The 137,828-nt window shown below is 51.0% G+C and overlaps 7 protein-coding genes and 1 long non-coding RNA gene across 24 annotated transcripts; 3 read left to right on the top strand and 5 right to left on the bottom strand.

The window, feature by feature from the left end:
• Nucleotides 1-1,790: 1,790 nt before the first annotated feature.
• Nucleotides 1,791-5,329, top strand: LOC309885149. Its single transcript, XR_014318732.1, has 5 exons — nt 1,791-1,838; nt 2,548-2,654; nt 3,679-3,767; nt 4,497-4,568; nt 5,247-5,329. It is a non-coding gene; the product is annotated as an uncharacterized lncRNA (long non-coding RNA).
• A 132-nt stretch (nt 5,330-5,461) lies between these two features.
• ST6GALNAC2 (ST6 N-acetylgalactosaminide alpha-2,6-sialyltransferase 2) lies at nt 5,462-15,388 on the bottom strand. The gene is made up of 10 exons (XM_082775192.1): nt 15,111-15,388; nt 10,925-11,014; nt 10,760-10,808; nt 10,035-10,209; nt 9,127-9,292; nt 8,903-9,041; nt 8,615-8,718; nt 8,426-8,509; nt 7,684-7,783; nt 5,462-7,576 (listed from the first exon to the last, which is right to left on the bottom strand). Exons 1-10 carry the CDS (start codon nt 15,233-15,235, stop codon nt 7,409-7,411), a joined length of 1,200 nt encoding a protein of 399 aa, XP_082631318.1. The 5' UTR covers nt 15,236-15,388; the 3' UTR covers nt 5,462-7,408.
• A 6,553-nt stretch (nt 15,389-21,941) lies between these two features.
• On the bottom strand, nt 21,942-42,066 carry ST6GALNAC1 (ST6 N-acetylgalactosaminide alpha-2,6-sialyltransferase 1). 2 transcript variants are annotated; one of them, XM_082775037.1, is made up of 11 exons: nt 41,995-42,066; nt 41,825-41,910; nt 41,039-41,136; nt 29,563-30,463; nt 26,655-26,823; nt 26,287-26,458; nt 25,937-26,075; nt 25,291-25,394; nt 24,640-24,729; nt 23,479-23,578; nt 21,942-23,074 (listed from the first exon to the last, which is right to left on the bottom strand). In XM_082775037.1, exons 3-11 carry the CDS (start codon nt 41,056-41,058, stop codon nt 22,904-22,906), a joined length of 1,866 nt encoding a protein of 621 aa, XP_082631163.1. In that variant the 5' UTR covers nt 41,059-41,136; nt 41,825-41,910; nt 41,995-42,066; the 3' UTR covers nt 21,942-22,903. The 2 variants fall into 2 exon arrangements, with proteins under 2 accessions (XP_082631163.1, XP_082631162.1); XM_082775036.1 differs by lacking the exons at nt 41,039-41,136; nt 41,825-41,910; nt 41,995-42,066 and adding an exon at nt 34,335-34,457.
• A 7,210-nt stretch (nt 42,067-49,276) lies between these two features.
• MXRA7 (matrix remodeling associated 7) lies at nt 49,277-76,018 on the bottom strand. 4 transcript variants are annotated; one of them, XM_082775011.1, is made up of 5 exons: nt 75,511-76,018; nt 68,213-68,273; nt 64,657-64,756; nt 62,686-62,766; nt 50,675-50,704 (listed from the first exon to the last, which is right to left on the bottom strand). In XM_082775011.1, the coding sequence occupies exons 1-4, from the start codon at nt 75,982-75,984 to the stop codon at nt 62,733-62,735; spliced, it is 669 nt and encodes a 222-aa protein (XP_082631137.1). In that variant the 5' UTR covers nt 75,985-76,018; the 3' UTR covers nt 50,675-50,704; nt 62,686-62,732. The 4 variants fall into 4 exon arrangements, with proteins under 4 accessions (XP_082631134.1, XP_082631137.1, XP_082631136.1 ...); XM_082775010.1 differs by lacking the exon at nt 50,675-50,704 and adding an exon at nt 53,779-55,538; XM_082775008.1 differs by lacking the exon at nt 62,686-62,766 and having other exon boundaries at nt 49,277-50,704.
• Nucleotides 76,019-80,413: 4,395 nt separating this feature from the next.
• On the bottom strand, nt 80,414-93,279 carry JMJD6 (jumonji domain containing 6, arginine demethylase and lysine hydroxylase). Of its 5 annotated transcripts, none has more exons than XR_014318745.1 (8): nt 93,079-93,279; nt 91,386-91,774; nt 88,418-88,704; nt 86,994-87,129; nt 86,758-86,896; nt 85,954-86,081; nt 81,594-84,315; nt 80,414-80,971 (listed from the first exon to the last, which is right to left on the bottom strand). XR_014318745.1 is itself a non-coding variant. In XM_082774931.1 (7 exons), exons 1-7 carry the CDS (start codon nt 93,205-93,207, stop codon nt 84,279-84,281), a joined length of 1,245 nt encoding a protein of 414 aa, XP_082631057.1. In that variant the 5' UTR covers nt 93,208-93,279; the 3' UTR covers nt 80,414-84,278. The 5 variants fall into 5 exon arrangements, 1 of the variants encoding a protein (XP_082631057.1); XR_014318746.1 differs by having other exon boundaries at nt 80,414-82,471; nt 83,544-84,315; XR_014318747.1 differs by having other exon boundaries at nt 83,544-84,315.
• Nucleotides 93,280-93,409: 130 nt separating this feature from the next.
• Nucleotides 93,410-95,819, top strand: METTL23 (methyltransferase 23, arginine). Of its 4 annotated transcripts, none has more exons than XR_014318749.1 (5): nt 93,410-93,827; nt 93,914-94,018; nt 94,481-94,718; nt 94,956-95,148; nt 95,478-95,541. XR_014318749.1 is itself a non-coding variant. In XM_082774932.1 (5 exons), the coding sequence occupies exons 1-5, from the start codon at nt 93,750-93,752 to the stop codon at nt 95,644-95,646; spliced, it is 675 nt and encodes a 224-aa protein (XP_082631058.1). In that variant the 5' UTR covers nt 93,410-93,749; the 3' UTR covers nt 95,647-95,819. The 4 variants fall into 4 exon arrangements, 3 of the variants coding, with proteins under 3 accessions (XP_082631058.1, XP_082631059.1, XP_082631060.1); XM_082774932.1 differs by having other exon boundaries at nt 95,064-95,148; nt 95,478-95,819; XM_082774933.1 differs by lacking the exon at nt 93,914-94,018 and having other exon boundaries at nt 95,064-95,148; nt 95,478-95,819.
• An 823-nt stretch (nt 95,820-96,642) lies between these two features.
• SRSF2 (serine and arginine rich splicing factor 2) lies at nt 96,643-100,273 on the bottom strand. 6 transcript variants are annotated; one of them, XR_014318751.1, is made up of 6 exons: nt 100,116-100,273; nt 99,510-99,903; nt 98,809-99,119; nt 98,380-98,483; nt 97,593-98,289; nt 96,643-97,076 (listed from the first exon to the last, which is right to left on the bottom strand). XR_014318751.1 is itself a non-coding variant. In XM_082774935.1 (4 exons), exons 2-3 carry the CDS (start codon nt 99,869-99,871, stop codon nt 98,816-98,818), a joined length of 666 nt encoding a protein of 221 aa, XP_082631061.1. In that variant the 5' UTR covers nt 99,872-99,903; nt 100,116-100,273; the 3' UTR covers nt 96,643-97,704; nt 98,809-98,815. The 6 variants fall into 6 exon arrangements, 1 of the variants encoding a protein (XP_082631061.1); XR_014318753.1 differs by having other exon boundaries at nt 97,593-97,704; XR_014318750.1 differs by having other exon boundaries at nt 96,643-98,289.
• Nucleotides 100,274-102,651: 2,378 nt separating this feature from the next.
• Nucleotides 102,652-122,753, top strand: MFSD11 (major facilitator superfamily domain containing 11). Its single transcript, XM_082774886.1, has 14 exons — nt 102,652-102,878; nt 103,063-103,253; nt 104,708-104,763; nt 105,762-105,869; nt 106,305-106,384; nt 106,483-106,579; nt 108,784-108,842; nt 110,788-110,929; nt 111,515-111,555; nt 112,558-112,623; nt 114,560-114,685; nt 115,602-115,776; nt 116,774-116,909; nt 118,208-122,753. Exons 1-14 carry the CDS (start codon nt 102,869-102,871, stop codon nt 118,370-118,372), a joined length of 1,452 nt encoding a protein of 483 aa, XP_082631012.1. The 5' UTR covers nt 102,652-102,868; the 3' UTR covers nt 118,373-122,753.
• The last annotated feature ends 15,075 nt before the right edge of the window (nt 122,754-137,828 follow it).

Below are 137,828 nucleotides of genomic sequence, written 5' to 3'. Positions count from 1 at the left end.
ACTAGAAATAAACACGACGCAGCGCTGCCTTTCCCTGGGAACTCAACCGCCTTGCCCGGAGAGGGGCCTCACAGCCGTCCCCGGCCATCAGAGGGGATCCAGGAGCAGAGGCTGAGCTCCTGGGCAATGCAGCTCCTCGGGACAAGGTTGGGTGTTGTCTTCACAGACTCAGCAGCTCAGCAGCCAGATCAGACAGATCAGTTAGTCACCCAGCGTAATGCCAGCGTGGGAAGCTTACTGTGGCGCAGGGAACCAGGCACCTTTGTGTTCACAGAACATGTCTTTAGCCAAACACCCCCAGAAACTGGATGCTGCACTTCAGGATCAACACCTGTTGTACATCAGGCTTTCATCCATGCTCATTTTTCTGCTTTCAGACTCAGATTTGTCTCATTTCCATTTCCAATAATGGACCTTTTCTCCACAAGGGTGCATAAAGCTTTGGGGCAAGAAAGCGGATACTGCTGATCCGCAGCTCCCCTCCCGGTTCTGCTTACACTACATTACCGCTCGTGAACTAAACAGGATCCTGCAGATTTCGCGGCGGCTTTTAACAGCAGAAACTAATCATAGTACACACTGCAAGCACCGTGTATTCAAAGCACAGCGCATACATTTACCAACTAATCTCTGACTAATCCCCAACCTCCAGCTAATTAGCCTTTTTGAAGTGTGCCCCTTCCTGCATGAGCTAATGCTTGTTCAGCCTTTTGAAGCATTTAGCGTGCTAACTACAATCACATGCGCCTCCCTGGGCAGCGGCACACACGAAGAACCAAGAAAAGCAAACAGCGAGAAGCATGGAAATGCAAAAATCTCCATGCAAGGAGCCTGGGGCCCGGCTCTGAGCGATTCATGGAAGAACTCTACATCTCAAAGCAAATGAGTTATGAAGTAGGTATGTGGCTTATTTTGGAGCCGGGCGCATGCGGGATAGCTCCCAAAGGCATGTACACCCCAACACGGCAACCTGCCTTGGTTATATGCAGTAAAGAGTGAAATGTGCAGGAAGTATCCCAATATACCTATACATATGCATAACCTATCCCCAATTCATATAAAAATTAGTTCCAAGAAGTCACTTCTATGAACTCCTTCTGTCTGTGCTTGCACAGTGTCTCCTAGTGGTGGTCCCTGGGGGTCATGGGGATGAAGGCTGATAACTCTTCTTCATCACCACCAGCTGACCCCCTGCCTTTGCACAGCCTCAGCTGCTCCTTGGCTCTTGTCCAAACCACAAGGTCGGTCTCAGCTGGTTTTTGGGACATTTTTGTCAGGAAACATCCTCTGTGAGACTCCTTGTTTCGGTTAATTTGCACAGCAGTAAGCAAAGACACTCAGCAACATCTATTTCTCATGCAATTAAGCAAGCCCCCATTCTTCCATCCCTGGCTTTAATAATAACGATTGTTTTAATTAGAAGTCATTAATGCGATTAAGCGAGCCCCCATCCTTCTATCCCCAGCTTCATGTGTTTCCACAGTGCCGCCTCAGCCACCCGCTGCCCCACCCTGCTCCAGGAGAGGCTGCAAAAGTGGCCTCTGGAGGAGCCAGGCCTCGCCCCAGTGCTACTTTATGCTCGTTTATGTCTTTATTTCTTTATTTTTCTCTTATTAAACACCCCCTCAGGCCCGCCCCGGCTGCAGGGTGGAGCAGGGCCCGCCACGGGGCCTGGGGCCCTCCGCAGCCCCGGCCTCACCCCCCCGGGGGGGGGGGCCAGGACTACACTTCCCAGGAGCCCCCGCGCCTCGCCCCTCCCATCCTCTCGCGAGACTTGGCAGGCGCGCGCGGGCCGTTCTCTCTTTCCCCGCGCCGACATGGCGGCCGCGCAGCGCTCGGTAAGTGGGGCCCGCCGCCATCGCCGCCCATCCGCGGGTGTGGCGGCTCCGAGGGGGTCGGGGACAGCACGGGCAGAAGCGGGAGGCGTTTGGGCGCCGCCATGGCTGCCCATGGCCGTGCGGCGAGGCCTCCGCGTCTTGTGGGGGGCGTCGGATCGCGGCCCCCCCCCCCCCGCCCCCTAATGGTGGGCCCGACGCGTCATGGCGGCCGGCTGAAGGGGGAGGCAAGGCCGGGCCCTGTCTGGCTCTGTGCCCCTCACGGGGACCGGGCCGGCCCCAAAGAGCCGGGTTAAACCGTGTCCGGCTGCCCTGCGGCCCTCCCCGAGCGGGGGCTGCTTCCCAGGGATTTAACGTGGGTATTTAATCCAGCAGCGGGCACGGCTCAGCACTGCTGGCCATACAGGCTTCGTGCAGCGAGGCTCGGCGGCCCGAGGCAGCGTTCCCCATCGCCGAGCCGCCCAGCAACGCAAAACGGAGCGTGCTGTGCCCGCCAGGTGTCGTTGGCACCCGGGGAAGGAGCTGGGAGCAGGCTCCAGGAGGCCTGGGCTGCAGCTGAGCTAGTGATGATTATGTTATCCCTGGCTGAAATCACGTTTTCCCCTGTGGAATCATGATTCTGAGGCTCAGCATTAAAGACAAAAAGATAAAAGGTCCGCGTAGATAATCCACGTTACATGGATTAACGCTCAGTATCTCTCCACTCTTCCAGGTGGCAGCAGGTTGTCGAGCAAGCATAAAAATGCACCTTGCACTCACCTTTCGGGGAAGCTGATTCTTCCACTCTGTTGGCAGCAGACCTGCACCATCAGCACATGGGTGAGAAACAGCAGCATTTAGCTCATCCTGCTTGAGTTTTCTCCTGTTGTTGGGCTGTGGATGTAAGACTTGTTCTGCTGTGTCAGATGATAGCCTTCTCAGGCTGCTGGGAGGAGGTATAAAAGCCTAATGGCTTGATTAGTGTAATTAAGCCAATCAAGGCTGTGGCTTTGTTGCAGCTGCCACCTGAGTGTGCAGCTCTTTGCTACCATGGAGCTCAAACTGAAAGGCAGCACGCAGTGAATGGGGATTTGAATGTTGTTGGTGCCCTGTGGAGCACCTGGTTGTCAACGTTGTCAAAGATGAGCAAGAGTAGAAGGGATTAGAAATTAGAGGGATTGAATGGCAGCCCATTACGGAGACACTTGACACAGCTCATCTCCGAAGTGTGTTTGTCAAAGGAGAAAACCTGGTGAAAGGATAATTGGTCTCTGTGCTAACCTGGAGGTGTACTGGGGTAGTTTTGTGCTTGCGTTGGGTGGCTGGGAGTAGGGAGGTGCAGCTCACATACACCAAAAGGTCATCCCAAAAGGGGCACACACTAAAGAACCCTTCCTAGAAGGGATGTGGCTGATGGACATTGAGGGCATTTCTCAACTCCATGGGTGATTTACATCCCAAGTGAGTGCCTTACTCCTCTCTGCAAGGGGAGTTGTGGTAAGATGTTCCTGTGTGGTGGGGAAAAGTAGCACTGGCTGCTTGAAACAGCTTAAAAGGGTCTAAAGCACTGAAGTCTCAAAGCTAGTGTTTTTGTCTAAGCGAGGATTTAAATAGCACCCATCTCCCAGAGCTTGTCTCTCGAGTGAAACAGATCGAAAATGTGAAATATGCTCCCTGTCTCTGAGGGACGGGTTTCTGCTGTGCTAAGTTTGAGACAAAAATTGGCTCTCAGAAAGGAAACCTTCCTCTCTGATTCTTGCTGGGTGGCGTGGTGCTGTTTTTATAAGAGAGGGAGAAGAAACAAGGGGAGGACAAACTTCCCTCGAAGGATTGCTGCTAAATGTTCACTGCAACTTATATTTAGGAGGAAAACATGCTGTCGAATCCTGGGTTGTGTCTTCTCCCAAGGACAGCTTTGGCGACAAGGCAGCTCTGAAGTTGGGCGTCGAACTGGTAAGAGAACCCTTGAGCACTGCGTGCTGCTCGTCTTACACCTCACACGCCAAGTCTGTGGGCAGCGTGACTCATCCGCTGACCAGAACACCTAATTTTTGAATGCTTCCCAGGAAGAACACAGGTCATAGACTCCCAGACGTGCCTGCATCTGGGCGTCTCCGCCCTTCAGTTCTGTAGAACTTGACTTCATGTAGCCAAGGACGGGGGAGAAACTGAGCCGGTGATGTGCTGTTATCCCTGTCTGACAACTCATCTGTGAGGGAAAAACTGTCCACTGAGGCTTACGTATTTCCCCTCAGCAGCCCTCCTGCATCTTGCAAGGGCTAAAGTGACACAAATGACCCCGGGAAGGCAAAATCGGCGCCTGCCTGCTTTCCTCCTGCCCTTGTGATGCACGAGCACGCACAAAAACTTCTCCATGCGCCCGTCTGTCCTTCAGCAGCCGGCCCTCAGGAGCCCAGATGTGGCAAGGTCGTGCAGGGAGTATAATAAACGCAGGCTGCTCTTGTCAGAGCACAGTTTAGTTCTAGATCTGCGAATGGCTTTTAAGTCGTTTGTGCAAACGGTAAGGCACATTGAGAGGGCAGATAAGAAACGTGTTTTTATCTGACGCGATGTACAGTCACTGAACACACACTGTAACTGTGCTTTATCTGCAGGCAGCTGACAGCTGCATTCTGCTGTAAGTTCCATGCTTTATTTAACAGAACCCGAATTTGTTTGCAGATCAATAATGGTCGGTGACGGGCTGAACCAGCAGGCTTGACAACAGTGGACTGCCTCCGTCCTTAAGTCCAGGTTAGTATACAAAGGGGGAGGGAACGTTACTACAGCCCGGCAGAGTGCTTGCTTTGCAAATACGGTTACCTTCCCCTGAAGTCACTGGGAAGAGCCCGTGGGGCTTCGGGCTTCCACAAAGCAAGGGGAAAAAAGGTGAAGGGGCAGCGTGATGGGAGAAGTAACAGCTGTCCGGTGTTTGGAGAACAGAGAGGGGCAGGAGTTTAAAGCAGGCATGCTAAGGGCAGTGACAGCATTGTTTTGCGGTGTCTCCCAGCACCAGCAGGAGGATTGTTCTGCAGAGGGTCTCACAACTGATAGCACTTCACTTGAAGTGATGTAAAACGGGCACCTGGGCATACTGCGGGCTCTGTCTCTGCCCAGTGGCTGTTACAACTGCGTCACTGGTAAGATCCCAGTAAGACCAGAGAGGATTCAGGTGCTAGTGCTGGTGGCTTTGGGGGAGAAGCACGTTTTAGAACCCTGAAGCCTTGGCTGCAGGGAAGTTAGCTGTGTTACAAAGAGCGGGATCACATTCAGCGTGCAGGCTTCTGCCAGCTGGATGCAGAATAAAGGCTGAGCTGTTGCTCATAAGAGCACTTCCCAGTCTTCTGAGATACGTACTCTTGATTAAATAATGCAAATCAGTGGAAACTTTTCATCTGACAGTTGCTTCTCTGACGCTGTCTTTTCTACTAGGACCTGCTCTGCAGCTGGCTGGAGGAAGGAGTGGTTCCCTGCAGTCTTCTGTTCCAGAATAAAACACAAAGTATTGAAACTGGCTTGAGAGTTCAAGTGGTTTTTTTGTTTTTTTTTTTGTAATGGGTATCTAATCAAACAAAGGATTTTGAGCAGATAGAAAGGATTTCAGAGTGAAATGCTTTGTGAAATCACAGAAACTGAGCTTGCCCTTCACAGCACTGCCTACTTCTCCCCAGTACCTGATGAAGTCTTCAGACTTGAGTGTCTTCTACAGGAAAATGCTGAAGAAATTCATGGTAACCGTGATAAAACTTTATGGAAAAGCTAGAACTGGTAAAAACACAGTTCTTGTCTGCTTAGAAGCTCAAAGAGAAGCGAGAGGCAGCAGTCCAACAATCAGGTTCCTTGATAAGGCCATAAAATGAGGGAGGGATGTTTAACTGCAGGGCTAGCCTGCACCAGCGGATAGAAAAACCTCCTTTTTTGGAACAGGAAAGGTGTGTGAGTGCGGCAGCTCCTGTGCACACAGCTCTACCCATGGAAGCTGGCTGGGAGCCCTGGCAGGATGCTTGACTATGACAGCATTCATCTTTAAAAAAAAAAAAACACACTGCTTTTTGCCATGTGCGTCAGTGCCACCCATCGCTGTGATTACAGCCACATGGCTTGTGCTCATGCTTGGCCAGAGCTAGTTTGAGGAGGTTTTGGTGGCACATTACTGAGGCAGCACGGGAATCAGGCTCCTTCTTGTCCTGGAAGGGGTTCTGCCTACAGGAACAGGCCTAACAGGCTGCCTGGGTACCATTGTGAGGTGATTGACGTGCACAAAGGTTAATTGGAGACTCGCAAGCCGGGCTCCACACTGGGGATCAGCCCGCCAGCCCGTTTCAGATGTAATCTTCCTCAGCTCGCTCCTAACTAGCTGCGTGCAGCTTGCTCTCACAAAGGGAGATGGAGCCTGGGGGGGTGCAGGGTTCCCTGGCTAAGGGCCAGGCTATCTCTCGCCATCTCTGCAAGAAGTTGCTCCTTCAGCTGCTGGAAAGAAACAGCATCAGAGGTGGGGACGGGCTGCGTGGAAGAGTGCCCGGGGATCCGATCCCACGCAGCCACCGCCCGGCTGGGGGAGTTGTGTCAGGGCCCTGCTCAGCCTCCGAGCCGTCCCCACGTTGAAGCCGCGCTGTTTCACAGCCTCCAGCCCCTCTGCTGCAGGACAGAGGGCATCGTAGCCGACCCACCACAGCAGGCACGGAGGAAAGTTACAAAAAGTTCCTGTAATTGTACAAAATGGGAAAGTTTCAGGGCACAGCGCTCCCCCCGCTGTGCAACACCAACCCTCCAGCCACCCCGAGCCTCAGGAGCCCGCACACATCTCCCATGGCACCATTGGGTCACACAGGGTTTTTAGTTCACTTTTAGGATTTTTTCTCCTTTCTAAATAGCTTAGCCTTGAAAAAAAAAAAATAAATCTGCTGCCACCATACATTATAGGTTTTGTCACAAGAGAGGGCAGCTAAAGCTGTCAGCCCAGAGCTGCCTGAAGCTGAGGCATTAAATAATCCAGGAGAGGAGGTGTCCGAGCACAGCACCACTCTTTAATTCAGACCATCTCGTCTCCAGGCCAAGGATTCCTCCCACTTGTCCTGCCCCGGTGCCAAGCGTTTGGGCTGGGGCGTGCTGGCGGAGTGAAGGGGGGTTTCCAGCTGGAAACTGCACGCAGAAAAGGCATCGAATCTCCAGAAAACTCAAAAAAATAAAAGGAACAAAGGTGGTCGGATGTACACTTCATCAGCATCCTCTTCCAGCATCCCCTTGCCCCAGCTGCAGACCAGCACCGTGTTTCCCAGGGCCTGCTGCCACCCCAAGGGACACCTTGGTGGCACGGGGAGGTGACAGCCACGCTCAGCGGTGCTTTTCGGTGCCCTGAAGTCCGCACTCGGTCTCACGGCGCCACGAAGGAGTTGCTGGAGATCCCTGAGGAACCGTGGGCTCTCCCATTAGCACCATCCCCACGGCTCTGCTGCCAGCTTGCCCGCTCCTCGGGCTGGCCCGTCGCGTCGGGAGAGCCCTGCGGGGACGGCCGGGGCCCTCAGGAAGGAGGAGAGCCCCTCCACGCTGCGCGGGGACGCCTCGGGGTCACCCCGTTGGGCCGGTGCCCGGCCTCAGCGCTGGTACAGCTCCATGATGCCCGCCTGGTGCAAGCTCCTCCACAGCTCTGCTTCCAGCAGCATGTCGTGGTTGGCGTAGAACACCAGGGGTTTCTTCTCCACCTCGTAGTAGTGGTCCGAGAACTGCTCGTAGTTGCCCGTGATGAACCCGTAGGCGCTGACCTGCCACGGGACGGGCGGACAGAGGGCGGTGAGCGCCTCAGGGGGCCCAACAATGCCCAAAAGGGACCCCCCAGGTGTTTGGGGAAGGCGGCCCCGTGGCTTCTTACCTGGTCGCAGGTGTGGAGGGCCGTCAGGAGCATGAGGGCGCCGGTGCTGGGCATGTAGAGGTGGCCGTACTGCATGTTGAGCAGCTCCGAGCGCAGGAACCTGCGGGCGCAGACGCGGTGCTGGAGGGGGGCACGCGGCCAAACAGCACTGCCCGGCGCCTCGCCAGCGCGTGACACACACCCGGCACCTCCGGCCACGATAAGGCAGGGGCACCAAGCGGCAAGCACCCACAAATTCACCGTCTGTGGATTCTCGGGTGTCTGCTACTAAGGTTCAGCTCGTGCTCTGCGAGCTGCTAACACGCGCCGCCTCGGTATCTTAAGTTGTCCCAAGCCAGGCACTGGTTTGCGTGAGATGTAGGGGGAAAAAAAATCCCTTTGGACCTTCTCTCTGCTTCTTTAGACTGGTTCAAAATGGGCTAATGTGTTTTGGGAAGTGGAGGGCCAGCTGAGTGCAGCAGGGCTGTATGAGTTTCCCCATCAGGAGGAAACGTGTGGCACCGCAAGGAATGGGAATGGCAGGGGGGGATCTCCCTGCTTTGTCTGCAGAGAGCAGGACAGAGGTGGCTCCAGTTCTGGGGACGGACCAGGGCTGGAACCAGGCTGGAACCAGGGTTGGAGCCCAGTTTTGGCACTGGGCAGCTGCGGGGCCATGCTGCAGAAAGCGGGGCCGGGAGGCGGGCGGGCAGAGCCGCACACCTCCGGGTGCTGAGCCAGGGCTTTGCATCGGGCTCCTCCTCACCTGGCTGTGAGGTAGTGTAGGAAATCCGGGTGCAGCAGCTTGAACTTCTCCGCAGACACCTCCGGTCCAAAATATTTCCGTGGACTGCAGCAGGGAGAGGAGAATGGGTGCCACTTGGGATTTAGCCCAGCGGGGACAAAGGCGGGGGCAGCTCGCGCTCCCTCGGGTGCCTCACCCAAGGGTACTCACTCGTCACCCTTGTCCGAGCCCTCGGGGACCGGGCTGCCCTGGATGGCCGACCTCAGCATGATGTAGTCCCGCACGTCCGAGGGGATGAAGATGTACTTCAGGTCCTGCAGTGGGGACACAGACACGAGGCCTGGGGGGGCGGGAATTTGGGGCACTGCCCTCCCGCGGGGTGAGGGCTGAGGCTCCTGCGACTTGGAGAAGGTTTGGGGCAAGGTGTATCCCAGCCTCAGGGGGCAATTTGGGGTCAGCCACCCACCCCCCTGCTGTGCCCCATGGTGGGGGTCCCACCTCGGCTTGGGGTATCCGGGTGAAGCCGTACTCCTCATAGGCAATGAGCGAGTTCTTCATGGTGTTCACCGTGAACCCGTAGAAGGAGATCTTGGTCCCGACGTCCTCCTCGAAGCCCCTGATCACGGCACCGTTGAGCCTGTGGGAGCACCGCGGGGCCGTGTCCGGGGCTGGGACCTCCCCAGCACCCCCAGGACTCCCCCTCAATCCTTCCCCGGCCCCACCTGAACACCAGGTCGTGCGCGTCGATCGCCTCGCCCTGCCGCGAGCCGTTGAGGATGCCGCCGTTGCCCACCACGGCGCAGCGCACGCAGCCCCCCGGGAAGCGGCGCCGGTCGAAGAGGTGCCTGTTGGCCGAGGCGTTGAGGAGCTGGAGGGTGCTGCTGACGGCTGGGTGGGGGGCACACAGGGGAAAAGGGAAAGGTTTGCAGCAGCACGGCTGCGAGAGAGCAAAACCCGTCCCTTGAAGCAGCGCGCAGACAGCCTGGCGCCGCAAAAAAGCTCATGGCATCCTCATGGGGTCTGCAGGGGGGGTGGACAAACACCAGCTCGAAGTGCTCGGTACCCCCAGAAAGCCAAATCCAGCCACGTTACAGCCCCCAACATTACTGATCCTGCTCCAAGCAGCGGCTGCCAGGTGCTGTGCATGGCACGGGGACACATCCGGACGTCTCCAGCCCCGGTCCCGCGGGTGCTGATGGCAGCCCGGCTCATTTCCCGTCCTGACAATGCCTCCTTGCAGCTGCCCCTGGTTTGCCCCCCCGCCTCGCCGTCCCCAGCACTTCCCAGCCCAAGGCCTGAAGCTGGCGGCTGCCGGGGAGAGCAGGGAGTAGGTTTGGGGTTGGAAGGGAAACAATCTCCTCCGGCAACAATGGAGCGGGTTGTCCGAGGTCCTCCGGGCCCCAGTTAATAATCATGCACACACTGGAGCTTTTATCTGGGGAAAATGTCACAAGATGCTGCGAGTGGCATTTGCAGAGCCATGCCCTCCACCCTGCTCCCGGGGAGGTGGAGTGGGAAGGGACCAAGGTCCCCGGTCCCCATTCCCCTGGGGTCCCCAGTTGTCCCCAGAGTCCCCTCGAGCCGCCCCGTGCCGCAGCTGCCACCACCCCCAGCCCGCTCGGTGCCCTACCTGCGTGGGACAAGCCTTGCCAGCCGTAGGGGACGTGTCGCTCCTTCAGCCTGGTCCAGGTCTCGGGGTTGAAGTGCTGGTCCCACATCAGCACCGGGGTGGCAAACTGGAAGAGCTCCCCAAAGGCTGGGTGCGCCTTGGCTGCCTCCACCACCGAGCGGGGACAGGGGCTGGGCTGGGGGCGAGAGGAGCACGGTTCGGACCCCAGGCTGGAGCCAATTTCTCCCCAGCATCTCCACCCAGCTGGGGACAAGCCCAGGGACAGCACTGCTCTTCACCCATCATGTTTTCTGCTGGGTCACCTCGGCATGGCTGCCTCGTGCCTGGGTCCCCCCAGCCCCCAGCTCCCCATGGCGTGGGAGGATTTGGGCTCACGGAGTCACCGAGGGAGCACGCACCGTGACAGATGCAGCATCTTTTAGTCCTTTACCCTGGCAAAGCACAGCCCTGGGCCCAGCTCCTCGGGAGCCCGGGGCTTTTTTCACAATTCTCCAGCCCAGGTGCCGCTCAGCTGGGGGATTTGGAAGCTCAGGCGTCCTGCCACCACCCCGGGGCAGCTCCAGGAGACCCACGTGCACGGACACGGACAGGCTGCTCCTCCCCACACAAAAAACCCTTCCAGACCGTGCTGCTTTCAGCCCAACTGGCCCCCAGCTTCCCCACCCAGACAGAAAGCCCAGGCAGGAGGAAGCACCAGGAGCACATCACGTTTTGCCAAGCATTACCTGCCTCCGGTTGCGCTCCTCTGGCTGCGAGGAAGGTTTGAAGGACTCCCTGCCAGAAAAATGGAAACGGAGCTGTCAGAACCTGTCCCTCGGGGCCTGGGGAGCCCCGCAGCGCTCTCCCAGCCTGTTCTGGGTTCCCCACGCACCCCTTTTCCCCCACGTTACCTCTCCAAGCTGCCTCGGAGGGCCCTGTGGCTGCCGGCTGGGTGTGAGGTCCCCGACGGAGCCAGGAGCAGCGGCTCCGGCTGCAGCAGGCTGCAAGGGGACACCGGGATGAGGGGAGGTGGCACCGACCCCACATCCCGACACCCCCCTTCCATGAGAAGTGTGGTGCTGTGCTGGAAAAGTGATAGGAACCAGGGATGTGGAGGGTCCCTGGGGTGTGTGGGGCTGGGTGGGCCGTGCCCTGATGCCCCCATCAGAGATGGGGCTGGTCGGGGACCCTCAGGGGACACAAAACGCTGAGCCCCAAAGGAAGCAGGGCCAGAAGCTGCCAACCAGCTACGTCCCCAGCAAAACCCTTCCCTGGGGGGAAAGGGAAGAAAACCATCAAAGATTTCTTTGGCTTTTCTTCTCTTTCCTGAAGCTGGGTACTCACCAGCGGGGGTCCCCTCCAGCTTTCCAAGCAAGCACAGCGAGGAAAGGGGAAATAAAACCCTGCTCCCGTGCATCACCAACCGGTGGGAGACGACGGCAGGGAGCTCCCCACCCCAAGCATCTCGGGGGGCCCAGAGCCCCAGGGGTGCCCCAGGGGGGGTTTTGTGGCCCAGCAGGGTCCCAGCCTGGCGGCAGGAGGTGGGCACCCACCGGCGGGGAACAGGCTCCCATTCATCCCCGCACAGAAGGGCCCTTCAGAGCACCCCGGCGCCAGCCCCAGCCGGGGCAGCAGGTGCTCGCGGCAGAGCGGGGTATTGTGGAGCAGACAAGGGCCCCTTGTTACGGGATCTGTGCTCGGGGACAGGTAGAGGCAGGTGGGGAGCGCAGCTCTGCCTCCCCCCGCGCGGCGAGCATTGGGTTTCCTCCCAGCCACCTCCCCTGTCCCCTGCCGCGGGGACGCCTCCTCCCCACGGGTGCCAGCCCTGTCCCGGAGCTGATCCGGACCCGTTTGCCACCAGGACGCTGCCCAGAGCTGGGTACGGTGTTCCCTGGGGGATTGGCAGCTCCTTGGGCTCCATCCCACCAGTTTAGGACGGGGTTGGCTCAGGATGGGCGATGCCGAGGGCGAAGGGGTCCCCGTTTCACACAGGCTGAGCACCAGCAGCCCCGGTATGGCCACGCCGGGGCAGGGGGGGGGCTGCAGGTGCTGCCCCCAGCCCCATGCACCCCTCGAGGCCACCCCAAACCCGAAGCAGCAGGCACGGTGCTGGGGCTGCCCCACGCACACAGAGCGCCTCGCTGCTGGGCTGGCCCAGCCGCAGGCAGCACGCACTGCTCAGAGCACAGCTCGAGCTGAAAGTCTCAAGAAACAAGAAATTCTTTGCCTGCCGGGTCAGCCCAGCCGTGCCAAACCCTGGTGGCATCTCACAGGTAGCTGAGCCCCAGCCCCGGGCATCTCCTCCATCTGGCACCGCAGGAGATGCCCAGCCCCAGCCCCAGCGCCTCCCCAAAGGAGCTCCTTGGTGTTGCCACCACCCGAACCTGAAGTCCATCCAGAACCAAGTCCTGTGGAGTTGTGGGACCCAAAGCAGAGCACACGAAGCCCCCAGCTCGGCCACCTGCCACTTTCTGCCACCACGGACACACAGCCCACCAGCGAGCCCCTGGAGCAGTTCCCGTCCCTCCCCAGGAGCTGCACACAAACGGCCCATCCCTGCCCCAATCCTTCCTCATCCCCTCCCCATCAGGCTCACAAGCCCCAGCTGCACCTCGCTGCCTCCCCAGCTCCTTCCCATCCCCTCCCTTTGATATCCTGGTGCCTTTTTGGTGGGCAGAGACCCCGGCACAGCCCCAGGCTCTCGGCGCCGGCTACTTTGGGCTGTTACAGGAACATCTGGGGCAGCACGGGCTGCTAAAACCCCCTCCAGCTCAGCCTGGCAATGGCTCCCACTTCCCTTTGGTGGCCAAACACGGCGCCGGGTGTTTGCAGATCCCCTCCCAGGCCCTGTGCCGAACCCATGACGCCAACCCAGGCGGCGCCCCCGTCCCACCCGCCGGTGCCATCCCCACGGCACCGTGGCCGCTGCCCAAACCCGGCCGAGCCCGGCGCCTTGACGTCAGTCGCCAGGATGTGGCGAAGCCTCGGTGGCTCCGTGCCCTGCGATGCTTGGTTGACTCAGAAGATGACCCCCCTTCCCCCCCGGGGACCGACAGATGCACAATGGGGCTCCCGGGAAAGGAGTGGCCCGCGGCCGCCCGGGCGCACTGGCCACGGCAGAGGAGCGAGCCAAGCCTGGGTGTGTAAAGCTGTAAAGCTGCCCAATGTGACGCTTCTGGCCCGTGCCCACCCTCCTTTTCCGGAAGATAAATATGTGCACAAGTGTTTCAGAGCACACACTCCAGCGCTATCTTAACCAAACTCTCCTGGGTCCCCACGGGGCTGTTTGAAGGAGCCGGAGCAGCACCGTGGCCGTGGGCTGCGTCCCGCTGCAAAGGGCCGGGCTCGAGGCATCATCCCCTGGTGCAGAGCCAAGGCAGGATGGTGCCCAGCCCATTTGCTGGAATTAAAGCCGTGAGAAGTCCCAGCAGAAATCTGGAGGGGTTTGGAGAAACGTCCAGGCAGGGCGTGGGATGGGGCTGCAGCAGGACAGGCTGGCAGCCCGCGGTGCAGCTGACTCACAGCAGGGACAGGAGGGTTTTGTCCATCTCCACGGGGTCCTCACTGCTGCCACCAGCCTTGCACCAAACCAGAGGGGTCAGGCCAGTGCCACATGTACCCCTGGTGGGGTGGGTTGGTGCTTGCAGCACCCAGCACCAGGCGGTGCCTCCCGACCCCCTTCGTGCCCGCAAACCTCCCCAAAACGTGGCACCGAAGCAGGAGCACTGCTGGCCCTCCCCTCCTGCCCCAACGGGAGGAAAAGCACAAATCCTGCACCGCGGCTGTGCTTTAGCAGCGAGGAGCACGGCACGCACAGATTTTGCTTCCAGATCCAGCCCTGCATCAGCCGCCGGGCAGCGCTGGTTGCTCCGGGCTTAGGCTTTAACACAACTTTTACGGACGAGCAGAGATTCGGGGTCGGGGTGCGTGTGGACACGGGGAATTGAGGCAAACAGGACCTGCTCTGCCATGGCTGTGGCTTTAGTGTTTGGCTTGAAGCCAAGGGAAGAAAAAAAAAAAACAAAAACAAAAAACACAAAACTGGAAGCATTTTGGAGCCCCTGGTGCTCCCGGGCGCGTTGCTGCGGGCTCCCAGAGGGGCTGAGCAGGGAGCAGCTCAGCACCACAATCGTGAGCGCCCCAGCACCGTGTGGCAGGGGTTGGCTCTGTTGTCACCGCCATCCCCGGTCACCCAGAGCCAGCTCCTGCCACGGGGATGCTCCTGCAGGGAGCAGAGCCCCGCGCCGGGCAGGACGGGAGGGCGCAGACACAGCTCCGTGCTCCCAGCGGGGGAAGAAGCAGCGTGGGGACCCCAGGGCAGCCCACCCGGCTGCACCCCAGTAGATCCCAGTCCAACCCAGGCAGGTCGTGAGCAGGACCAGGTCCCCGCAGCATCCTCCTCTCCCTCCTGAGCTCTGAGAGCACCCACGAGCACCCAGTGTGGAGGAGAGGGGCACCCGTAGCACTCTGCTGGCGTGGTACCCGCTGCTCGGGGCAGAGGAGGGTGCCTGCTCCTGCTGGCACCCCCAGGGCTCCCCAGCACCCAGCCCAGCACCAGGGGGACTCCGGCTGAGCCTCAGGGCAGGGTGGAGGCTGCAGGGGAAGCCCGAAGGGAAAAATGAAGGGGGAGATGCCCACTGCTGGAGCTGGGGACTTGCTGGAGTTTGCCAGCAGCCCCGAGGGAGCTGAGCAGGCTGCGGGCAGCTCTGCCCCGTCCAGGGTCAGTGCTGCAGCGTGGGGCCAGACCCCCCCCGGGGAAAGGAGCCGGCTGCAGCCCGGTCTGCCCGGCTGCTGGAGGTGGTTTTAGTCCTGCGGGGTGCTGAGCACCCTCAGCTGCCCCCGCACCTTTGGTTCCTTGGCACCGCGCTGGGCTGAACCCACGCAGGGACCCCTGCAGCCCTCCCCTCACCCCGGGGTCCCTCCCTGGGCACCCCTGGGTGCTGCTGGTGGCCGTGGGCACCTCGGGGAGGCAGAGCCTGCTGCGATCTCTCCTCAACCCAGCAAAGAAACCGGGGCGCAGTGGGGATAACCTGCTCCAAGGGGCTTGCCCCTGCACCCCAGCACCCCAAATCCCCCTCCCCAGCACCTCGCCCTTACCTGGCTATGACCCTCTGACCAGCGGGCAGCTCCACCGTGGCGTAGTAGTGCCCGTAGAGGACGAGGGAGGATGAAAAAGCCGCCAGCAGCAAGAGGCAGAGACGCTTCCAGTGCGGGGACCCCATCCCGCTGCTCGAGTGGTGAAGGCGATGTTCTGAGCCCCACGTGGAGCTGAGCCCCCGCTGCCCACCCGTTGGGGTAGAGGTTGAGGCTGGCTCCCTCCTGGCCCCGCTGCACCTCGCAGAGCTCCTCGGATGTCCCTGGGGAGCGGTGGGAGGGAGAGCGTGAGCGGAGGGAGGAGGCACCGGGCTGACTGGTTCGGGCTTGCTGAGAAAAAACGCACTTTTGAGCTGCTTTTGCTCCGAGCCGGGGATTAAACATTTACTCAGACCAACGGAGAAATGAGCTTTTTTTTTTTTTTTTTTTTTTTTTTTTTCGCCTCCCTTTCGTGCCACCCACTTACAGCTCACAAAGCAGAGCTTTTCCCCTTTTCTCCCCGTTTTTTTTTTTGTAACTTTCTCCTTCACCTCCAGCCCTGCGCTCCCACGCAGCCCACACCCGGGGACCCCTCGGGGCTGGGGTGGTTGTGGCAGATCAGAAAATCCCAAGCTCCAGCCCCCAGTGCCCGATACAGCTCTGCAGCATGTACACACAGGGATCCACAAAAGCTCCCCGCCACAGGAGCAAATCTGGGGTGAAACGAGGGGAAAAAAGGCAAAGCTGCCTGAGTGCTGGTGGGGCTACCCAGGACCCGCAGGCTTTTGCAGAGGAACAAATAATTCCCCACGGAATTCCCCAATTTCACGGCAACCAACACGAATTCACAAATTTGTGCTGAATTCGAGTTTGGGCTGGGGAGGGGAGGGCAGGAGGGAAACGTGGACGAAGCATTTTGGTGTTTTCGGAAGGAAAGCGCCTCTGGTTCGTTCTTGAAAGAGCATTTCGAGAAAAGTTTAACGACATTCATCACAAGAAAGGAAACAAACCTGAAAACTAAAGGAAACACCCAAACGCTTTCACACTGGGGGAAGGGATCCAGCTGGGAAAACAGGCATTTAAAGTGAGCTGCGGGGATTTTGGGGGGAGGGAGGGGGATTTTTAGGAAGCCACCAGCCCCGGGGAGCAGCAGCAGCAGCGAGCCCTGCTCCATCCAGCCCCGCATCCCCCCGGCACCTCCCCAGCCCCCCGCTGGTGCATTTTCCCCAACATTTCTCATCCCCCCCCAGATCCAGGCCCCCCACCTCCATTCCTACCCACACCGCCACGCTTCCAGCGATGCTGCTGGTTCAGAGAAAGATAAATGCAAAAATCCCTTTAAACTACCTTGTTTCAGTCTCTTTTTGGCTTTTTTTTTTTTTTTTTTTTTTTTTTTTTCTTCCTACAAATCCCCTCCTAACCAAAAGCCAGCTTTAGGGCCACAATTAGTATCAGACCAATAAATCAGAGGAATTAGAGGCTGCTGAGTGGTCTCAGGGCTAAGGCTGAGCTGCAGAGACCCCGAGGAACGCAGCGTAGGGCAGGCACGGAGCAGTAGGGGGGGTTCCCCTTTAGGAAGGCGTCTTCAGCTGCACCACCCTGGGGGGTGACCCTCTGCGGAGGCTGGCAGGGAAAGCACGGCTGTCCCAAAACCCCAGCCAGGGGGACGCAGCTCCCTGGGTCCCCCAGGTGCCAGCCCTGGTCCCCAGGGGGATTTCAGCCCCCAGAATAGGAGGGCACCACGCTGGCCCCGTTCCCCTCCATGCACCAAGGGGGATTCGCTCCTCATGACCCTATGCTTCAGCTCATGTGCTCTCGGCTCTTCGTTAATCATGGCTAATTATTACCAACTGCTCCAGTAAGCCATGGGGGAGCTAGCACAGCCCTGGAGGTGCAAAGTTCCCCTGTGAGTGGCCTGGGAAAGTCTGGGATTTGGCACCCGGGGATGTTTGTGGCCCCAAAATGCAGACCCCGGTGAGCAGCAGCATTGGTGCCTTTGCCCCGTGGGGTGGAGGAGCTGCTTGCGGGGTGACACATTTACTGTTTTTTGTTTTTTTCTTTTTTTTTTTTTTTTCATTAGGGGATGAAAATGAGATGCAGCTCTTCATCTGCTCTGCTTGTTTCATGCTACAATACGTTTTGGCCCCTGCCCCAAAATTAAGTGGTGCCTATTTAGAAGTTGAATAAGTGTGAAAACCTTTTAGGGTGATAGTTGCCAAATAAAGATTAGAAAAAGAACACAAAAGAAATTACAATGACAGCCAGTATGTATCATTTTTAGCCTGGGCTTTTTATCCCAGTAATTACCCTTGGAAACAAAACCCGAGCCATCCACATCGCTAGAGAGAGCGGGAGGGAAACGAGAACAATCTGCACCATCAGGCTGTTGGTGGAGGAAAGCCTTGGGGTCTTTGCCATGACGAACTGCCCAGCTGGGAGAAAACGATCTCCAAAAATCTCCCGGAGGATTCATACCTCCCAGTTTGTCCAGCACAGGTCAAAGGGACGTTTAAAAAAGTGCTAAAAACATATCAATTTATGGGAAATTTCCCTGAAATTCAAAGCATGGACCTTAGAAACGCGTTGCAGCATCAGCCCTGCCAGGGAACACGGGGCCATATGGCTGCTCGCGGGGACGAGGTGGTTGCATGAGCACGAACCATGAGCAGATGTCTCGGGAGGCCGTGCATGGCCCCTTCCCAGCGGGGTGGGAGCACGACTTGGCCAAAACTCATGCCAGGTCCCTGCAGAGCCAGGCTCAGGCAAAAATCGGTGCCTTTGTGGCACCCTGGGTGCTCTCTGCTGGTCCCCAGGGTTTTTTTGGGGAGATGTGACTGCACGGAGGGTGTGTGGGCACAGGGAACATGGTGCAGCTACAGGAATAGGGATGCTCAGGGCCGTGCTCAGCACCACCCTGTGGTGCCTGCAGCTCCGAGCGATGGGCTCTGCCTTTCTGCCTTTCACCCCAAAAGGCTGCCCAAGGAATGGGGGAATCCTTTCCCAGGGCACAGCCCCAAATGGATAGCATGGACAGAGTGGGATGCAGCTTAAGGGGAAACCGAGCCATCTTTGCAGCAAAACCAGCAGGATCCAGCCCGCTGGGCAAACACACCCTTTAGTCCCCCCCTGCTCCCTACAAAAGGAGGAACATCACGGGGACGAGCCACAGAGAGGGTGGCAAGCTGGACAGCACCGTGGCTTGCAGTGGCTTGTGCCAGCAGCTGCCGGGCTCGGCCCCGTTCTTATCGCAGAGCCTCCTGTGCATGGCGGTGCTGCCAGTCAGCCCCGGACCATTGACTGGGACGGAGATAAGCCCAGCACACAGTCCGAAGGTCTCTGCAGGGCATGAGGCAACCGCTGAGGCTTTGGGTTATGGCCTGGAGGGGCTCGGAGCTGGAAAACACCTCTGAGAAATTGTGGTGGCACAACCCCAACCGCTCTCTCGCCAGCTCTGGGCTGGGCAGGGCAGGCCTGGAGTGATCCTGCCCGGTTCTCTGCAGGCCAAACAGCCCCAGGGGTTGCTCCAACAGGGGATTGTGTTTGCCACATGGCCCAGGGGGCTGGCCAGGCTCTGTCCTGCAAGGACACAGCTGGGGACAGGGGACGCGGCCTCTGAGTGCGCGATGCTGCTGGCCCCTTGGCTGCCTGCATGGTCCCCGCCTGCAAACACAGCTTTAGGAGGGATGGAGGGAGCCTGGCATGTTCCCAGGCCCCAGCACCTGGGATTTGCTTCCTGAGGGCCCAAACAGGCTGGGGAAACCCCACAGTGCCTGGCAGAGGAAACCCTTGGAACTGGGGCCCGCTGCGTCCCCAGGAGCTGTTTGCCCGCGGGGCCCTGCTCCAACACCCACCCGGAGGTCAGGGCTCGCTGGAAAGGAACAGCCCGGAGGTCATCTGGTACTTGTGTGCAGAACAAAGCCACGGGCTGCTCCTTTATCTTGGTCACCCTCCCCTGTTATCAATAGTTTTTCTCGTCTGACTGCATTTCCCTGCTGCCACATCCCTGCGGCAGGAGGGAACGCAGGGTGAGCGGGGTGCAGGCCTCGCCGCTGCGCAGGCAGGGCCTGCCCCCAAATCCTCTCTCTGCTTGGATAACACAAATAAATACAAAAACCACGCGGCAAGTCACCAGCACAGGGGTTTTTGTGCTGCCCGGGAGCGCCCGCTCCATGCGGGGAAGCTGGGTGCTGGTGTCCAGCGGTGTCCAGCTCACCTCGCTGCTCGGGGTTTCTTGCTTGGGAACAGAGGGACAGGAGTGACAATGTGGATGTCACACGTGGCACACGCAGCAGTGCTGGGGGAGAGGGACGTGGGGTGGTTGGCACAGCCCAGGAACCCCAGTCTGCCTCCTCCAGCCCGGCAGCAACATGCCTGAAAGCATGCAGTCAGCCACAGCTCCTGCTTCTGCTGGGGACAGGTGAGGCGTCACGCCGTGAAAAGGGCAGCGAGGAAACCAAACAAATGATTTGAGGCCCCGCCAGGAATGTGGCACTGCGAGAGAGAGGATTTGTCTCTCGCAGCCCCGCTGGGAGCATCCAGAGGCTGTGTTAACTCCTGGGGAGCCCAGGGAGGAGCGGGGCACGGCGGTACTTCCACCTCGTGGTAAGTTCCAGAAAAAGCAGGACAAACGCGACAGAAACTTCTGGGTGTGCTGATGCCCAGCTTTGTATTTCTTACCCAGATGAGAGGCTCAACATCCCGCTTTAAATCCTGCAGACCCTGGAGTTCCTGGCTGGCAAAGGGGAGCGGGTGCTGCCACCGGCTGGCACTGGACACTGTGTCCGCACCCCAGGAAGAGCACTGGGTGCTGTGTTCGTGCCCCAGGAGGGGCACTGGGTGCTGTGTCTGCACCCCAGGAGGAGCACTGGGTGCTGTGTTCGTGCCCCAGGAGGAGCACTGGGTGCTGAGGACACCAGACCTCATCCTGCTGCCGGTCCCTCCGCTCGCGCTGCCTCCAGCACCGTGCCACGTTGCACAAGCTGAGGCTGCACCTTGGCACATCCTTGGCAGCTGGGTGGCACTCGAAGCCACCAAATCGCTTCTGCACATGTCCCCAGGTACCTGAAGGTGGTCCCAGGCCATAACCCCATGGGCAGGTGGGCGTTACAAAGCTTGGGACGCCCAGGGACGGCAGCCTGGCACAGCGCGGGCAGCCACAGGGTGCTTGGCCACCAGACCTGGCCACCTCGGACACAGCAGGGTGCTGGCGGGTCCCTGAACAGGAGCTGCCACCTGGTGGCACCGGGACAATGCCGCAGGGACATAGGTGGGGACAGCTGGGTGGCCCTGCACCACGGCACTCTCCTTGGGCATCCCTGCGGCTCTGTTTAGCTGGGCTAGGGAGGCTGGGGATGCGCTGGCACAGCTCGGCATCGCCGCTTTCCCCCCAGGGGATGCACGAAACCACAGGGCTCCAAACCCTCTGCGGAGCTGGCTCCATCCCAGGAGCAGAGCCTGGAGGGAACGGGGTCTGCTGATGGGGAAAACACGCCAGGAAATTTCCTTCCCTTGGTTCTGGGACATCTCAGCCACGGAGGAGCCGGGCACAGGGGGGAAAAAGCATGGGCTGGGGGCTGCCAGCCTGTCCCCTCCTTGCCCACCACGGTCCCCTTGCTCAGCCCTGTCCCGTTTCCCAGAAGAGAGGGAAACAAAAGAAGAAGAGGGGGGCAGGGAGGAGTTTAACAGAAACTTCTTCCAACTTCTTGGGAGGAGAAAAGCCCTATTCAGACGGGAAGAATAGCCGCTCGGAGGCGGTCACTAAGCAACCCGCAGCAATTCGGCAGGGCCCCGGTGCATGGGCAAGGAACAAAGCCACCTCGCTGCCCACCCAGAGCCATGGGTGGCCTGGCTGCAGGGGCGAGGATGTCCTGCTGAGCCCCGAGCTCCTGGCTGCAGCGGGAGGCTGCCTCGGTTGGCCCTGGAAGGCGGCCAGTCCCCACTGGGGTGTCCCTCTACGGGAGACCGTCTGCTGCTTGGGAAGGATTTGGGGTCTGCCCCAAATCCCATGATGGCTCCGCGTGGGTCTGGAGCTCACACAGGGCTGGAAGTTATTCCCGACAGTGGCTCGTTGAATTTTGGGTAACTGCACGACACCACGGGCTACACCCTCACCCAGAGAAGCTGGATTTATTATTTAGGTTATTGGTGGGGGTAGGGGGCTGGCCTTTGCAAACCCGCTTACTCATGAGAAACCGCTTGATCCCTCCACAGCACAAGCAATAAAGAGACAAAGGAAATCAGTCGGGACAAACCCCGCTGCCAACCCATGCTGAAATGCCTCCCTTGGAGTCCTGGAGATGCTGCAGCACCCGTGAGAAATGCTGGGCGAAAGGAAAACCTCTCGCAGGCAGAGCAGGTCGGCTGGGACCGGGCGGTGGGTGTAGGGCCGGCCCCAGCCCTGAGCCTGGTGGGTGCAGGGAGAGGTGCTGGGCCTGTCTGCACCCTGCAAGTGTTTTTTTTCCTGTGGGGTGTCACAGGGGAAATATCCAGCCCCCATGCTCTCATCTCCAGCATCTGATATACCCAGAGAGCAGCTGCTGGGACAAGGATGAGCTCTCCGGGTGCTTATCCACGTTCTCAGGGAGGCATTTGGCCAGCTCTCATCCCCCTCCTGCAACAGCGGGGTGGGCAACCGGAGAGTGCTCAGCTGTGTCCAGACAAGTAGCACAGCACCCACAGACTGAGTTGTTTTAATTAACAGTCAGCCCTGTTTCTTCCTCTCCCTCCCTTTCCCGGTTTCATTACCCGCTATCTCAGCCTTTAAACAGCTGCTTCGGATGCCCACTAAATAATCACACACCACAGGGTTGGCCAAAGTGGTGCCGTTTATTTTGCTTACAAAACCACATTCTGAAGGCCAGCGCTCGGAAGCCTTGCTGGCTGCCACGATGCCTCTCCCAGCACGATGCGGGCGCTGCAGCCAGCAGCAACAGCAGAGCATCCAGCCCCGGAGCTGCAGAGCTCCTACCTCCGCGGGCAGGAGGCAGGCACGGTGCTCCTGGCAGAGCTGGGAGCCACGCGTGCCAAAGCCAGGCACCGGCTTGGCACACCGGGACCGTTAAACAGGATCTGCAGCCAGGGGAGCCCCACAGCAAGAGGCACGACTTCTGGCAGCCTGCTGCGCTACGGGGATTGTTTGCCTTCCCTTGTGAGTGGGGCCCAGGGCAGCGACTGGACCCCAGGTGTCACAGTGCTCCTTTGGAGGTGTCACAGCGAAGCCACACTCAGGGGCAGAAGTCTCATCCTCTCTCGAATAAACCATCTGGTAGCCAAGTGTCCAGTCTAGCCTTCATCTCTACAGCGAGTGGAGTGACAGCAGCACCTCCAGGACAAAAGTCAGCCTCCTGAGACAAGCTCTGTGTGTCCACCTCCATGCACTGCAGAGGGAGCCTCCTTAGACAAGGCACCCGGCTCCAAGAGGGGCACCACCAGCTGTGAGAACCCAACCAGAACAAAACTGGCCCCGGCCTGAGGACCGTCTCCCCGCAGAGGGAAAGCCTGGATGCTACTTGGATTCACCCTGGATTCCTCTCTTCCAACACCACAGCGCCTGCAGCCACCCACAGCAGTGGCAGCCCAGTCAGTTGGGCCTTTTTTGGTGGCATTTTTTTGCTGCTGTTCTCCTGGTCTGTAGAATTTGCACATTTTTTGAAGCATTGTGAGAGAATAAAGGTTCCGAAGGAAAGAAATATCTTTGTGGAGATGAAACTGTGCCTGGAAGTCCAGAGCTAACCCTGGCCCTGGTGGCCCTCTTACTCATCTGGAGGTCTTCTTGAGGTGGTGTTGAGATTTCCCAGGCAATGTCCCTTGCCACGCAATCAGGATCTCTGGTAGAGCCTAATGATATTCTCATCGTGCAGCTTTTTCCACACCTGCTTCTCCAGGTTGAAGTCATGGTTAATGTAGAAGATCAGACGTTTCCACTCCTTGTCGTAGTAGTGGTCCGAGTACTTCTCGTGACCTTCCGTGATGTAGCCATAGGCACTCACCTGGGAAAGGCAGAGGGCTCAGTGGGGAGAGATACCGAAGGCAGAGGGAGCGAAATGAAATCCTACACAGCTCCCAAACAGGTAGGAGCACAGGACAGGGCTGCAAGTCAGGGCTGCCTCCCAGTGGCCCTGCATGGGCATCCAAGATGGACTAAACTGTGAAAAGAGGCTCCAGAGAGCCTGATCTCCTCTCAAATGTCTCCCTGGGAAGCACGACAGCCCTCAGGCCCTGTGAACTATACCAGGGTTGTTTCTCTTGTCCCTGATCTGTTCCCTCCCAGCTGACCAGAAGCCATATAACCTCCAGGCACATGACAGTCAGGGTTGGGGCCAGCCGTGCTCTGCCCAGTTATCCTGTCCTTGCTTCCAGACTGGGCTGTGTGCAAGAATCACCGTGCCCTTACCTGGTCACAGAGGTGGAGGGCAGTCAGCAGCAGGAATGCTCCCGTTGTGGGTCTGTACAGCCGCCAGTAATGTTTTTGCAGACTTTCAGATTTTAAAAACCTGCAGCAGAAGAGAAGAAAGCGTGGAGCGGCTGCTGGTTGTGCTGGTTCAAGCTGGGAATGGCTTGTCCTCCTTGGCTCATGTGGCATTTTCCTTCCTTGCAGCAGCCTGTGGCCATGCTGAGCATTTCAGATAAGCCATGACCGTGCTCACGTGTGGGTAGTGCTGTAAAGCACAAGGCCAGCCCAGAATGCTCCCATCCCCTCCACCGAAACCTGCAAACCTGCACCGAGCCCTGCTCTGCAGAAGGAGGGTCACAAAACCCACTGCGAGCTGCCGTGTTTTGTGCCAGCACTTGTTAGGAAGGTAGGAGCCAGGAAAAAAAAAAAAAAAAAAAGCATTTGAGCCCTCTTAGCCTTGGAAAGGACCCAAGTCAGAGGGGAGACGGCAGGACAAGCAGGGGAGTGTGAGCCATCTGGCACTGCGTGTGCTATCTATCGAGGAGGCATAACGCAGCGCTCAAGGAGACTGAAGGGCAAACACAATCAAAGCAGGGCACAACGGGAACTCGTCTGCCTACACCTCCTGGCCACGAGGCCCACAGCTGGCAGATCTTACAGCGACAGTGGAAAGGACTGGGGACACAAAGAAGCGCAGCCAGGCCAGGTGAATGGGTACTGAAGAAGAGCCTGTTATTGTGCCTGAGGGCACAGCCAACCCCTTGGGTTAAGGCAGGGTCTCAGGAGAGGAGGACTGTTACAGAGCCTTCCTCCAGGGCGCTGAGCAATGGGGAACGTGAAAGGTTGGTCCTGAACTGCATCAACCACTCTGGCACTTGAGCAATGCTCTGCCCACACCTAACATCAACACCTGCCTGGGACCTCTTTTGGATGCAGACAGCCAAACTGTCTGACAGCTCTTGTTTCTCCAGCTCACAGATGAGATGTTTGTGGATCTGCCCACAACCACCTTCCCCTGCAATACCACCGAGCGCTTGGCACACTGCTGAAGCTCCTCCCCAGTCTGCTGGTGTGGCTGAGCTGCAGTTACAAGAGTAGGCTGGGAAGAGAGAACCCAGAGAGAGCTGGTGCTGGCCACAAAGCACACGGTCCCCAGCTCACCTGTTTTTCATGTATCTGAGGAAGTCTGGGTGAACTACCAGGTATTTGTCCAACGTGAAATCCTCATCGAATCTATCCCGGGGCCTTTGCCTACAGACAGGAATATGGAGATTCAGGACAAGCTTCTGTATTTCATCACGGCTGAAAAGCATCAGCCCTGATGCACTTGGTGATGAGAGAAGAATCACAAACACTCTTAAGTTATTCTGCAACATTTCTTAGATGGCAAAGCCTCCACAGCCTGTGTTGCAGGGGAAGAGATGCAGGAGGAAAAGCAACAACAGGAAACAAATGTCTAAAACATGCATGCTCATAGACAAGACATTGTGAAATCAGGCCTCCATCCACGAGCAGGACCACGCACAGACACTGAATCAAGCAACAGCATGCATTCATCCACAGCTTTCTCTGAGCTCAAGCCACACATCTCTAAACCCAGCTATTTCTAAGAAGGAGATGTATTGGTTACAGCAGTGCTCATAGCTGGGGAGGAAATAATATGTTTCTCCAGATAAATCTGGAAGAGGAGGGAGGATTTAACACAGCTTGACCCTGGCCTGCATCTCAGCAGGACTGAGCACCGTGGAGAGGAAGATGGTAGGGCAGAGAGCTCCATGCTGAAGGGTGTAGAGGTAGGGCCAGTTTGATTACCCGTAGTGGTTCAGGAATCCTTTCTTGATGTCCTTGTTCAGCAGAAGAGCCTTCAGCCACTCATAGTCTCTAGCTCCCTCCAGGAAGTGAATGTATCTGATATGCTAAGACAAAAAATGAGCATTAATGAACAGCACAGGAGAGAGACGCCCTGTAGCACCAAAAAGCAAGCGGGCACCTAGGTTCACCAAGTTTTTCAGGTACACACCTCTGATCTTTTAATTATCCCACCGAAGCAGAGTGGAGAGGACATCTGATGTATAGCTACTCCGACATGCCAAAGGTTCATGAGGGAGTTCAAACGTTGGAACGTGCTCCCTAGAGAGGTGGCTGGCAATGTTCAGTAAGTATTTGGACAATGCCATTAATAACATTAACGTTTGTTAGCCCTGAAGTGGTGAGGCAGTGGGACTTGATCTTTGTAGGTCCAAGTGACCAATTCTAGTCTGTTCTAAAGGGCTGGGGTAGGACTAAAGCAACTTGCCACTGTGAAGACTGACTCTCAAGCCAATGCAGGTTCCCTCGCCAAGGGTAATGCTAAAGGATTAGCTCAGCCCCTTTGCTCATCACACATAGAAAGATCAGAACTGAAGGCTAACAGCATCCTGTCAAAGCCGTGCAAGCAAACAGCATGGACCGGACTTACTTTTCCCCGTGGAATCTTGCTGAACCCTTTGTGTCCCAAGATCTGGAGAGAGGACACGAGGGAGTAGGCTGTGAATCCGTAAAAGGAGGTTTTCGTTCCCACATCTTTTTCGTAACCTTTGATTACAGCCCCACTCACCCTAGCCAAGGAAATAAACAGAGGAGCAGAGTTAGCAGGTGACCTTGCAAAAACCTTAGCACCATATTTGTAACAGGAAAAGAGAAAAAACCTTTTTGATTTTTCATCTTTTCCTGCCACCAACCATTTTGGCACTTCAGAGTCAGCGCAATTAGCTGCTAGCCAGAACAGGCTGTGCATCTTGTAAGGGAGCAGCGATCAGACTGCCTTACCGGAACACGTAGTCATGGGAGTCGATCTCCTGGCCCATCCCGGAGTTATTCAGTATTCCCCCGTTCCCCACAACAGCACAGCTAATGCACGCTGACTCGTTTCTGCTGCTGTTGGCCAGGAGCAGCTGCTGGTGGGGCTGTGGGGGCAGCAATGTCATGACCTCTTTCACCACTGCGAAGCAAACATGGGGAAGAATTAGCATCAAGAGCCTCGGGGATGGACCCAGGGAAACCACCACAGTTTCCCCCATAAGATCTGCCCAGCCTGATGCCTTTGACAGGGAGATCCTGCCAGCCAGCAGCTATTTGGCATCCAGTTCCTGTGGGAGGTTTGGGGATCCCATCCTGACGTGCCCCCAGGGACTCACGTGAGTAATTGAGCTCCATGAAGCCGTAGGGAGGTGCGAAGTGCTCCAGGCGGTCCCACTCCCTGTCGTTGAAGTACCTCTTGTCGGTGAAGAGCATGATGTTAGGCAGGAAAAGATCTCGCAGCCAGTCCGACTTGGCAGCCTTGGCCTTCACTGATTCAGAGCAGGTCTTGAAAAAGAAGAAATAATAAGGGCTGATTAGCAGCGAGCTGATAAACCTGAGTGCCAGTGCATGTGTCTCTGTGTGAGAGTACTGGAAAGAACCAGAGAAGCTCCAGGGGTTCAGGATCCATCCCTCCCAGTGCCCCCATCACTGTGAACATGATGAACAATTTCAGCATTAGATTAACAATTAGCTGATGGAAAATCACTGCCAGATAAGACAGAATTACTGCAGGTCTCCGGGACTTTCCCCATAAGAACAACAGGCCTAAAATGCTCACACGTTTTTAACAGCTTTGGACCCCCCTACCTGATGCAAAAACCCACCTGTGATGGGTCTAACCTGAATCCACCAGATAAGGCACCTCACAAGGCCCTTGCCCCAGGCAACACACGAATCCACTCACTGACAAAGCTGGGGGATCAGATCACCATTATCACTCCCTCGACAGATAAGGAGAAGCATGCAAACAGCTTGCTCAGTGTCATAAAGCAATCACAGGGTGGCATGTAGCCGATAAGGGAATCCAAGTCAGTTTATTCTCTTAACAAGAGCGGGCTCAGTGCAGCTGGCAAGTGTTAGCCTGCGTGTGCAGATGGAGAGCTCGAGTCCACTGCTGTGGATTTTCCACGGAGTCAGTTTGGGCTTTTTCACAGACACCTTCACCAAATACTTAGTACCAAAAGATGAAAGAAGACCGAGTGGAGCTGTGTGTCCACCCCAAGCCCCCAGCAATGACCAGACATGGCCAAAGCCCTGTGGTGCGCTCCACAGCTGAGCTGGGCTCCGTGTTGCAGGTGACGGTGACATCGTGCCTGTCACAGCAGCACAATGAGAAGAACACTGTGGAGGGTTTGACGTTGGCATCGTTTCATTTGCAGCATGTTTCACGTCCAGAGACGAGGATGTTCCCTGCTGGCTCATGCTGTACTTGATACTGTCCAAGGCCTGCTCCTCCTTGTGCCTCCACAGCTAGGCTGGAGGAAGAGCTGACAGCAGAGGGAAGGACACAAACCAGGTTGTTGTGGTTCCAGTCACTCCCCCTCTCCCACAATTAGAGATCAGCTTTGGGAGCAAGAGCCTATGCGTGCTGTCTAGATCCAAACCCTCCCTAAAAACCCTCCCGCGTGTATTTCCTCCTCTTTCCACCGCCCTGGAAGGGTTTTTCACACTCCATCAGCCGTTCTGCACGCCCAGATGGCCTGCAGCCCTGCTGACAGCAGAACACGCTCTCAGCTTCCCGCTGTAAGCTGTCGGCTCACGTTCCTCTGCCAGCTCCTGCTCTGAGCTTCTGCGATGGGTGCACGTGCTCTGCAGCTCACTGGGGAGGACGGGAGCATCTGGGAGCCAGCAGCAGGATCCTGGTGACCTAACCTCGAGGCATGCAGCGCAGTAACGCTGGGCAGGAGGGGTCAGGGATTACCTGATGGTGTGTACACACTCAGCCTCCTATTTCACCCACTCCCATTTGTATTTTGGGTGACTCAAGCCCAGGAGAGACCAGGAACAAAGATGCACATCCTGCTCTACAGACTTGATCGTCTGCCAGGCCCTTCTGCTGTGTCTCAGCAAGGCTGGGCCAGAATGCGAGCTCAAGGGTTTAACAGCCAAGCCTCGCATTTAGCAGAATCACAGATCTTTGGGTAAAAGAATCACAGATCTTTGGGTAACAGAAGGGCCAGCCTCTCCTCTCAAGCAATTCAATGCACGCCCTGTCAGTAAAAGAATGGCACTCACTGCCAAAAGGGGCGAATGGCACCACAGAAAGATGCCACAAGGGAGAGACAGCTCGAAAAGCAAACTCCAAAGCAGTAATGCTTGTCCCAGGACCTTTTATCAGCCCAGCTCAGCTACCTCTGCTCTCTGTACATCTCCCAGGGCATCCTGGGCACCCTGAGGTTGGGGAACAGGATTAACTTTTTCAGGAGCAGCCCCTGCTCCACTGGGAGGGGTGTGAGCAGAACAACACGGTACCTGCAGCCCTGGCAGACCCCTGAAGCAACATCTGCATTCACCCTTAGTGCCAGCACCATGGCGTATGGCAATGGGAGAAGATTGGTAAAGATGGGTAAAGAATCTGCCTGCTCTACATACAGGGTGGAAAAGGTGAATCCCCAGCACCTGGTAAAGACTCCCATCTTCCTTAAAATAAACAAGTAAAAAAAAAAAAGTTATTTTTTAACCATCGGTACTCCAATGGGGCACACCCACACATAGTTTAATTTTCACCAGTACAAATAAAAAACATGAAAAACGGAAACAGTCTCCACCCTACTGCCTCCAGAGCAGGCACGCAACTGCTTATCACGCATCATCTAATGCTTTTGCTCTGACCTTATTTTGACTTCAGCACAAGCAACTAAGGAAGCCTCCGTTCCTGCGAGACCCTCCTCACCATCCTCCTTTACAGCACAGCATGAGCACGTCAGGTTCCTCCCTGCTGCCAAAATTTTTTTGACTTGCTTTGATAAATACGTACTTGGGTAAGCAGATGCTCAGATGTGTTCCTGCTCCTGTTCCCTCCCCATGACCCTGTGGGGTTTTTGTGTGTGTTTTTTTGTTTTGTTTTTGTGTGTCTGTTTGGTTTTCAGCTGGGCTGCATACAACAGAGATGAAGGCACTGTGTGCCTGTGCAATAGAGCAAGGCACCTAAGAGCAGGATCACCTTGTGGCACACCTAGGAGGAGAGATATTTCCCAGATAAGGAGGTCGACAGGGACAAACACGCACGGCCATCACGCTTACCGCTGGTGGAGCCGAGCTGTCCAGCAGGTACTCATCCTCGAAATCCCACTGTGGCTCAGACTTGAAGTCAGCAGCCCTCAGGCTCTTCTTTTCTGTCACTGCAGCAGTCTGAGTCACGGGTTGCACAGTTTTCACTGACAGAGAAGGGTCCTTTGGTGTTGTTTTGTCTTTGGTTGTGTTGTCTCCATGAGCTACCTTCACCCCAGAGGATGGTTTCTCTGTTGTCTTCTCTTTGACTCCCTCTCCCCTGGGAAGTGATTTTGGCGTTGTCTTGTCATTTACTCCTTCCTTTCCCCCTGGGGTTTGTCTCACCACTGTTTTCTCCTTGTTTCCCTCCACCCTCGTGGCTGTTTCCACCGTTGTATTCTTGATTCCCTCCACCTCAGGGGGCAGTTTCAGAGTCACCTTCTGCATGGCTTCCTCTGCCCCTGGAGCCAGTCTCGCTGCTGTTTTCTCCTTGTTTCCCTCCACCTTTGAGGCTATTTCCACTGTGGTACTCTTGATTACCTCCACTTCAGGGGGCTGTTTCAGAGTCACCTTCTGCATGGCTTCCTCTGCCCCTGGAGCCAATCTTGCTGCTGTTTTCTCCTTGTTCCCCTCCACCCTCGTGGCTGTTTCCACTGTAGTGCTCCTGATTCCCTCCACCTCAGGGGGTTGTTTCACAGTCACCTTCTCCTTGGCTTCCTCCGCCCCGGGAAGTGGTCTCGTTGTGTTCTTCTGCTCCTCTTCTTCCCAGCTTGGTGTCCTCTCAGCTGTGCCTTGTTCAAGCCTTGTAGTGTTTCTCTCCAAACCCACCTCTGACATTCCACTTGCGTTCCCATTAGCAGAATAGTCTGAACCTTGTTGCTCTTGGGTGTCCACTCGTTGCACATCTGGGGCGCGCTGGAAAATACTGAACGGCCTGAATGAAGGAAAAGCAGACACATCACACACACTTAGCAGCTTCCAGCACATTTCTTTTGCTCTTCACTTTGCACTTCAGAGCAAATCTGCCACCGAGTTTCTACAGGGAAGCAACACAACACATCCTTCTCCGCAGGACGCTGCCTGAATTCAATTTCATTTACATATTTGCCACACCAAAGCATTATTCAAATTCCCATCCCATTCTGCCCTGAACACTGCTCATTTCCACACAAAGCAAGCTCATCTGGGAGACTACATACTCCTCTCTGGCACTTTGCTCATGAATTATCCTCCACATTGGCAGCAACTGCAAACCAGCAGAGAATAGCAGTGGGCAGGACACCCCAGCAATGTCCGCAGGGCACTGTAGGATTGTGTTTCTCAGATGCTGAGCTCAGGACATGGGACGCATCGTGGAGACAGCCACCTGGTGCTCTGCCTTCTTCGCCAGCAGAGCCAGGAGCTGCAGCAGCAGAGTATGAAGATCTGAGGGGACTCAGAAAGGGAAGTCTGATAAAAAGTGAAATTCATTCCTTTACCATATGTCACTTCTTTTATACGGCTTGCACTTACAAGATTGGAAATTACGGCCATAAAATAGTCCTATTGTTACTATTTTCTTTATAATCTTGTAGTTGGTGATTGCCCAGCCCTCTTATTTTGTTAAGCTCTCTCTTCAAAGCCTCTCCACCCTTGAGGGAGTCAACAGGTCCTAATTTAGCATCACCTGCAAACTTACTTAGTATGCATCCCAGTCCTGCATCCAGATCATTTATAAGAACATTGGAGAGAACCAAACCCAAAACAGAGCCCGAGAGGACCCCACTAGTGAGCGGCCACCAGCCTGCTGCAACCCCATTGATATGGCTGCCAACAGCAGAAGAGCCACCTGCGACAAGAAGACTGAGACAAAACCCAGAAAAATCACCCAGGCAAAAAGCAGTGGGATTTTGTCCCAAACATTCCTTCTTATCTACACCTGGTTGAAGGGTGGAACAGGAAAAAGGAAGCTGAAAAAATGCTGTGGTTGAGCTCGGACGTACGGCAAAGCTTCTCAGGATAAAGCAGCGGAGTTGCGGCGGGCTGATTTCACACTACGTTTGCCCTTTGCGTGACGCACTTATTTGCATGACACAGTTGTTACATGATGCTGTGGGCTGCTTCCAAGGTGATAAATGGGGAAAAAAAAAAAACAACTCCACAGATAGCAGGCTGGAGAGAGCAGCTTGCTGCTGAAGCTTCAGAGCAGTATGCCATTCATTCAAGTGGCCAGGAAATTATCAGCCTGTGGAGACTTTTAAAAATCAGTTTTTATCAGATATTTGGACATTTCCAACATAATTTCTATTGGACAGACATGCTGGTAACTGGCTTATCAGCTCTTCCTCTACCTCCTCTCTTTTAGCCAGTTTCAGCCCAGTACACAGCAGTTGTTTTTTATCACAGTGCTTCATGTTTAAATGTGCTACTGTATGCTACCTAATAAAAGGGAAGTTTTTAATTATACTCTACGTAAAGAGAAGTTCAGTAAGGTTGTACTGGCAATTCTTAAATCCCTGAATGATTTTCTGTTGTAATTTTAAGATGTTTAAATTTTTTAAATTAAAAGGCAGAGGACAATGAAATGGGACAGCGTGACAAACCATTCACCCCACACACGTGTTATCTCACAGGGAAGAGATTCCGTTCTAGCTTTATTACACTTCAAATTCAAATACTGAGCCAAACAGAGAGCAAAATGCAAAAGTGAAGGACCTTCATATCCAAAACCTTGCTTCCTGCAGTCAAACACCTGTGGCTTGTGCCTACACAGGACCTTGCTCTCCCAATCCAGACAACTGGTCAGCCCAGCCCACCAAATTTCAGGTTCTAGAATCCAGCTGGCAAACAGCTGTAGAAGCACAACGATATTTACTGTCATTTTCCTTTGCAATTTACAGAGCCCAGGAACAAGTAAACCATTAAAATGATGCTCGCTGTATTTTATGTTGCATATAAAAGTACAGAAATTGAACAGATAGCCACATACCACTCGTGCCTTGTGTTTTATCTAAAATTTCAAAAATATGGGTGTTTCCAGAAAAAGTAACCCCCTGTCGTGGTTCCGCTCGAGTGGGCAGCCGAGCTCCACCACAGCCGCTCTCTCACTCCCCCTCCTCAAAGAGGAATGGGGAGAAAATATGTGAAAAGGGCTCAAGGATTGAGATAAGGACGAGAAAATCACGCAATAATTATTGTAACGGGCAAAACAGACTCGGCATAAGGAGATAGTAAGATTTATTGCCTACAACTAACAAGCGAGAGAAGTGAGAAAACAAAGGAAAAAAAAAAACCAAAAGCACCTTCCCCCCCATCCACCCTCTTCCACCTCCTCCCCCCGAGCGGCGCAGGGGAACGGGGAATGGGGGTTATGGTCAGTCTACAGCACTTCTTCTCTGCCGCTCCTTCTCGGTCACTCTCGTCCCCTGTGCTGTGGGGTCCCACCCACGGGATGCAGTCCTTGATGAACTGATCCGGCGTGGGCTTCCCAAAGGCAGCAGCTCTTTCAGAACTGCTCCAGATATGGGTCCGTACCACGGGGTCCATCCCTCAGGAGAAAACTGCTCCAACCTGGCTCCCCTACGGGCAGCAGCTCCTGCCAGATCACCTGCTCCTGCGTGGGCTCCTCTCCACGGGCTACAGGTCCGGCCCGGAATCTGCTCCGGCAGGGGTCTTCCACAGGAGGCAGCCTCCGTCGGTGCAGGGCCACCTGCTCCACCGTGGTCTCCTCCACGGGCTGCAGCGTGGAACCCTGCTCCACCGTGGTACTCCATGGGCTGCAGGGGGACATCCTGCTTCACCATGGTCCTCACCACAGGCCGCAGGGGACTTCTGCTCCGGCGCCTGGAGCACCTCTCCCCCTCCTTCTACACTGACCTTGGTGCAAGGCTGTTCTCCCACTCCCTTGACTCTCCCGGCTGCTGTGTGGCGCAGCGTTTTTTTCCCTGTCTTAAATATGCTCTCACAGAGGCGCCAAACAACATCGCTTATTGGCTCGGATCTGGAAAACAATGGGGCCCTTCCCAAACATGGGGCAGCTTCTAGATCTTTCTCACAGAAACCACCCCTATGGCTCCCTGCTACCAAAACCTTGCCACGTAAACCCACTACACCCCCCCAAGATGAGCTCACTGGGGAACTGGGAGCACCCAGGGGTGGTGGGGAGGCGGGGGAGCAGTGCTTCCTACACAGCACAGGGCACCAATGTGAGAACTGTATTTGTAGTAGGAAAAGCTCAGTTATCTGCTGATTTAACACAAGAACGAGCTTCTGGACAACAGTACCAGAGACACTACCGTGGTCTACACTGTAATTCCCTCCACACCCATTCTTGTAGGATTTACTTAATCATTTATATAAAAAAAAAACTATTTGTATTTATCGTGTCTGCATGACACGAGTGTCCCAATACACTGCATATTTGTATTAGATGCAGAATTAAATGCAGAGCTCACTTTAAGCATAAAGGTAACCCAAGAAATCAATCCCAGTAATGCAATCTGGACTAGTATTGAATGAGGTCCTCACAGGAGCCACCAGGTAAAAGCAAATACGATGCAGTGCCAAACTATGAAAACAGAGTCAGTAAAACAAAAGCTGCTTTCTTGAACAGCTATGCGAGGAAACACTAGAAGCTGGTGATCCAACAGCAGAAAGTTTCAGCCTGCAAGCTTCTAGCAGCGTGCTCTGACTGTATACAACGTGGTGTGCTAAAGCAAAGCGGGCACCTAACTCCGATCGGAAGTGCAACTTCCAGGGTAAAAGGAGAGAGGAATGAAAGAGAGGATATCCAGGCAGCGTGTATTGCAAGGAAGCTGGGCTCTTACCTGAAAACGCTTTTCTCCAAGCCAAACAAGGAGCTAAAATTAGTAACGGTGAGGAAAAGTACCATTAAGCCAAGAAGCCCAACGAAGGCTCTGGGAGCTATCAGAAGCTTTCTGATGAAAAGAACCATGGTGAGATGCCTGGGAGAGACGAGAGGCTCTGCTGCTGCTACCCAGAGGTGCTTGCTAGGCAGTGCTTTCCACAGGTATGTGGAAGGAGTGGGCTGGTCTTCTCTCTGGGTTTCCCTATGAGAACATGCACACTCTCCCTGCTGACGTTCCCGGACACTTTGCACACAGATCCAACTTCTCAGACCAGCCAGCCACCTTGCATTGCTCCCGACTATCACCCTAAGCTCACTGCAACACGGAGCAGGGAACGAAACACCTTTTCCTGCAGCCAAGGAAGGTTTCCTCTATTTTCCTCAGTGAGGTTAGTCTGGTGTGAGAAGGAAACCTTTCGCCTCAAATCTGGGGAGAAAAGTGGGAACATTTGTGTGAATTAGGAGAGCACCACACTTTGCAGACAAAGAAACTAACTTTCAGGCTACCACCTGCCCATGGGCACAGGAAGATTTTTCAGCGTAGCCATAAACAGATCTCTCCTCTTTTCTTCTTGCTGTAACTGCTCGTAGCTCCGATCCAAAGCCAATCCCTGCCTCAAAAAGCTGATGGCTACATACATATCCGTTTTTACCTTGTCACTGCTTCGCTACAAGTCGGAGTTGGACTCCTTGCAAATCCACTACAGAGGAGGAATTTGTGTTTAAGGCAGCTTAGTGCTCAGCTAGCGCATTGCAGGGCTGGGCACAGCCAGACAGTCCCCTCCCTCTCTAACAAAGCTGACCTGCCTTTGAGGCAACTGGAAAAACTGCAATCCGGCATTTCACTTCCTTGGAAAGAATCAACTGCATCCCAAACTAACCCCGCTACAGCTGACAGACTTGTTGCACGGCCTTGCCTGGAGCTCAGATTCCCAAGCTGTCTCAGGAACAAGCCACCTGAGCTCTGAGCTGCTCGTACAGGTAGCAGCACCGTGTGCTCTCCAGCTGCTCTGCTTTTGGGGCTCTCAGTCAACTTTCCTCCAGTACCATGGCTAGGACTGGGCTTTTACTTTTGGCTTTTCAGCTCTCAACCCAGCACTTCACAGTGATCACTGAGTGGCAGAAAATGACAGCACTGAAACAGGACACAGATGAATTTGGGTCTGTGGCTAGTTGGAGAATTCAGAATTGGATCACCTTGGTGACCCCCACAGCACAGCTACCTGAAATTCAGCTGGTCTCAAGGAAGCATTCAATATATCTGAATTTTTATTCCACGAAACATTTCATGTTTCTCATGTGTGAATTGTTGTCATGGACAGACAACTGCCTTCTATGCTACTGTCCTTACTAGGACCCTAGTCGTTTGGGAACTAAACATTACAACCAGGCTTTGATCATCATACTGTCAGGTCAAACAAAGCTTCACGGATGCCAGGTGCATGTGAAACTCTCCAAGGGTAATGAATCCATGCTGCAACCTTGGGGTTCACACCCCACTTGGAGTAGAGCAGTCGGGACATTCAGATCTAGGATGTGTTGCTCCTCATTGACATGGAGCACCTGACAATCCTCATGTCTCAACCTCTCTTTTTCGTGAAAATCAGCAGTTTGCCTAGAGATCGACTTCTAGCAGTCCTAAAAACATCTCCCCACTAGCAGAGGGAAAGATGAGCACAGATGAATAACACAGATATAGTTTTACATACTACAGCAAATGGATATTTTTAACCATGGGAAGCAGTTAAAAATTAACCCTAACAGTTAAAATGAAAAAGGTTATATGGCCTCTTACTACAGAAGTTGGTTTGTACAGCTCTTATCAATAATCAAGCTCAGATTGAGATTTTCTTGCTGACATCACAATTCTTTAAAGCTAACATTCACACTGTTACTGAATACACAGAGAGCTTTCAGTTACAAGGAAGCCAATCAGATTTCACACCTACCTCGCACCAATCCGCACATCACAGCAAAAAAAAAAGCTGCAAGGATTCCCTGTACAAGGACTCAGAAGCAGATGCATTTCTCTACTGCTCATAATTGCAGATAAATTAATGTCTCTGGTGCAAAGTGCAAAACATCAGTTCTCAGAGGGCCTAGGAGAGAAAAGTTAAACAGCAAGAAAGGTGCTGAAGAAACATGGGGGAGGTTGTTAGTCCAGGCTATAACCCTGCTTCCATCTACAGCGAAACATTTCATCCTTCCCAAAGTGATCCTACAATCAAAGGAGACCCACTGCATAATTAGAGGCATTGAGAAGGGAATCAGTCATGGTATTGTCCTACTCCTGGGTAGCCCTCAGGAGCTCCAGGCAATTCTGGAGAGATGGGCTACAGATCTGGGTGTGCAGCAGGCAAGCAGTGACTCAGTGCTCAGAAGATCCCTTCCAGTGGCAGACAGCAGTCCTGAAGCACGGATACGCACCATGTATAGCAGTGGCTTCATTTTAGCCTCCCTTTTTCACTCCAGGCATATCGCTTGGAAGAAGCTGCTTGTGTGTGACTATAAGGCTTTTATTGTTAGCAGGATCCCAAAGGGAAATTCTGGAGGCAGCCAACGTTTTCCTTCCAGTCCTTCCATGTAACATCACTGCGAAACCAAGAGCCACAGGGGAGAGCAAGATTCCTATAACCAGAAAAAAGAGCTTTCTTTGCTTTTAAGGCACTGCGCTGGCAATCGGCGAACATGTCTGTAATACTCTGTGTCTGACAAAGACTGTGCTTGGGGGAATATCTGAATCTCTGGCAGGCAGAGTGGCCGAACCCAGGCTTGCTACGCCAAACATACAGCTTCTCACCTTGTGAAAAAACACGCCGTCAGAGACTACCGCCTTGGACTTCCATGGAACATTATTTCATCATCTTTCCACCCCAATGACTGGAGTCAGCCCATCATAGCTCAGCCAGGCTTAAACACAAGGTCAGCTTAGTAGATGGGGCTGTGCACGAACTCTCATCCAAGATTAGGGATGACCGTATCGAAAGCAGAGGCCAAGAGCAGAGCTGCTCCATTCGCTTTCTGTAAGCAGTGTGATTCCTGAGAAACACTCGGCTCACAGCCCATAAAAACTGCTCTCTGACCTCCACATCCAGGAAGATAATTAACAAGACTGCACCTGACACAGCAGCTGGCAACATCTCTAAACGCCACAGGCCAGATACCAGCTTCCTTCAGCAAAGGAGAGGTTGTGAGCGCTTCTCTGCAGCCCTGCTGCCAATCCCCAGAGATGCTGCTACTCCTGTAGTGCCGAGACTCCTAACTCTGGCACAACTGCTCCATGTCCAGTGTGTCCAGCTACCAACACCGGTGCCTACAGCAATTCTTCTGCTCTTTAGCACTGAAAACAAGGCTTTTTTTTCTAGGAAAATATCCGGGACCATCAAGCGAAGATGGTTCTCTTAGCGCTTTTCCATCTATAGCACGCCATTTAATTCCAGATCCAATTAAATACATCCTTAGTTACACCCTGGACAGATAAAAAGCAGATTTGCCTGTTTTGTTGTGTTTTTTAAACAAACTATCTCAGTTAGATTTTAAGCTGTGTGTGTTGTGGCTGCCAGCTAGAGTCTGAGCTATGCCAACAATCTGAGTGCAAGCTTTTGAGGGCTGTGTATCAAATCTTGTTGACTTGCCTCTGCCCTGTGCACTTACCATCCAAACGCCTCCATCAAGTCAACATCCTTTTGTCTGTCCCACCCCGACAGGAAGCCTAGCATGACAGAGTGCTGACAGGGACACAACTGACACCACGTCACAGTTGATTTGTAGGTTTGATTTTTTTGTTTTTCCTTCACAACCTATTTGATGGAAAGATAAAAAATATTCTGTTCCCTCTGGGGAATATCTGAGAAAGTTGTTCCCATATCAGCAGGACAGTATTGTAGACAGGTGAGCAGCTAGTTTATTAAACTTATGTTTAGCTGGCCCCCTTACCAGAAAAACAGCCTTTTCAATTCCTGCCTCTCACAGCTGCCAGGAACAGGAGCATTCCGGGATTCTCTGTTGCTCTGGAGAGGGAAACAGAAGGACCACAAAACCTACATCCCTCTCCACACCCCTGATAAGACATGCAGGCACACCTCGCAGCATTTCACACCTGGCTGCACAAATCAGGATCCGCACAGTTGTGAATTCATAGAATGGGTTGGGTTGGATGGGACCTTAAAAATCATCTAATTCCAATCCCCTGCCATGGGCAGGACCCCTCCCACCAGCCCAGGTTGCTCCAAGCCCCATCCAGCCTGGTCTTAAACACCTCCAGGGATGGGGCAGCCACAGCTCCTCTGGGCAGTCTGTGCCAGTGCCTCACCACCCTCTGAGTAAAGAATTTCTTCCTTATACCTAATCTAAACCTATCCTCTTTTAGTTTAAAGCCATTCCCACTTGTCCTGTCACTGCACTCCCTGACAAAAAGTCCCTCCCCAGCTTTCCTGCAGCCCCCTGCAGGTACTGGCAGGCTGCTCTAAGGACTCCCTGGAGCCTTCTCTTCTCCAGGCTGAACACCCCCAACTCCCTGTCTCCACAGGAGAGGTGCTCCAGCCCCTTCATCACTTTCATGGCCCTCCCTTGGACTCGTTCTAATACTTCTGTGTCCTTCTTGTGCTGGGGGCCCCAGAGCTGAATGCAGGGCTCCAGGTGGGATCCTATGAGAGCAGAGGGGGATAATCCCCTCCCTTGACCTGCTGCCATGCTCCTTCTGGTGCAGCCCAGGACATGGTTGGCTTTCTGGGCTGCAGGCACACATTGCCAGCTCATGTCAAGCTTCTCATCAACCAACACCCCCAGGTCCTTCTCCTCAGGGCTGCTCTCAATCCATTCTCTGCCCACCCTGTTTGTGCTTGGGATTGCCCCAGCCCAGATGCCGGACCTTCCACTTGGTCTTCTTGAACCTCGTGAAGTTCGCACAGGCCCACCTCTCAAGCCTGTCAAAGTCCCTTTGAATTACAGAATCACAGGTGCAGGTCTACTACTTTTGAAATCAGAAGTGAAATAATTCTTGGGAAGGCTTTTCCCATACTCTTCCCACTGACTCAACATCAAAAACCATCACTCTTGACCTCTGGCAGGACAACTGTGCTGCTTTTCACTCCAAAGGATGCTAAGTGCTACAGGAATGTAAGCCTGCTTCCTGAGTGGTGGAAATCATCATGTCCCTGCCTTACAGCTGGAAATTTGTGGCCTCACAGTGCCTTCATCTGTGTCCCTGACAAATGCATCAGAAAAGCGCCTTCATGCTGTTAGCTGCAGGAGTAGCAAAGCCATGGGGTCCCGTGAAAAGTTAGATGGGTTTCATGCTTTTCTTCCCTTCTCTCTTCCGTATATTGTCTTCTATTCAACAGTTCTTCCCCTGTTTTATTTAGAAACCTAGAGGTCCTGTGCTACTTTTCTCCACGTTACTCCTATTAACTTGGCAAAGGCTTTCACCAGCCAGGGACAGAAGGTGACTCTTTGCCACCCCAGCTGCACATCAGCTATAAATATACTGAGAAAATCACAGGCAAAGAAGTTGCTGGACAGGAGAGCAGCACACTGCTGCTTTAGGGGAAATGTGAGATCCTTGTGCTCAGGAATGGCCTACCGTTCTCTCCCAGTTCCCTGGAAGTTACTTAGGATCTTTTCAGCTGGGGTTTGCCTCGCAGGCATTAGATCTTAAGGGAGGTTTGCAGAGTCTCAGCCTGGGCCAGGAGCATCATCCAGTCCGTTTCTAAGAATGCTGTGTTATTATACATCTCTTCCAATAAACTACATTTCCTGAAGACGGGTGCTCCCCCAGCAAAAACCATGGCACAGAGAAATCAAGCAGGACACACACTGGGTCTGTTTATCCCTAGTTCTGTGGCTTGCACCTCGAACCTTGTTTCCCCATTCTTAGTTATCAAATGAGAATGATCGAGACTCTAACAGAAACAGTCTAAGCTGTGTTGTTAACAGGATGATGCCAAACGCTGGTGGCCTTTAGCCCTTGTGCCAATCCCCACTAGCCTACACTCAGAGCTCTCTCCTCCCTGTAGCATTTTGCTCTCAGACACTGCGTGCCCATTTGTGTAGAGCAAGTTACTCACACCACACAACCCCAGCCACGAAGGCTGGAAGAGACATCTCATGCAGTCCCTAGGCATCACGTTGATATCTGAACCACACCCGTGGGTCCAAGGAGATACGAGCTGCAGTTTGTTTATTGTTCAGTGCTAGCGTTTTCCCTCCCTCTCCCTAATCAATCCATAACACTGCATCACGCTCCAGTGTGTAAACTGTAAAAAAAACTCTATCAAGTTTTTTATGATACCAATCTTGTTCCACTGAACCTTTCAGCTTGGTTAATGTCAGAGTTTATGTTTACCCTGTGATCTTATAACCATAAGAAAACAGCAGCCAAATTTACTGAAAATAAAATAATATTTGATAAGACGATGCACAAAACAATCAAGAGCAGACACTGAGAATCCGTTGTCCCAGTGGCTGTCCTTGATCTCAGATGTCTTTTCCAACCCAAATGATTCTATAAAAATAAGGACTTTAGAATATAACTGTTCCGGTTGTTTATCAACTTGTGCTGTTCTGTGGAGCAGTATGGTAAAGCAGCCTGAGAATCCAATAGCATACAACAAGAGTTGGGTTTATAACATTTATGTAATTTGTCCTAATGCATTTGGGTATTACCTCACTGCGTTTCCTCCCATTGGTACAGAAACACAGACTTTACTGCAGGCATACGACCAGCCGTGCTCCAGCACCACATGTTTTCAGACAGAAGTTCCCTGAAATAAGCAGAAAGGAGACAGTAAAGGAGCAGTAAAAGGCAGTTAAACACAAGAGAATTTAATCAGGATGATGCCAACAGCCCTGCTTTCGCCAGAGCTATGAGGATTTCTTTTTGGTTTTAGCTTCATCTAGACACTGGTGGCTCCACCACAACATGCTGAGAACCCTGATGGCTGAAGCCACAATGCTCCAGCAGCTCTCAAGTCTAAAGTGGGCTTTTTGTTTTGCCACTGCCAAAATATTTCACTTGTTGTTCAGCAAGTCTGCCTACGAAAATCATTTGGATGATGACGAGTGTCCCACAGATACATTAGAATAACTACACTGTGTCCTGGATGGAACTTTGATAAATACAATTTGATTTCAGAATCAGAAAAATGTACATTACATTGTCTTTAGGTTTAATTGCTCTTTCTGTTTAAAGATAAATAGTCATATAAAAGATAATAGCATTTTATTTGTGGGTTTTTCATACGGTTTGCTATCTAATCTGTTCAGGAAATAAAAATACTTCCTGTCACGTCATATGATTAGCCTTTGGTTTGTTATCCTTCAAAACAATTTATTGCCTAGGGATCTTATTAATTGCAATAGTTTTCTACAAGGTCATCCCCTTCAGTTGTTTATTGTTCCCTGTTAAACACTATTCAGTGAATACAAAAATCAACAAAAACGGTATCTTACGGCTGCCCAATCTTGCGTCAGGGACTCAGGGTTAGGCACACTCAGCCACAGACACCCATTCCACCTGCCTGCTTTGCAAACTGCACCTGGAATGCCAAAATCAAGACAGGCTCAGCAGTCACCAACATTACCGGGGTTTTCCTGAAGGGCAAACCGAGTCACACTCATACTTGCAAGCTCTCAGCCACCAACTGTATAAAGCTGGCTTGAGTCAGAGTCCAGATGATGAAGTTCTGTTTCACCACCCCTTCTGGCAGGTGGAACTGATGCACGGAGAGCAGAACTGGCAAATAACGTGCCCTTCTTACCCCATCCCTTCCTAAGTGCATTGAAACATGATTTTACATGCCAGGCTTGTCAATATTGTCAGCTAAGTGACCTGAGGAGCGCACTGCCAGTCTCCCAGCCACACCTTTCTCTAAATTAACCACCCAAAGGCCTGGAGGGTCACTCACGGCTATTTTCTGATTCTTACAAAGAGCAAAACAGACTCAAGGACATGACAGAGGCAACAAACGCAGAGCAACCTGCCATCTGTTTGAATTGTTTAGAGAGGGAAGGGAGGTTTGAACAAGTTGGTCTTGGATCACACCTCTGCTGTCCCACCACATGCTGACCCCCCAGGTGGAGGGGACAGAGCCTGACCGCTGCCATCATCAGTTGCTGTGTCCCCTTAGGACAACATGATGGACCAGTCTCAGGCTCCCAGATCCTAACTCCACTCCCTCACAGATATGGAGATGGTCGTTTGTCCTCAGTTAGGGTGGTCAGGGGGTGGATATGGCTGCAAAGGGCAAGGTAAAGCCCACCATTTTGTGATAAAATTACCACAGGGATCTGCCCTGTCTCTTGTTGCGGAAAGGTGAACAGAGGCATCAACACCACCTCCGTAGTCTTTTCAGTATAAATATTATCCAACTGTCACACACAATGCCGATCGTCCCTGGGTACAGAATATCCATGAGCAAACTAGGATGACAGCTCACCCTTTGTTAAGAAACCATTTGCCACAAAGGGCTAAAGGGCGAGCTGGCAAAGAGAACGAGTGGTAGCAGAAAGGAGGTGATGCTCCTGCTGCCCCACAGGAACCCATCTGGACGGGCAGCGTGTCTCAGAGCAGGGCACTGCTCACCAACACCCCAGTCCACAGGATCTCAGCACCCGACTGTGCTGCATCCCAGGCACAACATTTCAGCAGTGGGTGCTTCACAGCAGGCATTTCCTCACAGTGAAAGAGCAGGGCCAAGAGCCAACGACGCCAGGTTTTCTTTTTATTCCTGTATCCCTCAGAAATTCCTGACGAAATTATATTCTCAGTTGCATTAACATCAGGTTTCTTCCCCTAGTTTTGCCCTCTGATGTGTACGTTATTTGTGAGAACAGCTACAGGGGAGAGCAGAAAGCTTGGGACTGAAATCCCCTGCAGGTTTCAGGGCAGCACAACGGGCTGCTGGACCTTCCAGTTGCCTGAATGAGGTATTATAACCAAAAATATACCAATATTTATATACCAAAATACCAATAACTATGTAGACAAATAGCCAAACAGAAATCCTTCCACCTCCACTGTGCTGACAGAAGGTTTTAGAAGACAGAGGTCTGCAGGAAAGCGTGCAATTTCCTCAGGACATTTTAGGGAACTGTCTCATCACCCCAGTCCCAGCATTGCTAATTTAACAGTGAGATTGTAGGGTTGCTGAAACCGGCAGGGCCTACACAAGAGAAGGGAGAGAAGGACTAAGGCCCAACACCCGTGTGTCCATGGGCAGCCTGAAAACAGCTGAAAGAAAATCTCCCCCTAGAAATAAGTTTTCAGAAAGTCACTTCCCCTATTTCAGGGGTGACTGGGATTCATATATCCTAGTATTCCCCCTCTTCACATAGCTCTATCCTGTCACAAGGACAGCAGATATGAGACAGGAACCGTTACTGCAAGACAAAGAAACCCAGTCCACACAGGAGGAAGAATTGGCAGCACCAAGCCTACAATTTTCATGCAGCGCTGCCTGAAACAGAAATCTCGCTTATGCCAAAAGTCAAACTTCTCTGTTGATTTAAGTAGATTTCGGTGCGTGGGTGTGAAAACTTCAGCATAATCTACAGAGAAAAGCTGGGCTTTCTATTTTCTCCATCCAGCTTCCACAGGTTTTCTATTATTAATACACAGGGTAACACCCCAAGCAACTCATCCATATCGCAGTGGAAAAAGAAACAGAACACAGATCATAAAAGAGGAACAGACAACAGTTTTCCAGGCTGAGGAGACGAGTTAATGAAAAGCCAAAACAAAGTTCAGAGACCAACGGGTTCGTCTGATTCTCCCTTCCAGCCACTCTGTCCTCATGTAAACCACATCTCAGAAGCATCCAGAGGCAGTAACTCCTCCATTTTGTTAAAGACAGCTCCGATTTTTAGGACAAATGTCAGATCCTGGGACAAGCCAAGGCCATCAGTCATTCCATCTCCCTGCAAATCCCTGGGCAGCCCTATTTTGTCTGTCCAGTCACATTTTCAGTGCCTGCTTTCTTCCTTCCAAAGGTCACAGAAGCGCCCATTAACTGCTGGGCTGCAACATTTCACCTCCCATATAAAAAAGCTGGATTTTCAAATGGTCCTTGCTGCCATGAAAGGGCACTAGACACAAACAGAATGGCAGCTCGTGGGAATTCAGGGTGACAGGAGGAATTAGAAGATTCGGTAGAAGCTCCCTGTTGAACTAATACCAAGTCCAAGCTGCTTACAGTAGGATGAGAAATGCAGGGATGAATCTGATGTTATTTATCTTAAGTCAGGACCTGCTTCACATATGACCCAGTAACAGCAGAATACGATACCATCTCTTCTGACGTCCTTCATTTATAGGGGCTATTCTCTAGACCCTGGTTAGTCACACCTGGGCGTGCATCTCACCAAATCAGCTCCCAGCTAGCTCAGACATGAGCTAACAGGTACAAACACAAACAGGCACAAGCACAATACTCTGTACTCATCAGCGTCATCACACACTGGTTTTCAACCTGTACTCCACAGACTATTAATGGTCTTCAGAAACATCTACTGCCAGCAGGCTTCTTGCTGCCACACTTCCTAAGTATCTGGAAACTGGAGAAAGCTGAAAGCCAGTCCTATGATGCTGGAAGGCATTAAAGATTAATTAATATTGCTTTTAGGAAGACTTACTGAACTGAAGCAGCCATCCCCCTTGCTACAGATGAAGCACTTACATCACTTCTTTTCCCACCCTCCCATTTCCTTAAAACCAGAACCTTGAGTAATTCCCGCTTCCATCAATTATCAGTAGCAGAATTCCAACAACTGAGTCACATCAATAGAGGTCGCACAATAATCTCTCACTACATGGGCTACTATTCTTCGCTTCCTTTCTGACAAAGGGCTGTAACTGCCAACAAGGCAGACAAATTACAGAGAAGGAATGATCCACAAAGTCTTCTTCGTAAGGATCACAGTTACTTCTTTAAGGGAGTTAAAGAGAGAAAAAAAAAAAAGTCAAGAATATTACAAAAATGTAATATACGTTGCAAATACCTATTTCAGATCTTATCTGACGCTATGGCAGGCAAACAATTCAAACACGTCTTGCCATCGGGAAAGGGCTGTATGTGAGGAATGCATCTTCTCTTCCCACACTATGAGGTAAAACCACAAACTCTGACAACAAACTTTTACTGCGATGACTTAGCTAACTTACTGCACTTGAGCGAGCCAACAAATATTCATCCTGAAGATGAAACAAAACTTCATCTTTGGGGACTGGAGAACTGAGGAAAGTTTTCAATATATATATAGTTTAAATCTGGTTCTGATTAGGAAGAATTACTCAGACTTGAAACAGGCTGGGTGGAAACCAGTGAAAATATGAGTTTTCCCATATTTAGTAATTAGCTAAGTTTAGCCGGTCCCAGGAATGCTAAATAACAGGCGGATCACAAAATAGCAATTTTCTGATGAATCCTGTTAAGGAGGAAGATTGTGCACATCCTTCTTCCTAATTCTTGCTGAAGCAAAACTACTCGAGGTCTCAGTTGGAGCTGTGAGGAACCTCTCTGCTGTTTGTATAAAACAACAGCACCATCCAGCGGATAAGCAGCACTTGCTTTTCCTCTCCCACCTCCTCACGTCCATCTACAGAAAACGCAGCATATAAGCTTTATTCCAATTTTAAATGTCCTAGTGCTGCACTTATTTTAGCCTTGGGTAAGAAAAGGTCAGACATTTCAGGAGAGCGGTAAAAAATAGCTCCCAAAAGAATTAAATTTTCCACCGCCAGGCATCTCTGTCAGCAGACAATTCCGCAGCACCATCGCCCTCCAAACACTGCCATTCCTTGCACCACGAATTTCATCTCTTAATTGCTGCAGGGGTGGAAAAAATGACCCCAGCAGAGGTAATTGGTCATCATACCTCACCCTTGGATTTTACCACTGGAAACAGCTTCGCAGCCAGATGTGCTGCAGTGAGCCTACGTATGATCACACGGAGAAGGCATGCAGCTCCCCCGCTACGTTCAGCCCAATTTTGGTGATGTGTTGAGGCTGGTTAGGATTCCCCAGGACAACGGCTGTTTCATCTGTCTGTACAGTGGGAACCTTAACAATTTGGTTTAACACGTGAAAACAGCCAATTCCAGCAGTGGAGGTATGACACTACCCTCTCACAGAAAACAAGATCAATTAGCCCCTTTCTTTGAGACAAATGAAGATGAAACAAGCTATGCGAGGCTTCCTCTTTTGTTTATTGTTCCAGATGCAATTTGGCAGTGAACAAATGTGAGCAGTACACAGCATTCTCAGCAGCTGACCACACCGTGACTCACTCACTACACACTGGTAACTCAATGACTGCATTCCTGACCTACTTGGGGAATTAAGCTGTCATTTCAAGCAGACTTTCCACTTCAGAGAAAGGAGCATCTCACAGCTATTCCAGAGTTCCTGGCTGGTATCCACTAATTAGATGAGCTTCATACGTACAAGATAATATTCAAAGTGAACATAACTCACATGGACTCCCAGGTTGTCCTTGCAGAAAGCCAGATTCAGAGATGTGGTGCTAGCACTATGCTTTCATCTCCTTAGCTTACCTTTAGGAATTCTTACTATCTAGTGCTTCTTCCATAACTCACAGTCTGAACATGCACTCAGACCAGAACCTCTGCTGTGTCGTTTGACATTTAGAGAGGACTCACATGAACGATCAGATTCCTGGAACACATCAAAAGCCCTATAAAACCCCACTTCTGTGAGAAAAGCTTTAGTCATATCACAGAGAAAGGAGAATCATGCACGTGCCACAAAGGGAAGGTATGCATTTTCACTACACGTTTTCTGCCACCTCTGAGGTTATGCCAGACAACTTCCAGAGAAAAACAGGCAGAAAGGGATAAAACATCCAGGTTTTAGAGATTTGTTTCTTTGGCCTTTTTCCATATTGTCCTCGTGTCATATCAACATGACTCATTGAGAAAAGCTTGGGAGGTAGTAAAGGTGAAACTGCCTTCTTAAGGAGATGCTTACGCCACACATTCACTGCTTGGTTACCACACAAATTCCTTCTAGCCAGTAGTTACTGCATGTTTCAGGACTGGCTATTTCACTTTTCAGAAGAAAATATATTTTCTAAAATAGCCTGTTATATACAACATGTTTTTTCAGTTCTCTTCCCACCATTATTACAGAAATAAATCCAGTTTATTACAAATTCAGAGAGACTGCAGATTTAATTCCCCGCCAGACACACACAGCCTGGATACAGCGATTAAGAGAAACAAGGGAAAAGGGGGAGTGCTTTTTCTTCCCCAAAACTAGCCTGGAAACTTCTACGTGTTCTCCTCTGGTGGATATTAATGAGAACTTTTGCCTTTGATTCATTCTGAGAAATACCTAAGAGGAATTTAATCAAAATATTTGACATAGTTTGCAAAAACCCTGGAACTCCCCCGAAGAATGCAGAAGGCGGCAATGTAACATAGAAAATACCACTGTAGGAACAAATAGCAGAGGGTTTATGGTGGGTATGGGGCCACAACCTGTCCCTGCTACTACTATTCCTTTGAAGAAAATGATAGTGGAAACCCATCTCTTTGCTATGAGATACATCTGCCACATTCACTGGCACAACTCCTCGTAGGGTAGGCACAGTCGACCACTTTAACTACTAATGCACTGGGCCAAGCCCAATTATAGGTAACTTACACCAGCTGGAGCGCAAAGCAGATGCTCTCAAATCACACAGCACAGAGTTTACCGGTATCAGAGGTAAACTACGCAAAGAAAAGCAAACATAGATCTGTAGGGTAACTTTCTGAAGATGAAATCCCTACCAAAGCTCCTAACAGAGTGAAAGGAAGGGAAATCTGTTGTGTCCTGTCTTCAACTCTACCACCTAAAGCTCCATAGCTAAATCATTATAACTTACAGAAAAAAAACAGAATGCACTGGATCTCTACTCCCTGCTCGAAGACTTGCCTGTATGAAAGACAATAAACACATCCAAAAAGACTGCGGGCATGTAACAGAATGCTCTTATTCCCTGACCCACCCCAGCTCAGACCCTGCCAGCACAGCACATTCTTTATTTGCTCAATAAGGGGTCGTAACACTGGGGCACCCTGAGATGAGGAACACACATACATAAGAGCCCCAGAAGAAGGGAGAATAACGAAAACTTGAAGAAAAAAAAAAATAAAAAAGGCAGCTACAAAGCACTTTAGCACAGCTCTCTGACACACATATAAACATATAAACACATAAACAGCCCCGCGCCAGCAGCCACCGCCATTTTGTCGTGCGGCCGAGGACGGCCCCGCGCATGCGCGTCCCTCCCCCGCCCATCGCTGGCAGCGCCCGGCTGCGCACACAGAGTGCGCATGCGCACTTCCGGACGCGCCCGCGCACGGCGGTTTCGCGGCCGTTCCTCCCGGAAGGAGTTGTCGGTTGCCATGGCAACGGGGCCTGCTCCGGGGCCTGCTCCTTCCGGTCGCGCCACCCGGTTGCCCAAAGCTCTCCCTCCCGCTCCCGAGCGCCGTCTCCCCTCTGATGCCCAAGGCCATGGCCAAGGGGCTCCCTTTTGTCAGAGCCTGGCAGTGCCGGGCCTGTACACGCAGACATCTCTCTGCCTCATGGCTCAGGCAGAGGCTGCTTAACTGGCTTCATTTCTGTCTTAAATATGGGCCTCGTAAACGGCAGAGGGCTTTTACTGCTGTCCTGTCATCAGCAGCATCTCAACATTTCGGTCACGCCGCCCACAGGAGGTGTGGCGCGATGGGATTGATGGCAGCTGTTCTTCCGTGCTTGAGGCTGTTGCTGCTGGCACGGAGTTAAACCGAGGTGTTTGAGGAAGTGGTTTTGTTCAGGGAAGGCTCAAATGTAAAACAATAAATAAAAAAATACTTTGGGAATAAACTGCAAAGTCTCCAAGATAAAGACTAACTAAATAAATAGTCATCCAAATCTTATTTCTCCGTTGCTTTCTTTCAAAGAGAATTTTGGAAAAGAACAAGGTTGGAATGAGGGAGAAGTCCCACATAAAATTTCCTACCTTTCTCCTATTGTACAGGTTGACAATAGATTCAGATTCAAAAGAATTACACAAAACAAAAACCTAATATGAAAATATCATTCCATACAACTGGGTCAGAAAATTTTTCCTCCCTTTGTCAGCAGTTATTAAAACCAAGAAAGTCCTTCCTGATAATAAAATGTTTAACAGGATTTCATAGGAGAGAGAAGTACATAAGAAGACATTCAGTTTAAGTTAGGAATGCTCACTGATTTACTCTGTCCAAACCACCAAAGGTCGGTCGAGACTGTTCAAAACACGATAAGTTCACAGAGGTTTTCAAAGCACATAGTTTCCTACATAATTTTTACACTAGGAGAATAGGATCTGAGTTTGACACAATCGTCCTTGTAAAAATGCCAGCTACCTTTCTGTACTGTTTTTACCAGAGTCAAGAGGCGAAGAGATGTTTCTGCTTCCAGGCTGAAGCTAGCTGCAGTTTTCACAGGCATGAAGATGAGCTCAGCGGGGTCAGCCGGAATCGTCTTGGATTTGTTTCAAAAATCCAGTGTGAAGGAGGATGAAGTATTCCTTTCAAGGAGATGGGAATGGCAGCTCACATCTAATCAGAGCATAAATGCTTTGTCTTTGGCTATTTCCTTTCTAACTGTAGGATTGAAAGCCTCTCTGCCAAGAGAGGTTGTGCAGTCTCCATCCATGGAGATTTTCAAGACCCAACAGGATAAAGCCCTGAGTAACCTGGCCTGATCCCATAGCTGATACTGCTTTGAGCAGGAGGCTGAACTACAGACCTCCTTTTGTTCTTCCAACACAAATTGTTTTATGATTCTATTCTCTTCATCCATTTTAAATCTGTTCTATTATCATCTTTGGCTTCTATCAGGTCTCAAACCAATTAATGATTAGGTTTGAAAATTCATTCTTACAAAGCATGACCAGGGAAAAGTTTAAAGTTTAACTGCTTTGAATGACTGAGACATATGGCCCAGCCAGAAAGAGGTAAAATCTCTATATGAGATGAAAATGCCATGATAGTTCAAGAAAAAATGATGAAAAGGGTGAAAAAATGCAAGTCTTTAAAAATACATATCATAGACCTATACAGATTTGCAAAACAACCTGGAAATGCAAAATAACTACTGAAACATGTTTATAGTACTACAATCTCCAGTGTCCTGCATAAGGGCCAAGATGACTTCTGGGCATAGTCTTCACTGGCTACAGGGTTATATATCATACAGTCTAAGCTGCTCCTTCATGTCTCCTTCAGACATCTCTCCAAATGTGTCACTTTTTTCCTTCATGAGCCTGAAGATGGCAGCCAGCTGCTCTCTCTGAACCCTGTCAACAAGAAAAGGAGAAGTAGGAATAGCCAGTCCCCAGCACGCACTTCAAGCAAGCACACCATGGTCAAACGAAACATGAAACCAAACGTGGGTCATTTTACAAGCCCTGCTGACAGCAGGAAACCTGCCCGTGTGAGATGAGAAAGGGATAGCTTCTGGTTCTCCTTCCTCCACCCTCCCAGCTATCCAATTATCTTGCAGATCTCTCTGTGGTTCTTTATATGTGGAGAGGAAACTGACTGCTTTAGCAGCAGCTTCGGAGTTTCTTAGGGTTTATCTATGCTCAAAGTTCCAGGTTAACTCCACATGTGGAATTTTGTAAGGCCACTATGTCCTGATCTAGCAGACCCTGTAACAAAACCACATTAAGCTTCATCAGCACAGAGTCCTTTCATTCTGTAATGAGAATATGTATGCAGATACAGAGTAATTCAGGAATAACCATAAAATTGAAAATGTATACCCTACCTTAAAACTAGAGACTAGACTGCCTTCCAGGGTGGACATGACTGTAATCAGCCACTGGAAGATAAGATCATAGATAAAATCTGCTTAGATTCAAGGGTTGATCTGCCACTGTCAAAAATGAGATGGCCTCTGTAGTCAGTACAGCAAAAAGGTGATGCCTCTGTGGGCAGAGTCTGACCAACAGACCATCTAGCTCAGATTTACAACCCTAGGAAGTCCCACAGCTGATGATTAACTTCCTGTTCCCCATAAAAAATTATATCCTGACTTTTGCCTAACCTGAAGAAGTTAACCATTGTTATATGTCCTGCAGCGCAAAGATTGGTATTTGCCAGACAGTGCTTTATTTGAGGAATCTTTATAAAAGAATGTATATTGTTCATTCATCTACTGATCATTGCCCAGAAATACAAAAGGGTGGGCTGTACAGGAATATCATGTTCTCAAGTACATCATGAATTAATGCAACTGTTTACAAAATCACTTTTTAGGTCCAAATGAATGTGCACCGTGGCTCTGATCTGGGCTGGTACGTTCTCACTACCAGACTCCTGTAGGATCGAGATCAGATTGCAGCGCTGCCTAGCACACCTCATACCTGACTCTGCTGTGTGAGATTAAAACAATTCAGGAGGTTGTGGTGCTTTAGGTTGTACCAAGGGAGAAGAAATTTCTGTTACTTCAAGGCTCATTTTGTCCCTGAAGGACTGTGGGGTCACAATTCAGCCATGGCAACTCAGAGCACAGATTTGTTGCAATCCCAGCTCCTCCTACATCTTCACCATCATCAGTCCTCCCCTGGGCTGGAAATACAGCCTCTGGCTTTTACTTCCACATAGTCGTCCTGTCAAGAGTCCTTTGTCCCCGCCACAGCCAGTTTTCTGCATAAGGCTTTAATACGCCGTAATTAATCCACTTAAATTCATGTCATTAGTCAACCTGGGGTAGTCTCCCTGCAAGTCCTATGTAGGCAAGCTGTTGCCGTAACAGGAGCAGTACAAATATGTATTGACAGGAAAAACTAGGACACAACCTTTGCTAGAAAGAAGAGAGCGCTGCATCAACACATCAGAAGCAATCATGCCAGGAACAAGATCAATGGAAGAAGACCACTGGGAAAGGGCAGAGAAGCCTTCGCGTGCTGAGCTCCTGATGAGTGGGGCTCTGCGTTTTCCCCTCTCCGAGGCTCAGCCCCAGCAGGAGCAGCTGGCTGTCTTCCCAGCACCACTGCTGCAGGCAGGGCTGGAAGAAAGCGGATCCTGGCAAGAGGAAGCTCGTTTGCCAATTACATAGTATTACAATTAAAATGCAATTGTCCCCAGGCCAAACATAGCCTGATAATGACGTGGGGTCTTCCGGTCAAGAAAGCTCTGCCCACAGGCTCTCAAGCACCTGGATTTGTCTGCCTGTTCTGTATATTTTTGCACTCACACGAAATACATCCGAGTGCGCTTTCCAGACCAGATGAAGGGAAGCACAGTCGTTAGCGATCAATATTTTATTTTAGATCACCGCTGAGCACTAGAGGGCACATTTCCATTCTGATGTGGAGAAATTCAATACACATCTTTGCCTCACATGTCGGAAATGCATGCCAGCTGGGAATGCTCCACACAGGTCTGCCGCCCTCGCTTATTATTTCACAGGCATCAACACTGCTGAAACCTTCAGCTCCCCAAAGCCCCGTTTCTTTGTCTCCACACCTCTAAAATCAAGATCACAGACAATACCCACTTGTTTTTTTAAACACACCAGTGCATTTTGCTATCCCCTTGACTTTAAATACCACGGCTGTGCATGTGAAAACAGAAATTAAAAAAGAGCTGGTACTGCTGTGTGCTACATAATCTAAAACAAAGGGAGAACAAAACAAAGATAGAGAGAAAAGAGCCTGGGAAAGAAGAGAAAGGCATCAAAAACATGAACATGATTTCATAAAGGAGCTTCTCCTATCAAAGGCGACCTTGTAAAACAACTTTGTAGTGTTCTGGGTTGTATTTTCTTGACGACTTCAGATCAAACCTACCCCATTTGTGAGTAAAATCATTCTCTCCATAAGTGCTGTCCTCAAAGCTACTTGGATTCAAGAGGTAAATCAGGATTTTACTTATTGCTGACAGAATAATTAAGGCTTTTCAAAGCAGCCAACTTCTTGATAGGGAATTGAATTTGCATTCTTAACTCCCTTAGGCTCCTCTAGACATTTCAGTCCCAAACTTTTATAGTTAGCTGAAGTTTTGGGACAGTTAGCCAGAGGCATATTAAAGGAGATTTATGTTTCAGGAACTGCTGGGCATCTGTGTTCACAGCAGCTGAAATCCTGGGCAGAGCTCTGCCTTTGAGACTTTTGCTAATTGCTCCACAGCCAGACAAAACCAGGATCCTTCTGCAACACTGCTGCTCCAGCAGAAACAGCAGAAAATCCCTGGCTTTCACCACTGGCCTGACTATTCCTGTTCAAGTCAGTGGAATCACTTCTGGGGTAAAAGGCACGAGAAAGCAGTATGTACCTCTAACCTAAAACCCAGATTTTCAACACAAATCTCTTGAGGGAGAAGTTACAAGCTGCTGGAGGCAGGGAGAACAAGCACAAACCAAATAAACTATTCAAAGGTTTATTGGACCAAACAAAGGCAATTTTTACAGATTCAAGCCACTAGAATTACAGTCCTTGGTATAAGAGCCACCATCAGATACAAAACAAACAAACAAAACAAACAAAAGTAAAAAATACCCAGACAGCCATTTGAGTTGAAGAAATGGTTTGACTCGCCGCCACTAGCAAAAAACCTGGGCTCGACTATAGACTTTGCTCGATGTACATATTGCCATGTAACAGAAACACAATGTATATAAGGCATTCTTTGCATAGTTGGGTGCTTGGGACACAGTCAGCCGGCCAGCACCGGAGGGGGACAGCGGCCGTACTAGAGGGATGTCGAAGCAGAGGGTCTGGGTGTGCCTAAGCTCATACGCAACCCACCGAGCACGCTTGCAGTTGTTGGCTGGGAAGGGGCAGCCCAGCCTCTTCCGAAGCTGAAGTCTCCTGCTGTTCCTTAAATGAGCCCTTTTATTAAGAGTTTGCCAACCCCAGGCGCTGGAAAGGACAACTGTGTACAAGGTTTCAAGTATTGTCTGCATAGGAATTAAAAAGGAAAAAAAAAAAAAAAGGAAAGCAGCCTGTTGGGGTTCTGATATGTTTGCAGCTTTAGCCAAGAGGCTCTTGTCTTGCAGTGAGGGAGAAGCTCTGAAAGATGCATCCCCAGCCAGCCTGGTGTTCCCACAGCATTGCTAGAGAGCTGGGACCCTCTTCTTGTCTCGCAAACCAGCAGGGTTTGGTTTGAAACCTGCTGTGCCTGAAGCAGGTAAATGCCCCCAGCCAAACACATCTCCTGTACGTGACAGAGCTGGGGGGGGTGCTGAGTTCTGGCTCCCACGGACAAGCCACGGGGCTAGCAAGAGAAGAGGGCAATGGAACAGCAAGTGGGCAGAGGGGCAGGGAGGCTGTCTCTTCCAGGACCCCCCCAGGTCTCATCCTGAGCCACAGGGACCCCGTGACACCATAGCTACCTCCTCAGATTGCTCCCCCTGGGGACCAGAGTAGGGAAGCGTGAATCCAGAGTACCAACAGCAGCCGAAGTGTGGGCTCCTAAACCTCCACCACAAACAGAACCGCTAAACTATCAGTCCTCAGCACCTCTCGAGTCTTCCCTCTACCCGCAAGAGCAGCTCTCTGCTAAAAGCACTACAGAAGCAAGATTTGGGGCGGTCCAGCTACCAGCTTCCCTCCCTCACTTTGACCTGCTTTATCCTTCAAATAGAGCAACGCTGTACGTCTGAAATCCTAGACAGCTCCCACCCCCCAGCAATAAAGAGGAGTTTGGCTCTGGGGAGAAACAGCTTTGTGGTCTGGGACGAGGGCCAGGCTGGTCTGGGAGAAGAGCTACGGTTCACCCACCCCTCTAAAGGAACAACACAGATTTCATGGCAGGGCTAACACACGGTGATGAACACAACTAATGGACTTGCTGCAGATTTGGTATCCGATTTGGGTTCTGTTTGAGGGAGAGGGAAAAAAGGTTCATCTCCTAGGACATCCCAGCCCCCCAAACACAACTCAAGTCACTTCTTGGGCCCAGCCCCGGTCCCTGGAGCCACACAACAGGATCTCCTCAAACTTGATACCACAGGAGTTTTTGAAGGACTCAACTTCAGACCAAGAGGGGATGCCAAGTTTTGAGGGCTTATGGATTTCTCTTATGGGTGTGTTTGGTTGGTTTTGGTATTTCTCTCAAGCCTTTAAAGATGCCAAGGGATGCCTTTAGGAGGAGGCTAGGGACAACTTCATATAGTCTTCAGTTCTGCAAAGAGAAACAGGGAGAGAAGAGAAATCATTTCAGTCCTTTCACCCCTCAGGTTGGTTCATTATTATTCACATAAACGAGCAGGGGGAGAACTCAGTGTGTCTGGGGGGAGGCAAGTCAGCTTCCCCCTTCTGGGGGCAGCAAGCCCCTGTTTGCAAACCTCAGCCCCTAAGGAGGCACATCGCTTCATCAACTGCAGCAGGATAGCTGAAACCCAACCAAAGAAGTGTCAATCCTCACGTCTGGCACCAAATCTAAACGACAACCTTTCTGAGCTACTGTGAGAGCTGGAGAAGCCCAGCTAATGGGAAACCTCCGTTAGCTCCAGGGATTACTGCCTCGCCATCCTGTGCAGAGCGCCCTTGGGCTGCTGGCACACCTCACCAGCTCTGATTCCTCCTCCCACCTGCAACCAGGTGAGCCAGGATCGAGTCCTGGTCTCACAGAGCAGTGTGCCTGAGTAGGTCGACCTTTCTTGATCTTCCTACTGATGTGTCTGATTGTGGAAATGAAGCAAAAACCCCCAAAAACAGACCCTACAAGCCATTGGGCTTCCTTTTAATGGGACTTTTTCCCATTATCTCAGAGAAGGAGAGTGAGTTTATGAGACATGTCTCATGGATGGGACATTCAGGCACTCCCCAGGGTCTTGCAGCATGTTGTTAGCAGAGCAGGGCTAAAAGAATGTGGTCCTTTGTTCCCAGCTTGAACGCTGCAGATGCTCTGCCCTGAGTGCCCCGGCATCTCTCATGGCCCGCCATCCAAAACCAGAAACACCCAGCAGGAGGCTGGGGAGCTCCCCACAGCCACGGAGACCTGTGCTGTGGAAGCCACAACGCCCATTACCTTGCACTTACAAACGCGCGGATGCACCCCAGCCTAATTCCCCTGAATTCAGCAGGATTCGCGGTCCCTAACGCCTGAGTCTCATCCAGAAGTCACCAGCTCCTGGCAGCTAGGGCAGGAGGGCGAGTTGCAGCCTCATTTCTTCCTTATTCTTCTGCAAAAGGTTCCGCTTTCCAGCTGCCTTGCAAATGCAGTCGTCGACCCGGATCCTGGCTGGGAGGTGCAGGCTGAAGCCTCACGGGGGTGCAGGGTGACTCAGGCAGCGCTGGGGAGGCTCAGTGCCTGGCCCATTAGGCCAAAGAAAGGAAATTCTCCGGAGTGGATAATCGCTCTGTGGGATCCGCAGCGCTGAGGACCAGATCATCCCGCTCAAGCCACGCGAGCGTAATCAGATTTCACGCATGAGGGCATAAGCTCGTGGCCACCGGGGCCAGAAGGGAGAGGTCCCCTCCAGCGTGCCGCTGTTGGAGCGGGGAGGGATGGAGGGTGTCAGGGAGATGGGCCGGGGATCGGCTGCATCCCCTCCGCAGGGATACTCACCTCCAGGACGGGGCCAGGCAGACAGCTGGGCTGAGATCTTTATGAGGACGTCTGTCAAAGCCATGAGTTCCCCACTGCACAACAGGGATATCCCTGGCTGCTCCTGGAGCGAGCTGGGAGGGGGATTAAAGAGCACGAGGCAGTCTGTCACCAGGGACATCAAAGCCACGTAACCCCCAGGCTGAGAAGCTCTGGCATTGCTGCCCCGGAGTCTAAGAGACTTAATTATCTTGGGGTAGAGGCTGAGCCGTGAGCCTCTGCTTATCCCGGGCTCTTCCCTCCTCTCCATTTGCCTCGGATGGTGAAATCAGCCAGGCCAGCGTGCTTTCCCCCAGCAGCACGTCAGGCAAGCCAGGTGAGGTTCTGCTTTTGCTAGACGTCCCTATTTGAATTTAATATAAAATTGTACTTTTTGTCAGCTGGACGTGGCCACGTGCGAGGAACACCCGGAGAAGAAGAAGCTCAGACAAGGGAAGGCCCCTGGTTGTAAGGAAGGTCCGGGAGCTGAAGGTCTTGAAGACATCACTTCTGAGCTATGAGGGGCTTGGGGCAACATCTCCATAGGAGGAACGAGGTAGCAGGGACTCATACAACATCCTTCTCAGCAGAGCAGCCAGAGGCAGCACACCGAGACCCCCAGGTGCCACACCTGAGCTGGCAGTGGGAGCACTGGAGCCTGAGGCTGACCACCAGTGCAGGAAGCAGGAGGTGACTGGCCTCTGCTGCTGGGGACACGGGGAGGATGTTCTGGAGGGGAGTTCAGAGCCCTGGAGCCCTCCTTTCTTTTTGCCCAGTTCCTCTGCAGTCTGCCATCAGCATCTCCAGCACAGATGGAAATTGAGTGTCACTCCCATGGGCTCAGAAACATTCCCCTCACTCTGGCTCAGCAGTGGCACTGGCACAAGGGCACGGACTTCTTGCCTCAGAGAGCAGACAGCACTGACAAACAGGGCAGGCTGGCGGCATCCCCACGTGCTTTTATCCTTTGTGCATGCAAACTCCACAGCAGGAGGTCAGGAAATCCTGGAGCCCATCCACAGACCAGAGCTTTCCAGAGCGGCCCTTGCACTCCAAGGAGAAGATCCCAGAACATCTCGCTCTGAACACCTCTGGGAATTGCTTGCACCCTTTTCAGGAAGAGTTTCCCTCAGAAAGCTGGTTTTCAGAAGCATGGAGCATTCCCAGCTCCTTTCCCTGGCGGGGAAGCCAGTGCTCGGCTTCTGAGGAACACCAGTCCTCTGGTCTGCAATGCTGGCAGGGAGGGCGGCTAGCAAGGTGGCTTTGGGCTCTTCTCACCCCAAAGCTATGGCTGACCTTGGAGGGTCGAGAGCAGTGAGGAAAGGCCCCAGGCACTGCTGCATTTCCCCCCCATCTTGCTACTGGCTGGTCCCATCACCAGCATGTCCCACGTCTCTACCCCTGGGACAGCTACCACCTCATTTCTGGTAGCGACCATACCCCGATCTCGTCCAGGGTCACAGCACTGCAGGAAGAATATGAGAAGGCCATACTAAATCTAAGCGTTCCCGGTGGTCCCAAAATTGTGGGCCTGTTGCTTCAGCCAACAGGTAAAATACGGAGAGAGGCCGGTACAGCAGAACAAGGAGACAGACAGTGCTTAGAAAAGAGAAGAGTGAGAGCGAAAGGTACCAAAGGGAGATTTTATCAACACAAATCTGAAATTCCTCCCTTCCCGAGGTACACAGGACCTCGGGAAGTACCTGCTGCTCCTCAGGAACACCAGGGAAGCAGCCGAGGCTGCCAGAGCCTGCGGGATCAGGGAGCACAGCTACCAGCACCTCGAGGACGGGGACTGGCGAGGAGTTTGTGGGGTTGGGGACTGTGCCGCTGGCCAGGCTGCCCTCGCTCACCGCTGTTTCAAGGCAGAAGCCTCCTACGCTTCCCAGCCACAGCCAGGAAGGTGGCTCAGAGGCCATGATCACCTCCTTCAGTTGCCTGCCCATCCCTTCACATCGCTCCTGAGCCGCAGCAGCGAGGAGAGCTACGGATGGGGCAGCCTGCACTCCCCTCCATCCCTCGGCGCCGCTGCTCCGGCTTGGTCTGGCAGCTCACATCCAGCCTGGTGCTGTGCCCAGCTGCCCCACAGCCCTCGATGTGGCACAGGAGGCTGTCCCAGGCCCGCAGAGGGTTAGCAGACAGATCGGCGAGCTGCCCATGCCGCGCGGGACTAAGCAGAAGCAAATGAAGACAAGTTGGGAGCGCCGGGCGAGGGAGGTGCGGGGAAGCAGCCATAAGCTGGGACAGTTCGGGGCCTGAGCCGCAAGGAAAGCCCTGGGAGCTCAAAGCAGAGCTGCTGTCTGGTCTGAAAGCTCGTCCCACGGCAGGGTTGGAGGCTCACACCCTGCAAAGGCTGCGGGGGAGCTTGGAAAAGTTTCCCCTCTGGGATGGGAGAGGAGGGGACAGGGAAGGGGCCTCCAGGCCTCCCCTTCCCCTGCATTTCCGAGGGAGGCGCCCTGAGCTGCTCCGTGGTTAAAGCCGCCGGGGACTCGTGACTCAAGCCGAGGCTCTATAAATAGGGCCAGAGCTCAACTCCTCTGCCATCCCGTAGGCTGGAGGACACATTCCCTAGGGAGCTGCTGGAGGCAGAGAACTGCTGGGCCACCAGGAGATCGCTCCTTGCACCAGCACCCCTGGCACCTGCGGGGGAGCATGGAACCAGGGGAGCTCGCTGGGCACCCCAAAGCACACGTGTCCCTTTCCTCCAGGAGGCAGGCGATGGTGTTTTGGGGCTGGAGGAAGCCTTGCCTATAGTCAGTGCCATCCCTGAGGCTGGTGGCCGCGGTGAAGCGGTGGCCAGCCTGCCCTGAGCAGTCTCACAGCCCTGGTCTTTGTAGCCCTTTCTTTGTAGCCCACTCCTCCTCCTCCTCCCTCAGCCCAGGACGACTATCGTGCTGCAGGAGATGAAGAGCAAACAAATAATAAAAACCCCAAAGCAAGCCCAAACTTACCGGCGACCCTCATACAAAAGAAGCACCATGCTGGACGGGACAGGACAGCAAAGCTGGGCTGGGGGCGAGGGTTGGCAGAGGAGAAGGAAGGAGAAAGAGGCCCAGAGCCCATGCTGTAGAGAGGGGAGCAAGCGAGCGAGCCAGGGCAATGTGATGGAAGGCAGGGGGTGGACAGGGACAGATGCCGATGGAGTTCTCCTGAAATAAAACCTCCCCCAGATCAGCCCACCCCCTTCTTTCTGGAGGGCTGGGAGCGGAGGTGTTTGAAATAGGTCAAGGTCCATCAGCTAAAGCCCTGCAGCTGCTTCCTGCCCTTCTGTGCTCCCCATCGCTGCAAGCATTGTCTGCTTCACAGCTGAACTTTGGCACGGGTCTGCCCAAAGCCACAGCTGCCCCCCTGGTCTCTCCTCTCCTCTCTGCCTTTCCCTGGAGCCAGGCTCTGGCCGGGCCCCCCCTGCCTTGCTGCAGGCTCCGAGCCTGGCTTTGTTCAGTGCCTCATCACCGAGAAGCACTCTGCACCCAGCTGGGGAGGAGCCAGGTTTCCGTTGCTAAATGACCACCAAGAAGAGCACCAAGGGTGAGATTTACAGCCACCCAGCTCCCCTTGCCTGAATCCCAATTTGCAGTTGAGCCCTAGGCTTAAGTCTAGCCTGGATTCCAGCAGCGTCTCCTCGGCCCACCCACGGCTGGCCAGGACGAGAACTTGCTCCGAGGAGGGCGAGCCGACGCTGGGAACCTAGCAAAGGAAACCAGGCAGCTCCTCCTGCCTTCTCCTTAAGTCTGAGAGAGGCTGGAGTGTGCTTGGGGGTTCAGCTGCCCCGTCCACGAGCGCAGCCTGAGCAGTTTGGTGCCATTCACTTGGACCCTGCTCGAGGGGATCCAGAGCATCGTGGGCTGCTGGGACAGTGTTTTGTCCAGCTCTGCAGATGCCCTCCTGCTCGCAGCTGGACCCTGTGGGGTCAGGGGCTTTCCTGTCCTCTTTCTGACTTTCCACTCATCTCCCAGCACTGCTTAGAGTTACACGAAACCACAAACACTTCATCCGAGCAGGCAGGGAGCGCACGCACAGCCTCTGCCTGGTGCTGCAGTGAGAAGCATCTCAGTGGCTTCGTGCTGCCCAGGGCAGCTGACTGATTGGGAAATGTCACTGCAGGACCCAGAGCTTCACCTCCGTGCCCAGGAGGGCCAGGGGACAGCCTCTGGCTTTCCACCCCACCTCTCCCTAAACCTGAGATACGAGAGAGGATAAAGGAGAGACCTTTCTGTGATGGGATCCCATCTCTTTTTTTTTCCCAGCCTGCACACCAAAGGAAGAGCAGCAGGGACAGAGCGCAGGCAGCTCGACCTCTTGGCATCACCGAGGCCAGCCAGGACTTTGCCAGGTCCTGCTCTGCCTTGCAGAGAGAACCGAAAACAAAAACCCAAGGGAGCCGTTCCCCTGATTGTTTTCTACTAAAAGCAAAGCCTCATCGCAGCTGTCGCTGCTCAGCACAGCCCTGATCATGCTCCTAACTGCAAAAACAACCCCACTAACGTCTTTCTAGCTCAGGGGAGGGCTGAAAAGCAGCTGGCAGAGACCACTGCAGCCCATCCACGGGAGCCAGGCCCTGCAGCACATCGGGGAGCCCTTCCTCTCCCTCCTGCACGTGCACAGGGTGCCCAGCCAGGCCGGCAGATGGGCACAGGCTGCACAGCTCGAGCCCCACATCCCATCCTGCACCCCTTCTTTGCCCCACGGCAGCTCCGGCCGGCAACCGATGGCCAAAATCCTCAGGTGCAGCGCAGAAAGATTTGGGAACCACGCTGCGCTGCCCCGACCAAAAGGCTGCATCCTTCCCCTGCACTCTTCCCCTTCCTGCCCAGACTGTTTTTCTCCCCCAGGGGAACAAACGCTACGTGCCTCTGCTCGAAAAGCCCCGCTAACCCACCAGGTGTGGCCGAGCAGGGCCAGCACCCAAGCAGATGTGTTTGCCAGCAGCAGTTACCGTCCTCCCCCAGCGAGGAGCCCCTCTGGTTTTTAAGGCTGAAGGGCCCAGGAGCAGGAAGTCGCATCGCTCCGTAGAGGTCACACTCCTTCCCCTTTGAGGACAGATTTAGCACCAGGCCGAAGCCACAAGGCTCCCGCGAGCAGTCGGCGAGATAACTGCAGCTTCTGGAGGGATGTGGCTTGGAGCAGCAGTGGGTTTGCGGTTAAACAACCCCTTCTCCTGCTGGCCTGCTCTCTCCTGCCTGGAAAAGGAAGGAATTCAACAGCATCTCCAAAATCGGACGTCCCAAATTAAGACTCGTGGGCTATGACAAGCAAAATGCCAACAGCTTTAAGGGGGCCTGGGGGACCCACCTGCATTTTGGGGCTGTTGCTTACAAGCTGATTCACACGGGTCCCTGCTGGTCCCTGGGGAAACGGGGGGCCTAGCAGCACCCCAGCTCCAGCTCCGTGCCCTAGGACTAATTACAAGCTCGCCCAGCAGCCCTAAATTCCCAAATCAGGCAACAGAAGCGGTTGTGGGATGTCTGATGAGGCGAGCACCCAAACCTAAAGCCTCGATCCTGGTCCCTTCAGGGCTCGTGGAAGGCGAGATGGAGGCAGAGGGGAGCGGGCTCATTAATCTGTTATGGGGAGGGAAGGGGAGAGAGGTGGGGAGGGAGGGAGGGGGGACAGGCAGTCAACTGCAGTCAGAAACAAACCCTCCCCCCCAAAAAAAAAAATAGAACCCCCAAAGCAAAACCAACACGTTAGCAGCCGTTACCGGTGGTACCGCTACCTCTGAGAGCCGGCGCGTCCTTACCAAAAGGGTTTGCAAGAATGTGTGTGGCCGAGGACCTAAGGTACGTGCTACAGGGATGTGAGATCAGAGGTCAGCTCAATCCTGCAACATAAAGGTGGCAAACCTGGGTCACAGCGGGTCGGCGGCACGGGCGGCGTGCGGGACAGCGTGGGGGGCGCGGGGACGGGGAGGGGGGGACAGGGCTGCCAAGGGAGGAAGGTGCAGGACCGGGCTGAGCAGGGACCTTACCTGGCAGCAGCCCTGTCCCCTTGCACCACCCGCGAGGCCTGAAATGAGAAGCTGCTTGATGCCATAGTGAAGATTTTTTTTTTTTGAGGGGGGAAGAATATAAGCCAGCGACATAGCGAGACAGGGAAGAAAAAAAAAATAAAATAAAAAATCACAAAGCTGCCTGAAAGAAACGAACAACAGAAATACAGAAGAGAGACGAGAAAATAAAGGAGCGGTAGGAAAACGCTGCCAAGGGCCCTCAGGGTGGAAAGATGCTGTGAGATCCTATAAGACCCCAATGCCCAGGCAGTGTCTGTCAGTCCCAGGTGCACGGCCCTGCCCTGGGACCGCTATGGACGGACGTGAGCAGCAATGCCTGGCAGGTCCCCTGTGCCTGGGAAGGGTCTGCCACCCCCTGGAGCCCGTCCTTTGATCCAGAGCACAAAATCCCAGCCCCACTGCTGTCCCCAGCCGACATCCCCAGTGCCACGGATGGCAGCAGGAGGGTTTGTGCCATGGGGGAACCACCCGAGGCCCTGCGGGACTCCCTTCCTTGACACCCCGAGCAGTGATTGCTCAGCTGGTTGGAGGGAGCCGCTGTGCACAGGGTTTGAATTCGCCTTCAGGGGCAGATGTTTGTATCGGTGCCTAACAGGATCCTGAAAAGCAATTCCCATCACACCCCCAGGGGCTTATTCACATTCATTTGGTCCTTCCACCATCACCCTTCCCGAGGGAAAACACAACACGCTCACCGCCCTGCTTAGTGTCGGACATTTGGGTGCTCCACGTGTGATAAAGAGAGCAAAAGGAAGAGCAAACATTTCTCCTGACACCACCAGCAATGCAGGGCGAGGTGCGATCCCTCCGTCCTTGCCTTCTCCACATGGGGCTCAGTGGCACCAAACCACAGCGCTGCAGGGCTGACAAATCCCCCCAAATCATCCCAGGAGGTGACACCACCGGGCACCGGGCCCCACAGCCCTTCCCCCGGGATGGTGAGGGAGGGAACAACATCTCAAAGCCTTCTGCAAAGGCTGCTTGTAGGGCAAAGCCCCCGGCTGTGGGATTTGAAGGCTCCAGGTCATCACGGTCTGGGGGTGCCTGAGGGCTGTAGGGCTCCCCCCGCACACTGCCAGACAAAGGGACCTCAGACCTCAGCCCAGGCTGGGTCCAGAGAGCATTTTGCAGCTCCGGGTGCGAGGCTGGGGGTGACTTTCTTTGTACAGGCTGGGAAGTGGGAAACGATCAGCTAGAAAGCTGGGTTGTGGTCACAGGACAGGGCTCGAGCTCAGGAGGAAACTTCAGCCAGGACCGTGGGATGGATAAATCCCCAGCAGGCCTGCTACACGCCAATCCCAGTCTCAGCCCCATCCCAGTGAGCTCTAAAGCTCCCCAGACACTCACTTCGCTCTGGTATTTCTAAACTATGCCCACGTCCTCAGCTTGGAGGCCAGCCTGGGGCAAAGGGAGGGGAAGAAGCTGGCAAGCAGCCCCGCAGCAGACGGGAATCAGCGAGGTGCTAACGGGGCCGGGGGAGCTACACCGACTTGGACAAGCTGGGATATTTGGTCTGAGCTCAACCAGCCCCAGATACATGTCTGAAGGGCCACAGTGTCTCGTCTCCCCGATCGGCACGACTTTGTTCCCAGGTTTTCCTGGCTGGGAGAGGCCTGGACCCGTGGAGGGCTGCACACACCCCGCTGGCTTCAAGGGGGTGCCGACCGGGTCGGGCGAGGAGAGCAAGGAAGCTCGACGTACCTTTGTTCTTCCTCGAGTTCTTCTTTGGTCATCATCGACTTGTACTGGTTGCCCCTCAGCTTTCCAGGACTGTATTTGAAAGAGAACGCCTCGTCTGCAGCTGGAGAGGGCGAGAAGGAAGAGAAAGGAGATGGCGTGAGGCAGAAAGCACCCGAGAGTGACCATCGACACCCGGGGGCTTGTTCCCTCCAGCTGCTGACCCCTGCTGCCACAAACACCCCAGGTTGCCCCACCACAGGAGACTCCTGCCGTCAGCTCCAGAGCCTCCAGAAAACCCGGGCAGTGTCAGGAATCGCAGCAGAGAGATGGGATTTCGCCAGCCTGAGCAAGCCGCCTGCTTTGGGAGCAGACACACAAATCCCACAGCACGGGAAGCGCGTGCTGCGCTCTGCCTGCCCTCAAGAGCCTCGCAGACCCATCCCGGCTTATCCAGGCATGCTAATCCTGCCCTGATTAGCTGGCAGCATTTACTGCTTCTCCTCTCCAGACCTGCATTCCTCTTCTCTCCCCCTCCTCATCCAGGGGACCTTTCAGGGGACGGTGCCCCGAGCAGAGCTGGTGCAGGTCACATCACCCAGCGGCTCCCCTGAGCTTGCAGCCCTCGTGGCAAAGCTGGCGAGGAGAGGAGGTGCCAGGCTGTGCACCCCGGGGTGCAAACAGCAGAGCCTGTGAGACCCCCACAGCACCAACACGGCTGGCGCTGAGCCCCCTCCGTCACAGCAGCAGACCTGACGAGGCCACGGGGGTCTCCTCCTCTGGGCTAATTAGCACCGGAGCTCACGGCCTCTGAGCCAAAGCCGATCCTTCCCCAATCGGATTTGGTGGGAGCGCTGTTTGCTTTTAAGAACCTCTCCCTGCTTTATCTTCCCCCGCGCAGGAGAAAACAGCAGGAGCAGAGGGCGAATCCAAAGGGCAGCCCGGGAGGAGCGGCTGCTCGGGGCAGCTGCCTTTCCTGGTTAGCTGCGGGCTCTTATCTGTGAGCCTTTATCTCCCCAGGGCTGCCTCCCCTCGATCCATCCAGCGTTGCTCTTTCCACGTCCACACAAAACATCTGCTCCTGCCACAGACCCGCCGAGCCCTGGGGCCACTTCTGAGGAGCCGGCAGATGTTATCTCGCTCTCCTTGGAAAGCCGCACGTTATCCACAAACCAACTACCCCGCGTGATACCTCCGGGGGACCAACAAGACCCCAAAAGTGGTCAAACCGCTCTGACTCCTGGGCAGGAGAGAAAACCCCACCCGTGTAGCCTCTGGCCCCAGGGAGCCCCTTCCAGCCTCAAAGTCTCCCCTGCCCCAGTGACCACCACCCCACAGCCTCTCCCCCTCCCTTCCTCGCTCCCAGGATTCAGCATCAGAACCTTTCCTTTATTTTCTGGGCCATCCAGCCCGTAAGGATTTTCTTTGGGGCTCGATTTGGTGATTCCTCCAAGCACAGGCTCCCACATGTCTGCAGCGGCTGCCGGAGCTCTTGGAAACCTTGGGATGCCCAGGCAACAGGAAAGCCAGAGCCTCATCCTGCCTCTGTCTCTGACCCTACAGAGCTTTCCCATGAAGTCCCGGTGATCTGGCCGCCTGCTGGTCCGCAGCATTTTTGGGTTGCCCTGTGTGGTGCCAGGCGTTGGACTCGCTGATCCTTGTGGGTCCCTTCCAACTTGGGAGATTCCCCGATTCTACGATTTCTCTAATCCTAAACCGCTGCCAGGGAGCAGCCTGGCCAACCCAACCCTCCGTGCTCCGATCCTACAGCCCCACACGTTCAGCCTGGCCGTATCCCACTTCCCTAGGTAGAAAACCCCCCTCCAAACCAGCAGCCCAACGAGCCTGGCCAGCTGGAAATGGTAACGCAGCTCCTCAGCCCCTGGGGGTGGCCATAAAAGTGCACGGGAAGAAAATTGGGCTGGCCCTGCCCTGGGAGATCTTGGGGGGGACGACAAAAAAAGCAAACAAACCCCAGGGTGTAACATCCTGTTCCTTGCCCCGATGCAGAGCAGGAGCTATTTTACTACCTTTGTCTAGCCTGCCTGATTTCAAGGACAATTAAAAGCATTTCCCTCACGCAGTTCTCTGCCAAAAAAAAAAAAAAAAATTGTATTTGGGGATTTGGCCTGTCCGAAAAAGGGCAGTTTCATTGCCGCCCTGCCAGAAAAGAAGCAAACAGGGAGGAGAGGAGGTTACCTATCTCACTGCCCACGTATTGTGGTTAAAAATGAAAAAAAAAAAAAGAGCCAGCACACAGCTTTGGAAACCGCTGGATGTTTTCTGAACTTTCTCTGCAGACTGAAAACAAACTTCAGGAAACGAACCCAAAACGGCAGGCAGGGCTTCCGCGGGGATGGTGAAAACACTAGGGGAACTCGAGGTGACCTACTTACCGGGAGCCTCGCGGAGATCCTCTTAAAGAAAATATTTGTCTTTCATCTCCCTGCGCTCGCATTGCGACAGACCCTGGGCTTGTAGGGGTGTGAGCGGGGTGGGGGCACCCCCGAGCTCTGCAGCTGCTCCCTCCCTAAGGGTGGGATGGCACGGAGCGGGGACGGGATGCTCTGGTGGTCTGCCTGTTCCCGCAGAGACATCCTGGGTTTTGGGGGATGCTGAGCAAGGCACGAGCCCGAGATGAAGATCTCCACCTGAGCCCCAGCCGCCTGGGGGTGACGCACAGCGGCACGGCCCCCAAACAGCCCTGAGCCCAAAGAGGCAAACCCTGGCGGAGCAACGTCACCGAGCATCCTTAGGGCAGGATGAGGCCCTTGTGCCTCAAACCGGGTCCTGCTGACACCCTCGCCAGCAGCTGGACGCCCAAGCGGGTGCAGTCGGCGTCCCCTGGCTGCCCTGCCTGCCGGGGAGGCGCTTCTCCCACCCTGGGCACGGCACCGGGCTTCAAATTGGATTCCCCGGGGCATTAGGTGTAATCCTCCTGAGCCAGGATCGCAGCCTTAAAAAGGGCAGGTGGAAAGTGGGGCAGGGAAGGGGGAACATCCTGCGCCCTTCTGAAAGACCAGGGCTTGGGGGACGTCCCAGCACCCCTGGGCAGGGCAGAGTCCCCCCGGACCCACTTTGCTTGTCCCCATCTGTTTCATTTTCTTAGCCCAGCAGTTGTCCTCCCAACGAGCCAATTAATCGTTTTCCAATCAACTAACTGCCTAAGCAGTTAAACGCAGCTCTGACTAAAGCTCCTGGAGATCTTCCTGGAGGGGAGCGAGGAGCTTTTGGGGCAGCTCCATCGTGCTGTGCCAGGGGAAGCTAAAAGGGGCTGTCAGGGTGCAAAGCTGGGGCTGAGCAGCCAAGCGAGTCTGCCCCTCGCCCACCCTGGCTCTGGGCACTAATCCTGGCTCTTGCCTGCTCCCAGCTATTTATAAATAAGGACATAAATATAAATACAAGCTACGGGAGCCCTTGGGTTGTTGGGGGGACCCTGGTACCTGCTTGCCTTACATTTCCCTTCATTTTGGGCTGTCGGTCCCTTCTGTGTTGTCTGGAGGAAGGAGACCAGCCCCAAGCTCTTGGGGGTTCAGCCTCCCAGAGCCTCCCCCTGCACGCTGGCTTCCTCAGCACTCACCATCCTCATCCTCCGGCTCTCTCACCACCAACTTCTCACTTTCTGAGTCCGGATCTTCCTCCTGGAGGGGATAAAAGACAGATCAGCCGTGAGGGGAAGGCACTGCCCTAAAGAACCCGTGCTCAGCTTGGCCACGAGAACCCACAGCTGGGCACCCCTTCCCTGCCTCGTTTCGGGAAGAAGCCAAAAGGATGCCCACTAACGAGAAATGCTCATTAACCTGCTTCCTTCTTGTTGGGGTTTTGGGCTGCAAATCTCCAGCACCTCCCCGTAAAGTGGGGGACAGCGAGGAGCCCCCAGGCACAGCCACGCACCCACCGGGGCCAGCATCCCGCAGCAGCGGCTGCGAGCACGCACACGCATCGTGGAGGCTGCTCTGGTCCCCATGCCCACAGGGCTGCCATCAAAGTCATTTCCTCCCTCGGGCCCTCGAGCACCAAAAATAGCCCTAGGAGGGCAGGAGGCAGGTTTTGGGCTGGGTCCAGGGCACGGAGAGGCACAAGGAGCATCCTGCCCTGCCACCCCGTACACGTGCTCCGGGGGATTCGTGCTGGGACCCCAGGACGCACCTCCCTGCTCCTGCTGCACCGGCCGGGCTGGGCTTTGGAGCACAGGAATTAAACAGCTCGGCTGTTTTGTGTGTTGTTTTTTTCTTTTTTTTATAACACAAAGCAAGTCTGAAAGTTTTTAGGATTGCCTCCCACCAGCTGCGACAAACTTTATCAAGCCCAGATTCCTCGCGCTTGTGGTACGCGCAGAACGAAGCCACGCAGATGGGAAGCAGGGAGGGAGGAAACCTCGCCAGCCCCGGAGATAAGGCTGCAAACAGCCCCCGGGCGAAACCCAGGCACCCACAGCACCCTCAGCACCCACCGTGATCCCAGCTCACAGCAGCAGGGCTCACGTGCCGAGGACAAAGAACGTGGGATGGGGAAAGGGAGCGTGGGGGAGCCTTGGGGGGGGGATAGGGGGAAAATCAGGGGTGACGGAGACCCCAGGGAAACCTGGACGGACCCCACGCAGGGTTCGCAGTGCACGGCTTTGTAGAAACCGCCCCGTGGTGGCATGCAGCGGAGAACCGGGCTGCTTTGTCATCGGGGAGGAATGTGCATTATTCACGGCCACTCCTCGCCACCCGGCTCTCGGGCTCCCCAGCAGGACACTTGGCCGAGCCCCCCGCCCCCAGCAGCCACCGCTATTTCGGGCCACGCTTCCTAACATGGGCACTTTGCTGCGACACCCCCGGGGCCGGCAGCACCCAAAGGAGCAGCCTCGGGGAGGGGATGCTCGGCCCTGGCCCCGGGGATGCTCCCAGCTAAACCCGAGGAAGCATTTTGGCCACATCCACCCCTCCTGCAGATCTCACCCACCAGGAGCCACCCAGGAGGGGTTTTTTTTTAGCCTGTTCCCTGCCCAGGCATCGGAAAGGGAGAATTTCTCAGCATTTATCAGTGGAAGCAATTAGGAAACGTGGGTGCTTTGTTTTCCAGCACAGGGAGCAGCCTTTCTCCCCCGAAATGCCACCGAACCCCGCAGGATCTGGGGGAACAACCTCGATAGGTTTACAGAGTTTTGTCCCTGCTGAGAACGAGGGAGAAGAGGAGTCCCAGACCTCCAGGGACGGAAAATATTTCAGCCCTGACCCTCTGGAGGCACCACTTGATGGGAGCAGAGCGGGAGCAGCCGGGGCTGCCAAGCTGGCAGGCGACAGCAGCGTGCCCCGGCCGTGCCGGGAACCCCTGCCCGTGGCAGCCGACAGTTTGCTGGAGAGAGCGAACGTTTTTCTGCTCAGGGGCAGATGCCAGCACCTCCCTTCCCCCTGTGCTGCACCTCTGGCTCTGATATCCGTCTGTCTGTCTGTCTGTCTGCTCACAGCCAGCTGCCAAGGGGCGCACATGGGGCCAAGCCGTGCAACGCTCCCAGCCCTGGGCGCACATCCGAGGAGCAGTTCTGCACCCCCAGCACAAAAATCCAGCTGGGAGAGGATCCCCGAAGCCCCAGGGGAGCGCAGGGGGCAGGCTTCACCCCCTGGGCCCTGCCACCCTGGGACCACGTCGTGTTCACACGGGGATTTGGGGATGCTAAAGCCCAGCAGGCTGCTGCAGCAGGGGGTGATAGGAGAGGAGCAGCTCCGCTCCCAACCTTCTCCATCGCAGGGAAGCTTCCTCCCCCTAAATATTCTCGCCCCCCAGGCTGGGGTTTCTGCATTCTGCAGCTTGGAGGCAGAAGCCTCCCCTCCCAGCCCTCCCCTCCCAGCCCTGTGGTGCCCGTGGAGGCGGCTGTGCGTGGGCAGGGAGCAGGAACGCCGCGTCCCCGTGGCCTTGCAGCCGAATACCAGCCCGGGGATGGGAGCAGCCCCCGGGCAGCCTTGCAAAACAGCAGCCAGGGACAAAACCCACGCCATGCCCGCAGCCCAGACAGCCGGGGCAGAGAGAAAGAGCATCACTGCACCCCAGGGAGCAGGTCCCGCATTTCCAGCAGGCTTTTCTACACGAAGCACAGCCCAGGACGATGCAGGGAGCAAAGAAATGCAAACCAGGGCCGGAGAGCAGCAGGAGCTGCTGGAGATTTGGAGACCCGAGCGCTCCGACCACCAGCCTGCGTGTTCCTAGTTTCACATCAGCAAACATACACCGAACAAAAAAAGCCTCCCCGCAGAAAAAGAGGGTGACAAAAAGCGCCGCAAGCTGTAGGGGGGCTGCTCACATCCAGGAGGAGGATTGACACGGGCTGTCCGGGCCAGCTGCTGCAGCAGACAAAGGTGGCATTGCCTTCGGTGAGGGGACGTGCGGGGCAGCAGCTGCCTGGCCCCGGGGCTGGGAATTGGGAACGTGCCCGTGGCCCCCGGCTGCTCCCCGCTGCAGGCGGCCAGATTCGGCCCCTGGCACAGCTCCTGCCTGCTCCGCTCCCAAAAACGCCCCGCAGAGCAGCTTTGGGAAGCCCACCCTGGCCGTGGAGAGGGGGAACCAGGTGGAGCAGGGGCAGCCAGGAGCGAGCTCAGGGGAGGGGATCGCGGGGGCAGCCGTGAGGAACGCAGCCCGCATGGCCACAGCCCTCGCCCACGAGCAGGGTTAAGAGCCAGCAAGCGGTTTACCTTAACCAACAACGCGGCAATCCAGCTGTCTTGGCTCCTTGCAGGCCTTGGCTTTAGAGCTGAGGCGTTCGTTAGCTCTCAGAAATGTGCTTTTGCCCTTTTAGTTTCCACAGCCCGCACGCAGACGCCTGCACGCGAGCCTGACTCCAGAGCGGAGGCGTCAGGGAAAAGCAGGGGTGAGGACAGGACCTGCGGGGATTTTTGGGGCACGGTGGCACTGGGCACAGCCCCGCTCCCCCAGGGAAGGCAGCTCGGGTGTGCCAGGTTGGTGCTGTCCCCCCAGAAAAACCCACATGTGGCTCTGCCACCAGAGGGGCCCTCTCCCAGCCCGACCCTAAACTGGGAGCAGTTCCAGGAGAGGCTCAGGGGGCAGCTCGGTGCCACGGGAAGAGGCTGGGATCCCCACCACAACTCCATTTGGTCTTTTCAGCTCATTTCTGGCTGACCGGAGACGTTTCCTCCCCGCTCCCTCCATCCCCAAATGGGTTTCACTTCTCATTAGGGACACGAGGAGGCTGTCGGGCTGGGGTCCCTCTCCCCTATCCCGGTCAAAGGGACAGCCCCGGTGCCTATGGGCAGGATGGGGACAGGCAGAGCCCCACTGCGGGCAAAGGGAAGGTCCCAGGGCTGCAACGAGCAGGGAGAGAGCGGTCTTGGAACGAGCTGCGGGCCCTGCGCCTTGCCATTTATGGCTGCGCTTTCTGATCCAAGCCTGATGCAAGACTCTGCAAGAGAAAGAATACAAAGAGAGCAGAGCGGGGCCAGAAGGAGAGAAGCCAGGAGGAAAAGGGAAAGGAGGAAGCCTTAAAAAAAAAAAAAAAAAGAAAAAAGAAAGAAAGAAAGAAAGACGTGGGGCAGGGTTTAGCAAAGCGGAGCAGCTGCTGTGTCGGCAGCTCCCTTTCAGCCCGACCCCGCGGCTCCCCGTCCTCCTGGCAGCCCAAGCAGCTGAGCCACGCTGTGGGGACGCTCTCCTGCCCCGGGGCCGTGTCCCCATATGGAGAGAGGCAGCACCCTACAGGCCTGACCCCACAAAGCCACCCCCAGCACCGCTGCTGCAGGCGAGGACGGGTCCTGGAGCTCCTCTGGTGCTCCCGTGCAGCTCCTCGGCCGTACCCAGGCTTGGCTGGAGGGACGGGCACAGCACACGTGGGCTCCCCGGAGGGCCGCCACCTCCTGCCTCCCTTCCTGCCTCCTTCCCAATCTGTGGCATGTTCATTAGCAGCACAGATGGAGCCAGGCTAAAGTCAGGGCACATCCAAGTTTTGTGGGTTCGGGAGAGTCCTCCTGGATCCACATCCCCCTAGCAGGGCTTGCACATCGCCCCATCCCTCCCCACCTCGCTGCAGGGACAGCCTGGCCCAGGGGCTAATTAAAGGCAGGCTAATTAGACACACTCCCTTCCAGCAGAGGGGTGTGCTCGGGGCTGCTCGGGCTTGGCATTAGGGGCAGGTGGAAGCCCCCCAGGTGACAGCAGGGACACAGGGGGGGTGCTCAGCCCCGTGGTAGCAAAGCGCCCCCCTCCTGCCCACCCTTGGGGAGCAGCAGCCTCTGGGCAGGGCAGAAATTGGAGAATTTCTCAGTGGAGAATTGGAGATTTGGGGCCATTTTTTGCAGATTCAGCAGCCTTTCGTTAGGGAGCACTCCAGCAGCAGCAGCGCCTTGTCGCTTAACGAGCTGGGGCTGGGAACAGCCAGTGACACACTAATTAACTTCTCCTTCAGTGATGAAAGCCAGCAGGGAAGAGGGGAACCACGGCCAGCAGCGGATGGACACGAGGACTCTGGGCTCCTCTCCCTCTGATCCATTCTCTGTCGGACCTGCCCCAGGAGATGGAGCCCCTGGGACAGGGCACGGGGCCGTGGGGAGGGAGCAGGAGGGCCGCAGAGCTCGGCAGCTGCCCCCAAAGGGAGAGGAGGCAGCAGGGTGCAGGGCTGCAGCCGGCCATGAGACGTGCCAGCGCTGCAAACCCCGAGCAGGTTCATCCGTCAGCACTTGGCGGAGCGCTTAATGGCTGCGGGGAGCCCCGACCCGCTGAGCGGACAGGAAAAAAAAAATAAAAGGAAAAAGGAAGAGAGATCTCAGAGTGCAGCCCTCTGCTGTATGGAGTCAATTGAGCAGCCCCGAAGCTGTCTGGGAGCCTCTGCTGAGTCACATCGGGGCCGCAGCCCCCAGCACAGCCACAGCCAGGCTGGATCCCAGCGGCAGCAGCCTGCGAAGCTCACGCTGCTCCCAGCCAGCTCCCTGCCCGAGGCCAGTCCCATCCACGGGGCTTTACGGAAAAGCAGCATCAAGGCAGCTTGGAGGGCATTTACAGGGAACATCCCACAAAAACAGGGGGGCTGCAGCGCCGGGGAGGGTCTGCCCTGCTCTGCCCATGGGATCGATACTCCCCGCTCCCTCGGGTGCGGTGCCTGCGGGAGGTGAATGCCTTCCCCCATTCCCTGCTCCCTGCCGGCTGCCCAGCACCGCCAGCCCCCACCAAGCTGGCAGCCTGCACCGGGCCGTGCTGGCAGCCCCACGATCACGCACAGGGCAGCGCTCCCAAACACTTACTCAGCAGCGGGACGCATCCCTCCCCCTTCCTGCTGCTCTCCATCACCGCCCAGATCGCAGCCGCCCCCTGGTCCTGCTCCTTCCCCAAAAAAAAGCAGCTCGGGGGCCACGGCACCTCGTCCCGCCTGGCTCCTACAGCCAAAGGAATCATTTGGCAGGCAAAAAACAAATTGGCCAGGACCCTCCTCGGGTCCTGTGCCCGTTTTTGCGTTGCGGTAAGAGGGGCTGGCACAACCTGCGGCATGGCAAAGTGCCCTCGAGACTGTGGCCACCCAGTGCCAGGCTCACCAGGGCACTTGTGGGGTCAGGAGCCTCCCCGTGCGCCCCGAGCAGACCCCACGGTGCCGCCTTTGCCTGAGCACATTTCTGAAGGATTGCAGCGGTGCCTGGTCGAGGAAATTGGGGCTGAAGAACAGCCAGAAGGCAGGAAAAACATTCCTGAGAGGACTCAAGCTAACGGGAAGGGTGAGGAGCTGCGTGCTGGGAGCTCTGGACACATCCCACCAGGGAGCCCTGCTCTTTCCCTGGCCCCGCAGCAGCTCCAGCTGGGTGCTGCCAACAAACCTGGCTGGGATCCGGCCAGCTCGAGGCAGGCACAGGGCTCCCAACCCGACAAAGCAGCTCAAAGGCACCCCTAAATCACCCTGCCGGGGGGCAGATAAAGCTGCTCGAGAGCCGTGCCCACGGCCGAGAAGGGCGCAGGGGCTCGGGGAAGGAAACGGGAGGCGAGGAGGGGTTGGGGTGCCAGAGGATGGGCACAGCCCTCAGACCCCAGGACAGAGCTCAGCCCGCTGGGACTTCCCCGAGGCCATCCAGTGAGTCAGTGGCGAGGGCTGTCTGTCTGTCTGAGGGTTGTCGGTCCACCTGCGTGCTGCCCAGCAGCCTGGGCACGGTCGCTGAGTATTACAAAGGCTGCTAATAATAGCCAGCAGGCGCCAGCGCCCAGGGCCTGCGCTCCCCAGCCGAAACACGCAGCGCGAGCAGGTTGCGGGCAGCATCCCTCCCGGGGCCGGCAGCCACCCCATGGCTCACTTCCCCCTTTTTGGGGCCGAGGAGCAGCGAGCTCAGACCCCCGGGCTGGTCACCGAGCCCCTGGCACAGGGCAGAGCCGGGCGGGAGCAAAGCCAGGCGCTTTTTCCACGGCCGCCGGGTCGCCCTTTTATTTTTAAACAAGATCCAGGGCTGGAGGAGGATTTAGCAGGCAGCCCCCGCCGCCTCCCCCTTAGTTCAAGCAGGGGTCAGAGCTTGGGGGCAGCATCCTGCTGGGGGTGGGAGGGAGGCAGGGGGGAGGCAGGACCCTCCCTAGGGGGCAAGGACAGCAGCAGGGCACCAAAGGCATCCCTGAGCTGCAAGGGACCAGATGGGGGCAACCCACAGAAAGAGGGCGAGGAGAGGGAGCACCATCACCCCACACCCCCAGCACCTGGATGAGCTCCCGGGGGAAGGAGACAACCCCCTGGGGCTGGATGTGGGGAGAGGAGAGGCTCCCCCAGCCCTAAATCCCCCTCCCCACCCTTATTTTTTACGGTGGGGAGGATGCTGGCAGCGGAGCCCAGCCCGCAGCGCTCCCCCCAGCCTCACCCCAGCAACCTCAACCCCCTCAAAGCCTCCTCCGTGCCCTCCTCAGCCCCCAGCCCGGTGTCAGCCTTACCTTGGTGTCCTTCTTCTCCTTCTCCTCCTCCTCCTCCTGCTGCTGCTGCCCGGCCTCCCGGGGCTCGTTGGCTGGAGGCTGCCTGGGGATGCTCTCGGTCTCCGCGGGGCTCTGCTCAGCCTCGGGGCCCCGCTGTGCTGCTGCTGCTGCAGCCTCCTCCTTGCCTCCTTTCTCTCCTTTCCCTTCTTTCTCCTCCTTCTCCTCCTTCTTCTCCTCGTCCCCCCGCCGCTCGGAGGCCGCCTCCTTCCCCTCACCGCCCGCCCCGACCTCCTCCACAGGCACCCGGCCGCCCTCAGCCTCCGGCCCCTCAGAGCCCGGCTCCTCCGCTTCCCGGAGCCTCTCCCCTCTTCTTCCTTCTCCTCCTCCTCCTCCTCCTTCTCCTTCTCCTCCCGTCCCTCGCAGCCTCACAAAGACGGAGGCCAGGACGAGGGCCAGGAGGGTGAAGAGCAGCGGCACGGCCAGGTAGAGCTCCATGGCCGGGCTGCCTCCCTGCCCCGAGCCGCCCTGCTGCGGGGCTGGGCCGGCTCCCGGCCGGCTTTACCCGGCGTCATCTCCCCGAGCCCTGCCCACAGCCCCGGCCCCCTTCTCCTCCCACTCCCCGAGCCGGCCTCGACCGAAACCCGGAGGGATTTGGGGCGAGGGAGAGCCGGGGGAGGCTTCCCTGTGGTATCGGGGAGCCCCCCGCGCTGGGTGGCCCCCCAGCCCCAAAAATCGCAACCCTGGGGCTGGGAGTTGTTTTTTTTTTTTTTTGAGGGCCTTTCTGTCGGCTGCTCGCTCTCTGGGATCGCTTCACGCCTCGCAAAGCTCCCCGGGGAGGCTTTGTGGGATCTGGGGGTGGCAGCCGGGCTGCGGGCGATGCTCCTTGGGGAGCGTTTGCGCCTTTTTGGCCCTCGCTTGGGAGGCGCAGGGGCTGGGGTGGCGAGGGGAGGCTGTGCCACCCTCAGCAAGGGGCATCTGTGTGAGGGCACAGAGCATCGCTCCACCTGCCCGGGGGGCTGCAGGAGATGCCCACATTCCCCAGGCAATACCTGAGCTCCCCAGGCAATGCCCAAGCTCCCCAGATGATGCCCAAGCTCTCCAAGCAATGCCCGAGCTCCCCAGGAGATGTCCAAGCTCTCCAGGCCATGCTCACGGTCTCCAGGCCATGCCCGAGCTCCCCAGGTGATGCCCACACTCTCCAGGCCATGCCCACACTCTCCAGGCCATGCCCGAGCTCCCCAGGCCATGCCCATGCCATTTTCCCCCTGCCCACAGCACCCTCGGGTGCCCCCGATGCCACAACACGAGCCGCGCTCGCACCCAGCGGGTGCCGGGGGCAGATGGGCTGCAGGAGCCTCCCCCCGGCACCTTGCTGCTGGGGGGGGGCTGGAAAATGGGAATATTCAAAGCCTGGGTGCTGGGAACCCACCGTGAGCCGGCAGGGAGTCTGCCCAAGGGCTTGCCAGGTCCTCCCAGGCCCTGCTGCCGAGGATTTCCTGCCTCTGGGGACCGCGGGGAGGATTAGGCACCGGTCCGCGGGGCGGGCTGAAATTAGAAGGCCTGAGCTATTCCTGCCAGGGCAAAGCCAGCCCCGAGCTTTCTCCCAGCTGCACGCACGGGGAGCAGACATGGGAATGTGCCCCCAGAGCTGCCTCCAGGGAAAAGCTTTGGGAGCTGTCTGTGAGAGCAGAATTTCGTTACGGACGGGCTAAAAACAAGCCGGGGACAAAGAGGGGATTAAATCCCCAGGGTGGGAGGAAGGAAGCGAAGCCGTGATCCTCGCTGCCGTTTGTCTTTACTGGTAATCCTATCAGGCAGGCAACTGTCGGCGTATGGATAATTGTATTCTTAGTAACAATCGAGCCTGGCACTTATCCTCCCCTCTCCTGCTTTGTGGTTTGTGGGCGCTGATCGTCAGAGCTGCTCGAGAGCTTGGCCAAAACCTCCAGAGCTTGGTGGCATCTCAGCACCATTCAGCAGAGGGTGGGCTCAGCATCGTTTTTGGATGCATGTTTGGTCCCTTCTCCTCCAAATCTGCTCTTTATCTCAGCAAAGCTACCAGCTTCCAGAAGTTTGACTCACCAGGAGGAAAAGCACGAGGCTCACGCCTGCCAGCCGTGCTCAGCAGAGAAATACAAAGCAGCACGAGTGGCTCCGAGGGCAGTCGGATTGAAATCCTTCCTCAAGCAGTTCCTGGGGGACTCTGCCTGGGAGCAGCAAAAACCCACAAAAACCCACAAAAACCTACAAAACCCATGGCACCGAGGCTTTTGGACTGGCTCCCTGCTCCCCTGTGCGGGTGTGCGGTCGGATCTGGGGACAAGGAGGAATTTCCTCTCCTGCAGAATAGGATCTGGCGGGGATGATGCCCCAAGCAGAACCCAGACCCAGCGTGCCCCGTGTGATGCCCTCTTGTCCCCTCTGTGGCTTTCCAGAGGCAATGGGATAGAGTAAACTTGCCCCAGTGCAGCCAGGATCCCACTGGCAGGGACGGAGGGTATCCGTATGGTTTCCCCATCAATTTACTCATAAAAATACGCTGCTGTCCCTCTGAACTGCCACAGGGATGGGAAATCCACACGTCCAGCAGGGTGGGAGGCCCACAGAAGCTGGCGGCAGCTCCTTTGTGTTCCCAGGAGCCAGGCTTGGTGTCACCGAGAGGGTCTGCGAGACCACGGAGAGGGGGCTGCAACCCGACAGGGGGGTGAATGGGATCGGCTCCTGCCGTGCAGCATCCCAACAGCGGGATGAGCGGGATCAGCTCCCGCTGTGCTGGATCCCAACACAGGAATTAATGGGATCAGCTCCTGCCGTGCGGCATCCCAACACCAGAATTAATGGGATCAGCTCCTGCTGTGCAGCATCGCAACAGCGGGATGAACGGGATCGGCTCCTGCTGTTACACCACGCGCTGCGGGGCCGGCTTGGAGCAGGGGGAGCGCCAGGGGGGCTCCCATGAGTGATGCTCTTCGTGGAGCTGCTCCCTGCGTGGGAGCCAAGCCGAGCGGGCAGGCTGCCCTCTCTTGGGAGAAGCCCAGCTCTGCAGCAGGGAGCTGGCTGCAGCTGGGGGGGGTCCCATGGGTGCTCACTGGCAGAGCACCCTAATATAAAGGCTGCTGTGCCGCGGCCGGCTCTGCCCCCCAGCACATGAGCGGTGCAGTGCCTCGTCCAGGGAGCCGACTGTGCCCCCAAGTCATCCCAGATCCCATTTCCCTCCCAACGCAGCACGAGCACACACCGGGCCCGTTGTCCAAACTCCGTTTCTGCAAGCCCCACTCATGCTCCCCACGTCCTCTCTGCCCTGGCACCAGAAGGCAGAAGCCATCTGGGGAAAGGGAAAGCCCTGGTCTTCAGCTGGCCCCAGCTTGGAGGCCACCAGCCCAGCCGAGTGCCCCGCGCTCACCTCCTCACACCCGGCCGTGCCCAAGCTCTGACGTGCTCGAGAGCTGCTCCGGCTCTCAGCCTGGATGCCCCGAGGAGCTCGGCTCACCCAGGGGTCCGAGCAGCACCAGGGAGGTGTTGGACAGGCCTGGCTCTCACTGGAAGGACGGATCCTGTTAAAGGGCTCTCTTGTGAGTGCTGGTTTTCAGACCTTCCCCCTCAGCACCCGTTCCTACCCCCCTGACCCAGCACAGCTGTTCTTTCACAGCCTTCAGGCCCCCATTTTCCAGCATAATCCCTAAACTACAGCAATATCCAAGCTCTCCAATGCCCCTCCTGCTCTCCCCGCGTGGCAGCCCCCAGCTCCAGGTCCCCGTGTTTAAGGAGAGGGCACAACTGCTGAGGACAGGCACCACGCACAGGTGGCAGCTGCCAGATCTCAAATCAGAAGGGACAGGGAATGAGTTGTTGTTTCACCCCCCCTCTCTTTTGGACACGTTTCCAGCCAGCTCCACCTGTCCCAATTTGTGCTGCTCAGCTTTGAAAAGCAGTGGAGGCTCTGCAAACACATTAGTTTAATCCCAAACCATCCCAAATCACGCAGTCACTTGGTGCTGTGGCTAACACCCAGCTAGGAGTGCCATCCTGCAGGAACTCCAGCAGCGATTTGCTTTTACACCAAACTGGAAGAAAGGCACAAGGACATCAGCAAGGCACAGCACAATCAGCTCTCCACATCCCCACTCATAACCTTGTGTTGGCTCCCCAGGAGCAAGGAAAAGCTCCCCACGTGCTGTTGCTCTTGTTTAAATAAGATATTAGGCTGCAACTGTCACAAAAAGGAAGCCAGGTAAGTAAATCAGGGGAATAAAACCAAATCAAGGCCGCAGCGGCGCTGAAGGAGGTGCCCTCAGCACCTGCAGATTAGGAAGAACAAAGGGATTATTTTAAGGCTAAACGCACAAAGTCACCTCTCTCGGGAAAGAGAAGCAGGAGAGACGTTAGAACATTTCTACAGCAGCTCTGCACTGCTCTCAGCCACCACAGCTTGCTGGAATTGGGGCTTTTAAGCGCTGAGCACTGGTGCCCCCCGCCCCAGAGAGCCCGCACGAACAGAGGCTCATCACTGAGCACGGCTGCCCCGAGCGAGGCAGCAGCCAGCAGAGGGTACCGACAGGGCACCGGGGGGAGAGCTGCTGAGGAGCGGCTGGAAAGGAGAAAAAAAGCTTTATTTTTTAACCAACAATAAACAAGAGGAGTTCTTACATCCGTGTTTGGCGAGGGAAGGACAGAGGTTTATGTGGAAATCAGCAAACTTGTCTGTTGCCAACACAATTCCCCAGTGTTTCAATCCACAATATATATATAAATACTTCAAAAGCCTCCAGGCTGCGTCCCACACTCCTTCAGCTTCTTTACCCGCAGCTCCTGTTTTTAACAGAGCTCAGTGACAAGGGACACCACCCTACTGCAGGAAACACGGGTGCCCGTAGTCCTTTCAGACCATCATGCAAAAAGAAAAAGCGACCAGCAAGCAGGGTAATGCAAAATAATTGATTTTATTTAAAATAAAAAGCAAAACCACAATCATCCAAACAAGACAATTAAGAGTATCCCAGCTCTGCTGGACGGGGTGATAAAAGCAGCTAATGGCGGTGGCAGGGCTCGGGGCCGACAGCGTGACTGTCGAAGGAATCGGGTAAGCTTTTTCCTTTCCTTTCCCTTCGTGAGGGGAACGCCAAAACCTTGCTGGTCCAATGAGCCCAACATTTCAGGCATTTCAGCTCTGATTCAATCAACAGTCTCGCTTCCTGCCCCGCAATGGCTGGGGATTCGGGGAGGAGAAGGGTCTGGGTTAGCTATGAAAGAGGTCGCTGTCTTCCTTCTAGGCGTGCGGGGAGGCTGAGTGGAGCTGAGGAGACGAACTGGAGCCAGCCTGCGCTCGCTGGGAAGGGAAGGGGAGGAAGGGAGGGCAGTGCCCAGGCAGGGCAGTGCCTCCTCGGCATCGCCTGCTCCCAGAGCGCTTGTGCAGAGAGCAGGCGCTGGGTTCGGTGTGCATGCTCACAGCAACAGCTCCGTGGGGCTATGAGTTAATTTCCTCCTGAAATATCGGAGCAGACGAGCCCGTGTTGGTGACCAGAGCTCACAAAGCCCTTAGGTTTTGCCAGGGCAGGCAGAACACTGGCACCAACACACCGCTCGGAGAGGAAGCCCACGGAACAAACCAGCACGTGGCTCTCTCAGGCCGGGCAGCGAGGCAGCCCCACGGCACCCAGGGGAGGCTGACAGCCCCTGCTGGTGCTGCTCTGGGGCTCAGGGAAACGAGGGGCTTGCTGGGCCTGGGCACAGCCCACAGCAGCCTGCTACATGCAGGGGCTCCACAGTACACAGACGCTGGGGTTGAGGCATCAGAGCCATGGGAAGCACAGCACGGAGAGGTGAGAGCACAAAATGCACTCTCCACGGTCAGCCTCCCACAAGCAGGGCTCTAGGCACAGGGGAGCTGATTTTTAACTCCGTGCCCAACACACGTGGCTTGGGAAGAGGGCCTGAGAAGCACCCCCACCTTCCTGCAAGGCCAACTCCCTGCTAGGAATAACGAACCCAGCCCGATTTAAAAGAAATCCTGATCTAGCAGGACCTCCTGGTTAGAGCAGGCCATGAAACGCCACCAGTTAAACCCCGGTGAGACAAAAAGCCTCATTCTGCCCCAGCTGACGTACCACAGAGCAATTCTGGAAGGGCCACCAGAGAACGCCCCAGGGCCAAAACTGCTGAACAACATCCCTGATGTTTTCTGCTAGGAAAAGCTAACGCCAGGTTAGGAAGCCTCGGCTTGCTCGGTATTTCTGGAACACTTCTTGTGGGAGGAGGATGTCAAAGCACGTTACAGTTAATACATTTCAGCCTCACAACACCCCTGTGAGGTAGGTGTTTTCCTGTCTACAGAGACAAAGAGAGGCTCATCAGTCTGGTCGAGGCAAGAACCTTTAAGAGGAAGACCCAGAGGCCCCAGGAGCTGCAATTCCCTTGCTGCCTATGCACACACAGCCTCATGGCGTATCACAGAGCGCCTCGTGGAGCAGTCAGCACGGTGTTGCTGGTATCCTGATGCCTGCAGCCCGTTTCAAACACATTTCCTTGTGAAGGACGTCACGTTTACACAGGCTGTGAACTGAAATGGTTTTATTCCACACCACGACGAGCTCACAGGCACGGAGGAACACTCTGCGCTCCCCATCTTCCCGCTGTGCTTCTGGGGGAAGAGGCATGGGATTCCTGGCGCAGTGATCAGCCTTCCAAGCATGCTTCAGGTTTTCAGATGGCAAAGCTGAACCCAAAGCCGAACCATGCAGCCAAACAGCAGCAAGCTACTGCATGAGCCATCTTCCATACGTACTAACCATCAAGCCACCAAGGAGGGCAGGCAGCCTTGCTCCAACAGCAGGTGGTTGTTTAATAAGGGCTCACCTCACCAGGACAGAGCTGAGTGCTGAGCCTTCGCCTCCCGAGGCCACTATGTTCTTCCAAAAGGCAGCAGCTGAAGCCTGTTCTGTCTAGGAAGGACTAAATGGGTTGTGCAGGCTCCCAGGCTGTTCAACTGGGCAGGAAAAAAAAAAAAAAAAAGGCAACCTTGGCCAGAAATGCTAGAAGTTTGGGAAGTAGTTTCCTGGAAGAATCTGCAGGACTGTATGGAGCAAGCACGCTCACGTATGTCTGGCTATCACAGGAAATTCAGGAGTCAGGACAGCTAAGGAATGCACCACTAAACCTTCACTCCCTCTGTTTTTTCATCACACTGCTCCGACATAACTGACTGGTACAGAAGTTTCAGAAACAGAGATCCTGATGAATGGAGTTAGGATTCCCTCGTACAACAGGATATGGCCCAGTCTCCAAGAAAGGAGAGAGCATTTAAATAGGAAGAGACAGGCTTGAAAACAAAACAAAAACCCCAACAGAACAGACAAGCAATGTTCTGGCTTCCATCAAACCCAACAGAAAGAAAGAACTGTAAGAAAGTCATAATTAAAGACTGCCAATCTGCTTCTTAATCCAGCTACCAGTGCCTGGGCCTTCATGATTAGTGAATGTGACCATTTCTGCTTCCAGGTTTCCTCTCCTAAAGAAGGACGGCTGATGTGAGCTCCAATCCTACCTCCTGGGTCTCAGGAGAGCACCCAAGGAAGCATCCCAAACTACAGCTGGCTTCTGGCTGCGCTGCTCAGATCGAGAAGGATCACCTCCTCACCTCCTTGCAGCATACCTCTGGCAAGACAGACCTCGCTGCTGACACTACCAGCACAAGCCCCTGCGAAAGAAAGCAACTCCAACAGATCCCTTGGGGATGAGCGCTTCACCTGGCATAACAGAAATGCACCTAACACAGACTTAAGCATCATATTGCATTTTTTTTTTTTTAAAGCATAAAACAGCGTCCCCCCTCCCAGTCCTTTAAAATTGGCACTGCAAGGTCTGGAAATTTCTGAACCCATAGCCTCAAAGAAAAGCCGTTTATGTTTGTGAACTGCACTGGCCTGAACAAGCCCACGGCCTTGAAACTGTTCAGTATTTAAAGCCCAACAACTGTTGTTGCCATGTGAGTCAGCCTGACTTTGTCAGTTGGTACCCAGTGCTAAACATCACACCTGCACCTAGAGGAGTGTAATTACCTGCAAACACTGACTTTTCTCCCTCGTTTTTGCTGTGCAAGAAACTCCAGGATTCTCCTGCTCCATCGAGCTTCCTATGGCACGGTGCTAGTGCATCTTTGTTACCACACAGAGCAGAAGTAAACCGCCTGCTGCTGGTTAGTGTGTCACACCTTTGATGCACGCGTGGAGGTAAGGGCCACAAAAGATGCTTCAGGTAGGTGGCCACCTCCACGGAAGTTGCTTCAGCATTTGGAGCATCCGTACCACCTTCCTTTCCTGAAATTCTGGTGCGAGATCTGCCAGACGTTCAGACGGGCCAGAAGGGCTGGTGTTCCTTTCCTCAAGTGTACAGGACAACATGTAAACATATGACAGTGTCAAAGCAAGGCAGGTTTCTAGGTTTACCTGCTGGTTTTAAAAAGAGTTCTTTAAAAACTGACCGTTGTCTTCCTCGCCAGTTACGTGAACCATTAAATACTCGGCACGTCCTTACCCAAAGATGGGCTTTTAGTGCACTCACTTGGGGCGCGGAGGGGACAAAGCATTGCACAATAATGGAGGTGGGGAGTTCCCCTTTCAGTTAGTAAGGAGCCAACCTTCGACAGCACGTAATGAAGATGGATGTTTGGACTGAAGAGTGACAAACAAACGTAAGGACCGTGAGAAACAGGAGCAGAGGGGGGTAGAACAGAGCTGGCTGGCTGCTAACGGAGCTTCAATCGGCAGCTGCCTCTAGGCGGGTGCTGTTATCTCTCAGGGGTAACTGCGGCCTCCACAAGATTCCCTAATCCTGTCAAAAAAAGGTACAACTGCCTGTCATCAACTATAGCATTTCCCCTCATACCAGGGCACAAGATCACAACATGCAGGTTAATTGTGTGATTTTACTTCCCCCACGATCGTACAGACTAGGTAAGATTCTGTGCTTGAAACTGTTTCTGTTAACTGATCCGTCACACAGCTGGAGCAGAAATCCCACCCATCCTCACAGAGAGGAACAATCAACATTCAGGAAGAATTAAACCCAGAAAGAGGAGGTGCTAGGCAAGGTGCTAATTTTTAATACTTAAGATAATCAAAATGTGAAGGGCAAAGAACAGAAAAACACACAGGACTTTCAGCAGAGCAGATCTGCACACGTGGTCTGCTTTTGCAGCTTTATTTAAAGCAGGGGCTGCATTATGATTTGTTATCACCTGCTGCTTGTTCCCTGCCTGAAATCACAACTGTCTGCTGAAATTGGATTTGACAGCACTGTGACAAATTATTAAAACCTCTAGGGGAAAATAAGAAGTCAGCACAGCTCACTCCAACTGTTTAAGGATGCTCTGCACTTTAACTCAATTGTATCCAGCTACAAGCAACTCCTGAAAACAAGAGAGCAAAATATCCCAGCCAGAAAAGTGGCAACATGGACAGGAGCAACCAGGTCTTTAGGCAGTACCTGGCCTAATAGGTAGGGTATCAGGCTGAGAATCTGGACTTTCTCTGATAAATTACTTTTGCACAGCCTCTCTAGCAGACCATGCACTAAGTCACCGCAGCACTTGTACCCGTGCCAAACCTGGAGCATCCAACAGCTCAGGAACTAGACAGCACCCTAGTGCAGGCAGGCAGCTATTGCAGGAGCACTGGTTACCCAAACCACCAGGAGTTAGTTTGCTTCAGAATTTTGGCAAGCTTCTCTTGTATGAGGAAAAATGCTTCATTTAGCAAAGACTTTCTGTGTTTGTTCTCCCCTGCAGTATACTCAGTTTCCTACTGTTTCTCTGTTTTTAGCCTGACAACTCAGAACTTCCTCATTAATTTTACCCCCCAACAATTATCTATTCTTGGTTCTGCAGCATTAGTATTCCCTCCATCCATCTTGACTGATGAGAAGCTTGCTTTTTTTTTTTTGAACAGGTAAACACAGACATCTGTGATTTTGGATGAATTCTGCCTTTAACAGATAAAAGAGTGCACCAAACTGAAGTAATCCAAGCCACAATGAAACAAGAGACACCATACAAGTACTTGAAGGTTTTCTGTTTGGACAGCAAGACATCTGAAACAGAGTCTGGCCTGACCATTCCATAACTGTTCACTCATTATTTGTGCTCTAAAGGGAGCAATTACAATACCCCACCTCTCCCATTAAAAAATATGCCTTCTCTATTAAAAAGACAACTAGAAAAAGTAATAAAACTGTTTATTAAATAATGTAGAAAATTCATTTTCTTTTTAAAAACACCAAGAATCTTAGTTTTCAGTTTGGAGCAACTTCATGGAAGGAGGGTATCACCCCTAGCCAACGGTGTCACACCCCCTAAGGATCCCCTTGCTCTCCACCCCTCTACTCAGCTCAGGACTTGTCCTATCCTACTGACAGCTCTGCCCTGCATTGTCTTTTGCTTGTTTAAAAGAAAAACAGTTGCCATCGGGTCACCTGGAGGAGCTGCGCTCTTTGCTGACACAGTCGTCTTGGGAAGTCGTGTCGCCGTTACCCATCATACTGCACGTTCGCCTCTTTTTCCTCCGGTGCATCATGCCCTCTGTCTCGGAGCCAGAGTCACACTGAAATACGAAGAGATGACCAGAATTCAGAGAAACTTGGTAAAACGTTTGTGCTACAGAATTCAGCACAAGAGCTGCCTCAGCAACCCAGAATAATGAACATTCAAAGACCAGTCTAGATTAAACACATGAAATCAATTTTAAATTTAGTGATCAAAACCCAGAAACTGGCACATTCTTAGATTTGGTCGTTGGCTAATGGAGCTTGGTGGCAAGACAACTGATGCATTCAGTTTGGCTCCTAGAAGGATCTAATCATCTAAGAGCAGATCCAGCACTTTCTGACGTGTTTATGCCACTACAGTGGAGAGACTAACCGGTAGTCTCTGTTCTGGACCTCAATCCCCCTTCCCATTTGAAAGGCATCCAGTTTGCTGCCATTTTATACAAGCATAGCTTAGCAAAATATGACAGATTTATATATTAGAGAAGCACAAATCAAAGAAGCCAAATTCATTTCCCAACACAAGGATGGGCTTCAGCAGACAGAACCTGCTGGGAGCACAGATTCTTCCACAGTTTTTTTAGTTGCTTTCTAAAAAATTCTTCCATAAGATGTGAATCTTAGGATGTGGATTATGATTCAAGATAACACATGATCAGGTATGTAAATAACCAACTGCAGAATACAGATTACCTACTATAGTTTAAAAAAAAAAAAAATCAAACCCATTACCTCTGAATCAGAGTCAGAGGAGCTAGAACTTGAGGAACTGGACGAATCACTAGAGCTGTCAGAAGCAATACCAGTAGATTCCTGGAGATCAACCGAATCAGCCAAGGCTGCCAAGTCAGGATGCTCCTGCTTTAAGATCCTAAAAACAGTTCAAACATCAGCATTAACCCTTGAACAGTAACAGTTTTGCTTCCCTGTTTTAGAGAACACAAAGAGAGAGTTACTAACTCTCTTACCTGTACCACTTCCGTGACAGCTTGGGTCTCCCTCTTACTGTCTTGTGCCACACCACGGGGAAGTTGGTGCAGCTGGCAAAGTTCTGCGTGATGGCAATCGTCGTGTCAAGATTGAGAACCACGTGCCACCAGCCACCTGTAAACACAACACCAGTGACTACTTCTGGCTATGCAGCAGAAAGCACGCTGGAGAACAGCCACGCATCTTTTGCCCCACAGGAAATTAGACCTCATCTCCTGAGCCCAGGTGAGTTTGCCACAGGGTCTTGGGTCCTCAGTCTTATTTCAGGATTCATTCCAATCCTCTGCAGGTTCTTATTATAGAAGGCTGCACAATGCTCTGAGCAAGTCATCCAGCTCATGAACAGTACTTAAGATCTGACTCGACAGCAACACACTGGCTGCTGACAGCATATTTAATAGAGCCATTGTAACCCAGACAGCACAGAGATCCTCTCTGTTAAGCTAGGGAACACTTTCCATGCTGAATTAGTAAGGTTCTTATGATCACAGACCAACCTTTCATTTAAAAATAGATGCAAATTGGTTCCCCACACAGAACAAAAATAGGCAGCAATGTTCCTACACCCCACATATAACCTCATAAAAAGACTACGGTTTAATGGAAACCGACAGCTACAAAATCCTAACAGAAGGTACACCGAGGAGTCACTAATAACTGCCAAGACAATCACAAGGCACCCTTCAAACATGAAGTCAGCTATTAGAGCCGAGCAGGGTGGATAGATGCTATGTGGCATGCTGCACAGAAACAATGCAAGATTTAGGGGTTGGAAGCTAGGCGCTGAACTCACCCACTCTATCCACTAGCCACCTCACCTCCTAGTTACAGTGGGGACACGCTGCACAGCCACTCTCCAGGAACAGCATCCTTATCAGATCTTTCTTTAGCTTTTGATTTCAAACACCAGATTAAGCATAACCACAGAGAAGTGGGCGGAATGCGTCAGTGGCTTCAAGTTCTTTTCCCACAGCCAAGAAAAACACATATGCAGTCAGCCTACCCAGGCTACAAAATTCACTAATGAATTTGGTACAGTGTGTATAAACTCAAATATTTTTTGTCTGAGCGTTACTAATACTCAAACAGCTCTATTCTTTTATGCTTCCATCTCTTCTTATTTATGTAATTTAGTTCAGGATCACATTCCCATGATTCTGCAACTCGATTCCCATTTGGTTTGCCATCTGCACCACACGCAATCCTATGCTATAGGCCATTTATATGTCACGACACTCCGAAAACCACTGAACAGTCTCAAAGAGGGCCTCACAATATATAGTCCTCTCTTTGCTAAGAGATGAGCCACAAAATAATCTGAAATATTCTCTTTATCTCTATTATATACGTTAAAAACATGCTTTTCTCTGCCAGATTCACTTACCAGAGATACTGTACGTACCTGGTACAAAGACCGTCTCGCCTGGTTTCTGTAAGATTTCCAAGGGTTTGAACTCAGGGGGCCAGTTGGGGAGCTGTGTCCTGGGATAGATGACGTTGAACCACGTGATAGCTTCATCCTGCTGGTTCCCTCCCTCCTCTCGCGTCACTTTGATCAGCTCTCTGGGGGTGCTGGTGGGGAACAGGCACCAACGCTTGTGTCCCTGGACTAAGGCATTCCACGCGCTAGTTCCCAAGGGGTCGATGTGAATTCCTGTGCCAGACCGAGGCGGGCCCATCACAAACCACCTGCATGGAGAGGAAGAAAAAATCCTTTAGTCGGAAAGCAAGTTGCTGCCTTCTCTTTTCCTCACATTTCGACAGGCATTTACAGCTGTTAAGTTCTCATATCAGTTACCTCAATTGCTTTCTTCATTTACCTTCTTGAGATTGTTAGGCTCAGGCTACAGCAAATGATATGACACGGGTTTAAGCTAAGAACCAAAATGAATCAGGACAGGAAGATCTCTAGGCCAAGACAGTAGATAGCTTTGTAACACAAAATACAGCTATGAAACGTAAGCAGTTCTTCAAGAAAATACACACTGGCCTCAAGGTTTAAGCCTTCATGTTTTTGCAGCAATGTTTATGAACGTGGTTAAGTCACAACAGCCCGCATCAGGGTTCTTGCTATGCAAGAGGATGCTCCTAAGCCTCTGTTTTTCTAAAATTTGCTACTCATAAATAGATCCAGAACTACAGAACAATGAGGAACAAACAAAAAGCGACACAAAGAGGAGAGTGAAGTTATGCAACCCAGGCCTGCCTCTGTGCCTTCTGTTCATGTACAAAAGGCTTTTTATTCCTATATTTAACTCGCTGGGGCTTATTCTTTTGTGGCAATTCAGGATTTGGTGTGTATATTCTCATTCCCAATTTGCAAAGCTTGTTTCTCCCTATGATGAAGTTTAGCTGCTACAGATATTTAACAGCAGCAGCACCTCCAATCGCTGCATAACAGAACAGTAAGACCTACTATACCAGATAAACCAGGGTAAGCCAGGTGATTTATTACCACCCAGCAGGAGGAAGAAATGGCAGCAGCTGTTTAGAGGGAAGAAACTACAAAACCATGGATCTGAGTCTTCTTCCACTAAGACCTCTCCACTGGGTGGCTGACGGGCACTGATACTGAGCAAGAGGAGCTCAAACGTTCAAAAAATACCACCAGGCACAGAACTCTCCATCTCCCTTCCCAATCCAGGTATAAATTCAGCAGCAAACTCACTGTTTGCTAGCACACTGGGTACTTCCTGCTTCATGAAAGCACCATAAAAACCAGGCCGTTTGTCACTTCTCTTGTCAGAATTTACACAGGGAAGGCCTTTAAATTCTTACTTAGCAACACTCTCACTTACCAGCATCTTTCTGCAGGAATTTAGTTTATGATGAACATAACCCAGTTGGTCACACCAAATTTACCATTAAAAACTTCAAGGCCTGTAATGTCAACTTAAAACAAATGACAGCAACATCATAAAAATCCCCTGAAACAAAACAGCTACTTCAGGGAACAGCTTCCAAGAATTACTGCCCTTATTTTAAGGAGGAACAACTCCAGTGAAGATGGCCTAAAAGGCACGAGTTCTCATTTAAGACCTGTACACTACCACACCTCTCAGCCCAGAAGTCAATCTGTAGAGCTCACGTCTTGATCACACAGTTGGAAAGCATCACTTCTGGTTGATTTTTCCCTTGTGGCACTGAACTACTGAATAATCTTCAACCATTTCTGCACCTAGATTAAACTTCTACCCCCGGGAGGCATCAGATGTGCTCTACTGCATCACTTGTCTCAAAAAAGTGAGACCAAGCTCACATTTTCCAGAGCAAGGTGTAAGAATTATGAACACTAAGCTCACAAGCGACGAGCTCAGCACGTGTCTGTAGGTGGGGAGGGCATGGGATAAGGAATATCAGTGTGAGTCACAGCTAGGTTACCTGGTTTATCTCTAACCCTGATAAACCATTCCCTGTCCTGTCAGAGCATACAGTTACTGCTGAAGACTACACCCGCCCTGCTTTCGCATCTGATCCCAGCACCAGATGCTCTAAACTCATGATAAAAGGTTTGGTTACAACTTTGTAAAGACACCTGCTCTTAAACAGAACTGGTTTCACACTTCACTCCTGGAAAAGCACAACTGAACTATTACTTCTACTATTATTCATTACTTGTTCTATTATATTTAAAGAACAAAAAACCATCCACATCAGAGCCTCGTGTCATTCAAAGGGCAAGACTTTCTCTGACAATTATAACGTGGCTATAAAGGCTTTAATTACTTGGGAACGTTCAGCTTATTCTATGCTATGAAGCACTACATTAATGCAAATGGCGATTACTTGAGCATCTACTAGCCAAAATACCAGGTTGCTGCACCTGGCTTCAGGAATCAAGTGCCAACTCTTCAAATCAGATGCAAAAAAAGATGGGAAAATATTGTCCTGTATCCCCTGAAGGGAAGCTAAGAGCCAGCCTCCACACTTCATACTAATATAGCTTAAGATCTTTACCTTGAAAGGACTGACTCATAATTAAACCAATTCCCACACTGCACATGAGCCACTGCAGCAAAGCCCAGGAGCTAGTCCTGAGGTACTTGAAAATGCGAAGGCCAGCAGGCAATGTCACACGCAGCAAGAAAGGAATCTTCATAGCTTTCGGGAGCTAGGTCCCTATTTATTTAAATCACACAAGTGAGGCAAACTAATTAAAAAAAATAATAATAATTACACCGGTGACAGGGCCAGAAGTCTCAACATACAAACCAGCTCTTCCCTTCTTCTGGGTTCCAGGCACGTGCTCGTTTCAGAACAGCTGATAGAAAACTACAATTGCTTTATTTTAAAAAAAGCGGTACCTATGTAGGAATAACTAATGATGGGGAAAACACCTACTTGTATGTTGGTGTCTGTACCATACACACCTGTACGGAGGCCTTCGCTTCTCCCCCGCATACTGGAACAGGTCATCAGTGAAGAACTTGGGCACTTTGTAGTCCTCCAGGAGTTTCCTGCGCTTGGGATGCTCTCCGTAACTGCTGTCAAATATGTACAGCGGGCTGTCGTCACGCGTGGTCTCCATGTACTCTATGTAGTATTTCATCTTCATCTTCACCGAATACCCGTCGTTGTCCTCCCCGCATTTGAACTTCTGGTTCCTGTACTTGCGTTTCAGCCGTTCCAGAGTCCACTTCTCCTGGGCAGACCAGCCCACCTGAGCGTTCAGCAGGACTACGGGCTTGTAAGGCTTTTCGTAACGCTCCACGAATTCTTCCACCGTTAACTGGAGCGCATCTGCCCTCTCCACGTTATCCTGGGGAGCCGAGAGGGGAACACGGAGAATACAGAAGGTTGGGACAGCCTTTAACATCCCCGAGCTGCGCTCTCTGCATCGGCGCGGAGGCGCTCACACTCCGTACCACGCACCACGAGGACATGGAGCTGCCTGTGCGTTATTTTAAGCTCCTGGAGGCTGCAGCCCTGCTCTCTGTGCCCAGCGGTAACACCAGCGGGCTGAGGCAGCGTTTGGCACCAGTCCCCAGCACGGTAACTCCCTGCCCTCACCCTATTTCAGGGCTCACTGCTCCCTCCTCGCCCCCTCTCCTGCTGTTCCCCGAGGGAAGGAAGGAGAGGAATTGGGGAAGGAGAGAGCACACGTGCTCCCCCTCGAGCTTCCACAGCCAGCACATCCCAAGGGCAGCTCCAGCCTCCGGTACAGGGAGCTCCTGGGCTCCCAGTGCTTCCCCAACCCCCAGCTTTCCCTCTCCCCCCAATTCCTTTCAGGGTCCCACTACTCCCCTTGGGTCCCCGTCAGCACCCTGTTGCCCTCAGCCTCCTCCCAGCCCCTTCAGCCCCCCCCAATTCCGTTCAGAACTTCCTCATCCCCCCCCCCCTTCCCCTCAGAACCCCCCTCTTCCCTTCAAGAACCCCCCCACTTCCCCCCATTCCCCTCAGGACCCCCCCCCCACTCTCTTCAGGTCCCTCCTCACCCCCTCAGGCTCCCCCCAGTGCAGACTCCCCCTTCCCCTCAGGACCCCCTTCCCACTCCCTTTGGGACCCCCTGACCCCCCCCATTCCCTCAGAGCCCCCCCAGCTCCCTTAAAGACCCCCTCCCGGCTTCCACCCTTCCCATCAGGACCCCCCTGGTTTCCTCCCATTCCCTTCAGGACCCCTCCACGCTTTTTTCACGCCCCCTTATCCCTCCCCCTCTCCATCAGCCTCCCCCCCTTTCCCTCAGGACCCCCCTCCCGCTCTTTCGGTGCTCCCTTCACACCCCCCCCCCCCCCGCATTTCCCCTCAGAGCTCCCTTATTCCCTTCAGCCTCCCACCCCCCATTCCCCTCAGGACCCCAACATCCCCCTCAGAGCTGCCCCCCCAATCCCCTCAGGACCCCCCCCCAGTCCCCTTCAGACCCCTTTCACCCCCCCAATCCCCTCAGAGCTCCCCTATTCCCCTCAGAGCTGCCCCCCAACCCCCTCAGGACCCCCTCCCAGCCCCCCATTCCCCTCAGGACCTCCCTCAATCCCCTCAGGATCCCCCTCACCCCCTTCAGGACCCCGTTTCCCCCAAAAAATCCCCTCAGGACCCCCCCTAAATCCCCTCAGGGCCCCCCCTCACCTTGCAGGCGGCGGGGCTGAGCGGGAAGGTCTCGCAGTAGTTGTGCCGGGTCCAATCGAGCGAATCCTTCAGCTCGGGCCGGGCGCTGCGCTTCGCCTCGCGGATCCGCTTCTTGCTCTTGTGGTTCATGGTCGGCACCTGAGGGGGTCCTCGAGACCCCCCCTTGCCCCCCCCCCGCCGTGCGCGCGGCCCGGCCCCGCCCGCACCTTCCAGAAATTTCACCGCCCGGCCGCCGCCGCCGAGAGCCCGCCCCCGCCGCGCTCCCATTGGCCAGCCGCGCCGCCGTCTTCCGTCACGCCTCGCCCGCTGATTGGGCGGAGAGGGGGAAGGAGGGGAAAGAGGCGCGGCGCGGCGGCCATCTTGGGAAGGGCGGTGCTGGCGGCGGGCGGGAGGGGAGAGGAGAGGAGGCGGCCTAGCGGGGCGCGCCCGGAGCGGGGAGGGCCGCCCGCCGCCCGCCTCGCCGCTTCCCCTCGCCTCCCCCTCAGCCTCCCGGGGCCAGCCGGCCGTTCGGTGGGACCGTACGGGCTGAGGCCATACTGCGGCCTAGCGCCGGGCTTCGCGGAGGCGAAGCCATCCCGGCGGCGCTCCGCGTGAGGCAGCAACCTGGCAAGGCTGTCATTGGCCAGCGCCTCCCGCTGCCGTGACGTAGCGGCGGCCGATTGGGCGAGGCCATGGCGGAGCCGCGGCGGTTCCGGTTCGCGGAGGAGGGGGGCGGGCGGCGGGAGGCGCTGACGCTGCGCGTGCCCGAGGTACCGGCACGGGGGGGGGGGCGGGGAGAAGGGAACCCGGGGGGGAGCAGCGGGGGGGTCCCGGTTTTAGCGCGGTCGTGTTGCAGGTTCCCGACCGCCGCTACGGCCTCTACGTCTGGCCCTGCGCCGCCGTGCTGGCACAGTTCGTCTGGTCCCGCCGGGGAGCGCTGCCCGGCCGCAGGGTGCTGGAGGTAACGGGGGAACGGAGGGGGGCGCCCCAGGGTGCTCCGAGCACCCCAGGGGTGGGCGGCGGGGGAGGGCGGGCTGTGAAAAGCATGAGAATTGCTGTAAAATGGGCCTCGTGCGATGCTTTGCTTCACAGGCAGGGCAGGGGAGCCCTCCTGCAGCTCCTAGAGCCCCACTTCTGCAATTAATTGCTTAATTAATTGCTTAATTGATCAACTGCTTAATTATCTTGATTAATTAATTAATTAAGTTAATACTTAGCTACTCAGACAAGCCCCCAGGCAGTTACCAGTTACCCCTCAGGTAACTGCTCTCTCTCCCTGGGGAGCATCTTCCCTGAGCCACAGGGTGTGACGGGCTGTGGGGCAGCAGGACGCCCCACCACCACCACCACCCTTCCCCTTCCTACGTTCCCCCTCGTTCACGGAATCCCTCACGGAACCCCTCTCCTTCCCCTCTCCTTCCAGCTCGGAGCAGGCGTGAGCCTCCCCGGAATAGTGGCTGCCAAGTGCGGGGCCGAGGTGCTGCTGTCGGACAGCGAGGAGCTGCCCCAGTGCCTGGAGAACTGCCGGCAGAGCTGCCTGATGAACGCCCTGCCCCACCTACCCGTTCTAGGCATCACCTGGGGGAGGATGTCTCCCCAGCTGCTCTCTCTGCCTCCCGTAGATGTTATTTTAGGGTCTGATGTCTTTTTTGACCCAAAAGGTAGGGTGACACTCTCAGGTGGCTTTGGTTTGGGACAAAATGCAAGGACTTCTCCTTTCCAAACACTGTCAAAAAAAAATCAAGTGTCAGATTTTTACAGGGATACTGTAAATGAACTTGTTATTCTTGGGGTAAGCAATATGAAACTATCATAAATACTACTGGAAGATAAATTATCAGAAAATTGGAATAATTAGCTAACTGCTCAAGGCCATCCTTCTTAAATTTCTCCTACAGATGCACTTTACCTTGATTTTCAACCACTGTTTCATATAAGCAGACATTTAACTACTCTATGAATCTGGAGACTAACGAAGACTGCTTTATCTCCTTCCAACTATGCAGACTTTGAAGATATTTTAACTACAGTTTACTTCTTGCTGGAAAAGAACCCACAAGCTCAGTTCTGGACTACTTACCAAGTCCGAAGGTAAGCATTTTTGTACATGTAGGACTGAGAACTTTAATCCTGCCTCAGCTCGTTTACATCACCAGAGAATGCCAACTTCTCAGAGACACAACTGCACTGATTCCAAAGGCTAAGCTGCTCTCAGACTGTGAATCAGGTTGGTATTAGCCAAATAAATCCTGGGAGCATCAGATAAAAGCAGCTGACCCCAGGTTTATTGTCGAATAGAGAACAGTAAACAAACTCAGTGTTGGGGCATCATATTTAACTTTGGTGACAGCCTCCTCTAATCCCTGCTGAAGTTCCCCACTCGGGTTGTGTTTTCATGCATTGACGTTCCCTCCCCTCAGTGCTGACTGGTCTATCGAGGCTTTGCTCTACAAGTGGAAGCTGAAGAACACCCCCGTTCCGTTACATTCCTTCGGTGCAGACAAAGAGCACCTGGCCGGCTCTTCTCTACCAGGCAGACATACAATTGAAATGATGATCATATCACTGGCAAGATCAGATGGTACTTAAGTTTATTCCACTTGTTGGTTCCGATACAAGATGATATTTAACTTTTACTTTAGCATGGATCTGCAGAGAACAGTCTGATTTACAGCAAACCTCATGCGTATTTTTTTGGGAAGCAGACCCCCTCAGCAGTACTTAAAACATGCATTGTAAAAATAAAGCTGTTCATTTGTTTAGCTATGGCTTTTGAGAAATTTGTCCTCCTTCCCAAAGACCATGTAATAGTTCAAAAGACTCAATTCCATTATGTAAGCCACTACACAACATAGCTTAACAACCTGACAATCCACAAGATCCAACTTAAATTCACAACTTCAGCTATGAAGAAAGGTTAACCGCACTCTTTCAAGATAAAAAAATATCCCCTTAGGATCGGTTGCCCAGGACTGAAGCTCTTTCCTGAAGGTTTGTATACAAAAAGCCAGTCCCTTTGTTTTTAAGTGACTATGTAGACTGCTGTTAGACACGCAGTCCTGGAACACACAAGCTCCTCAGTTTGTAGAAAAGTACTTTTAATCCTCAGTCAAGCCAGATTGCAAGTATTCAGATCTTCCCATTCCCGTTAAAACATACATGCATAAAGTTAACAAGGCATTACAATAACCCTTGACATGTGACAGTTGACATTACAATTCAGTTGGTATCCAAATCAAGAAGAAAAAATCATTACTGTAAGATTAGCTACCATCGAGCAGCAGCCTGTTGAGGCAGGGCAAGCACACAGCAAATGCAATTAGTACTGCTCAGTGTGTATCTTCCATAACAATGTCCAACAGACCTGTCTGATTTCATGTTTATCATCTGGTGTGCAACACTAGTCATACAGCATTCGGGTTAGTCACAATACTAGTAAGTTTGCCCATAGTAACTTAAAAGCAACCCCAGTGGATAAAATTTAGAAGCAGTAGAATGCATTCAGTTACTATATAGAAGTTAAACATTGACAGTGTAATTGCAGAAATCTTTTCAAGCTAAAAATAAGCTGACTCGGACATTACGTTGAGAAAAGTTAACACAGAAAAATGTTTAATATTAACTACAGAGACAGTGGGTATAGTACAGGATGTCTTAAGCAAAAGATACACCAATCAGTACTTACAGAGGAATGAACCATTTCTTTCTTAACATTACATTTCTCAAATGCAAGTTCATATATGCATGTTGGCAAGATTTACCATTCTGGAAAAAATAAGGTGTGTATATCATCAGCTAGATGTGCTCACTGTATGCTCCGTTATTTTTATGCAAGGCCCGGGTGACTGGAAGTGCAGTTGTCAGGCATTTTAATTAACTGGACAGCCATTTGTTTCTGCACGACAAGGCATCGTTACACAGGAGCAATCAGGAGAAAACAGGAAACAGCCAAGCACTCTGCACTGCAACACGCCACCTTAACAGCTAACCAGCATTACTCAACTGCTACACAACTGCGCCTAGTGCACAAAAATACATAAGAGAAGAGATTAGAATTGAGTCTGATAAAACAATCCTTTCAAACATCAACTGTCACCTGAAAAGATTTCTACCAATTTGGATTTGAAGATACTATCTGAATTCAAAGTAAAAAAGCATTTACAGTAAATTTCAAATTGTAGTTTTGCAGATTTTTATTTAAGTAATAAAGACAAAATTGAGCATACTTTCTTTCCTTCTTTTTTTTTTTTTGACAGTTAGCTACTCAGCATGTAACGGCTGCATATTTCCTCAGTATGAAACTTGAGGCAGCAAGTTGCCATCAGTTTAATTTCAAATAAAAGTCAGCACTATATAAACAAAAATGAAGTTTTACCTCAAATATCCAAGCCAATAATGAAATCGGTAGTCGTTCACTTCACTAAATTACAAGAAATTTGAATAACAGCAACAAAATGGCACATAAAAATGTAAAATCTGCCACTTGAGGCGCAACTTAAACAAGTAAAAAGTTAGACAAAATGTTACAAAATAACCTTTTCAACAGCTGGTTGCTCGGGCCAGGGGTCTCTCCCATGGACTGAAGACTCAAGCGATCTTTTCCCCCCAAAGGCGTCCTTTAGGTAGGCTCTCATTTATCTGATGCATCTAGGTTTGAAGAAAGAAGAGTTCAGCTAGGTTTCTAACCTTGTGTGGTTGTTTTTTTCACTTGTGTGGATGACTTCACGTATATTTCTAGTTGTGTTTCAACTGGCTTTGCCTAATTTCTTAAAGTTTTAGGAATTACCACAGTGTTCCACCTCCCCCCAGGTGTTGCTTTAATTCAGAGGCCAAATGTAAGGTTCTGACGAAGCATTAAGTTACAAAGAAGAATAAGCATCAGGCTGTAGGTCGAGCCACCATTAACTTGAAACCAGCCTGTTTAACGATAAATTATTAACAGTTAAATAAAAGTTATATAAAAGTTATAAATCTAACACTGCTCAATAAAAAACTTAACTAAACTCTAATTAGCATTCAAAACAAAGTGTCACTACTTTGGCTACAATTATCTAACTTCAGAGCTAGCTCAGGCCCTTTCCTTTTAAAAAATAGGACCAAACAGTTTGAAGGGTTAAAGACACACTATCCTTTCCCCACCCGGTGTGTATCCTTAGAAGCCTCTTCAAGTTGTCCACTTGAGGAAAAATTAAGTTTCCGTTGATTTCTCGTTGCAATGAATTTGCCACTTTTCTAGAACAGTTACCTCCAGTCAGTATAACGGCCACTGAACCGATCTTCCATTATAAAAGGATAGTGTATCTTTAACATTTAAAGACAAACCTGCTCCAACACACGCCCACAGAAACTGGTCCCTGGAGGATCAGCCAAATCAGTTAAAATCTGCAATACTGGCCAATATTCTTTTAGCAAACAGGAGACCGCAGCTTTAAAGGGGAAAATGCAGATGTTGGATAAATACAGTAAGAAATAGTCATTTTCATCATAGGTTGCGTCTCATACAATATTTTATTAAAATCAAGCCATTAATCTCTCAACAAAACATGAAAATTTTCTGTGTAGAAAGCCCTTTGGTATTAATTTCCCTAAACCAATAACCAAAAAGCACTGCTCAAGAAAGAAAAAAAGCTAACAACGTGCCCCATTAGGATCCACTTGGTTCAGGCTATTAATGCTAAAAACTACCCAACACCCCACTGAAGTGCTACAATAAAGTAACATGCAAGGTGTGCTGATCCCGAGGTACATTACCATTTTCCTAGGAGGATACAGCTCCTTCTTCTTCCGGAGACTTGGGAGGGCTCTTAGACCTGGATCTGGAGTTGGATTCCCTCTTTGATGCAGGTGGAGGGCTTCTAGATCTAGACCGAGATCTTGATCTGGACCGGGATCTGGACACAGACGAGGACTTTGACTTGGATCTCCTGGCAGATCTGGACTTGGATGTGGAGCGAGACCGAGAGCGTGTGCGGGAGCGGGATTTGGACCGACTGTAACGAGACCGACTGCGGGACCTAGAGCGGCTCCTGCTCCTAGATCGGCTGCGACGGCGTCTTCTAGGGCTAAAACATAACAAGAGAGGGGGGAAAAAAAGTGCGTTAAAAGTCGAACGCAGGCGGCGCAACAGTCTGCCGCGACTACTTCGGGACAGGGCAGGCGAAACGGGCCCCACGTGGGCGAGAAAACGAGTTAAGAGGGCGCCATTGTTCAAGAGTGAGTGGCCGGGGGCTAAATCTAGTAGCGAGAGAAACCCTCCCGCTCCCAGACAACTCCACGAGACAACTCCACGTGCTCTCAGTGCCAACCCCCTCGCTCCCTCCCCAGGTCGAAACTCACTTGGGAAGGGAAACAAAACGAAGCAGCCCCACCGCACACACACGTGTATCAGCCGGGGCTCCTTGCCTTGCTCCTGAGACACCGCCGGTCCCTTCCACCCTCTTCCAGGCGCTCACCTGCGGCTGCGGCGGCCGTAGCCGCTGCTCCCATAGCGGCGTGGCGGCGGCCCCCGGCGGCTGTGGTGCGAGTCGGGGGGCCGGCCGTAGCGGGCCATCTGCACCCGCAGCTCCCGGCCATCCAGCACGGCCCCGTCCATCGCGTCCATGGCGTCCTCGGCGTCGCGTTTGTCGTGGAAACGGACGAAGGCGAAGCCTCGGCTCTCCTTAGTGTAGCGGTCCCGGGGGATGTAGACGTCGCCGACCCGGCCGTATTTCTCGAAGACCCTCCGGAGGGTGTCCGGGGAGGTGCGGTAGGTCAGGTTGTCCACCTTGAGGGACGTCATGCCCTCCACGTCCGGCGGGGGGCGCCCGTAGCTCATGGCGGGCAACGACCCCCGAGGGGCAGCGGCGGCTGAGGAGAAGAAACCCGAAGGAAAGCGGCGTGTGCGTGTGGGGAGCCGGCAGGAGGCGGCGCGGCCCGGCGCGCGAGGGGGGGGAGAGGCCTCACAGCGGCCTCACAGCACATAGAGGGGAGGGGAGGGAAATAAAAATAAAACAAAAAAACGCGGAGAAAGGAAAGAGAAGAGCTCCTCAACGGGGAGACGAAGGGGGGCAGGCACCCACCTCGGGGCTCCGGGAGGCGGCCGAGGGCCGGAGCGGGGACGAGGCGCCGGCAGCCACCGCCCGCGCCCGCCGCTGTGGGGAAATGAGCGGGGCGCCGCCCGCGCGCGCCTACTTAACGCCACAAAATGGCCGCCGCCGCCCCGGAAGAGAAATTAGGGGGTGGTGGTGGGGATTCACCTCTCCCCGACGCTTTTTTTTAATCTTTTTTTTTCTATTTTTTTTTTCTAATCAGCCGCCCTTCCCTTAGGCGGAAGGTGGAAATTTAGTGTTTAAGTGCCCGGCTCGCCGCCGTTTTAAAGCGGCCGTTGAAGGCTGCTGTGGCGTGACCCGGAAAGAATGGGAGGAGGCGGGGAAAATTTGAACGATTTGTGCTGAAAACGGCCCAAAATCGGAAATAAGCCGAGGGTTGGCTATTCTAAGGGTGGGAGGGAGAGGGGTGGGCAACCCCTACCGTGTGGGAAAACAAAATAATAAAAAATAAACTTAACGAAGGGAAGCGCCCCCCGTGAGGGAGGGGGGAGGTGACGGTTTAAAATGGCGGCCGCTGAGGGGAGGTGAGGGGGGAGGCAGCGTGCGGGGCTGCGGCTGGGCCCGGCGGGCTGCCCGCTGCTCCGTGCCGCCTCCTCCTGCCCTCGGCTTCCCCTAAAAAGAGGGAACCTTCCCCTAAAGCTGCCCCGGTTGGCTCGGGCTCCTGGCCACGCTGTGGTGGGGGCACGAAGCGGGGTGCTGGTGGAGGGGAGTGGGTGCCCCTCGGGCACGCCTCAGGCACCGGGACGCTCCTGGCACTACGGCGGTTTCCACCCGGCGTGTTGAGGCCTGGGGGAATCAAAGCTGAGAAATATTGGAGCTGTAAGCTGCTGGTGCCGTCGGATACGCTGAAAGTTTGTGTCCAGGCAACGTGTGTGGTGAAAGCGGAGCGAGGGAGATCTGCCCTTGTGGAAGGAGGGCAAACAAGTTCCCTGGGTTTTGCTAGAGAAGTCATAAAAGCCCTCCAAGTTGTCACTCTAGGCACTCAATAAAAGCCACAAACATAAACTGCAATACCTACTTCGTAAAACAACACTGGATCTTTCTACTCATCTGTTCTGAAATCCCTTATTAATAGAAATAAAAACACAGTATTGGTATGAGTAAAGAGAAAAAAAAAAAAAGGAGAAAGCAATTTCAGATTTAGTATTAAAATCCTTATTCTTACTGTAATTGTGTTTAATAAACTTTTTTATTTACACTGAAGTACAAAATAAAATTGCATGGATACAAACCCAGAAGCAATGGTTTGTTTCTTGCTACAAAGGACTTAAATAACCTAGCTTTTTAAACATACTTTATTGCTTCATGCTATATTGTTCTTTTCCTGCTCAGAAACTTTTGATTCAAAATTTTCTGATTCATCTGCTGAAATCCTTCAAAATCCTATCTTTCCAACAATTTCCTTAAAATGACACAAGGAGCTTCCTCTGTTTCTTTTCTCCTTATATTGATTTGAAGTGAGTTTCACAATAAGTTCAAATCGATATAACCTACTGTGGCCAGCACACCAGCTCAATTTTCCATGTAGCTGGGTGAATGTTTTTGCTAGTACAAGGGGAAAAAAGCAGCATGAGTGGAACACAGTGGCTAGAGGCATTGGAAACATGGGATTTATTTTTTTTTAAATGACAGCTTAAAGTAACCATAAAAGCTGGATCTTAAAAATCCAACTGAACTGTACATACTTAATGTAGGAAAATAAGTTAGCTTCACCTGAATTAAAAACAGCACCTTGATATTCTCATTTCATCTTTGTAAAGCGGCTTCTGCATGGTTCCATTGACTTTTTTCAAGTAAAAGTTGTTTAAAAGGTAAAATTTACATTTTTAGAAAATACAACTCAAGAATTTAAAAATAATATTAAACACGGTAGCTGAGGTATGGATTTTGTTTTAGTCCTTTACTGTAGATAGCAGGTGTGAAATTTTGTGATTTGCCATTTACTCCAATTCTGGATTTCCATCCCTTTCTCTGTCTGGCAGTTAAGTGGGGCTTATGTTTCGATAGAACATACACAAGATTCTAACAGTAAAAAGCAACAATTCGGTCCATAGAAGGTGTGTGATTCCCTGTTTTAATTTTGCTGATATTTTAACAGAGATCTTCAAAATGAAAAGATCAATTGATCTTGAATTTATTAGTGAAAAATACCATAAAACAAACAAACAAACATACAACAGAATATTAAGTGTTTATTGTCGCTAAAAATGAATGTAGTTGCTTGAGACAAAGCAGTGAAATGTTATAAAGACCGTTTCCTCTCCTGAATCATTAAGATAATGAAAGGCAGAAGCAATGAGCAGAACATGTGCATTGGTAGCACTGAAGCACTTAACATTGGTTTCTCTGAAGTGGGAATCTTTTGCCCTTAGGAGTCACTCAGCAGATTTCCACACTTTCAAGTAGAGAAGAAAAAAAAAAAAAAAAAGTGTACTTTCATAAAACTGCATTTCCCATAGTGCACAAGGGCTTTCTGGGCAGAGTCAGCTGATCCGTATTGTGAAATGTTCCCGATTTCCTGTCCAACATACATGGAAATGACTTGTGTGTACAAATGTCTCATCTTCCCTTTGTCAGGTGATTTAACAGCTTTTGGCTGGAATTCTGATCCAGAACAATGGCAAGAAACTGCGTTGATTAACTAGCTTGATATTTAGAAAACAGCTTCGTTTGGTGGCAAGAGATGTCACGAAGAAGTAACTGCAGCCTGCTCTGTTAACTTCATGGGAGAAGGTAGGGAGAAGCTTGAACGTTACCTTTTGAACCTTTATTTTCCTTTTTGTTTTCCAAGTTACTGCCTTTGCTGTACATTATTTAAGACAGTCGCTAGATTTCTTGTTAGAACTAACAAGAAGCAATAAGTAATCATAATTTTTGAAGCATTCTTTCTTTTCCTTTTTTTTTTTTTTTTAAACAGGACTTTCAGTGGAAACTGAAGGGAAAAGGGACTTTATTTCAAGGGAAATAGAGGTTTTCCAGACTGAAGCTGAGGACTTGGCAAGAAAACACAAAATGTCTCCTGAATCAAAAAAACTTTTCAACGTACTTATTTTGGGAGTCTCATTTATGTTTATATTTACAGCTTTTCAAACATGTGGAAATATTGCGGTAGGTGTGAATTTCAAAACATGCCGCATTTATATCACAGTTTTACTGTCCTTTGCTTTACTGGAGATTTTTTAATATACAATACATAATTTTTTCTCCTTTCTTTAGGTTTAGCATTAACTAGATTAAGTTGATCGACTGGATATTTAAGCAGTTTATTTATTTAATATAGCTACGTATGTGCCTGATTGCTTAGAAAATTAATTAATCATGTTAAATGTTAGAACTTCAATGTTTGCTTTGACACTTGCAGTATTTAACAGTTGTATCTTTCATATTTCTGATTTTCCTACACAGTCCCTTTCAGAATATTTGACTAAGATGTTATTATTAACCCCTTTTTAATATGCCTGTAGTTTCTCCTAGAGTATCTTTAGACATTGAGGGGTGTGAGGATAACATCTGACAAATAGTCAGACTTCCACAATTGCTAGATCTGCCAAGTCACGTTCCATCTGAAGAAGAAATTTACTGCTAGTATATCTTGTGTATCTTTGCATGCTGAAGCAAAACTGGGAATAACATAATCCACATTTACTAATACAAGCACACTGCACTCTTACTGATTAAATGCTTAGAATCTGATAGACCAGATCCTCTGACTTAGTTGTTGACATTACTTTCAATATAGTTTTATGCTTGAAAGGCTGTTAGATTTCAACATACCTCTTGAGCTTACAGGCCTTAGAGCTTCTCTTTTCTTGTGTGTAAGAAGAATCCTTTCTAGATTCAGACATATAAATGCCCTTCCTTGCATTATAGAAATAATTGCTTACAACAGTTCTTATTAAAATCATTGCACAGCATGATACCATTTATCAGTACCTAAGTACAGCACAGCGAACATAGAAGTTCTGTTATGCAATGAATTTACAGCATCTCACTGAACTGGACCTAGTAATCATGCAATCATGTACTGTATTGTCATTAAAGTCATTAAAAGTGATTTTCAATCAGATCTGCCAGAGAATCCAGCTCATTACATGGTCTCATGATCACTAAAGCTGATTCAAGGGAAAAAAAAACGGAACAGGGTGTTGACAGGAAGACAGAAAGAATGGAAACTCTTAGCTGAAGTCCAGGAGTCAGGCTAAATTAAGAGTACAGCTTCAGCCTTTTTTCCCCCCACTTTTTACATGAAGATAGTCATGCATAGTTATCTAAGAGAGGTGTTTTGTGAAACAAGTTTTGGAAAATACTTGAAGATCTTGGTGAAATCATAGTATAATCCTAAAATACTTATTACTGCTTCAAACATAAATGTTTCCCTGCCAAATATCTCCTTCATCGTCAGTGTGGAGGTGTTGTGAGTTGTAATTAACACTCTAAATTAAGTACTTTGTAGGGTCTGTTAATGATAATTTCTAACATTTAATACTGACTTCAAACTAATGCAAATGTTTTCAAATTACAAGAGACATTCTAACATTATTTCATTTGATTTCTCCTCACAGCAAACTGTTATAACAAATTTAAACAGCACAGATTTTCATGGCAGCGGCTACACGAGGTAATTTACACAGATCTTACTACTTTGCTCCTTGCAGGGTGAAGCTAGTTATAATTGCATCTGGTAGAGATATAATCTCAAGAGATTCTAGTGTTCTGCTGACTCAAAGCAGTTTAAAATGTGGCATTCTTACACTTAGTCTAGTTTTATTCTGAATTATTAATTTCTAATTGAGCTACATGCCCGTTTTGTATATTTTCTTTGTAGGGAGAAAAGACATGCAGTCATCACATTCTCAGCTTTTTGTCTTAGGAGATGAAGAATGAAGTTTAAAACTTGCTAAAGCCTTGGTTGTTTGTCCATGTACACCTCTGTGCCTTTGTGTAGAATGGGTTGTTTGGATCAACTTGCAGGAAATACTGCAATGTAAATGTTTAAGGAGTAATCAGAAAGACAAGAAGAGAAGCAAGGTTCAAAGCTGCAAAATACCAATCTGATTGTTTATTGCACTGGCATAGCCAGACTCACCAAGTACAGTCAGGGAGCTTTTGTAAACCAATTGATCTGTCATATAGGAAAACCCGGTTGCTGCTGGGAAGGATTTACAGTCTCAATATAAATTAAAAGTACAGCTAGCACAAAATATGTCTATACAATTTCCATGGTGTATTTTATAGAAGCTGAAAATCTCACTAATAGATGAAAGAGCTTTTGGTACATTCTCTTGTAGAAGTACTGGGCACAACATACAGTAACTGTTGGTAAGGCACAATTTGACAAATCCATGTTGTAAATGACAGGATGTGCTGGCCTGCAATAGTTTGGGACGTGATTCATCAGTCCTAGAAACATTGTACACTCCTATATTCCTAGACAGAGTGTAATGATTGCAGGTAATTAGTAAGAGAAAGGAAGGGAATATTTGAATATGAAAGTTAGGCAGTTACATAAGTTATCTATACTGATACTTTGAAATCAACTGAGCAGTCTTCTTAAACCAGCTGCATTTATAACCTGTATTTTAAGTACTTAACCATCTCTATTTTTTATTTATGCAGCATGTCCATTATTTATGGAGTATTCTCGGCATCAAACCTTTTCTCACCTTCAGTGGTTGCAATAGTGGGACCTCAACTCTCCATGGTTGTTAGTGGCCTATTTTATAGGCAAGTATTATTTTTGATTTTGTCTGCTTTCTTTGAAATGTCTTTCTGTCATTTTTTCACACAAAAGTACTCTGCCATACATGAAATTGCACTGGCTAAGCGGAGTGTCTCGCAGAGCTAGTGTATGTGTCAGGAGGTGAGTAACTTCAAGGTCCTTCAGGCTACTGGAAACAGAGTGTATTTTTTCCTCAGCATTTCCAGACTTTGCTGACTGTGGAGTTCAGTTTGTGGTCTCAGGTTAATGGCTACAGTAACAACATTCTGCATGCTTGGTGGAGTTAAAAGCTTACCTTTTTCACAGATGACCTGAACTATTTTCCAAGGTCATTTGGGTGACAGTAGAGGGTTTAGAAGAAGCCAAGTGAGATACCCATTTGTCAAAGAACTCTGTCCACTTTAAGTCTACATTCAATAAACAGATCTGTTCTCTTCCAGCTTGTACATTGCAGTTTTTATCCAACCTTCTACGTGGAGTTTCTACACTGCTTCTGTTTTTATTGGCATTGCAGCTGCTGGTAAGCGTTGCTCTTACCCTGCTCACTATTCTTCGCTATATTTGAATATACCTCTAAAACACTTCTATTTCCTGACCAATATCTTTTGTATATGACAGTGCTATGGACGGCACAGGGAAATTGCTTGACTGTAAATTCTGATGAAAACAGCATTGGAAGGAACAGTGGAGTATTTTGGGCACTCTTACAGTCCAGGTAATCTTTCTTTGTTAATATTTTTGGTTGTGTACACATTCTACTTTTTATATTTTTTGATAAATGGTAGACTGCATCAAAAAAAAAAACCCAAAAACCTTCACTGGCATGTTGCAGTCAATGAAGCAGAAGGGAAAGCAAAAGGGAAAGCAAAGAAGCAAAAATACTGTTGCTATTGTGCATTACAGAACACCAAATGAGAGCTACCTATTGCAAGTCTCTGCTTTTGATGCGCTAAAAATACACATTTCAGTTTTGGGACCGTTTGGTGTATGTAATAGAAATCTTGTTGATTTCGGAGGGCTGTGTTAATTTGTTTGAGGATCCTGAGCCTACTAATGAGCCCTAATGACCTTGAACTGCTTCACTTGGGACCACCACCTCCCTACCCCACCCATGTGCCTCCATTTAAGCTCAGTGCTGAGCCTTTACTTCTTCTGGAGCTGTGCTAGAGGAGAACTGGTCTCCAGTTCGTCTTGTTTAAGCCCTGTTGATCTGGACCACAATCCACAAAATGATTTCTCATCTTAGTTCTGCATTGTTACTGTGGACCTGTGTGGCAATTATTGGTTATGACTCTGGCCTGTGGATTGTTTTTTTTGACTTGATCTCTGGCTTGCCTTATCACCACAAGCTTGTTTGATGTTCTGGTCTCTTGGGTGACCCTATCTACAGTCCGTCTTTTGGCTTTCTTTACTTGGGGATGTGGAGTTGGCCTCTAGCTGGTAAGGTGCCTTCCCAGCTGGCTGTGTTACCCCCCCTTGGCTCCTAGCCTTCTCGCCCTGAGGGAGCAGTTGAACCATGCTGCTCACTGATGAGCTTCCAAAAGGAAGGTACTGAAGGTAGAACTGGCAGCTGGAAGTCAGAGAAGAAAGCGTATGTTTTTTGTTGATAGTTCTCTGAAGTTAAGCTTAATGCGTTGCAGCAACTAAAAAAAGCCAACAAAATGCTCAGCCTCAAGAAGGGCAGTGGATGCTGTGTTCCTGCCTTAAGAAAGCTTGCCTTTGAATGTTTTGTGCAGAAAGGGTTTATCCATGTTGGGAGAATGTAATGCAGTTTAAATATAGGGAAAAATAACAGCAACATGCTTGAAAATAGAGCTCTAGATTTGAAGAGACATTAAAAAGGCTGGGCCAGTCAGTTTGGAGAGAAGGTGGCTGAGAAGGGTTACTCATGGGTTACCAAAACATGAAGGTGGCAGATGAGCTGAGTGTAAAGCTGTTACTCACCAAATGCTGGAGCTCTAGTTGCTTGGTGAGGCTGGAGGAGGATTGGTTTGGAACAGCTGAGGTGCTTATTCCCACGACGGATTATAAACTTCTGGAACTTGCTGCCACAGGAGGGTTTGAAGTTGGGCAGTGTCAGCAAAACCAAAAAGGGAGCAAAGAAATTCATTGATGGCAGGTCCACAAATGTATCCTGAAGGCAGATACCTCTTACCACTGCTTGTACAGTAATTCTGGATATTGGGAGGTAATGAGGGGAATGAATCACAGTGTTTGGGCTGCTGAGCTTGTGCTAAATTGCCTTGCTAATGCTGTTGGGGAGATAGAATGCTGCATTAATGGAACATCAGTATGAGGCAGTGGTGTGCTTGTTCTGTCCTTTAAGTTTCATGTTCAGGAATTAACGTCTTGGTACTTTACCAGAGGAGCAATTTCTACAATCCCAACTAATCGTGCTTTACAGGAAATAAAATGCATGGTTTTACATGAGGAAGCTTCACTCTTAGGCTGTTTTGAGTCACCGTTCATTGTGAGTTAATGTACTTCAGGAAGCTATAGGTCAAAACAGAATTTCCCTTGAGCTGTTGACAACCAATTTAGCATGGCTGGGCCAATATTTCAGGCAAGGCATGTGATTCCTAGGGAAGTACTGCAACGTTCTTTCTATAGATAGGCCAGTTTTCTAAGCTATGCTCAACAAAATCAGGGAGAGAGGCAACTTAGATGGTTAATTTCCTTGGTTTTGCTATCTTGTTGTGTATCGATTCCTAAAAATGAATGCCTACTATTATGGCAAAAAAAATCCTCTACTGTTTGAAATATTGTATGGAGTTAGCAATTTATGTGGAGAATGATTAGCTTCTTTTTCTTTCACAATTCTCTCACTACTTTTGCATATAATAGTATTACCATGATGCTATAACCTTAATCTAACCACAGAAAGTGCTGCTTACCTGTGCTGTCTTTTTTTTTTTGCAGCTTATTTTTTGGAAACCTCTACATATACTTTGCTTGGCAAGGAAAAACTTACATAACAGGTGGGTATTACTTCTTTGTGGGAAACTATCCTTCGGTGTATAGTAACATGAACATATGAAATAACTGGAAAGCAGCAAGAAACTTGTACGATACCCAATAGACTGTATTTTTAGAGGATGTTTTGATTCAGTGCTCCACAGTACACACAGCCCTTGTATTTTGTATGTTGGTTTTCTGCATGCAGTGCGCTTTGGATAACTTCTTTTAGGATATTTCCTACAAAGTTATTCAAAATGCTAGTTCAGAATGAAGTTTTCTGTGGTAGCTACCATGGGATTTTCCTCTGTGCACATGCATGCCAAAACACTCACGTTTGTTGGGAAAGGTGTTCTGGAATGACTGTGTTTAATATGAATGCTATCCCATTCCAGAGTAAGTTCCCAGTGTAGACCATGATTATAAATCAGATTGGAGACTGATTAACCTATGAAATAAAGGAATAAAGTTTTCTGACAACTGCTGAAGTCAGTAAGGCAAGCTGGGTAGGGCTATCTGTGAAGAAAGCTGCAATAGTGAAGATAGAGCAAATCGTAAGACTTTAATTACAAAAAAAAAATTGCTGGAAATTTATTAATAAATAGGGTTAATTGACCTGGTCTGTAATGATCATGAGAGTTGTTTTATTTTATTATTGTGGTCTTACAAACTAAAATATCTAGCTGAATGACTATAGCAGAAATAGCCTTGTCTATTATATGTTAGAAAAATTGTTCAATCAGGAATAAGATGTTGACTTCTAAATGATAATTATCATGCTTTAGAAATGCTGCTCTGTTGAAATGAGTAGTCATGTCTCTGTTAGATATATCTTCTCAGGTTCTCTACAGACATGGTCTTGGTAGCACTGCACAGGTTAGTTTTGAAAGGTCAGCTCCCACATTCCATCATCTTTAGCACAGAGACTTGAATGCTACTGAAAGTACAGGAGGCCTTGAAGTTCTGTGCATTCTAGATTTCATTGCCCTTGCTAACCACAGAATACAGCAATTTATTATCAGAGTTCTGCTGTTACATTTACCTTCATCTTTAAATGGAAGACACTCTTGATGTCTTGAGACTTCTCTTTATTAAAAGATAGCTGTAGGTTTTGGAAGGTTTGACATTGTTTAAAAATCAATTCCTCCTTCCTTTTACTACCTCTATGAGAACATTATAGATATTTTGAAGAGGAAGCACATTTTCTTCTTGACGTATAATCATACACTGGTTATTCTTAATTGACATAGAACAGCTTCCTGCTTACCTTTAAGCTAAAGTGCGGTAAATATAAGCACAGACAATGTCCTCAGGTTTTTACGTTAGTTCTGTCACAGTTATTTGCTGTTTCTTGGTGTTTTTTTCCCCTCACTAATGTTTGCAAATAGGAATGACTTTAGTGTTGCAGGTTTTCCTGTGCCAAACAAGTTGAGTAGTGTGCCAGAGCAGGTGCAGAGGGCAGTAATTACCTTCTTCCATCAACACATTATGTCCTGCGTCAGTTATTGAGATTTCAGTGGTTTTAAGGCCTTTGTAGTTTACAGGCCTAATAGTTTGATATTACAGTGTTAACATTTGTGATGCTGGTAAGAGTTTTTTTTTTTTAGAAATCTGAAAGGTTTTGGCATAGCTTGTCATCTCTACTCTAAATTATACAAATCTTGAAAGACATACTTTATTCTTCTAATAATTTATGCACTTCCATTGCTAATTGGCTCCTCCTTGGCTATAGCATGTGAGAGAATTAAGGAACACTCTTTAACATAACAATATTTTATGAGCATCATAAAACTGAGATAGGAATTTAACAGCAGCTGGGTTCTTTTTGCTCCATATGCAACATAAGTTTTGAAAATTGGTATGCATTTTAAACACAAAGAAGTATCCCTGTATTAGTTCTGTGAAGGTAGTTGTCTTACTTTGAATTACTTCTGCACATCTAGTTATGACTCTTACTTGCTTTTCCAGAGAGCGATCGCAGAACTGTCTTCATTGCGCTGACTGTTATCAGTCTGGTGGGCACAGTTCTCTTCTTTCTGATTAGGAAACAAGAGGACACAAAAGCTCCAGGGGAGGCAGATTCTACTAATGAAATCCCAGGGGAAAGCTCGTAAGTGTTTATGGCAAGTGTTTTCTTTGCTGATTGTTAAACATATAGCTACCTTTCATCATCTTTCTTGCCCTCATCAGTCTAGGTTAAGGGATGTAACGAGCAGAAATTATTCCCTTCCTTTTTATAAGTTCTCTTGCATACTGATATGTCTGTTGCGTCTTCTCTAAATGTATAGATGCCACAGATGAATACATTAGAAATGCTTAGGTAGGCAGACAGATTCCATCCAGTTTTGTCTGAGACATCATTTTAGATATCTTTGTTTAATTAAAAGAACAATGAATGTGTTAGAACATCATGAACAGGTATGCTAGTGAAAAAAGTGCTCATTGTGAAAAATGCTCAGAAGGTCTGTTGAGTAGGTTAATTTTTGAATGGCATTCACTTGCCCAGAAAGCAAATACAACTTGTGGTCAGTAGTTTAAAGTCTCAAACTTCTAACAATATATTGGCATATTCTGGTATATAATGCTGGCCTAAAAATATACAGTCACTTTGAAAAATGAGTTCAGTTGCTTTCCAGCTTGGCAATGAAATGTGGCTATTCTTTTCCCATTTTGACTAAGTCATTTGCTTCCCCAGGTCTGCACAAAACAAAATGACAAAAGCAGTGGATGCCTTTAGTAAGTACTATTTAAAATGAGTTGCTTCAAAAAAATGCTAACATATCTTTTACAACTCTCCATGATTCTGCTGAGGTGTGATAATGTACAAATCACTGAGAACAAAAAAAAATTTGCAGGCAGATGAGGTTAAGAATTCGGTTATTCCACTTCAAATATAGAACTTCAGGTCTGGTCTACAGGAGAAAATGAATGCCAAATGGCAATGGTTTTCAGACCAGCGAAGACCACTCACATAGGGTTATGGGACAGAATTCTGAGCCTCATAAGAATTCAGATTTCTATATGGATATTGGGCTGGCTTCTTATGCTTCAAAAGTGCTCCTTCCAGATGGCTGTGTCATAGAAACAAAGTTGGACTGCAAGCAAAGATTTACAGTGACTTATACAGATAAGCTCAAAAACAGCAGGTCACTGCTTGGGAAAGCTACTGCATGAAAGTAAAGTTTTCTTCTCCTTTATGCTGTTATGTTAGTAGAGAAGTTGTATATTGTTTTATTTTGTCACCAAATGATACCATTTAAGTCAACATTTTTGAACTGGACTGTCCACAGTTTCACTAACATGCCATATCAAACTTTGTAACTGTTAGTTTGTTTTGAGAACATGGAGATCTTCATGGAAAAAAAAAAAAGCATTTATTCTTTTTGGAGATAATCACCATGAACTGAGAGTACAAAAATACAGTGAGTTTAAGAAAAAACAAGAACAAAAAAACTGTCTGCTAATTCTGAGATCGTTTGAAAACTGCATCTCCTGCTTTAATATTTCCCTCTCTCGCATTTCTTACAAAAAAAAAAAGTTTTAGGATCAAAACATTTTTTTTTTTAAAGCACAAGTCAAGGTCTGTCTGTTTAGCACTCTGTAATTTTTTTATTTCAGTAAAGACAGTTTGAATAATTTCAACTTATTTCTGCTTTAAGCAAAGAGCAAAAGAAAGTGCAGATACTCCTCATAATGTTAGTGGAAGCTGTATTAATTTCTATTATTGTGTCTTTATAGAGAGATCTGTAAAGCTAAGCTTCACCAAGGAGATTCTGCTTCTCAGTGTTACAACAGCCTACACAGGTATGAAGCAAGCAGAGAGTGTGTAATGATGTAGCAGCGTTGGGGCATTGTTAGGGATTTTAACCAATAACCATATAAAGTGAATTGTGATTCTGTATCTCCACAAATGTTACTTGAACATTTCAGTTATCTTTGAATGAGTTACTCATTTATGACATTTCTATGTTCTGGAAAGTGTTTCTGTATGAGAGGAGGGGTGTACCTAAGGCTGCTAACACTGGCATATAATGATACTTGTTTTGGTATGCTTCAGGGTCACCCAAATTGAGAGTTAGGCAAAATTTATGTGGCTAATTTTAATGTAATTTGGTGTTGTGCTATCAGTAGGTTATAGTTTATATTCAATCCAACTACATTACATTTGAATTACAATTTTTGCAGATTACACTTTCAGTATCACCTTTACTAGGCTTGTAATGAGATGTGGGGGGGATTTCCCAATAGAACCTAGGCTAAAACAAAGACTAAGTAAAAGTTAAGCCATTTTTGTGTTTACTGTTTACAGTGGTAGGAGCTCTCTTTTTATCAACTTTAGTTAAACTTGACCTGCCATCGTTAGACCAAATTATGAGCTGTAGAATAAAAATGCATTTATTTTTGCTGTATATTAAAGCACTTCTTCCACAAAAATAAAATAAAATGCTCAAAATATTCAAATTAAGTTTTTGGAAAGATAGATGTATCTTTCGAACCTCAACTCTGAGTTTCCATTATGAAAAATTAAGTCTTGTAGGTGAAAAGAAACTTTAAAATGTGAGTAAATTAGAAATGGTGCCATAAGGTCTGCCAAAGTTTGCAGTCACTTTCCAGTGGAAGTAGTGATAGTGGTGCAAACTGACTTAAGACCTACTAATTTGAGTTGCAAGTTACTTCACAGCATTTCCAGTGTTGTGTTAACCCAAATTAACTTGAAGTCCTCATACAACAGGAATGTGAAGCAAGATAATGAGGCAACGGGGAGTTTGGTCTTGCCTGATTAATTTGAAATAGGGCCTGAAGGTATGTGGAAAAAGTCAGTTCAGTTTGGAAGAACCATCTGCTGCCATCTGGTGGCTCTTGGTCAATATTGCCAGTTTATAGGAAAGCTCAGTTTAAGGTTAACAAAAGTTTTTACATCCCCCCACAATATGGTCTGATTAATAAGACTGATCACAGCTTTGAGGCTGTGCAGTTCACATACCATGTTAGATATCCTGCTACTGGTAGACCAGTAAGTGGTGTGCTGTGTTTTTGCAATAACAAAAGACAGAGGTGAATGAAAAACAGATTTAGTTTATAACTTTTTTATTAAGCATTACACTTTATATTCTTTTAAATATAACTTCTATTAAGAAGCTAGTATTTTCACACTGTTTCCTTTTGCTACATTACTTTTCTTCACAGCAATGACAATAGAAAGAAAGAAGAATTTTAAAAAATAGTTGTTCTTGCTCAGTTTAGTTCATTATGTGTGTTTGGAAAAAGTAAACAATTCAGTCTAAAAATACTACCTATTTGTTGGAATTTGGAGATGCAGGGGTCTTACAAATACTATAATCTAGGGAAAACCATCTTAAACTGAAATTGCTTCATTTCCTCGGTTATTTTAAGTGTTGTTGCACATAGTGCTTTCCATTTGAATGAAACTCCAAAGATCTTGAGAAATAAAGATGCAAACTATATATTAAGGGTATACAGGAACTGTCAACAGCAGCAGTACTGACTCTAAGTGCATCTGACACTAATTAGAGTGGCAGTTTTTTCTAATGTTTACAAAAACTGGCATAGGAAATTATTGTAATTACATAGCTTAAAAATCCTCTTGTTTCCTTCTGTTATGTTTACCTCATTAAAATATGTATTTGAAAGTTACTTTAGGGAAAAACATTTAGATACAATGTTTTTTCATTAGCTTTGTAATAGCTCATCTGTCAGTTTTGTTTGGTTTTCTTCAAAGGTTTGGAATTAACATTCTTTTCTGGAGTATATGGAACATGTATTGGTGCTGTGAATAGGTTTGGTGGTGACGAGAAAAGCCTTATTGGTCTCTCTGGTATTTTTATTGGCGTTGGAGAAATTTTAGGTGAGTCTAAACTTACCACTTTCTAGAGGAGAAAGGGTTTAAGATGTTGTAGTTATTCAAAATGTTTTTTTTGTGTTTGGCTGAATAGTGCCTTTCAAGCTTTTAGCAAGGATTACGTGAACAAAAAATAAAATCTCAAATAAAATTGTCAGCATGGTTCTTTATTGCACTGTGAATTATATCGTACGCCATGTAAAATGAATGCAAAGTAGGATGTGAAATACTGCTGGCTATGAATCTTAAGATTTTGTGGTGTTCTTGGGTTAGTGCAGAGGAACACAAAATTTAGGATGGGAGAAACTTGCATTTGGTAATTTTCAGCATTTTTGATATTTTGCTCTTATATTGTATTCTCTGTACATTTATCATTTAAATGATAACTGTTTTTCATTAAATACACAAGGTTTTTCTTCAAGGCTTGTGTTAAATGATATTTGATTTTTAAATACAACTGAATATAGATAGTGTTAATATATATTTTTTTTTTGTTTAAACTCAAGTATTGCAGCATTTAAACACATTTTCTGTTGGTAAGTAGCTTGGCTGCATAGAGAGATGCATGCTTTTGCAGCTACCAAAGCTAAGCACAAGTCGTCCCTTTTTACTTCATAACATTGTGTTCCTGGAGGAAACAGTAGCCTGGCAAAATATCTTGCAAAAAGGTTAAGTGTTGTCTTCAGCACTCATCTGATAAATCCCCTGCCTACATTTTCTCAGACATCTCTAGCAACCCAGAGGTTCTGTCATCTGGCAAGCTGGTCTGGCAGAGCTGGCAAACTCCTTGGGGCTGCTTTCATTTAACATGGGGAAAGTTGCAGCATGTTTTCATCATTTTTCAGTTTTCAGTATTTTAAGTTTGGTTCTGTTCTTTATCTCTTCAGTTCTGATTATTATTTGATCTTTTCCATTTCTACAGGTGGAGGAATCTTTGGTTTACTGAGCAAGAATAATCGCTTTGGCAGGAACCCTGTTGTGATGCTAGGCATCATTATTCATTTCATAGCCTTCTATTTAATTTTTATAAACATGCCAAATGATGCCCCTATTGCTCCCATGGAAGGAACAGATGGTGTTGCTTATATGATTCCAAGGTATGTAAGCTCTTTGCTCTGGCTGGTATATCTCAAGATGTATATAAACAGCCTGTGCTTTAACAGAAAACTCCTTGAAGCTGCTTCCCTTTGTAGAGACTAAGCCTGTAGAAAAGGCTTTTGGGAGTTCTTGGTATATTTATGTTAGATATTCTACCAGTGTACACTCATTTTAAGAATTTAAAAAAGCATGAGGATATTTGGCAGCAATTATGCCATTTGAGAACATGACTCTTACGGGTGTGACCAACAACTGTTGTGCTAGATGTCAGGAACTTGGTTTAACTGTTGGGCTCAGTTTTACAATAGCATAGAGCACCAGCCTTGTCCTGTAGCTCTAGTTTCCAAAGTCTTTGAAAGCTCTTTGTTGAAGTCCACTTGATCTAGTTTGAGCCGTGCTCTGCCTGTCTTATACTGCTCAGTGTTAGGGAAAGAACATAGGGAGCTTTCTTATCTCATCACTGCAACCTTCTTTTGGGGTGTATCTTTGCCAGTTTGCATGAAGCTCGTGTTGTCAGTTTGTGCAGGCACAGCTGCTAAGATGCAATTATAAGCATTTGTGCCTGTACAGGCACCCTTTTTTTTTTTTTTTAACTGGAGTATCGTTCTGCAATATGAATTGGTCTTTCTTTCGTATTCCCACAGTTTCTGTGACTTCACCATATGTGTCTTAGCTTTCAATCACTACCATGTGGGTTTTGTGGCTCCAGGCACCAAAATGAGTTTTTAGCAATTCTAATTCAGTTTAGAATCAATTGTTGGTAATACTAACAGAAGTCTTAGCATTCAAGCAATTAAAATCTGATGAAACTATTCTTTTTGCCAGCCAAATGTTCCCAGTTCTTTTCCAGTGAAATTTAAAGTTTGGTAACTTTCTTCCATTCTCCATTTCCAAGTAAGTCTGCCAAAAAATAGTTCGTAGGCTTGTACACTAGTTTGTAGCTGTGTAAGCTGTTTGAATGAATGATTCTCAAATTTGGTTTGCTTTTTCCTTCAGCAAAGAGGTGGCCATATTCTGCAGCTTTCTATTGGGCCTGGGAGACAGCTGCTTTAATACCCAACTCCTCAGCATTTTAGGATTCCTGTATTCTGAAGACAGTGCTCCTGCCTTTGCCATCTTTAAGTTTGTTCAGGTACTACCTCTCACAGTTTTTTGAATGTAAGGTTGTTGGAATATTATTGAATATCGTGTTGGCTTCTTTATTGAGCTCAAGAAAATGTTATTTCCACAAAGGATGTGAACCTGCTTTTCACAGAGGAGTTCTCAAGTAGGAGTAGCTTGATTGTATAGCTTGCTGTGATTATGTAATCAAACTGCTATTACAAGTTGTGAGGGAGATTAGAAATACTGGAAACTCTTGTTTAAAGTCAGAAGACTTGCACAGTTAAGCAGGCTTGAGTTTTATGCAAATATTTGTCTATGGAATTTATTTACTTAAGTTTTTAGTTACAGGATTGAGTTAAAAGGAAAAAAAGTTTAAGTATTGGTTGAAGAGTTTGAAGGTGTTGTGTTATGTCATTGGGTGTTACCAGGTGGGTATGCAGACAAAAGAAAAGTATTTTTTTTTTTACCTGTTTTTAAGTTGTCATAATGCCAAAACGGATGTATTTATGCTAGCTGGAGACTCAGTGAAAAGTCTTCATATGTGTGTTCTGGATAGATCACTTTGCTCACAGGAATTAACCCTGTTTGATACTGACGGGTTAAGATCTGCGTTAATCAGAGGTGTCAGTAGGAAAACTGAGGTACAAGGCATTGAAACTATTCACGGATGGTCACGCCGTAGTAAATTAGTGCTGGGAGGAGAGTCCAGGGTGTGTCCAGTTTAAAAGATTATCATTGCTTGCCTTAGGGCTTTTATCTTCTGTGATATTTTTTTTCTGGTGCACCGCTCCATCTTATATATCTTCTCAGTGATATTTAAAATCTGAGATAGACAAGAAAGGTAAAGATTCTTTATGCAAGCTCTAATGAAAACTTTACCCTTAAAAAGGATATACTGCAAGCGAGCAGCAATGCCTGTCAAAACTTCCAGCTATTTTGGTATAGAATATTTTGTGATGCTGTAAAACTGAAAATAGGTTTTCTGGATTTTGTCCTAAAGCCTTGGCTGTGTTGCTTCCAGACAAAATGTTTTGAAATACCAGAGAACTGCACTTGCTATGCAACACACGCTTTTGGATGTGGTGTTCGCTTTCTATAGCTTATGCTATTTAAATAACAAGTTAAAACTAAATCTGTTGTATATCAAATCAAGGCATATGTTGAGGTATAATGGAGTTTAAGATGGCATACCTTCTAAAGAAGTGTATCAAGGGATGCATGTTAACTATGTGTATCAGTTCATATATCACTTTGATCATTCTTATATACCAATGCTGGACTGGATATCTACACATATGGTCTTTATCTTTGTTTTTGTTTTCTCAGTCCATCTGTGCAGCAGTTGCATATTTCTACAGCAACTACTTCCTTCTGCAGTGGCAACTTCTCATCATGGTGATTGTGGGCTTCTTCGGAACAATCACCTTCTTTGCAGTGGAGTGGAAAGCAGCGACTCTTCGTGCCCGTGGCTCTGAGTACAGCAGCATTTGATCTAGATACACCACACGTAGTCCAACGTAAGGAAAAGCAGAGGCACGCTACTGCCAAGTGATGTGGGAAGGTGAAAAGATCGAGTTGAAGAGATTAAGATGGAGGAAGCTACTCCTAAACTGCCATCAGTCTAACTGAACACGAAAAACACGAAACATGGGAGGAAAAAATGCCAAGTCTGATAGCCTTTTTTCTTTAATCAGCTGCGTGTGGTATGCATGCTCTTAAAAATCCCGTGTTAGAGATGGAAGCAAATAGGGACTTATGTATTGAACAATTCTGTTCTAAGCCATACCTTTCTGAAGGTGTAATTGCCTAATTTCACTCTATTATTCACTACAGAATTATTTTTCATATATTATTTTTTACCTATGTTCTAGTTCTGCAGACACTTGAGTTCTTCTATTGAACGAGCAATACTTTCATTAGGTGTTATTACAGAGTGTGTCTGTACAACTGAAAAATGAATTCGTCATTGACTTGTTCAGCAATTAGATATGCAGAAGTATTTCTGTGGGAAATGTTGCCTTACTACTTTAACTGAAAGTCTTCAAATTCTTGTTTACAAGAATTTGCTTCACTTAGTCATCTTAAAGACACGATCCTGTGAAGTACTGGTATTTGGAAACAGCTTGTAGGCTCAGCATCTATCAGCATTGAACTGCGTTGAGGTCGCTGCTGTAACTTTCTCAGGGTGGTGCCATATGAAGGACCACAAGACATGGCTTCCATCTTAGACTTCCCAATAGTCCTTTTGAGTTCGCTGAAACCTTCATCATAATCTGTGATGGAAGCACTGTCAAACGGACCCAGAATGTGAACTGTAAGAACAATCTTGTGGTGTTTATTCTACAGCATAGTCTAAAAATACCTGAGGCGATTGACGTAAGCTGTTTCGTTCAATATATTTTGGGAATACTGTACTGTAATCTCATTCTGCAAAATGTGAAAACATGCTGAATAGCACAGCAACTAACTCTTAATCCAGAACTGTTGTAGATGGTAGCCTAATGTAGGCAGCAAACGCAAAACCACCTTGATTTTATCCATCTACATGACTTTAATTCTTGCAGCATTGTTTGCATCCAGCAGACAAGATGCAGCTGAGAGCAGATATGGAAGACTGAGAAAGGTGTGTCTTTCGACACTCCTATTTTTAGAAGAGTACTGTTTGTTAGCCTTTTTATGTATAGTCAGAATGCAAATGTCTTATTTTTGAAGACATTTTAAAAAAAAGTTGACTCAGAGTATATGTCAGTAGCTCCTACATGTCATAACTACGTAGGTGTACCTGAGGTTGGACTTGTTGAGGGAGTGCAGTATCTCCCGTGACATTTGCTGTCACTTTTACTCTCACAGGGCATGCAGCACTACTCCCGTGAAGCACAGCTGTCTTCATGCACAATAAAATAGCAAAGAATTATTTTAGAGGCATACAGAAAGATTTTAAATTCACTCCAGGTTCTTGCTGTGAGTTAGTTCAGAGGGTGTTAGGGAGGATTAGAGGGCACCTGAACATTTGGCAAGCAAAGAAATGTAAGGACAGGCAGGAAAGCCCTTGTGTATTCCCAGGAGATTTAATGAATAATGTTAAAAAAAAAAAAAAAAAAGCACACAGACTGAGGGGTTATTGAAGTCATTCCAATTTGTCAAACTGGATGTTCAGTATTCAGTCAAAAGTGAGTAGCAGCACTCTAATGCTCTTATCCACTCCTGTTCTCCTGTAATTGGAACCATACTATTTATATCTTGAACACCTGAAGGTATACATCTTAGGTAATAGGTTATACATCGTGGATGACAGGACACTGTCAGTGATGACATTTCTCTTGTTGCTATGTATTTGTATTTTCTTCCAAATACTGTAAGTGATCAAGTCTTTTTTTTTTAAGATAAGGAGTTCTTTTCTGTCTGATTATTTGTGGGACCTGTTTTTGCTGTACATATCAACAAGAGAAGGACTGAAAGTCCACAAGGAACAACTTTGTCTTACAGTACATGGGAAGGGAAAACGATTCTCAGGTCTTGTGGTAATGAGTAACTTACAAATGCATTTAAAGTGATGCAGCTTAATTTTAGCTAGGTAATGCCTCTCATGAGGTTGCTTTTAAAATTGATCCCTTTTAATGAACTTCTGTGGTGTTCATCTGCAGCATAAGAATTATATCAACTATTTTATTAGAAATTGAAGGAAATCTCTAAGTTTGTGTAGCTTCAGCAAGCATTTTGAAGCCGGCTTTCAGGGATCCTAATGAACTAGGACTTGTGCACGTTCAGTATGTATGTGAATCAGATGTTTTACTCTTTTTTCCCCTCTTTCTGTTCTGCTTGGTCTGACTCAATATTGGATGATGTTAGAAGGCCATTCAGAACTATTTATTGGGTTATTGAAGTGAAGTATTATTGCTCTGACAAGTTTTACAAGGCTATCTGTGATGCAGTTTAGAGAATTTCATGGATTTCATTTTTTATTTTACTATTAACTAAGTGTACCTTGTACCTTTTGATCTTAAGAAACCGTTCTCAGTTGATCAAGCTGGCCATGACACATGATTGCCTTTCACTTATTTCCTTGATTTGTTGGGTAATAAAAATCCACACAGCAAAACTCAATAATTTGGTCAGAATTTTTGGTAGAGCAGTATGAAGAATAGGAATGCTGGCATCCATTATCATTCCATCTCTTAATCTTTTTATCAGTATTTACCAGCCCTGAGACTATACCCCATTCATTTCGCTTCCTTGATCTTTGAACGATTTCACATTAATCTGAGTTGTAAGCTTACTGTTTATTTCAGTGGGATTTGAAAAAAGGCTTTTGCTGTATTTGTGCTATCATGGTTTTGTTTTATGTTAGAGATTTTATCTTTAAGTGAAAGTACACATTAATTTGCTTAGGCTTATTAAAAACATCTTTTTTTGCTGCTTGTATCCTTTTACATTGTTACTGAAGTCTAATATCCTGACGTATCACATCCAAGTTTTTCAAACAAATGTTAAGCGGAAATGAAAACTGATATTCATGACTTCTGAGTGCCAAAGAAGCTGCTGTAAATTAGTCTTTCATGCATATCGTATAAGCATATCTATATTTTTGTCTTGCCAGTTGGTTTTCCTTCTGATATAATATGAATGTATGCAAAGAGAATTTCTACAGCTTTAGACCTTGTTAATAATTAAGTTATGTCCTTCTTATTTTTGTTGTGATCATTTCATTTGGTACAACGTATGTTAGAAAGCTGAGATAAACAAGGGAACCATTCATAAAACGTTCTTTTTAAGTCTGGTCTTTATAATCTTTTGCTGATACATCTAAACTAATAAGGGATATTTGGGGGAAGTCATGACTTTTACTGAGGTCCTGTCTTAGTAGAAGCCCTCCTGTGGTGTGCCTATTTAAAAGCTACAAGTCTGCTGGTAAAGTTCCCTACATTTTTGTGACCAGTTTAAGCTGTATGGGAAACACCTTCCTGGTGGGGTTTGTTGGTTGAGCTTTGTGAAGAATAATTTTAGTGTAGAAAACTGTAAATCTGGGGCCTTTCATGAGTTGACCAGACTGAGAAAGCTCCACTTGCCTTTCTGCTAACTCCACTAGTTTACTTCAGCTGGGGAATGTGGTTCCCCTGACAGGCTACATTAAATGCCAGTGAGTAATGCTGCGGAGGTTGCCTAGGAGTCTGCCTCTGCTTGAAAAGTAGGCCACGCATGAAGAGAACTTCACGTTTTCTAGAGCAGTGTTTAATTGTTTGCTGTCAGCAAAAGGAAGAAAACCAAAAAGGCAGAGTTCAAGGTGGAGCTGAAGTCAAGAAGTTAGCTGCTTGTCATTCTGATGTGTCCGCATTGGTTCAGGAGCAGGGGTGAGAGTCTGTCGGTTGTTGTTTTTGCAGATAAATTCAGAATGACACTTTGATAAGCTTAATTTTGGAAATTATGTTCTTGCCACAAGAGAAGCACTAATGACAGTGGAAGAAACTGCCCTAAAGAGGAACAGAACGAGACTGAACTGAGGATAACGCTTCACAGCAGGCACACGGAGGGGATGCTTTGTGCAGCTGAGTTTGGGCACATAGCTGCAGCTGCTGGAATTAACTCAATTTCTGTTTGTTTCATGCTTTTTCTGCTGTCTTAGTTACTTCAGTTGTTGAATGTCCTCTTCCGAGCTATCCTGTCATTTCTTTACACTTTGACATTGTCAAATTCATTTTAAGTCTAATGGTTGAAAACTCTTTTACAGAAGGTGTGTGTAGGTTTGAATTGATGATGCATTAATTGAGAACAGGCTCACATTTATCCTAATGAAGACACTGATTTCAAGTGTATTGAATGAAAACAGCCTCTATTATATTTCTTTACATGGTCACAGCCATGCAAATAAAAATGACAGACAATGATTTTGTTAATATGCTGGTGAAGTCATCTGAATTGCTTTTAAACACTCCAGAATGGTGGTGGTGGGGGGGGAACAACTTTGTAAAGAAAAAGAGATGGTCTTAACTGATGGATCTCTGAAGTATTTTGTCATCTGTAAGGGCCTGCTTAGGAAAACAAATGTTTTGTGCTAGGCAGCCTTTTTGAGCAACTTAATTCTAGCTATGGCATAGGCTAGAGAAATGTCATGAGGAAATGAGGGTGGCTGATTCAGTCCTGGCCCATTCCATCTCTGTGTGGATTTAAGAACCCATCTTTCACAAAGTGATCCTGTTGGTAAGAAGAGAATGATCCAATTTTTTCTTTTGATTCCTCTTCCATTCCCCTTTCCCATGACTTTGGGTCCTTTTCTGCTGCTACTTTTCTCCGAATTCAAGTGTTGCGTGTCTGATACTCCATGAAATTGTCAGAACTGTGGCTTGCAGCTTGCTGTTTGGATCCTGCTTATCTAAAATCAGGTGGAGGTGAGGAGGGTGGTTGTCCCATCAGAAACTGTGATGCAGTCGCACTGGCTTGTATGTGAAAACATGGCTGCAGAGGGGAAGGTGCCAGTGGCATGAGGCTAGGACAGACAGATTTTCCCCACTGCATTTTTCCCTGAAGATGCTGTCACTTGCAAATTCCTCAAAAATCCTCCGTGGTTCCATAGCGTGACATCTAGGTGGCCTTGGTGTTCTCATTTCCGAGATAATTTATCTACATTCAATTGCTGACTGCAAAATCCTTTATATGTGCAAATAGAAGAACCTCCTAGGTTAGCTTTCATTGCACTCAGCCCTTTTGAGGCTTTGGATAAAAGGACATTTAGGAGTTTGTGCTTCAAAGTTAAATCGTAAAGAGGGGAGAGAATAGAAAAGCTTGTGCCTTAAATGAAGAATCATTCATTCTGTCATAATGAAGGGAAACAGCTATTTGTTAAGGTCACTTAATGAAATTAGCTTCAATTAAGCAACTTTTCTGAAGGCACCGGTGACTGCTTATTGTCAGAGCCACTCATCTTACAATGCCTGACCTGCGGACTTTGTTATGATTAATCTTCATGTAAAGAAAACAAAAACAATTACACAGATAATAGCTTCTTTAAAAGAGCCTCGTCTCCATACATCACTGTTTTGTGCTTGCAGAAGTATAACTGGTACAGAGCACTCACCTGCTCCTGTGCTGAATGGTTCTGCTAAGGAAATAAAACGAGCAGTCCTCCAGTTGAACCAGTGAACTGGTGTGACCTTACGTTTTCCAGACTAAACGTCTAATTGCTGATTTTTTTATTAAATATGCGTTTTATGAGCAGATGTGCTGGTTGGCCCTGTGATTTGGGGATAAGGAGTCGGTGTGATGGGTGGAACGCCAGCCTGGAGGCAGCTGTCAGACACCCCGCAGGCGTCTGTCCAGAGGTGGGAGTGGGATGTCCAGCTGGGAGCCATCTGATGGTGGCTTTGCTGCTGGTGTCACACCTCTCAGCAGCTGAGGATGCCCCGGGCTGTGTGTTATGCTCGCTTCTGTGACAGCATGGTGCTAAAAGGGGGAGGAACTGGGAGGAATCACAAGCTGCCAGGGCACTTCTCTCCTGTTTGGACAGCGTGAGTGATGGAGGAGTGCAGGTGGAGGACAGCTGTGAAGGCTCAGCATTTCCCCTTACTGCTAATTTATCTGTGACACTAATCTGAAATTTGCAGACTACGTTTTTTAAATGCGTTGGGGTGTGTGTGTGTGTGAGTTCTCCAGCACCTTTGCCCTCCTGGAGTGATGGCACGGGCTGCCAGACCCTGAGCCACGAAGCTGCAGGTCCCTGTTGGGCTTTGGATGCAGGAATCCAAGTCCTGCCCGAAATACAGCAGGTGCTGGGAGCCCCCAGGTGGGCAGGGAGCCTCTTCCAGCTGCCAAAGAAGTCCTGAAAGTGGCAGCATCTCCCCTCCCCGAAGCATCCTCACTGCCCAAACCGCGCAGCTCAGCCAGCCCAGCACTGCTGGTAGCAGCAGCTGCTGGTGAGTTCAGTGCTCTGCTGGGGCCGTGCGGCTGCTGACCCACGTTTGGCTCCCCCCTCATCTACCGGGGAGACGATTCCAGCCTCTGTAATTAATGAGTCTCTCCCGCCAGGGTCACGGGTGAAGCATCAGCAGAGGAAATTGGCCAGGCTAAGTGGTGGCTGCGCTCGGATCCCGGCTCTAAAGGCAGCAGGCAGCCAGCTGAGATGAATTGCGGCTGGGCTGCGGGAGTCATTTATCATTCTCGGGGCTGAAGGCAGACATGGGAACAGCCTCCGGTGCCATCCTTCCTCTGCACGGGGCCTTGGTTGTTGCAAATACCCCGGGCACTGATGGAGAGAGCAGAGCAGGCTTGTAGATCCACGTCCCAAAAGGTCGCTTGTGCTTTGTGGCACTTTGCTCGGTGGCACTGGGGACCAGGCAATGCCTCTCCCCAGCCTCCCTCAGGGAAACAGAGCTACAAGATCAGGTTAATCCTCAGAGAGCAAAGGGGCTGCTGGAAGGCAGCAAACCGAGGGGTTTGTCACGCTGAGCAGATCGCCCTGGCTGCAGGTTTGGGGATGCTGCGGGCACTCCGGCGTGGCTGGCACGGTGACAGCTGCTGTTTCACAGGAAAGCCAATTTCTGCAGCTCGTAGCCAAGCGTGAGATTAAATATGCGGCAGCTGTCGGTTGCTTTTAGAGCTGCTTCTTCCTGTGCTTTGAGCTGCTGAGAGGACCCCTTCCTCTGGAGGATGCTGGTGGCCGTGGCTGCTGGTGTGGGGTGTGTGAGGGGGTTTGGGATTGTCCCCCCGCAGAGCCAGCGAGTCCTGCTCCTGGAGCAGAGGGTGAGTGGCACAAAAGAGACACAGCTTCGAGCTCCATGCCTCCAATCCTTGCTCCTTGGCTGGTCTTGGGCAAGTGACTTAAAGCCTGTCCCAGCTTTCCCCCTGCACCATGGGAGCATTGCAAACACGAGTCCACATCTGGAGAGCGTGGGGGATGCCTGGTGGGCTGAGCTCGAGGAATAACACCTGAAAATTAACGACTTGGCTTCAGCAGCTCTCTCCAGGCTGGTTTTTGTGCAGGGGGCCAGCAGTGTAACCCCTATAAAGGGCTATGTGTGTGCCCCCAGCTCCTGGAAGGGGGCTTGGTGCAAGCCAGGCTCTGAGGGCTGATTGCAAAAGCAGCCAAGAGAAGTTGAGGCCGGGAGAGGCTGTGCCATGGAGTTACCCCAGTTTTTTCTGCCCTGGATGCCTGGCTGGTGAGGTGCTTACGCTTGCCTTCGCTGGCAAATGGATGCACGTTGGGTTTTGTCGGATGGCTGGGCAGGGAGGGCTGCAGCAGCTTCCCCCTGCACCTGTGAAGCTCCAGCAGCACACGGAGAGGGGAAGAGCCGGTCTGCTCGAGTCCCCTGAGGAGGAGAGATGCTGAGTGTAGTCAAGCAGGGGGTGGATTTATGTCTCTGCGTGCGTGAGGGGGAGAGCGCGTTTTGCCGAAGCAGCTTTTCCTGGCGTTGCACTTTATCTTGTTAATAAATCTCTCGTAACACCTCCCCGCAGCGCCCCGCCAGAAATCGGCTAACCGGGGGAAAGTCAAGATCAAAGCTAAGCCTCCTAAGCCGCTATCAGCAAATGCAATCAGACTCGCCATCTGCTATCAAAGTGCCCTGCGAGCCGACAGCTCGGAGCCAGCCGTCAGCCGCCTGCCTGCGCAGATGTCGGCCGCCACCGTGCCTCTGCCACCTCTCCTCTCGGGCTGGTGTCGCCTTAAATTAGCGGGCTCGTGTTTGCGGTCCGTGCCTCCGCCTGGAAAAAGCCAGGTAGAGCTGCTGGGCTGAAAAAAATAAGTGCCAGGTGGTTTATGGAGCCGTGTTCTGTTAAGTGCCGCGTGCTCGATGCGCGGAAATAAGAGCTGGCTTGGCCAGAATTGCTTTTGCAAGTGCCTGCGGGAGGAGGGGACGTGCTGGTTTCTGTTGGTTGTGAGATGCCTGGATTCCTTTTTCCCTCCCCGTGTGCTGGATCTGGGAGCTGGGACTGGCGGGCAGGGCTGGGGGCTACAGCGTTGCCTTTGGCACCAGCCCCTTTCCTGCCCTCCTGGGCCATCGCAGGGCGCCTGGGCTGGGAAGGGACCTGGGAAGCTCCAAACCCACTGCAGGGCCACCCAAACCGTGTCTGGGGGGCTTCTGAACACCTCCTGACAACCTACGGCCAACCTCATGGCCATCCTGCCCGGGGGCTGAGCGGGGCTCTGCCTCCGCTGGTGGCTCCTGGTGGCTGTGCTGGAGCAGAGCCAGGGCACCACGAAGCATCAGCCCCACAGGCACCTTCCAGAAGTCCCCCGTTCCCAAGGGAGGCTGAAACCCCAAAGTTTGTTCCAAGCACATCACCCTTTTCCCTTTAGTAGCCACGGGCTAGGGCCTGGGAACCCGCTGGTCAGTCCCACTCCTTTTCCTTCTTCATTCCTTTCATCTGAACCATTCGTTATTCAGAATAAAAACCCATCCCAGGTAGTTCGGGGATTCGACTTGCTGCACAAAATGAGCAAAAAGAGAAAAGAAGAAAAAAACACCGCAGTTGGTAAAGAATGGTTTAATTTAGTAACTCATTTTCTATCAAGTAATTATTTCTTTAAAAACCTGGGATTTGCTAAAAGTATCGTGATTACTTTTTTCCCCATTATGTCTACAGAATGAAGCGCTCATTTAATTAGTAAACATTTGGCATGCCTTTAAATAGGTTTTTAATTACATTAAAAGGACACTGTCAAGGTGTCTTTCATCATTTTTAATAGACCTGTATTTTTTTTTTCCCCTCTCGCAGTTGGATGCAACTCTTTGGGCTTGATTGGCTGCTCCAGACAAAAAAGAAATGAAGCTGTTTCCCTAGAAAAGATTTTAAAAAAAGGCTTCTTTTGTATGTTTGGAGCTGAGGAGTGCTCTCCCTGCCCTCAGCTGCTGTGTGCTGTGCTCCTTTAGTCCTCTGCAGCCTGGTTTGCTGCATCGGAGCCAGGGAACAGGAGGGATGGGTCCTGATTTCCACCCCTTCTGTATTTTCCTGCCTCCATGGGGCTACAAGAGCCCTGCTCAGGTGGAGCTGACTTCTCAGCCCCATGTGAAGCTCTAGGGGTCAGGACAGGAGGATGCTCGGGCTGCATGGATCCTTTAATGCATGGCCAGCATCCCTACGGGCTTTAACTGGCAGCAATTCCTGATCAACCCCGTGCTGTATTTAGGTTTTCCCTGCCTCCTGCAAAACCCCAAAGAGCACACACCTGCCGTTGGAGCTTGGTGGCCTCTTGCAGAGGTGGGATTTCCAAATTTCCAACCTTTTGGTGGAGCTGTGAGGAGGTGGCAGCTGGCTGGGGGGCTGCAGGTGAGCATCGTGCCCTCCTTGTGCTGCCACCCCTGGCTTGTCACCCCCAAGACCCTTGGTGGCAGCTCTCAGCCAGGCAGGAGGGTCTCCCTGTGCCCAAACAGCAGCTCCCCCCTGTAAATCACACCGTGTCGTTGCCGACCCCTCCATGCTGAAGCAGATGCTGGTACTCCAGCCTCATGGCTCACAGCTGCCGCAGACAGCAGCTCTCCCAATAAATCACCCGTGCTGTGCTATAACAGCTCACGCTGCGAGCTCCCAGAGGGATTTGGGCTCTGGGCAAGTCCCCGGGTTCACGCTCGCCTTGGGGCAGGCACCAGCTCCTTCCCCGAGCTCCGTACCCGATTGCCCCGTGCTGCAGGGGCCAAGCTGGATGCAATTCCCCCTGCTGGGGGTGCTGCTGGCTCCCAGCCCGCAGCGGGGGGCTCGGCACGCTGGCGTCCTTGCGAGTGATAAATGAGGCTCCGAGCATAGCAGAACCCGTTTGTCTCCACAGCCCTGCCTCGCAGGAGCTCAGGTGGCTGGCCTCCTCGTTTGGGCTGTGTCTGTAATTAAAAGGTGAGGCTCACGGAAGGCAGAGGCAGCCCGGCTTGGGTGAAACTTCCCCGGCGTGCCTCCAGAGGGAAAGAAACGAAACCAAGAAAAGGTGGCCAGGGTGGGGTGACCCTGCCAGGATGTAGGGGACAGGGACACTGGAGCCACAGGGAGCAAAATACCCACCAGATATTTCCTTTATCACCCTCTCTGCTGGGTAACAGCGGCTTCCCTGGGCTGTGTCTTCCTCCAGCACGGTCTGCACACCTCAAATTTTCCCTTATTCCCTTTTTTTCATTGTCGGGGAGCCCCTGGGAGGAAGGTCCCAGCCACCAGGGAACTGCAGGTGCCTGGGGACACGGCTGCCCCCGGTGCTGCGGGGAGCTGAGGACCCCGAGGTGCAACCTGCCCCCTGATCCCCCCTCCATGCCCTGCCACGGACGAGATCTTTTGGGAACGCAGCAAATGGTTGCGAATAACTAGGATGGTGGCTTTGTGAGCCTTCCGTGAAATACGGATGCGTAACAACATCTGCATAAATTATTCAGGATAATCAGCGCGGGTGATGTTTCCCCAGCAATCTCACGCAGCCTCCTGGAGCTCGATGGTCCCCGTGCCGGCACCGGCGGCTCTCCAGCAGCAGGAGGGGAAGCCCTGGGGAGGTTGGGGTCTCCCAGCTCCTCCCGTTGTTATCTTATCAGGCTGCAAACCGTGCTCCCTCCTGCCTCGCTGCTCTTTCCCCGAGCTCCCGGCGCTATTAACACCTCTAATTAAAGCTGCTAAGCGATGTGCTGCTGAGTGCAGCTGATGAAGGCAACGAGCCACCAGCCCGAGCGGGTCACAGCCCTGTGGGGAGCTGCGAGGGCAGGAGCTGGAGTTGGGGAATGAGGACATCGCGTGGCACGGGTATGGGATCGAGCACAGGAACGACCCCGCTGCATCCTTCTGGCATCACCTCGGAGCTTATCGTGCCCCTGCAAAGCCACCCATGGGTGATATCAGGTCCTGATGCCGAGGCACCATCCAAATATCTGGGGATGGGCTTCTCCATCTCCTCGCCTTGCTTTGGGATCCCACTGCAGCCGGCGAGGTGGCACTGCTGGGCTTGGAGAGGATGAGGAGCCACGAAGGGGCTGCAGACACCAGGACCGGGACAGGATGGAGCCCAGCACCCCCCTGGTGTCTCCAGCACCCTGGGGACCAGGCAGAGGGTGACGAGCTCCAGGAGAAACCCTTCCCTTCCCCCTCGCAGTCGGGTTTTATTAATTCCTCGCGCGGTGACATCTCTATTAATAACGGTGCGAGGAGCTGGCTGCCAGGCTGGGTAATGAGATTCTCTACCTGCTGTTCCTGCGCTGCCGCGATTGTGTTTGGAGGACAAAATTCTATGTGGATTAATTAAAATGGAAACAAAAGCAACAAAAAAAAAAAAAAAAAAAAAAGAAAAAAAAAAAAGAGAGAGAGAGAGAGTTTGTTTGAATTATTTACTAGCTTCCAGGAGACAAAGGCGTAACTGCGGAGGTTTGGGGGGTGCTCCCCCCGAGCGAGCAGCGAAGGCTGGTGGTTTGCTCGTGTTGGAGGAGATTTATCAATCCTTGCCAATGCCACGCATGCCTCTGATGTTTCCTGAGTTTGCTGGTTCTGATTTGCTCCTCTCAGTTTTGGGAAACTGGAGAAGAAAGGGCCTGGCAAGGGTGCTGGTGTGGGCAGACGTCGGAGCGCAGCGCTGCTGGCCACGCTCTTCCCCATGAGAAGAGAAGAAGAAAAGCCTTCTTGTCTGGTGGTCTCCTCGTCTGCAGGAAAAGAGTGATGGAGAGAAAGAAAAATGAAAGAAAAGAGCCTCCAAAATTCCACTTAATAATGCATGTAATCAATATTCGCTTGTCTCCCTATTCAAGTCATGAATTGTGCTGGGGGGATGCAAGCAGAGCTGCCCAGTGAGGTGAATCCTTGAAGCCAGGGAAGATGTAGGACACTACGATTGCTTCAACCGGTTCACACGTCCAAGTTTTGACCCAGTGGCCTCGATCCTGTGCAATGGAGCTGATTCAAAAGGAGGAACAAGGCAAGACGGGGACCTCCAGCATCCCGCAGAGAAGCTGTCATGCCAGGTGTCCATCCCAAAACCAAGCTGCACACCAAAGCAGGGCAAACAAAGCTCCCAGTAAAGGTTTTATTGTCCACCAGGGGCAAAACCGGGGCTGTGGGCTGAAGGGGAGGCTGCAGCCTCACGGGCCTGATGTCTTTTCTGCTGTTGTGCTTTTATGGTGTTTATTTGGGAAGAGAGCAACGAGGTGGATCATTATGTGCTTATATTAGCAGCGGTAAAGCAAAGTCGCTTTTAGTTCCTAATCCCACCGTTGTCTGACACGTCTCTCTGTATCTCCCGGTCCTCTATTCGTCTGTGCTTTTTCCCCGGGGCTCTACTAATACAAATTGCTTTGTTGTTAAACTCAATTTCACTCTTGACTGGATTGAAATATGCTTATTTCCCTTCTAAAATAATAATAATAAAAACCTAAAATGATTTCCACTCATCGCATGTGAATAGCGACCATTTTTCTTCATCTAGCCTATCAGGTTTAAATGTCTGAGGGTTTCAGGGCTTTATTTTTTCAATGGCCTAATTGTATGATCTCAGCCTGTAGCTGGGGGCTTTGCATTTGTTGCTCTATGAATTTGAACATGTCAGGACAACATAAAACTCCCTGGGTGATTTTTGAAGCCTTTTGGCAGGGGCAGGGCTGCAAAATGTGACTTCTCCCCGTGTCTGGGCACGGCAGGAAGGTGCCTCCCGACACAGCAGCCTCGAGCACAGCAGGTACCCGATGAAATCCCCTTGAGCATCACCCCGTGCTGGCTGGAGAAGCCTCTGGGCTGCTGCCCCCAGCTCTGTGTGCTCAGATAATCCAGAGCATCACCAGCTCCTGGGGCTGGATGGGGCTGGGAGGCTGTGGGATGTGCTGCCAGGGTCTCCCAGGTGCTTTGCATTAGGAAAAAGGCTTGATAATGAAAAAACAAGCTGTGCCTGATGTCCCTTTGTGCCTCCTTCTGCCCTGAGCTGGTGCCCTCAGTTTGCTTGGTGCTGTCCTGATGCTGCGCACAGCCGGGAGGTTTTGGGGTGCAATGGGTCTGGGTGGTCTCCAGGGCATGGGAGGGCTCTGGGATTGCCTGGTGTTAATTGTGGGGTAATGGTTGTGGAGGTTTGGGGGTACTGAGAGGGGGTGGGAGGAAAACCCCGTAGGAGCGAGTGGCTGGTTGCAATGAGGGTGCCCTTCGGGTCTCCCTCTGCCTCTCTGGGAGAGGCAAGCGAAGCCCCTGCGTGGGGTCTGATCCTGCTGGGGTCGTTAGGAGAGGGAAAATGAAGGGAGCAGGGTGGGTGTATGAGATGGGATGTGAAGTGAGGTTCATGTTCTGGGGTGGACGTGTGCTAGTTGTCCTGCTGCAGAGCCGTGGCTGGGTGCTGGCAGGGGAAGCGCCTTGCCTGGGGTGCACCAGCTTCTGGGGGGTAGTTTGGGGGCTGCCTTGGCTGGGATAAGGGCTCTGCAACTCTCCTCTGGGTGCTGGGGTCGCAGATGTGTGGGGCTCAGCCGCTGGCAGAGGCGGTGACCGCATGCCGTGTCCCTGGGGAGGTGAGCAGGCTGTGAATGTGCCCAGGTGCTGGAGGGCTGGGAAGGATTTTGGCTCCCCTGCACCTTGGCTCTTTGCAGGACGTGGTGCTCACAGCCCAGGGCTGGGTTTTGGTGAGCAGGAGGTAGTTGTGGCAGGCTATAAGCTCTTCCTTCCTCCCAGCTCTTGGCATCCTCTCCCGTTCTCAGGCTCAGACACCTCTCCAAACCCTGCGTTTGGTGCTGCCAGACAAGCGAGCTCCTTTGGCTGAGCCCTGGGGGACAAACCAGCCCTGCTGGGGGGCACCAGTTGGCCCTGGGCAGACCCTGTCAGGGGAGGCAGAGCTTGCAGCAGGAGCTATCCACCCTGCGAGGCTCCTCCAGCCTATTTTTCTTCTGGTCTCCCCTGTGCGACATCCTCTCAATGCTAATTCTGTGCCTGAGCAATGGAGCGTCCTCTGGGACCATGCTGGGCTGTAGAATGCTGCTCTGCTGCGTGTGCCAGCAGCGTGGAGGAGGAGGCAAAGCTGAAGTGGCAGCCCCGAGGAACCTGCTTGGCCAAAGGATGGATCCAGGACCTGCTTTGGAGGCATCCGGACCCAACCCAGCAGGGGCTGCCTGCCCCCCAGCCTGGCTTTGGCTCTCCAGGGGCTTAGCCTCAACCAACCTCACCCAAAGGGGGATTTCTGGCTCAGTCCCATTTTCATTTCCTCTTCCCTGCCCAGCTTTGGGCTGCTGGGAGCTGCCCACGGCTGCGAGGACCAGGAGCATCTCCACTGGTGTCAGGCGAAGGGGAGCTGCAGCCCTGCTGACGCCCCGCAGTGGCACAAGGGCACCTCCGTGCTCTGCTGCGCCTCATTCCCTCTCTTTAATTTTTAATTGCTGCTTTTGTTTCCACTGGGCGCTTCCCTCCACAGCAGGGCAGCCAGGAAGTGTTTTGGATTGATAAAGCTGGTTCAGGCTTTCCTTTTACCTCTTGCTTTTTTTCTTTTTTCTTTTTTTTTTTTCTTTTTTTTTTTTTTCCCTCCTTGGTTAAGCAAGGGTTGTTGCTGCTTTTAATTAACACCATAAGACAAATGCATTAATTCCCTTCCCTAAAAAAGAAGGGAAATTCAGCTTCTTTTTCCCTCAAAACACACAATCCTGTTGGGACCCGCGGAGCCCTCCTTACCTTCCTATCGTTCTCCCAAGCTGGAATTGAGTCAGCAGCTGAAGGCAGCACAGGATTTGTGGTGCTGATGGGCTGGGGAGGGCAGAAGCCCCCTGAGCTCCTCGTGCAGGGCTGTGCTGGCGCTGCCCCGTGGTGCTGGGAGCAGAGGGTGCTGTGCTCCCACTGCACATCTCCAGCAGGTTCTGGAGCCCCTGGGCTGTGTGATCAGCATTGTGGGGATGTCCCCATCGGCCACGGTCCCAAACAAGGGCACGGTGGATATCTGAGGTCCTGGCCTCAAACCTAAGCACTTGCTGCAGCTTACTAGCCGTACCCTGGCTGCAGGGCAGGTAAATATTCTTTTTGACTTCTCCCTGTGCAATATTTGCAATGAACGCAAGCAGAGTGCTGGCAAAAGCCTCAAGCCCAGGGCTTGGGTCGAGCCTGTCCCCAGCAGGATGCCGAGGCTGGTGCCACCTCCTGGCTCTTTATTTTTCCACCTGCTGTCCCTGGGGCATCCCAGTGGCACTGACTCACGTCTGTGGCTCCTGAGCTCCCCATGGGCAGGGACACAAGGTGGCTTTGGGATGCTGCATCCCCTCCCTGCTCTTAGCTCAGTGCCCTGAGTGCTGACAAAGCAAACCTGGGGCGCTTTTTTGCTGAGAATGGGCCAAAATCCTCAGTGCTTTTGGTGGTGCTGGGACGTGTATCACAGCTCTACGTTGCCTGGTGCAGCCAGAGCACATCGCGGCGCTGGCAGGCAGCTCTGAGCAGCACGGGGGGCTCGCTGGTGCAGGAGATCAGCACCAGGCTGGGAGCCTTTCCGCCTTGTTGCTACAGAGATGGACAGAGGCGTGAATGCTGTAATTGAGGCTGAGCCAGCGACGGAGCCGAGTTGTTGCGTACCAATAAAGAGGGCCTTGTACGCAGCAGCGTCGCTCGAGGGGAATGGAGAAGTTACTGTGACTAAGTGATCTTATTGCCCAAAGTGTTTGGGCATCGCAGCTCCGGCAATCAAATTATATTTCCCATCTCAAGGGTAAAATTGTGTGCAGGGAGAACTTGAGACAAGTAGCTTGTCGGAGCACATTACAGCTCGGTGGCTTGCTGTGATTCTCCTCTGCTCTGATCGTTATTTTTCCACAAAGGCCGAGCAGCTGGAAGGCTCCAAGGAGAAACGTGGGCAGGGTCGGAGCCCCAGGCATAGAAGAGGGGCCCTGGGCTGGAGCAGAGCAATCTCTGGAGGGTTTGGGGTGCTTTTGTAACCCTAGGGCATTGCACCCTGAACCCAATATAACCACTGGCACTGCCCAAGGACACGTTACCCTCAGCTGAGCAGTGGTGGTGGTCACCCCGTGCTGGGCTGTTGTGCTTTAAGCACCATCTGTAGTGGTTTACAGCCCCCCCCCTTGCACTTATAGCCCCTTTTCTCTAGCTGTGGTGATCTAAGCCACTGTTTCATCCAACTCAGGGAGTCTTGGGACTCAGTAACTGGGTGCTTGGGATGAGTTGGAAATTCCCGAGTCTTTTGCTGGGCACGTGCAGGAGATGGAGCTGTGGCTCTGGCTGGGGTTATGAGCAGGACCTCAAAGGTTCCTGTCCACACCCCTTAACAGAGATGCTCCCAGCCCGTCTCTGACTGGGAAGGGGTTTGAGCTGGTGTAAAACTGTTTTATTTGGTACCACCTGTCTGCTGAGCAGGCCCCCTCTGTTCCCTGCTCTGCCCAATTCACAACAAATGTGCACACATTGTGCGTGCAACTTCATCACCTGGGGGGCATTGCTTTCCAGCCTCCGTAGACGATAATTCACCACCTTTTTTTTTCCATCCTTGGGTTTTAGATTTATTGCTTTAAACAGCCAGCGGGCTGGTGGTTAATTAAGCTTTTCTTTCCAGCAGCAGCACAGGGAAGGGACCGGCTGCTGCAGTGCTGCTCCTTGGGGATGGGAGCTCCGTGGGGCTGGCGAGCACCACGTCTCCATCACGGGGGGCAAATCCTGCACCCAGCAGCACCGAGGGCTCTGCCTGGGCCGTGGCCCACCACATCCATCTCTTAGAGCCCCAGTGGCTCCCTGCTGTCCCCTGCACCCTCCTGGGCTGTGTGTATGGGAAATGCTTTGCCTCCTCCCCGGGTGATTCCCCCAGCAGGGTCCCGTGGAGCTGGGAGCAGGTGAAGGCTTGAGGTCTGTGCCAAGGAGACCTGGACGTGTCCTTTTGAGTCAGGGTTTCCCTCTAATCGCAGTGTTTATGGGGTTTTGCACATCGTTAATAGGGCTGTTACCACATCACTAATGCCTCGGCGATCCCATGCAGGGTAATGGCCAGTTGCCACTTAACGTGCTGGCTGGAGCCAGGACAAAAGCTTGTTAAACTGGGATTGCCAAAAACGGATTTCTGCGTTTTATTCTGCTGTGTATTTTTGGCTGGCTGGCGCTACAGGAGGCACCTGGAGGGAGCCAAGGTGTCGGAGCTGCCTTCTGCCTGCTGGAAAAAATTCCCCTTGCGAGGCAGAAGGGACTGAACCAGCCTGGGGCAGCCCCAGCTCAAGGTGTTTGGGGCCACCATCTCCTTCCTGGGCCCTGCCTGCCCTTTGCCTGTTGCTGCTGTTTGGCACAGCCCAGAGTCATCCTTAGGTGAGGCGGGGGGGTCCTGTCCTGCTGCAAAACTCAGGTTTTTCCATCCCCCTGCTTTGCATCTTTTGGGCAGGATGCCCGAATTTCCTCCCAGCTCCTCGGGAAGGCCGTTTCCATGAGGTGCCCCCAGGAACGGCTTCGAGGAGGGGTGTCCTGCTGGGATGTTGGGCTGCCTGCTTTGGAGAGCAGGGAGAGCTGTCCCAGGGGTTTCAGTTTGGCTTGGCAGGGCTGGCTGCTGCTTCTGATCCACTCTTCCTGCAAATCCACTGCACGTCCTTATGTCCACCTGCCTCAGCCCAGCACCATCCTAAAGGGTGGAAGAGCACAAAATCCCTTTTGTGCTCAGGAAACTCTGAGAGAGGATTTTTTTTTTCTTACTTCTCCTCGGCAAAAAGTGCTGTTTCATGGGGAATTTCTAGCTGCCTTTTGTCTGCGAGCTCGCCTGTGTCTGGGGCTGTCGCAGCACGCGCTACCTGGAGCATCGCTGACTTAGGTCACTGCTTTTAGGAAAAAGGAAGCAGAGGGATTCCCACTGGGGGCTGGACATGGGGCACCCACGGGGTCTGTGAGCCTCGGGCTGCTTCAAGCATGGGGATGCTCTTTGTGCTCATCACCTTTGTCACCTCCCTGGTGCATGAGCTGGGGGAGGATGGGAGGACCTCTGCTGAGCTCAGCAGCTGCTTCTCCTGCCTCAGCACCTACGGCCACCAAGGTCACGTCTCTGCCTCCCTGCCTGGCCCTGTGCCTGGGCACTCCTTTTGGCAGCACCCAGGGGTGCCCGGGGAAGCTGCACTGTGGGATGTAGCAGTGAGCAAAGAGGTCGATGGGGAAGCAAAACCACAGCCAGAGCCCAATTGCAGACCCAAGGACTCCCCCGTTCCCCCAAGGCAAGGGGGAACCGTGCTCACAGCCCCGCACTGAGCACAGGGCACCCAGCTCCTGGGGTGCTGCTGGCCTCCTGGGCTCTCAGCCCCCCCAGGGGGTGGCTGCAGGGACCAGGGCCGGCCACGCTCCCCCCGAGCTCAGCCTGCCCCAGGGATAAGTGTGCTCCTCCTGAACCAGCCACATGGAGTAAAGCACGGCGAGAAACCACCTGCAGCTGCTGGAGTGGCATTTTTATTTGTGACTGCAATACCAGGCAGCCTGAAGCAGGAGCAAAAGCGTATTATAACCTTATATTCCCTTATTATACCCTTAAATATAACCTTAGATTCCCTATTATTCCCTATTAACCTCCTAACCTTATATTCCCTGTTATTACACTTAATTCCTCCCGTTTCCTCATTGGCCCAGCACTACAGGTTCACAACCTACTGGATGCTTATTTCTATACCCTATACGTACAATTTTATTTGACCAGCCGTTAATTTCTCCTTTTTCTTTGGGGAAAAAGGACTGGAGGGCTGGTGATTTTTTATTTTTACATATTTCGCGCTGCTCGTCTCCTTTTTTTCTTAGCTATCCTCTTTGTTTGGGGACAGTGGGATCTTCCACTGGGGACCTTCTGCTGTCCCCTTACCTGCTTAACGTACCCCACGCCGTTATACCTGAACAATCACTTTGGAATATGCAAGATTAGTGGAATTTTCCACTGCAAAACCACATTTTCGCTGCACAAACCACCTCCCCAAACCCCCATCACAATACAAAACCCCATCTTACCGCAAAACCACCCCCCAACGCAACACCCCAACTTCATCCCTCCCCGCTTTTCCAGCCTCTCCCATCCATCCCCAAAACCCCGTGACTCCAAAAAAAAAAAAAT

Source organism: Aythya marila, assembly GCF_965140915.1.
Source record: "Aythya marila genome assembly, chromosome: 18".
Lineage (NCBI taxonomy): Eukaryota > Metazoa > Chordata > Aves > Anseriformes > Anatidae > Aythya > Aythya marila.
The sequence above is the reverse complement of the archived record's forward strand: the minus strand, read 5'-3'. Positions and strand labels throughout refer to the sequence as shown.

Coding starts and splice junctions, on each gene's coding strand:
- ST6GALNAC2 (XM_082775192.1), bottom strand. CDS start 15,235: ATGGGGTCCCCGCACTGGAAGCGTCTCTGCCTCTTGCTGCTGGCGGCT. Junction 9,293..10,034: donor GCAAGGCTTGTCCCACGCAG/GTAGGGCACCGA, acceptor CCCCCCACCCAG/CCGTCAGCAGCACCCTCCAG. Junction 8,719..8,902: donor CCCGGATACCCCAAGCCGAG/GTGGGACCCCCA, acceptor TCCCCACTGCAG/GACCTGAAGTACATCTTCAT.
- ST6GALNAC1 (XM_082775036.1), bottom strand. CDS start 34,399: ATGGTACTTTTCCTCACCGTTACTAATTTTAGCTCCTTGTTTGGCTTG. Junction 26,076..26,286: donor TCCCATGACTACGTGTTCCG/GTAAGGCAGTCT, acceptor TTCCTTGGCTAG/GGTGAGTGGGGCTGTAATCA. Junction 24,730..25,290: donor GGATTCCTGAACCACTACGG/GTAATCAAACTG, acceptor TCCTGTCTGTAG/GCAAAGGCCCCGGGATAGAT.
- MXRA7 (XM_082775008.1), bottom strand. CDS start 75,984: ATGGAGCTCTACCTGGCCGTGCCGCTGCTCTTCACCCTCCTGGCCCTC. Junction 64,757..68,212: donor AGAGCCGGAGGATGAGGATG/GTGAGTGCTGAG, acceptor CGCCCTCTCCAG/CTGCAGACGAGGCGTTCTCT. Junction 50,705..64,656: donor GAACTCGAGGAAGAACAAAG/GTACGTCGAGCT, acceptor TCTTGTTGACAG/GGTTCAGAGAGAGCAGCTGG.
- JMJD6 (XM_082774931.1), bottom strand. CDS start 93,207: ATGAACCACAAGAGCAAGAAGCGGATCCGCGAGGCGAAGCGCAGCGCC. Junction 88,705..91,385: donor AAGCGAAGGCCTCCGTACAG/GTGTGTATGGTA, acceptor CTCTCCATGCAG/GTGGTTTGTGATGGGCCCGC. Junction 84,316..85,953: donor AAAGAGCGCAGCTCCTCCAG/GTGACCCGATGG, acceptor TTTTTTTGACAG/GATTAGGGAATCTTGTGGAG.
- METTL23 (XM_082774932.1), top strand. CDS start 93,750: ATGGCGGAGCCGCGGCGGTTCCGGTTCGCGGAGGAGGGGGGCGGGCGG. Junction 94,019..94,480: donor CCGGCCGCAGGGTGCTGGAG/GTAACGGGGGAA, acceptor CTCTCCTTCCAG/CTCGGAGCAGGCGTGAGCCT. Junction 95,149..95,477: donor ACTACTTACCAAGTCCGAAG/GTAAGCATTTTT, acceptor CCCTCCCCTCAG/TGCTGACTGGTCTATCGAGG.
- SRSF2 (XM_082774935.1), bottom strand. CDS start 99,871: ATGAGCTACGGGCGCCCCCCGCCGGACGTGGAGGGCATGACGTCCCTC. Junction 99,120..99,509: donor TACGGCCGCCGCAGCCGCAG/GTGAGCGCCTGG, acceptor GTTATGTTTTAG/CCCTAGAAGACGCCGTCGCA.
- MFSD11 (XM_082774886.1), top strand. Junction 104,764..105,761: donor CATGGCAGCGGCTACACGAG/GTAATTTACACA, acceptor TTATTTATGCAG/CATGTCCATTATTTATGGAG. Junction 110,930..111,514: donor GAAATCCCAGGGGAAAGCTC/GTAAGTGTTTAT, acceptor TTGCTTCCCCAG/GTCTGCACAAAACAAAATGA.